This window comes from Eumetopias jubatus, unplaced genomic scaffold, assembly GCF_037043125.1.
Source record: "Eumetopias jubatus isolate StellerSeaLion01/CBP00866 unplaced genomic scaffold, mEumJub1_p1.0 scaffold_16, whole genome shotgun sequence".
Classification (NCBI taxonomy): Eukaryota; Metazoa; Chordata; class Mammalia; order Carnivora; family Otariidae; genus Eumetopias; species Eumetopias jubatus.
This window is the reverse complement of record NW_028274822.1, coordinates 4736976-4881154: the sequence shown is the minus strand read 5'-3', so window position 1 is coordinate 4881154 and position 144179 is coordinate 4736976. Positions and strand designations below refer to the sequence as shown.

Here is a 144179-nt window from a genome sequence, read left to right as displayed (position 1 = left end):
ATCTGCTTGTGTGGCTTCCGGTGGTTTGTGTGATGGTTCTTGTACTGCTGAGCAAGCAGGTGGCTTCTCCATTTTCACTAGTACACGCGACGTTTTCACTAGTACACGCGACATCTAGAGTGAGTGGGCCTGTGTACAAATCTGTGCCATCATTCACTTACTTTGGATGAATTCTGGATATGGAATTAGAGCCTCCAAGGATTAAGTGTTTTCTTATGGTTCTGGCCAAACTACCTTGAACAAAACTCATCCCGATTCTCCCGGTACCAGCTATGGAAGAGGATGGTCATGTCTGTGCCCACAATCGCACGCCACCAGGTACTCTGGCTATCACTTCTCGCACGCCACCAGGTACTCTGGCTATCACTTCTCGCACGCCACCAGGTACTCTGGCTATCACTTCTCGCACGCCACCAGGTACTCTGGCTATCACTTATCGCACGCCACCAGGTACTCTGGCTATCACTTATCGCACGCCACCAGGTACTCTGGCTATCACTTATCGCACGCCACCAGGTACTCTGGCTATCACTTATCGCACGCCACCAGGTACTCTGGCTATCACTTGCTTCCAGTTTGGTAGATGAAAGACGGTCGGTCTCTCATTGTTTTAATGTGTCTTTCATTAATAGAGGGTCAGACCTTCCTTCCCGAGTGTGAGATGCCCATGCCCGGCACGCTCTGCTGCCCCAACCATGTGATAATGTCAAACACAATGTCTGACACTCAAGGGTAAATGGACAAGGCTACCAGGAAAAGTACATGATGGAAAGAATATTTTTAATACATGAATGACAGGAATAATTTTGTAGTAGGGCCTAAAGAGTCGTAATCAATTTTTCTGACAGAAGAATTTCACAATCCATTGATTTAAAATCACATGGATGGATGAGGACGTTTCTAGAGCATTTGTACCTGCCACTTATACTTGTTCCCTACATTTATAGAAAACTATAAATCACTTCTTGGGCAAGCCATTAATTGAGAAAATACATTTCAACCTGATAAAACTTCTAAAACCATTATTTTATACTATAAACTTTCAGCAGTAGGAACTAATTCTCAAATTCCTCTTCTACACAAGTTAATTTTTAATTAAATAAAATACTACTAGCCTTCAGCAGTCATAGGTGAAAAGTTTCATGTGAAACATTACTCTTGGTACTAAAGATAACCAAATATAATCAAACAAAAAGCAGATCTGAGCAAACATTCCTTATAACGTGACAAGCTACACAAACAGTATTTTTCAAAATTACTTTATCGAAAATTTCCTTCAGCTTCATTTATTTGAAATACAATAGAGAATAAAAAAATGAAAAAAATCTAAATACTTAAATTTGACTTAAAGTTTAGGAGAATGCCACAAATACAACTTCAGAGTTATGCCGCATTTTCACATTATTATTAAAAAGAAAAGCAACAAAGTTTTTGCTAGCTTCTCTCCTACCTTTCTGTTTTTTTCTTGGACACTCCCCCGCCCATTAAATATCGCCCTGGGTTCTATTTCTTCCCTCCCGTTCATTGTGCGTGCGCTGTGTGCTCATTATTGGGCTGAGCTCCAGGTAGATGTCAGCTTTTACGGGTGTTTGCTGGTTACAAGAGCTAGAGGTGAGTAGTAGTAGCCTCAGCTGACAAACGGGGAAACTCAAAGTTAAAGAGGTTAAGATACTTGCCCTAGTCACAAAAACATTCTCTCCCTGAGAATATTCTCTCAGTGTCTTCAGCTCATTCTAATACCACCGTGATACCAGAGAGCTCCCAGATCTGTATCTTTGGTCCCCAATTTCTTGTGTGCTGGAACCATCTAGCAAGCTTCTTGATCCACATTGCCACCTCCACGTCTCACAGGCAGCACTGCCCAAATGACACATCGGATCCACAACAGTGGTCTATCTTCCTGAGCCTGCTGCTCACTCCACACGCCCTCGTCCTGGCGGGGCTCCCAGTCACCTCCAGCTCAGGGGTGAGCTCCGCTGGCCCGGCCGCGGCTCCAGGCACATGCCTCACACCGGCCCATTCCTCCGTGGCTTTCCCTTGGGGTCCGCAGCAGAGGCGCGCTGTCTTCCCACTCACATTACTCCCCACCAGGAGCACCTCTCTCGTCACCTGTGACTTGGGCATGCATCATGTCAGAAAAGAATACGCCTAGAAACCTAGTCTGTCAACAATCCTTGATGCCAAGAAGCCAGAGACCCTCCTCGGACCTGTCGGGGCCGCTGAAGGACCTACTGCGGGGGCGGAACGAAGCAGCGCTTTGGGCTCCCCCCCAACCCCCCCGCCACGCTCTTGCCTTTGCAGCGAGCGCCTCCTGCTGGATGGTGAACGCGCAGGCGGGGCACCCAGCCAGCCCGCCCCCCAGCCCCGGAAACCGCAGAGGGTTAAGTCCTTCACCCCTATTCTGTGTTCTCACCAGTGAGCCGTTTCCGCAGACCTTTCACTGGCTGACCCCCGACGTCAGCACGAGGAGGGGAGAGAGCTGCCTGACTAGTGTGGCACCCGGGCTCTGGCCCCGTGCCCCGAGCCCCGCTGCTGCGCCGAGTCCTGCAGTGTCCCCGAAGCTAGCCGCTGGCCTGTAGAGGCTGCTTCATCACAGGAGAGGATCGAGGCTCAGGTTGGGTCTTTCTACGGAGGAGAGGGTTTGGGATTGGGGGAGCAGAATGCCCACGCCGCCTGCCGTCTGTCGCACACCGTACTCTGTGTAAGAGCGTGAGAGCCCGTGTTGACCTAAGGGAGGCTGCAATTGCTTAGTGACTAATTATAACTGTAGGGGGCAGAGGGAGAGGAAAGTTCCAGAAGGCAGACGCTGGCCATTGGTGTCAGATCACCTGAGCGTCACACACACTCTGTCATTATCAACCATGTGACCTTCAGTTGTCTCATTTGTAAAAGTGGGAAGAGCGGTGCCTACTTTCCAGGGGTGCTGTGAGGACAAACCGCATGATCTGAACGCATCCACCCAGCGCCTGGCATGCAAACCACGGTGCCTTCTGTTCTCTTCTGCTAAGGCAATAATAAAGAGAATTCTAAAGTCGCTCGGTCATTCCAAAAAGGAGTTTTTGTAAAAAAAAAAACAAAACAAAACAAACAAACTTCAAAAAGAACAGAGGGGCAGTTTTAACTCCCATATAATTTAAAGCAAACTGGCGGGAAAAAAGGAGTAAGCACATTTTTCAAAAGCATCAAACATGCCAGCAATGGGAGAATCATCTCTAGACCGTAGACTCTCATGCAGTTCTTAATTGTTCTAATAACTCACTTTTACAGAGAGATCAAGTTACCATTGAAGGAAATGATATCCTGTTAATGTCTTATTAATAACAATTACATTCTTCAGAAACTGATACAGAAGACAGAATTCAATTGGTTCAAAAAGATACAACTTCAACTGTGTCATTTGTTTGGAAGTGTTCTGGTCACAAAATGTCCTTAATTACTGTTATTCTCTTCATTATTTGGGCCTGAAATTACAGTGCTGACATCCCTTTAGTGACAAAAGCACTTTTTCGTAGCCAAAAAATGTTAGCTATGGCTTGTAAGTCTCTTTTGATTGGAACTCTGTTGGGTGCAGCTGCGGTATTTCTGAGTTAAGCTATGTTCATATGTTCTCCTTCTGGCTGGAACATTTCAGCCTCTGTTGTTTTGATTGCAATATTGTCCAGCAGGCTGGGCTTATGATTAATTCACATTATTAAGATGAATAACACTCCTTTCAGAAGGCAGTTGAAAATCCACAGCAGGAAAAGCTGAAACAGTGATTTGACTGCAGTTGCAGGAGGAGTGGAGGTTATGGACTTTCTCCCTCTATAGCTCAGGAATATTTAAGCAGGATGCACTTAACATCCTGTAGGCCACTACAGTTTCTTGAGGACCCTGTAAGTGGCCAGAAAGAGGAGTCCTGATGGCGGTGTTCCCAGGGGGAGCATGATGAATGCCCAGACACAATCAGTCACTGCTGCGATAAGCATCCTGGGGTCCCGGGAGGAAGTCAGAGGCAGGACTTTTGTAAAAACACATCGGGGATGTCTGGTTAGCCCACACTTACTTTAAAATACCACCCGCATTCCGTGTTAGGGGGTGGCTCCAGGAGATATCTAGCATTGCACCGGAGTGGGCACCTGACCCAGGGTGAGCCAACGGGATTTTATTTTTACCTGAAGAGTTTGAATTGAAATTTAAAAAGCATCCATCTGGAGTGGATCGTGCCAGGTATTAACCACGTAAGCTCACATAGAGGTGGGAACACATCTTGCACTCAAAAGCCATTTGCTTATTGATGTTATAAACAGGCAAGAGCTAAAAGCTCACAGGGAAGCCAGTCTACAAAAACAGCATAAAGCAGATGGCACATGAGAAATGGACTTCTGGGGGAGAGAGGGCACAGAACACTTACCAACACCCCCAAGGCCTCCTGCCTACAACTGGGAGCTACAAGACTCTATTATATCACTACAATAGGTCCTCACCTACCTCCAAACCAGGACAGCTGGAAAACCCCAAGTACCAAAGTCAAGGGCCACCACTGCCCATCCCACAAGCAGCACAGGGACAGGGCTGATTGGTATGGGGGGCAGGGAAGGGACACCTCTCCTACCATGACTCTAAAAGAACCTTCACAAATTCCTCTGGCAGCTTAGGGTATAACTGAACTAAGACCTGAATCACAAATCATTTTTTTTAGTTGGATGTTCTTGCTCTATCTTAAAATATAATTCTTTATCCAACTTGCTTATTCCACATAATGCAAAAATACAAAATTGGAATCAGAACATGTGGCCTCAACTCCTAGCTTTATTACTTCCTGTCTGAGTATGGTGGAAATTATTTAATCTCCCTGAATCTATCTTTCCTCCTTTAAAAAGTAGAGATCATAGTAGTATCTGTCAACTATTTCTATTTTACCTCCTTTACAAAGCTTCTCTAATTGCCCAAGAAGGAATTCGTTGTGATGGAACCTGGTTTATATCTCTATAACAACAATGGACATTGTGACGGCTAACTTTATGTGTCACCTGGACTGGGCCATGAGGTGCAAAGACACTTGGTCGAAACTTGATTCTGGGTGTGTCTGTGGGGCTGTTTCTGGATAAGATGCACATTTAAATCAGTACACTGTGTAAAGCAGATTGCCCGTCCACATGGGTGGGCCTCATCCAATCAGCTGAAGTTCCAAAAAGAGCAAAAAGGTGGGCTCTCTCTGGAGTAAGAGAGAACGCCTCCTGCCTGCATGCCTTCAAACTGAGAGACTGGTTTTTTCCTGCCTTCAGACTCAAACTGAAACATTGGCTATTCCTGAGTCTCGAACCTGTTGGACTCAGCTGCATCATCAGCTCTTCCGGGTCTCCAGGTTGCTGACGGCAGATCTTGGGATATCTCAGCCTCCATAATCATATGAGTCAATTCCTTGTAATAAATCTCCTTCTATATATATGCACGTCTTATTGGTTCTGTTTCTCTGGAGAACCCTAACTAACATAGACATATTATATTACAATTCTCTGCATATATTGGTTTTCTCCATCATACTTTGAGACCTTCAGTTGCACAACACATGGTACAACATCGGGCAGAGAGTAAGGGCTCAATAAATATTGAGTGAAAGAATGTCTGCCTTTCAGACTGGCTTTGTGATTGTTGAGAGGCATAAATAAAATGTGTGAGTAACTGAAAATGGTACAACTCCATACAGAAATTAGATATTTCTCCATAGTCATCCCCAAACCCAATCTTACTATAGAAAATCAAATCGAACTAGGACTTGAGTGTTTCTAACCTCTCTGTTCTCCATGAACCGTGATTAACTCATAAATGTAATGAAGGATTGCCTCGTGTGTGTGCAGCATCGCTCTTGGCCCTGAGGACAAATGACATAGGCAGGTCCAGAGCTTCTATTCTACTGGAGGTGGGGCAAACTTTAAACATGTAAATGCATAAACAAGCGAGATGATCACCACTAATGATGAAAATGGAGAGGAAAATCAAGCAGGGTCATCCTGGGGCAGGGGCTACATTAAATGGCACCACCTTCCCCGCTAGGAGATCTCCCCACTTTTGTGTTTTTCCAGTATTTTCTTTGCTCATTTTCAGTCTTTCCCACCTCAGAAAAGAGCTGTAAACTCTGGATTCATTCAAATTAATTTTCTTAAAACAGAATTTTGATCACATCATTTTCTTGTTTAAAAAGTTGTGTTTTTTTCTCATTTCCTACAAAGTAATGTCCACATGACTTACTGGTGCCTAAGGCCTCTGGGGTCTGTTCTCAACCCATCCACGGCTTCCCATCTTGTTAATGCATGGGTGTGCCTGCCCCCTCCCCCGTTCATGAGCGTGCTGTGCCCCACCTCCACCCTGCCTTCATTAACTCCGCCCCCCGAGAAGTCCCCTCTTAATGTCCTCTACCTTCATATGTGCACACAGTCCATCCATTAGACGGAGAAAGGGTCGGGGCACATGGTACCTGCTTAATAAATATTAGTTCCTTCCCTCCTAGCTAGAAGAAAATGCTTGCTCCCCTAAGTCTTACAGCGCTTGGTCCAAAACTCCCATCTGGCACTGCTCTGGCTCTGCCTTGTGCTATCGTTCTTTAGAAACATGTCATGTCTTCCATCTGGGTTATTATTTCCTTAGGAGAACAAAGTGTCCCATTCAACTACATTTTTCCTATAGTCCAGTACAAAACAGCCTTCGAGAACTGTTTGCCAAGTGGGTGAGTTTGGGGAATAAACAAATGGCCCAGCAAGTAAGAAAGGAAGGAGCCCAAATTTTTCATAGTTTCTTCTTGAACTACTAATGTCATATTCACAGTCAGTCTGTGAATTCATCATTCTTTATGGACTTGGGTGATATGCAGTCACCACAGAAGTTCGGAAAGTGAGAGTAATTTCTTTTTTCCAAGAGTGACCATTCTGGTGACAATTCAGAAAAGCATATGCTAGGTATAATGAACCATTTCCAACAATTAAAAAATAAGTAATTTTTAAGTTTTCGTTTACAGAAAATTCTAAGATTTTGAGTCTGGTGACTCTACTACACCATCATGGTGACACTTCCTGGCAGCAGGACACCCACAGACAGGCCCTCACAGGAGTGTCAGGTCTTGGAAATCCTGTTGGATATGTAGCCAGTGGATGGTCGGCACAACTGTGAGGCTGTCGTACACCATCCAGCCCCAGATGAGCCACTGGATGACCACAGCCACAGGAGAAACCCTCGGTGAGACCAGAAGACTGCTCAGTCCTCTGACTGTCCAGAGACCGTGACAAGTCAGTCATAACCTGAGGTATTAAGTGAATCTAGACTGATCCGATATCAAAAACTGGCAAGGAGTGACTGGGTGGTGTAGTCAGTTAAGCATCTGACTTTTGGTTTCGGTACAGGTTGTGATCTCAGGGTTGTGGGATTGAGCCCTGGCCTGGGCTCCATGCTGAATACGGAGTCTGTTTAAGACTCTCTCTCCCTCTCCCTTTACCCCTCCCCTCTGCACTCTCTCTCTCTCTGTCTCTCTAAAATAAATAAATCTTTAAAAAAATAAAAAGCAAATCTTTAAAAAGACTGGCAAATGAAAGTACATACTTATGCCTTAAATTAAAATATTTACAATATGCATGCAAACATTTCCTTATGATTCCCCCATTTAACTATTTTTTTTTTTCAATTAACTATCTAAATGTTGGGTTACTTCAGATTGCAGTTGGCTTCTGTATGTGACATTATATTGCTCAGACTTGTTTCTGTCACGGGAGCCAGTCTACAACATGGAGAAATGGGTATTCCTACTCTTGGTCATCCTGAGGTGGGAAAAGGAAGTTGACCCTAGACAGGTACTGGGGAGGACCTGATTCTTTTTTCTGGAGGCTAAAGACTCTGGAAGCGGGGAGAGAGTTGCAGGAGCTGCTCCCGGGAGAAGGCCTCACCTTCTCCCTGGGGCCCTCACCGCAGGGAGCTGGGGAAGCAAGACCCAGACCAGAGCCCCTCCAGAGCAGCCTCCCAGGGAAGGGAAGATGAACACACATGGATGCCAGTTCTAAGAAGGCTCTTCACTCACTTTAATTTTTCTTTTCAGAATCTCAGGGCCCTTATTCGACCTCTCAGCTTCGGATGGAGCTGTCTGGGTCTGCAGGAACCAGGGCAGGAGCTCTGTGTGCACTGGAAGCGAGCCGGCCCGGGAAGAACCAGAGCTGGAGCAGAGCCATGTGATGCCCCAGGAGCTGCCGAGGGCAGAAACTGGGGGCTGCGGTCTGAATGTGTGCCCCCAAATTCATATGTTGGAATCCCAACCCCCAAAGGTGATGGTGTGAGGAGGCGGGGCCTTTGGGAGGTGAGTGGTCATGGGGATGGAGCCCTCCTGAGAGGATTAGTAGTATCCTTATAAAAGAGATGACATGCAGCTCCCTAGTTCCTTCCCCTTGTGAGGGCACGAGAAGCAGGACCCAGAAGGGGACCCTCACCGGACCGTGCCGGCCCCCTGTTCTCAGACTTCCGGCCTCCAGAACCATGAACACTAGATTTCCGCAGCTCTGGGTCCCAGCCGCCCCGGATGGGCTGAGACTCTGGGCCACGTGCCCGGTGGATGTGAGCCCTTCGGGAGCGGGATGAGCTTCGGAGGCAAACAGAGTGAGCGCCCAGGGACCCTTGCTGGAAAAGGAAGGGAAGAAGAGCACAGAGAGCGGACAAAGGAATGAAGGGGTTCAGGTTACCCAAGTGACTGAGTGACAACAGGGACAGCTTAATGACACTGGAAGTTTTAGGACTTTAAGTTCCCAAGACAGGGGCATGTCGTACGCACCCCACAGGGGTGCTTGGGAAGCACCAGGGTTAGTCAGGAGGCAGAAGGAGTGAGCGTTTACTGTGGTTTCCACAGGAAGGAATGGGCCAGGCAGGGAAGGCAAGTTTAGGACTGGAGAGTTTGGACAGTGTCGGCAGGCTCTGGGCTATGGGGGTGGTCTCCAGGTGTCCAGAACCTGGTGCTGGGGGTTGAGGGGGCAGAGGAAATACTGGCTGGGGTGTGAGAGGTCAAAGGTGTGTGGGATGTGGGATTCTCTAGGCATCAGGAGCCCTGCGAGGGGCGGTCTCTCCACGGCTAGCAAGGCCCCCACGATGTCAAAGCACCATAAAATACAGAAAACAAAAAACATGACTAATACAGCGTGAAAGTCTATCAAATGTGTCCTCAGAGTTTATTCACGTGATTATCTGGGTATGTGTGGGTTTTCCTTTTCACTAACTGATATGACATAATACTTAAAAAAATGTTCATTCTCAAAACCAAAAGCGAAAAATAAAACATTTCCTGCTGCTGGTATGAGATGTCCTCAGGGAATGCCCTCCTGTTCTAAGTCTCTCAAAGTCACCGTGTCAATACCCTACTCAAATCTCTCACGTGACACCCCCGGAAGCGGAATTCCTTCGGGGAACACACCCCGGCCCTCCAGCTCCCAGCCCCACGACTTAGAAGGCCAAACCTTCCCATTTTATCTACACACAGCGTTAAAAAACCTTCACATTATCACTTAGTGTGTGCCAGGCACTCCACTAAGTGTTTGCGTGCGTGATTCTATTTAATCCTTCCAACAATAATCCCATTTTACACACTAGCAAGTTGAACATCACAGCTTAAGTAACTCGGCCCAGGCCAGGCATTTAGGAAGCGGTGGAGGAGGAAGTGAAGAGAGCCTGGGGCTTTCAGGTCCCTCTGGGCCTTTGTGCCTTACGGTTTCCCTCATGGGTGTCCTTCCCCTCCCTCCCCACTGTCACCCACAGTCCCCTCCACCCGGTGAAATGCTGACAGGTTTCCTCCCGACTCTAGCCCCTGACCTCCCTTTCCTTAGAGCATTTACTTTTGAAAACTTGTCATTGTAAATTCTTCGTCTGCCCCTCTGAGAAGTCAGTCTTCTCCCAGCCACAGTCCAGGAATGTCTTTCTCAAACACATGGGAGCCCGCTCTTTGAAACGTGACCTTCCAGAGGCCTGGAAAGGAGAGCGGGAGGAATACCGAGGTGAGCCAGGCAAAACCCTGGCCTCTGGAGGTGCCCAGATGGACGGGGAGCTTAAATCAGAAGGCATGCAAAATAAGAGAAAAACATGCATTTTGTATGTATCACACCAGCAGTTTCCAAATTTTAGGATGAGGTTCCTTTCAGCTTCCCAAACCTCTGTTATCCGAATTTTCCCAGTTCTGCTCACCGTCTGCATTCTAGCCTGTGTCACCGTGATGTGCCACGTCATGATCCACAGACGCAACTCATTGTGATTTGACGCCCCGTGTAACACAGACAAATGATAACTGTATTAGTCAGACATTCATTACAGGCCAGGTGCTTCCCATCTCATTTAATGCAGCAGTCCTGTGAAGAATCTACTGTCATTACACAGATGACATTTTACAAATGACAAAAGTGAGACTCAGAACTAAGTCACATGCACAAGGTTACCCAGTGAAGGGGAGGAAGAGCCGAGACGCCAACATCAATGCTTCGACCATACCACCAGCCGGCCTGCCTCCACGCCCAAGGCCACTTGCAATCACAGCCAAACGTGAAGAACTACTGGTGATTTCTCCCGCACATGACAAATATTCCTCAACCTTAAAACTTATCTGATCTCCATCACAACTTCCTCTCCATTCTTGTCCTATTTAGATCACTGTACCGAGACCTCAAAATAAACAGCTATCTTTAAAAAATTAATTCAAAGGGGCGCCTGGGTGGCTCAGTCGTTAAGCGTCTGCCTTCAGCTCAGGTCATGGTCCCGGGGCCCTGGGATCGAGCCCCGCGTCGGGGGGTTAATTAATTAATTAATTAATTAATTTTTAAAAATACCCTTTTCTAAAAACAGGGAGAAAGTGTTTGCTGAGAACCTTTTCAACTTGATCACGTTGCCTATTCTCTGGTTTGTATACTCCCTCTTCTCCCAAGGCATCAGTGTGCTCTCTGTCACACACGCGCGTGCACAGACACACGCTCCCACACTTGCACACAGAGCTATCCCTCCTCCTTGTCGTCACTGTGTGTCTTTTCCTTCATTAGCACAGATGTCTCCGTATTTTCACTTTCTTGTCTCCTAAGAAGAAATAAGAAGCGCTACACCAAACAACGATAGGCAGACCACTCTAAACACCCCCACATAAACAGCAGTCACAATATGTATTTTAAGAAGCGCAGTCTCACAAAAATATGCCTCGTACAGTTCTCAGGTGCTCATTAAGCCTGGCAGCACCAGGCCGCTGTGTGATACGGTCGCACAAATGCAGTGCCACCCCCGGCGCGCAGGAGCCTGGGGCCCCCAGGAGTCACCGCTGCCCCACTGCACCTGTCCAGACCCAGGCAGATCCGCCTGCGGCATCCACATCACACAGCAGAGACACCTCCTGCACGTCCGGCACAGAGAATAAAATCACAGCGCCATCAGCTTACATTTTAATAGAAGTCGAAGTAAAAGTTTAAAAAGTGTACCCCCCACTCTTCCATCACAGAAACACACACAACTCATCTGACTGGGAAGCATGGGCCCAACACTGGGTAGTCAACAGGTCACAAAAGCCTTAGTTCCCCCTTTACCTTGGCTTTCGGCCTCACACCCACTCAGATTTCCAAAGGTCCCTGCGGAAGGGCAGACGGACAGTTGGAGAGCTGAGGGCGGGACAGCGACTCACGCCCCTGCGGCAGGGGTTGTCTCCGTTTGGTAGACATGGACCCGGGAGGTGAGAAGCAAAGAACGTGGCCCCAAGCACATCCATGGAACTCACAAGGTTAGGATTTGACTCTGGATTTGTTGAACTCCACAGTGTTCCTGATTGCCACTTCATCCTCCTAATTTTACATGTTTATAAACTTTCTCAATGAAATGCAGATTTTTAAGTGACTTATTTCAATATACACAACAGACAAAGGTAAAATGCAAAGGCCGGGGTGGGGGCGGTTGGGTAAAGACAGTTTCCTTTGAGGTCCAAAGCTCCTCAGTTTGGACCCTTAGTTGTAATCTTTCCCTCAGCAGGTCCTCTTCTGCCCCTGCTCCCAGCTGAGCGCCCTCCATGCCTGGCCTCAGTGGAAGCCCCTTCTCTTCCTCACGTCTGACATCTTGCAGGACTGGGCAACCAAAAGCTAATGATGGTGAGTCTCCATTTTGCGTGGTTACTCATAAAATATGTGACCCAAATTATAAAGCCAAAATCCTTCACTTATAAAATGTCTTTGTCTTCTCCAAAACGCCTGCCCATTAGAGACGACGTTGCATTTATTCTTTCCAGGTTCTTTAGGGCCTTCTGATTGACACCGAGCAAAACCATGGTCAGAACCAAAAGGACAAGTCAAAGAATAAAATGGGGACATAGGATAATAAGGCTATAAATGCAAAGCCTCAGACTGTCCTTCACTATCCATGACATCTATTTGCTTTTCAAATATTAAATAGCAGTTAGATCCTTGACGACCTACATAAATATAGGAGTGTTAAACAACTTGCCAAGCTTGGTAAAACAGGCTGCAGTGTGTTCAGAAATAAAAGCCACTAACATGTTACTCACTGAACCAAGTCAGACTATGATGGCAGACTAATAATGAATTTCCATTCATTTATTCATTAAGTAAATTACATTTTTATTGGGTATTGATTGTGTGCCAGGCGCTGTGGTTTATCAGTGCTCTAGGAGGAAACATCCTGTGTGCCTTCACTTGTCAGCATCACCCTTCATCCAAGAGGACCAAACCTCCCAGCTGTACCCAGAAATAGATGTGGTGAACACCTCTCCGTGGGGGGGCCGAACACCCTGCTTGCAGAATCAGCTTGTGCTGTGTTTGCAGTGGGATGCACTGGTGACTAAGAGAAGCATCTTTGGGAGCTTTAGAAAGCTAATAGCAGATATTAGGTTAGGTGTGTTCCAATATTTTCACCTAAATTTCCATCTTTCTACAGCAAGGTGGCACAGTCCTGTTTTCAGGTCTCTTTTTTGAGAGTCCAAAGTTGATGCTAATGCCCTTGAAGGACATTTCCAACAAGAGAGCAGCAGGAGTGAGCCATGGTGCAGGGTTCATAACAAGCCCACATGACTTGCCCATCACCTAAAACGACTTTGCAAATGGGTACATAATCACGATCAGCCCCAGGGTGACTCAAGGGCCATAATGGTCTTAATGAGATTTTGTAGTTCCTCCCAGTCATATCTGGAAGTGACAGCACAGCTCTGATGACGAGAACTAAGGACTCAGCTCTGCATCACTGGTTCCTTGCTCATAGCAGAGACTGCTTCTTGCTTTGCATCGGTTCTGACGTTACATAGAGTAGTTCTCTTCAAAGCAAGGAATAAGTGACTAGTAACTAGTGTAGCCTAATGTGTGGTAATCTAACGTATGAAGAAAAAGATATCAAAGCAAGTGATGGAAATATTTGCAATCACGTTGTTCTCTTCTTGGCCTGACGCATGTATATCTTAAAACTCAAATCACACTTTCTCAATCCAGTTTTTACAGTTATACCTCGTTTTATTGCACTTCACTTCCTTGTGTTTTGCAGATACTGCCCTTTTTTTACAGACTGAAGGTTTGTGGCAGCCCCGCGTCAAGCAAGTCAATCAGCGCCATCTTTCTAACAGCATTTGCTTACCTCGTGTCTCTGTGTCAGTCTGGTAATTCTAGCAATATTCCAAACTTGTGTGTTATTATTATCTTTTGTTATGGTGATCTGTGACCACTGACCTCGGATGTTGCTATTGTAATTCTTTGGGGGCACCATGAACCACACCCACATAAGATGGAGAACTTAATGAATCTTGTGTGTGTTCTGACTTCTCTGTCAACCCATCGTTCCTCCTGCTCAGGCCCCCCTATTCCCTGAGACACAACAATATTGAATTTAGGATAATCAGCAACTCTACAATGGCAGCTGAGTGTTCAAGTGAAAGGAAGAGTCCCACATCTCTCACTTTAAATCAAAGCTAGAAACAAGTAAGCTTAGTGAGGAAGGCATGTCAGAAGCTTAGCAGCCTAAAAGCGAGGCCTCTTGCACCAAAAGTAGCCAAGGTGTGAACACAAAGGAAAAGTTCTTGAAGGAAATTAAAAGTGCTACTCCAGTGAAAGAGAAACAGCCTTCTTGCTGAGAGGGAGAAAGTTCGAAAGAAGATCAAACCAGCCACGACAATCCCTTAAGCCAAAGCCTAATCCAGGGAGAGGCCCTGACTCTCTTCAATTCTGTGAAGGCTGAGAGGTGAGGAAGCCACAGGAGAAAAGTTGGAAGCTAGCAGAGGTTGGTTCCTGAGGCTTAAAAAACTCTCCATAACACAAAAAAGTACAAGGTGAAGCAGCAAGTGCTGTTGTTGAAGCTGCCCCAAATTCTCCTGAAGATCCAGCTGAGATCGTTACAAAAGGCGGCTACAGTAAACAACAGTTTTGCTGTGCCAATGAAACAGCCTTACGTTGGAAGAAGATGCCACCTAGGACTTTCCTAGCTGAAGAGGAGAAGTCGACGCCTGGCTTCAAACTTCAAAGGACAGGCTGACTTGTTAGGGGTTAATGCAGCTGTGACTTTAACCTGAAGCCAAAGCTCATTTACCATTCCAAAAATTCTAGGGCCCCTAGGATATATGCTAGATCTACTCTGCCTGGGCTCTGTAAATGGGACAACAAAGCCTGGATGATGGCACATTTGTTTACAATATGGTTTACTGAATATTTTAAGCCCACTGTTGAGAACTACTGCTCAGAAAAAAAGATTCCTTTCAAAATTTTACTGCTCATTGACAATGCACCTGGTTACCTATTCGACAAGATTGATGTTTCCATGCCTGCTCACAAAGCATCCATTCGGAAACCCATTGATCAAGGAGTAATTTCGACTTTCAAGTCATTATTTAAGAAATACATTTCAGAAGGCTACAGCTGCCATGATGAGTCCTCTGATGGATCTGGGCAAAGTAAACAGAAAAATTTCTGGAAAGGATTCACCACTCTAGATGCCGTTAAGAATATTTGTGATTGGGACACCTGGGTGGCTCAGTCAGTTAAGCATCTGACCCTTGACTTTGGCTCAGGGTCATGAGATCAAGCCCCACGCTGAGTGTGCAGCCTGCTTAAGATTCTCTCTCTCCCTCTCCCTCTGCCCCTCCCCCGCCCAACTCTCGTGCTTTCTCTCTCTCCCTCTAAAAAATAAAAAAAATTGTGATTCATGGGAAGAGCTCAAAACATCAACATCAATAGGAGTTTGGAAGAAGTTGATTCCAACCCTCATGGATGACTTTGAGGGGTTCAAGACTTGAGTGGAGGAAGTAACTGCAGAAGTGGAAGCAGCAAGAGAACTAGAATTAGAAACAGAGCCTGAAGACAGGACTGAATTGCTGTAAGTTCATGATAAAACTTGAATGGGTGAGAATCTGCTTCATTTGGATGAGCAAAGAAAGTGATTTCTTGAGATGGAATCTACTCCTGGTGAAGATGCTGTGAAGATTGTTGAAATGACAACAAAGGCTTTAGAATATCTTTTAAACTTAGTTGATCCAGCAGCAGCAGGGTTTGAGAGGATTGACTCCAATTCTGAAAGAAGTACTATGGGTAAAATGCTATCAAACAGCATTACATGCTACAGAGAAGTTGTTCTTGAAAGGAAAGAGCTGATCAAAGGAGCAAACTTAATTGTTATTTTAAGAAATTACCACTGTCACCCAACCTTCATTAACTCCCCCCCTGATCAGTCAGCAGTCATCAACATTGAGGCAAGACACTCCACCAGCAAAAACATTACAACCTGCTAAAAACTCAGACAATGGTTAGCAATTTTTAGCAATAAAGTATTTTTTTTAAATTAAGACAGGTACATTGGTTTTTCGGACATAATGCTATTGCACACTTACTACAGTGTAAGCATAAATTTATATGTACTGGAATGCCAAAGAATTCATTTAACTCATTTTATAATGATGCTTAACTTATTACGGTGTTCTGGAACTGAACTGCAACATCTCCGAGGTGTGCCTGTATATTCGAGGGTTCATATAGGCTCACAATCCTTTGTTCAGAACTTCAGGTATGAGGGATTGGCATGAAAGGGCTGGTTTAGGAAGAGATTGTATGTAAGTCAGAGGTAGCAACCTCCACCCACTTTTTGTTCTTTCATGGTGTTTTTGAGAATTGCTAACTGACGCAGTAAATGAGATTATAGGTGTATCTATATTTACACATTACAAAGATTTTCAAAAATTTAAATAAAACCAAATTTTATATACATTAAAGTATAAGCAGGAAATCACTTTTTAATACAAGTCTATGAATATGCAATGTCCTTACTAAGGAACACTAAAGATCTTAAAATGTAACGTACATAGATGATAGATGATAGATAGATAGATATGGATGGATAGTGGATGGTGGGTGGATGGGTGGTTGGGTAGGTGTATGATGTAAGTATAGATAGAGATACAATACATACTGATGATGGCTTTAACTTCCTGCAAAATATTTCAAACCTATCCTTACATATCACTTAGTCACTTAATATTTTGCCAATATTGGTTTCTTATCAGTTTTTTTTAGTATTCTTTACCTTCTTTCCCTCCCTCTCTAACCACTCACCTGAGTTGAAGTTTATCATTCCCATGAATATCTGTTTTTATTATGTCATGTTAATCACCATACATTACATCATTAGTTTTTGATGTACTGTTCCATGATTCATTGTTTGCGTCTAACACCCAGTGTTCCATTCAGTACATGCCCTCTTTAATAGCCATCACCAGGCTCATTTTTAATACCTTAAATATACTTTCCGTAAATGCATATTTCCATAAAATATGTGGGAGTTGTTTTGGAAGGTGTTAAGCCTTATACAAATTGTATCATACAAAATGCTGTTTTTGAGATTTATCCACATTCATGCATGTACCTCTGGTTCATTCATTCAAACTGTATAGTATTAAAGTTTTATAAATAGGGCACCTGGGTGGCTCGGTCGTTGGGCGTCTGCCTTCGGCTCGGGTCATGATCCCGGGGTCCTGGGATCGAGTCCCGCGTCGGGCTCTCTGCTCGGCGGGGAGCCTGCTTCTCCCACTGCCTCTGCTTCTCCCCCTGCTTGTGCTCTCTCTCTCTGACAAATAAATAAATGAAATCTTTAAAAATAAATAAATAAATAAATAAATAAAATAAAGTTTTATAAATATTCCACAACTTTAAAATTCATTGTCTTGTTGATGAACATAGAGGATTTTTCCAATTTCTTGCTATCACAAACAACGTTAAAACATTACATCTCTCTCCTTGTACACATGTGCACAAATCTCCCACTGATACACACTTAAAAATAAAATTGCTAGGTTGTCAAGTATGCCAATTTTCACCTTATTGGAGAATACAAATTTGTTTTCCAAAGTGACTGTACCAATGTTTACCCCCACCAGCAGGACAAATGAGTTTCTAGGCTCCACATTCTGACCAAAACTTGTAATTGTCAGATCTTTACATTTTTTTCCAGTTGAGGAGTGGGAAATCGTATCTCAGGTTGTAATGTGAACTTCTCTGATGGCTAGTGACGTGGATTGTTGTTCAGATGTTTAGTGCCCATCCATCCTTCCTGCCCTGAGACTTGTCTGTTCATATCCTGTGTCATTTTCCTAGAGAGTTTCTAGTCTTTAGCTTATTGCTTTCAAGGAATTTTAATATATTCTGGATATTAATCATCCACCATTTATATGTTTTACAAACATCTCTCAGTCCATGCTTTGTCTTTTCACTTGTTTATGAATGGAAGTTTCCTTTACATATAGTCAATTTGATGTACATTTTCTTCTGTCGTTTATGTTGTTTTTGTCTTTTTATTTAAAATCTCACCCTATGGGGTGCCTGGGTGGCTCAGTCATTAAGCGTCTGCCTTCGGCTCAGGTCATGATCCTAGGGTCCTGGGATCGAGCCCCACATCAGGCTTCCTGCTCGGCGGGAGACCTGCTTCTCCCTTTCCCACTCCCCCTGCTATGTTCCCTCTCTCACTGTGTCTCTGTCAGATAAATAAATAAAATCTTTAAAAATAAAATAAAATAAAATCCCACCCTATGCTGAGGTTAGATATTCTCTGTTTTCATTTCAAATTTGAAATTTTGTTTATGTCTTTAGTCTACCTAGAATATATTTTTGTGTATGGTGTGAAGTAGGGAGTCTAATTTTATTTTAATTTTTTAAAAATGTTTTTACTTAAATTTGATTTAGTTAACATAAATACTGTATTAATAGTTTCAGAGGTAGAATTTAGTGATTCATCAGTTACATATAACACCCAGTGCTCATTACATCCAGTGCCCTCCTTAAAGCTCATCACCCAATTACCCCACCCCCCCCAGCCCTCCAGCAAACCTCAGTTTGTTTCCTATAGTGGAGTCTCTTATGGTTTGCCTCCCTCTTGTTTTTATCTTATTTTATTTTTCCTTCCCTTCCCTTATGTTCATCTGTTTTGTTTCTTAAATTCCACATGTGAGTGAAATCATATGGTATTTGTCTTTCTCTGACTTATTTGGCTTAGCATAATACCCTCTAGTTCCATCCACATTGTTGCACATGGCAAGATTTCATTCTTTTTGATGGCTGAATAATATTCCCTTGATTGTATGGAATTCATCCATTCATCAGTTGATGGGCATCTGGGCTTTTTTCATATTTTGGCTATTGTGGACATTGTTGCTATAAACACCGGGGTGCATGTGCCCCTTCACATCACTATTTTTGTGTCCTTTGGATAAATACTTAGTAGTGCAATTGCTGGGTCGTGGGGTAGTTCTATTTTTAACTTTTTGAGGAACCTCCATATTGTTTTCCAGATTGGCTGTACCAGTTTGCATTCCCACCAACAGTGTAGAAGGGTTCCCCTTTCTCTGCATCCTCACCAACATCTATTTTTTCCTGAGTTGTTCATTTCAGCCATTCTGACTGGTGTCACATGGTATCTCATTGTAGTTTTGATTTGTATTTCACTGATGCCAAGTGCTGTTGAGCATTTTTTCATGAGTCTGTTAGCCATCTATACGTCTTCTTTGGAGAAATGTCTGTTCATGTCTTCTACCCATATCTTGACTGGATTTTTTGGTTGTTGGGTGTTGAGTTTGATAAGTTCTTTATAGATTTTGGATATTAGTCCTTTATCTGATAAGACATTTGCAAATATCTTCTCCCATCCCATAGGTTGTCTTTTGGTTTTGTAGATTATTTCCTTTGCTGTACAAAAGCTTCTTATCCTGATGAAGTCCCAATAGTTTTTTAATTTTGTTTCCCTTGTCTCTGGAGACATGTCTAGTGAAAAGCTGCTGCAGCCAAGGTAGAAGGGGTTGCTGCCTGTGTTCTCCTTTAGGATTTTGATGGATTCCTGTCTCACATTTAGGTTTTTCATCCATTTTGAATTTATTTTTGTGTATGGTATAAGAAAATTGTCCAGTTTTGAGCTCCACATTGGGCTCTCTCCTTCTCCCTCTGCCTACTGCTCCCCCTGCTTGTGCTCTCTCTCTGTCAAATGATTAAATAAAATCTTTAAAAGAAAAGAAATGAAAATGGCCCAGTTTCATTTTTCTGCATGTAGATGCCCAGTTTTCCCTAACACCATTTGTTGAAGAGACTGTCTTTTTTCCATTGGACATTCTTTCCTGCTTTGTCAAAGATTAGGTGGCCATAGAGTTGAGGGTCCATTTATCTTCCATTGATCTATGTCTGTTTTTGTGCCAGTACTATACTCTCAGGGTGATTACAGCTTTGTAATACAGCTCGAAGTCCAGAATTGTGATGCTTCCAGCTTTGGTTTTCTTTTTCAACATTACTTTGACCATTTGGGGTCTTTTCTGGTTCCATATAAATTTTAGAATTGTTTGTTCCAGCTCTGTGAAGAATGCCAGTGTTATTTTGATAGGGATTGCATTGAATGTGTAGACTGCTTTGGGTAGTATAGACATTTTAACAATATTTGTTCTTCCAGCCCATGAACATGGATTGTTTTTCCATTTCTTTATGTCTTCCTTAATTTCTTTCATAAGTGTTCTATAGTTTTCAGAGTACGGATCTTTTACCTCTTTGGTTAGGTTTATATCTAGGTATCCTATGGTTTTTGCTGCAGTTGTGAGCAGGATCAATTCCTTGATTTCTCTTTCCGCTGCTTAAATGTTAGTGTATAGAAGTGCAACAGACTTCTGTGCATTGCTTTTATATCCTGCAACTTTGCTGAATTCCTGTACCAGTTCTAGCAATTTTTTGGTGGAGTCTTTCAGGTTTTCTACATAGTACATTATGTCATCTGTGAAGAATGAAAGTTTGACTTCTTCTTTGCCAATTTGGATGCATTTTATTTCTTTTTGTTGTCTCATTGCTGAGGCTAGGACTTCCAGGACTATGTTGAACAACAGCAGTGAGAGTAGACATCCCTGTCATGTTCCTGACCTTAGGGGAAAACCTCTCAGTTTCTCCCCCATTGAAGATGATATTCGCTGTGGGTCTTTCATATATGGCTTTTATGATGTTGAGGTATGTTCCCTCTATCCCTCCATTGTGGAGGGTTTTTATCAAGAAGGGATGTTGTATTTTGTCAAATACTCTTTCTGCATCTATTGAGAGGATCATATGATTCTTTTCCTTTCTTTTATTAATGTGGTGTATCGTGTTGATTGATTTGTGGATGTTGAGCCACCTCTGCAGCCCAGGAATAAATCCCACTTGGTCATGGTGAATAATCCTTTTAATGTACTGTTGGATCATATTAGCTAGTATCTTAGAATTTTTGCATTCATGTTTATCAGGGATATTGGTCTGTAATCCTCCCTTTGAGTGGGATTTTTGTTTGGTTTTGGGATCAAGGTAATGCCAGCCTCATAGAATTAGTTTGGAAGTTTTCCTTCCATTTCTATTTTTTGGAACAGTTTCAGAAGAACAGGTATTACTTCTTCTTTAAATGTTTGGTAGAATTCCCCTGGGAAGCCATCTGAACCCTGGATTCTTGTTCCTTGGGAGATTTTTGATTACTGATTCAATTTCTTTGCTAGTTATGGGTCTGTTCAGGTTTTCTATTTCTTCCTATTTCAGTTTTGGTAGTTTACAAGTTTCTAGGAATTTATCCATTTCTTCCATATTGCCTAATTTGTTGACATATAATTATATTATTATAATTGTATTTCTTCAGTGTTGGTTGTGATCTCTCCTCTTTCATTCATGATTTTATTTATTGGATCCTTTCTCCCAAATAGGGAGTCTAATTTTAATCTTTTGCATATGGTTCTCCAATGGTCCTAGCACCATTTTATGAAGAGTCCATCATTTCCCATTTGAACTACAATTCTACCGTGCCATAAATTGTTTCCATTATGCATGATTTTGTTTCTGGGTTCCCAACTTTGTGTGTTTGTAAATCAATATTCTACCCTTGAGCTAATTTCACACTGTTTTAATTACTATGGTTACAAAATAAGTCTTAAAAGTATGTCTGCTAGCTTCTTCCTCAAAATTGTCTTCTCCATTCTTAGTCCTACCATTTTCCATATGGCTTTTTAATTGTCTTTTTAAGTGTAAAACATTTTTGTAATGAGGTTGCAATTAGATCGCATTCATAGATTAACTTATTGGGAACTGACATTGTTAGAGTAAGTCTTCCCCTCCACAAAAATGGTCTCTACTTATTTACATTTTCTTTAATGTCTTTTCAGAAAGTTTTATATTTTCTCCATAAAGGTCTTAAATATCCTTTGTTGAGTTTATTCCCAAGGGCCATAGAGTTGTTTATTTAGGTTTTGGGTGGATTTTTTGGCAATTACAAATAATATCTTATTTAATTAAACTTTCTAATAATTGATTTTTAAAAGAAATTGATTTCTACACATGGATAATTTATGCAGAAGCTTGGATGAAGTCTCTAATTTTAATATTCTTTCAACGGGTTAGTTTGGGGTTTTGATGTAGAAAATCATATCATCTGCAAATAACAGTTTGAGTATTCCTTTCTAATCATTTTTTCCCTTTTCCAGCCTTCCTGCACTACCTCAGACTGCTATCCAAAACAGTTACACAAAGATCACTAATGGGCAAAATTAAGGCATTTAGGAGTGCATACTTCAATTATTAAAGTATGGAGAAAAATAAGGATGTGATAACCTAAAAGTCAGGATAGTGGTTGTCTTTAGAGAAAAGAGAGAGAGTTTTTATTGGAAAGGCACCTGGGGACCTGTGGGGTGAGGGCAGTATTGGGGTGAGGGCAGAACTGCGCCACAACTCTCTTGTATGCAGGGTTTTGAATCGTAGTTCATCAATCTGTACACTTTTTCTTCATACAGCTTTTCTATAAGTGTTATAATTTACAATTTTAAAAAGATTTTAAATTGTTTAAAAAGGAATTGGAGAACATTCTGTTTTCACATGCTCCAGAACAGTTGGCAAAATGTTGGTATTATCTGGTCCTTACTGAACATCAAGTGAAAAATCAGTTTTAAATTCTTTAAACTTAGTGAGGGTTTTTTTTAATATATGGGGTTTTGATTACTGAATCTCTTCTAACAATTTTATTTCATTCACATGTTCTATTTCTTATTAAATCAATTTTTGTTGTACTTTTCCTAAAAAGCATTAGTTTTCTCTGCTTTCCTTTGAATAAATTAGTTCATTATCTCCTCATATTTTCAATTTGTCATATCAGTACTTTTGTCCTTTGTTTCATTGTTAATATCATTTATATCTACACCGTTGGAAGGTGATTTTTATTTTCCACGTTGTACTTCGTTTTGTACTTTTTAAGCTTCTTACAAGAAGCATGCATTGCTTTTATATTCCATGACAATCTAACATGTCTATTTCAATTTGGGGAGGAAAAAATAAGGCCTGTAGGCATTCTTTCATAAGGTGAAGTGGCACTGGATAGGGGCAGCAGCCTCACCCTTGTGTCCTAATTAACTGTCCAGCATGTCACAAGTCGGGCTTGCTAACATGTACGTCAGTACAGGAAAATGGATGTCACACAGCCCTTTTTAAAATAAAAACAATGCTTGTATAGGGATGATTATCAGAGCAAATAGATTCATCTTCACATGTGCACCTTGCCCTAGGGAAGCCCCAACCCTGTGTTGTCTCCAGTTTGGGAACGGAAGTGCATTTACACCAAATCCTTGCTCTCGTGGTCTCCCGACAACAGGTGTTTGTTTCCATGACCACTGGCTATTGGAATGAAATTTTTGTCAACATCCACAGAAAGGTCAGTTCCCTTAACAGGAAGAAAGTAGACCAAGTTATTTTCAGCAAACCCCAAAATTCTGAGATTAGAGGAATGCAATGTATTAGGGAAATTATCTCATTAGCTTTTCAAGCAGGAGTCATTTATCAATTACTTGACTTCATATTTGTCATGCCCCTTAGCTGCTTCTTAGCTTTTGTTCTAAATAGTAGTACCACATGATCTCAATTTATCTTTATCTTGTATCTTAAGCTATAGAGCGTAATAAGTGAAAAGGTCATCCGCATAGGTTAGTTTTTAACTACCCATTTCTTTTTTACTTCTCAGAGACAGACAGGCTCTCCCAACTCCTAATCTCATCCTCCCTATGCCACATGGTCTGCAGAGCTGGTAGGCTAAGAGGTAATTCTGCAAATGACATTAGCAGTGATTTATCATTTGTAAGGTTCACAGATGGCTAAAAGAGGGCTTATCCCATTGTTTCCTAGGTGAAACACCTCCTAGAGGCTGACTCTGGCTGAGGAATTTCACGAAAGCTATATTCCCAAAACCGAAGCTATTAACTTCTCTGGACACACAGCTACAAAATGTGCTGTGAGCAGAGACTTGGGCACAATTTCCAGCATTCATTTGCCTCTAAAAATAACTTGCCTGATCACATAAGCAAAGCACCATTTCTCTAATGGATATTAGCGGCTCAATTATTTGAGTCAAGTCAGGAGGACACGCATAATTGCACTCACTTCAATGAACTAACTCACTGAGGTTGGACATTTGTTGACGGCCTACCATGTGAAGGGTGACATCAGTTGGTTACTGTAATCTCTTTGGCAAACTTTAATGAAGAATGAAGCTTCATTAGTCCAACATGTCCTCTCTGAGGGCTTTATTTAGCATGCTATCTTGTTCAGCAAGATTCCCTTCTAAATGACATCCTAGAGGTCACCGTGAAAGTGAACCACAAAGTGAGAACCGAGACGCATCCACTCCTTCAATGCCCAGATGGTTACAGTAAACACTAACCTCGGCGCAATCTCAATGCTCTAACTTTCTAAAATTGAACGTTTTCAGCTGCATCCTGCCTTCCTCATCCACACATTAATGTCTTCCTTTAGATGCGCTCACAGTTTAGCTGCTGAGGAGGAGGGAGAGAATTGCGCCACAGCATTCAATACCATCTGCAGCTGGTTGCTATATATACTGGATTTCCGATCCCAGGATGGGCACAACCGACTTCCTCTCATATGGAACAAATTCTCTAAGATTCCAATACAGCAAGTGGAAAACAGTGTTATGAACCCATTTTTAATTCACAGGGAGTTTCAATTTCCTCACTGACAGGTGTCCGGGAACTTTAATTTGAGCTCTGAAATTTTAGGCGTATCTTCAAGTTAAACAGACACTGAAGGTTGAAAACAGGGCAATTACTGTTGAATCATAGACAAATTTTATTACAGACTGTGGTAGAGTAAATGTTGTGAAGACAGGTAATACTTTGTACCTGCTGTGTGCTCAGTAACTATCCGTCGTACTGGGTTTCATAACTAAGAAGGAGCCTGGAGAAAAGCAGTTCTCTCCACTCTATCACAGCCCTGGCCTGTGTGTTTCTCAGAATCGGACCCTGTCCTCTACTGGGGTGTCTAAGGGCATGCACGAGCTGCACAAGGCATTTCTCCTCTCATCACCATGTGATTTGTCATCGTCCACACCACACCAGTGGGACAGTAAGAACACAGCTATCTACCTGAGGCTGAATTCCTGGTGGCCCTGATTTATGATTCAGAACTCTGAGGGAATATTTTCCCAGAAAATGAATGCTGTTAATGTTTCTGGCGGAAAGAGAGGGGAGAGGGAGTGTGCAGTACGAGCTGCATTATGTGTTGGTCATTGCGAGCCACTAAATCCACATCTAACTCTCTACCTCCCATCAAATTTACCCAGGGATGACATCCACCATGTTTCATTGTGCCTGTCTACACCGGATGCTTTGACTTCCATCACTCAGTTATTTCTCTGGAGAATTCCAGTCTGGGTTATACACAGCATGCAGATTCTCAATTGCCCAAAGAACAGTGTATATTCATTGTGGGATGGCTGAGCAAGGAGCATTAACCTCTTGGTAACAAGCGCCTGGCATGGTTTACTTCCCGCCTCCCCGACCCAATGAGATAGCACATTCCCCAGCAGGGGTGGCCCACCAGGGCCATCAGACCGTGCACAGGTCAGGAGACTCCTTGGCTCAGCCACAGCACAGACTCTCCCTCCTTTGAGATTAGAGATCCCAAGAGATCCCCTGGCTAGGCTGTGCATGTTTTGAAGACAAGGAGGGGCAGGAATATCCCCTGCATATACAAAACGATGTCTCCCACACACTAGGAGCTTAGTGAGTGAGCATTTTGTGAATGAATGAATGAATGAATGAATGAATACCTCTGAGGTTCCTTCTGCTAGCAGCAGTTTCTCAGGGGAAATGCACAAATATCACCTGATGGATTCAGGGCAGATACGAGAAGGAAAAGCCTTCCTACCCTGACTGAATATTATTACATGGGAGTCTGACATCTGGTCATGACTTTCGAGAGGGAACTTGTATGTCTATTCAATGTGCACTTACTGAGTCTGATGAGGAAGAATAATGAACAAAAAGATGCACCAGCCCTGTCCCAGGGGGCAAATCATCTATTCCAAGCCTCTACTTCTCTTCTCTTAGGCCTTCTTAGGACGGCCTGCCCCATTGCTCCCTCACCCCCAATCTTCTTGACCATTACCCTCTCCACCCCCCTCACTCTATCCTTGAATGAAGAAAGAGTTCTGTCTTGTCCTCTGCTTTGGTTCCTGACCCTCTAGTGACATGGTCAGCTACGTGTGCTGTCTGGAGACTGGCCAGGGGTTCTCCAGGTGGGGTCCTCGGTCTCATCTGGGAGCCCATTAGAAATGCAGATTCAGGGCCCCACTCTAGGTGTTGTGAATCAGAAACTCTGGAGGTGAGGCCCAAAATTTGGAGTTTTATTCAGATGTGAGCTACAATGTGTGAACCCCCACTTTAATCAAATCCCCCAATACCCTCCTGAGGCCCTCCTGAGTGGGAACGTGATTCTGAACAAGGGCAGCTCCAGAGCCCAGGACAGGCCACTGGGAGGCTGTATGTCTTCGTGGGGGCTGCAGTGGGGGTGACAAGCATGGGTGACATGTGGTGGGCATTGAGCAGTAAGAGGAAGGAGGGATGACAGAGAAAGGAGAAGACCCACTCATGGGTGGCGGGGACAGTGTGTCAGTCAGGGTCCCCCAGAGAAACAGAACCAACAGGAGATAGGCCTATTTGTGATTAATGTTAAGAAATGGCTCACTCCTCTGTGAGAGCTGGCCTGCCAACGGGAAAGTCAGGCAGGGTCTACGGATGTGCAGTCTTGAGGCCAAATTCCTTCTCCTCTGGGAACTCTCAGTTTTTACTCTTAAGTGATAGATGAGCCCCACAGAGATAATGGAGGGCAACCTCCTTTACTCGGAGTCAAATGACTGTAGGCATTAGCCACCTCTACAAAATCCCTTCACGGCAGTGCCGAAGTTAGTGCTCCAGCCTGGCGGGTGAGACGACCTACCACGGACCCTAGAGACACACCTCACTTGTATGGGGATTTTCCAAGGACCACTACCAGATGAGATGGAGCCATCTAAGACTGCAATTCCCTGGGGACCAAAGTCCCAGCAGAGGCAGAAATCCTGCCGTTTTAGAGTAAGATCTCAGCGCAGAGATCACACAGCTAGAGGGTAACGTCGGATACGATCGATTTTGCTGCCCACACTTGTAACTGAGGTCAACAAAGAGTTACTGAGCAGCTACTAAAGACACAAAATTAGGCATCTTTTCCACTAGCAGCCAGATCTCACCTCACATCCTTTCCTGGCCCGAAGCCAGGCCTGGGTGAGCTGTGCGATCTGCTTTATCAGGTAGTGAATGTATCTTGTCATCTTGGTAACCAGAGAACCCAGATCCGGCCCCGCACTGAATGGGTGCACGTGTTTGGATCACTGGTCATTGTTGAGGGGAAAAAAGGTTTCCTACCTGTGGTTTAGAATGAGTGCCATAAAGTATGAGCAAGAACTTGCCACTTAAATGTGACGTATTCGCTGGAGCTCAAGGAACACTGACACCTCCAAACACCCCAGGACTCACACTGAAGTTTGAAACACGGAGTTTACATTCATCTGCTACACGATCCTCTCACTGCTTTTACAGAATCCAACACATTTTAAAGGACTGAAGGCAATCCTCAGTATTCCGTCCAAGTTTCAAGCCCATACAGAATATCAAGGGAACAATTTCCTCACCTGAGATTACATTACGCTCTCTGCCTCTGGAATGAAACTTTTACCCTTTTCCTATTACCATGTGGAAGGTTTTCCATTTCGCTCCCCTGCCCCCCTCCCAATGAAACAAAGTTTTTGCCATCTGGGGACTTTTTCCTACGGAGAGCTTTGAGGATCTCTGTAAAAAACTAGTTATAAATGTACCATAATTATCTCCTTGTGAAAGAGAGAAGAGCCTACAATTTATGGTCGGGCATCACGCGGGCCTATTTTAGCTGCACACAGAGCGCGTAGTAAATAGAAACATCAGCTTAGCCATTTCAGAGGGCCGCTTCGGAAACAGATTTCTCTTGCATGACCACTCATTCCACTTGAGCAGAAAGAATAATAGGGCAAATTAGCGATTTAGTTGTGGAACAGTGGCCAACAGAATCTTATTACAGAAAGAAAGTATTGTGTTCTGGGAAAATGGGTGGCCAGGGTTTATAAATCTGTAAGAGATACCACTTAGTATCTCATTCCATGAGATACAACTACAATTTCTTGTGCCCTAATCAAAGGCAAGAAATCAGTATGTATTGGAAAAGCACGAGAACCAGGGGCAACAGAGGACTATTGGGGTATCGGCCGGATGTGAATAAAAGATCAAATAATTTCTATTGCAGGCTCCAGAGTCTAGTTACATCAGAATTTAACAGACTTCATGCAGCCACAAACTAAATTTCAGATTTTTAAATATTTTATTACATTACGGTGACATTAATAGAATTACACATAAAATGTCCTCATAATTCCATGACTTCAACAAATCAAATTGCATATATTTGTCCATCTTTCGATCTAGTCCCTGTTACAAAAAATATATATATAATTTTTGCTGAGCTTAAAGCACACTGCAGCTAAGAAGTGCTTGACATTTTAAATCAATACACAATGTTTTAACCCCAGTTTTGACCATGAGGATGTTTACTCTCTATTTATTAATAAAAACATTTTCCTCAGAATTATACCAATGATAAAGGCCATTAAACCAACACAACCCTTTGATGGGCTCTCTAGACCACATAAGTGAACTGTGCACACTGTTCCCTCTTCATAGCGCCAAACCCTTTCCATGTACAGTCCGCAATAGAAATGTGACTCACTTTTTTTTTTTGGTGCCTATCAAATTTTACAAATTAACATTTTTGCCACTAAGCATTTCCTTAAGTACTCATTACTTCTTCCAGGTCTGCTGTTCTTACGTGAAGTTTTGGTGACCATCAGGCTTCTTTTGGGCTCACTGTTTGCACCAAGGCTAACTTTTCCTAAAAATGTATGCAACCAAAAACATCACTGCAGCTGAAATGTTAAGAGTCCAAACATCCTGCTTTATTTATACATACACTACATAATAAGACTTTTCTTTTGTTTTTCATAGGTATAACCATCCATGACTGACTAAAATCCCTTAAACAGATGTATCAGAGATCAGTCCACCAGCTCAGTTGATGTTTTAGGACCTGCCTCAGCTTCCCTTTAAAAACAACAGAGGTGGAGCCAAGTGGGATCAGACATACACTGTGCACCACCACCAGTCAAGGGAATGCTGGCCCGGGAGTCACATGTTTGTTTGTTTTTTTTTTTTGACAGTTATTTAGTCACAAGTGTTGGTACAACATGGAGAGGAATACTCAGCATGAGTTATTAAAACGGGTGGGGGGCTGGGTGGCTCAGTCGGTTAAGTGTCAGATTCTTGATTTTGGCTCAGGTCATGATCTCAGGGTCATAAGATCAAGCCCCATGTCAGGCTCCATGCTCAGCATGGAGTCTGCTTAAGATTCTCTCTCCCTCTCCCTCTGCCCCTCCCGCTCATGCTCTCTAAAATAAATTAAAAAAATCTTAAAAAAAAAAATTATCGAGAGAGGGCATATGTCTCCTAACAAGAGAAGGTCCTGTTTCTAAAAGAATAAAAGAATGGTGTCTGGGGCACCTGGGTGGCTCAGTTGGTTAAGTGGACAACTCTAGATTTCGGCTCAGGTCATGATCTCAAGGTCTTGGGGTCATGCCCCGCATCGGGCTCCGGGCTTAATGGGGAGTCTGCTTGACGATTTTCTCTCTCTCTCTCCCCCTCTCTGACCCTACCCCTGCTCACATGCACTCTCTAAAATAAATCAAAATAAGTCTTTAAAAAAAAATGGTGCCTGAATTGAGTGCCCATCAGAGATGCTGCCACATGGAAATACTACCCATGTTGTCTTTTTAATTGTGGTGAGAACACAACATGAGATCTACCCTCTTAACAAATGTTTAAGTATACGATATTGTGAAATGTAGACACCGTGTTGTACAGATCCCTCGAGTTTATTCATCTTGTATAACTAGAATTTTATGCCCAACGAACATCCGCCCCACTGCCCTCTCCCCCAGCCCCCGGGGGCTGCTCTGTTCTCTTCTTCTCTGAGCTTGACTATTTTAGACACCTCATGTAAGTGGAATCATCAGTATTTGTCCTTTTAGGACTGGCTTACTTCACGTAACATAATGTCTCCAACATTCATCCACGTATAGCAGGATTTCCTTCTGTTTTAAGGCTGAAAAATATTCCACTTTATGCATACACCACATTTTCTCTATCCATTCATCTGTCTATGGATAGATTGCATCCGTATCTTGGCTGTTGTAATGAACATGGGGGTGCAGAAACCTCTTCGAGATCTTGATTTCAATGCCTTTGCATATATGCCCAGAAGTGGGATTATGATAGCTCTGAATCATATGGTAGTTTTATTTTTAGTTTTTTGAGGACCCTCCATCATGTTTTCCCCAGTGGCTACACCATTTTATATTCCTGCCAATAGTGCACAAGGGTTCCGGTTTCTCCGCAATTTTACCAACACTTGCTACATTCGGGTTTTTGATTTCAGCATCCTTCCAGGTGTGAGGTGATCCCTCACTGTGGCTTTGACTCGCATTTCCCTCAGGATTGGTGATCCTGACCACCTTTTCATATACCTGTTGGCCATATGCCTATCAAGTCTTTTGCCCATTTTCAAAATCAAGTTATTTTTGCTATTGAGTTGTAGGATGCCTTATCGTCTCCTAAGAGCCTTATTTTGCTTTTCCCAAAGTAAGTGCCACAGAATACGCAGCAGTACGCAGTAACAGTTAGGCACGGGCTTCAAAGACAGGTGAATCCTAGCTCTGTTACCAGACGTGCACCTCTGAGCATATAATCCCTCTGAACTTCAGCTCCTTGTCATACAATGTTGTTAGCACACTACCTACCCCGCAGGGGTTTTAAGGATTTTTTTTTTTTTTTTTTTTAAGTAGCCTCCATGCCCAGCGTGCAGCTCAATGTGGGGCTCAAACTCATGACCCTGAGGTTAAGACCTGAGCTGAGATTAAGAGTCAGGCGCTTAACCGATGAGCCACCCAGGTGCCCCGGGTTTTTAAGGATTTTAAAGACACAGGTAAAGCTTGTTACACAGTGCCTGGCACACAATAAGCTCTCAAGTTTAAAAAAAATGAAAGTCATTATTTCATGGTGAACAGCCAACAGCAAGCCAGTAAGAGGTCATAGGTGTTTCATCTCAAGTGTATGGGTACTTTTCTGAATTAGACACATAAAAATAATGTACTTTTTATACCCATTTCACTGTGACTCAATCATTTGACTATATGTCAACCAGTTAGCAAACATTTGCCTTCGGGGCAATTCCCAGAGTTCAGTTTATAACCCCCAAGAGGCCAGAAGGTAAATGAGAGCGTTAACTAAGGCCAGCTGTCCAGGCTGAGGCTGAACCAGTTTGGTAAGACTCTAAAATCTGCCATTCCACGGATAAATCCGACCGTTTCGCATTTCTCAGAGCACATGCTCATCCCTGTGCATCATTTTCAGGAAAAAACATAATTTTATGTACACCTGAAATGATGGGTGTGTGAGCCTGAGTCCCTGCGTGAGTCCTCTTGTCTCTCCTGTTCTGCTGAAGGCAGGGCCCGTCGCTCTTTCTAGCTGTGCTCAGACCAGCCCTTTCCTCCCCGACCTTGCCTGCAGCCTGGTGGACCTTGCTGCCTTGATCACGGGAGAGGCACCTTTAGCTGCTCCTCCTTTCTCCAGGTGCCCTACTGTCCCCCTTTCTCTCCCTGTGCTTAATCCTACTGAGCTGTGCTCAGTGCAGGTAGCCTTCAGCCCCAGGGGGTTCTGCAGCCCATGTCTTGTTTAGCGGAAGCTCAAGGAAAATCCAGATGTTAGTCCAGGAAGCCGCAGGAGACTACAAAAGACATCCTATGCTGAAGTTGATGTGATATTCCACATACGAAATGTACCCTAGTGTGTAGAACCCACACCTTCACACCCAGTTCTTTAAAGGCACATTCTTTACACTATGGGCATTAAAAACATTTTGCAGAATGATTTTCTCGTGTGACCATTTTCTTTCTGCAGCAGTTACTATCAGACTTATCAAAGGTTAATGACAATGAGACAACAGTCAGGTGACATATAAAAATCATCTTTAAGAAGGCTGGTCAGATCTTTGGTCTGATTTTAAATCAGGCAAGATTTTGCATCTGGAGTACTCTTGAAATAAAAATATGTCCCTTTTATTCTACAGCGGTGGTAGGTATGCTTTTCTGGGTGTAGCTCACGCTTGTTTCCTTTACCAACTGCATAATTAAGAGTTTGCACCTGTTACTTTGATTTAACTTGAACTGATTTAACTCCGTGAGTCTCCATCCTCACTGTATTTAAGACATCCAGCATAATTCCTCTTGCTTTACAGTCAAAAGTCTTCCTTTCAGACAAAGGAGTACGATGAGTAAAGGCTTTCATCTTACATGTCTGAAAACAATGTCACTACATACCATACTAAGATGGTCAGCCCCCTAAAAGGTTTATTATTTAGGTTGGGCATAATGTGTGAGCATTTATGACACACACTAATATATCTTAACCCTTGAGAAATATCTGCCCTTCCCCCACTGTTAATTCCTACAGCCATGAAGCCAGGTCCAACGAGGTGGGCACCTGCAGTGGGTGGAGTGGGGGATCCACACGGTCCAGGCAGGGTGAGGAGGGCGCCTCACTTGAAGCAGCCTGGTGAGGGGGGGCGGGCCTAAGGAGGGTGATGACATCCATGCAGAGAAGTGGCTGTAATATGGTTGGTTTTGATTTGGTTTGGGGCTTCTCTTACTGCTGTCCCGAGACAGTCTTGAGGCTAGAGGCAGGTCAGTCCCCTTCCTAAGAGGCTAAGTCCACACCCCACCCAACTCCCTTACCAGAGGGGCTCCCCCTCTCTGGTGCCACTCTGCACCTCCCCCAGTGGCCCCCGATGTAGGCACCTGAGAACCAGGGACAACCCCTGTCAGAGGATTATCCAAATCTGCCAACCCATAAGGAGCTTTCAAAACCTAGCTATCGATGCTGGGCTTTTCATTCATAAGATGCCCCCTCCAGTTCGTGTGCTGTCGCCCTTTCGCCGGGCACAACTCCCCGCATGGCCCAGCCTCCCTCATACGGAGCTGCCTTTCATCTATCTGAGCATTGGTATGTCCCAGCATCAAAAGACTCTTGAAATCTTATAAAATGGTGGCCCCACTGTGATGTTTCTGGGCCCACATGGGGAGAGGAGGCTGCACATGCAGGAGTGGGGGCCACCGAGGCATGATGTGTTGGGGCCCTGGCAGGGTGCGATGGGTCTCCTCGTGGCACAGCATGCAATCACGGTGTGCCAAGGTGAGGAGGCGGCATCTGCAGAGCCAGAGGGGAGCAGTGGGGGAACGAGCTGTCTGCCCAGGTCCCTCTACTGTGAATACACTATTCTGTCCTCTGTAACAGCAAATGCCTTGTGGCAACACACTCCGAGACTATGTCCCTATATTGTTCCTATTTTCACCCACGAATTTTCGCATCCATTGAGGATTCTTGCCTATAAGAATCTACTATGGTTTTGTCAAATGGTGAGGATGAAGTTTTTTGGGAAAACTAAAAATAACCTCAGAGGCTTTTGTGCCGGACGTGCAAACTACGGCCTGAGGCCAATCTCAGCCCGCTGCCCGTTTTAGTAAATAAAGGTTTCTGGAACACAGGCAGGCCCGTTCGCTTGTGCACCATCTGTAGACTTCGCACTGCGGGGACCCAGCTGAGGAGATGCAACAGGCACCGCACGTTCCCCACAAAGGCTAAACGACACTCAGGCCCCTCAAAGAAAAAGGTCTGCCAACCCCTGTGTTTAGGAAAATATTGCATTTATGAGACAGGTACAGAAAGTTTAATAAAGAAAAAGAAAAAGAATTCTTATAAAAACTTGACCAAATCATCAAAAAAAAAAAAAAAATCAACAGAAAGACTGAAAAACAAAAGTGAGACAATATTCCAGAAGAAAAGACTAAGAAGATAGAAATAATCGGAAAATCAATCCAAAAAGCATGACAGTTGATTAAAGCTACAGAAAAAGAGAAAATACTTTTTTAAATCCAGAATTGAAGTAAAAAATTCTTTAAATGACCCATAATGAATGAAAAAGATTTACTCCAAGGCACAATGTCTTGAAATTTTGAAATACCAAGCTAGAGAAGAGAAAGAGAACAGCTCTCATACAAAGGAAGAACAATCAAAATGGCACGATCTCCATCAACAGCAATGCTAGGATATGTGCACATGTTAAAGCTGTCTTCACGTTCTAAGAGAAAACATTTGTCATCCTACAGTGTCTACCCAATTAAACCATCCGTCAGACATTTTCAGGAATTCATGGATCCAAAATGTGTCTCCCACGTCACTTTTCTTAGAAAGCGGCAGGAGAATGTGCACCACACACACAAAAAACAGATATAAATGAAGAAAGAGGAAGACAGGACTCCATAAAATAAGATTCCCACAGGAACTTCCCAGGATAACGCTGTCCAGCAGGGCTAAAAAGAAGTTTAAAGCAAACAGAGGCAGAACTCTGGAAATGAAATAGCCTGGGGAAAAAAATAGAATTCGTAGATTATTTTGACATGATTGACTTAGAAAAAAATACTGAAAAAATTGACCAACATATGAAAGACTGAACTTCTTGGAAAATTTAAGTTTCACCAAAGCCATGCAAGAAAAAAGGGAGATAATTATGCATCCAAGAAAAATAAAAAGCTGTAAAAGAAAGAAGTGCCCTATTACTCTGACTCTGCAGGGAACGATGCCACAGTCATAATTAACAAACCATAACAACCCCTACATAAAACTGCTATATTTGATATGATGCAAGAGAGAAGATGGCTGGAATAGAAAAGCTATTATTTTATCTATACCTTAAGTCAATAGATGTCCAAAACTGACAAATCCAGAAACAGCCACAGAAGAATATTACTTAGAAATACGGGGGCAAACCTGAGAAGAAACAGCTTTAAACAGCTGAACGTTATCTTAGACCCACGAGAGGACAGGTAGGGGCAGGGCTGGGTCTTCTGGCACCATTTGGTGATGTGTGGTGCGCACACCCTGCTCTGATAAGATGTTCACAAATGCCAGGACGCCGTGAATGCCCTTCCTCGCCTGCACTCACCCTTCGCCAGCACTGCTCACAGCGAACTCAGATGTGAAGGGCTCCCAGGCTCCTCAAGTCAGAATTTGTGCCTGCTTCCTTCATGCTCCCATAGCTGCTGGTATATTCCTTATAATAATTTCTGTTGATTCAACAAATCACATTATGAGACTGGCATCCTGTTAGATGCTGGAGATAGAGTAGTAAACAAGAGAGTTGAGTCCTGCTCACGGGACTAGCAGTCTGGCAGGCAGACATTACACACACACTCAATTCAGTATGGAAAAGAGTTCTAACAAGACGCCCCAGCCTGAGTTTCCCCCCCCCTGCATCTAGATAGCATTCCCCTGGGGCTAAAGAGAACCATGCTTGGTCTCTGCCTCTGCCTGGCTTCCGACATTTCCAGGACATCTACACCCTCCACAGTTTAACTCAATGAGTTCCAGGCATCACCACAGTCTCATGGTCATCTTCCAATTCTGACCTGCAGGTGACACGTGGTTTCCACCCCTCTCCTGACGTCTTCATGGCTCAAGCCACTGCCTCTCCATCCCCCCAACGCTCACCCAGGTGGGGCAGGTGCTCTGCACCTCTCTGGGGGTACCACGAAATAACATGATCCCCTGCTCTCCGCTCTGACCCAGATTTCAGATTTCTCCCTTCCCAGGGCTCCTGCACGAGGCCCCAGAGGTCAGGACAGCAGGGATGGCATCGGGGCAGGAGTCCTTTGTACTGTCACTTTCTTTGGCTAAGAACCTAATATCTGTCCCAGATCTTTTATTGCATTCTTCAAGCAGCTCACACACACACAAACATCCCTCGAGAGAGAGCTGATCAGATAGATCAGGACGAGAAAGAAAAATAGAAAGGAGGGGACGCGCCTCCCAGTAGGAGCAACACGGCATTTCAGAAATCACTTCTGAGAGCGCCTGGGTGGCTCACTCGTTAAGCGTCTGCCTTCGGCTCAGGTCATGGTCCCAGGGTCCTGGGATCGAGCCCCACATCGGGCTCCCTGCTCTGCGGGAAGCCTGCTTCTCCCTCTCCCACTCCCCCTGCTTGTGTTCCTGCTCTCGCTGTGTCTCTCTCTGTCAAATAAATAAATTAATTAATTAATTAAAAAAAAGAAATCACTTCTGAGAGTAACCTTAAGGAGATAAAGACATGATCAAAAAATAATCTATACAATCTAAAACGAATTTAGAACAAAATCCCTAAAAAAAGAAAAGAAAAAAAAACCACATATACTTAGATACACGTTACCCCTGTATGAAGCCCAAGTGTCTGTCAATTCTCTTAAAGCACTTCTGCGGAGGATGCGCTCACCACTAACTCATCCGTCTGGGTCTCCACTAATGTCCAGCTGGGGGTCTTCACTGCATTTGTATCACACTTTGCTCTATTAAGCAATGACAGTTTCTTCAAATGATTTCAGATACATCTTACCTTGTGAGGTAGGCCCTTGTTGAATTTAGTTTCATTAAATACTAATGTGGCTGCTGAATGCTATGAATACAGCACTTTCTCATTTCAATGGACACCATGAAGTTCATATTTAAATACTTTTTCATTTTGGGTTCTAGCCAATAAAGAAAAAAAACTTTATCTCTACCACACACACACACACACGTGCACACAATGATCACACACATACACACACATGTACACGCACACATGTGCACAGTGATCACATGCACACACATACACACACATTGATCACACACAGTGATAACACGCTTAAGCAGAATTCCTTGTCTTTTAAATTCTAAGGGCAAAAGAGAAGTAAATATCTTTTTCCTTATTTTACATGAATTTTCATTGGGACATGCTATTTTCATGTTTTTAAAATTTAACTTAATTCTCTAAACATTAACTTTGAAATGACCCATAAATCATAATTTCTAATGTGAAAGAAGAACGCTTCAAACAGACTGCTTTATTTCAACTTCCAACACCAAGAACACAACCGGTGAGTCCAAAATAAACAAACAGCAACAATAATTTGCCACCCCCTGCCAATACTTAGTATGTTGTCCCAAACCAGTGGTTTATTTTTGCTATCCTCAGGTAAAGGACCAGGCTGACGATGAAGTATTCTTCTGTCTCTTTGATCCACACCAGCTCCATGTGCACTTTTCCTTCCGAGTCCACATAGTCAACATAGTAAGTGTGTCCCAAGAAGTTAGGCCCATCAGAGGGCCCGGAAGATCTCATGCAAACAGGGGAACTGAAACACCAAAAGGGTTTCCCATATTCATCCAAAAGGGTTACGTCCATTATAGAACAACTCTACAAAATAAACACAAATACTCATGAGTGTAAGGGCAAAATGGCCAATTGGACCTGATTTCCAGGTCTAACTAATACGTGTGTAAATGCGTAAATGAAGCCTTTGCTGTGAAGGATGAAGTGAAAGGGGAGGGAGGAGATAGAAGAGAACAGAGTTACAGAAGAAGGCAGGGCCACACCAAGACGGTGAATGAGCAAGAAGCATTGGAGGGACTAGGAACCAGGGGCGCTGGGGGGCGACGGGGTCATGCGGGCGGCAGGGTGGCTCTCACATCACCTCCACCACCGCAAGCAGCAACCAGTGCCAGTAAATGCATCTCCGATAAACGGAGCAATGAAACAGGGGTGGGGGCAGCGAGAACAGCACAGGGACATTGGTGACCATTACACGCCTGCAAGGAGACAGTAACGTGAGCCCTCAGCCGTCGGTGGTAGTAACTCACGGGAAAGAGATGGAAGAAGTATCTATAAGACACACTGAGCAGCACCTGGTATCGGGAGGTCTGGGTAGGGGAGAAAGGGGCGCTGACCTTCTACTCTCTCCCCCACTGCTGCAGAAGGGCAGGGTCTGGGGAGAAGAAACGTGTCCATTTCAGACACGCTGCATCTACAATGCCACGTGAAGAGTCACTGCTGCACGGGGACTTGAGTCGGGGGAGGTGCTGATAATGATTAATCAATATACATTGATTTTTTTAGTTGTGGTAAAACACACGCAACAGAACTTTACCACTGCAACCGTTTTTAAGCGTACAGCTTAGTGGCATTAAGTGACACTGCTGTGCGGCCTTCAGTACCGTAGACCTCCAGAGCCCTTTTCATCTCGCAAGCCTGACACTCTGGACCCATTAACTTCCCAGCCCTCCCTCCCTGCAGCCCCTGGGAACCACCATTCTACTCAATGTCTCTGTGAACTGACCACTCTCGGGACTTCATGTAAGTGGAATCTTACAGTATTTGACCTTTTGTGTCTGCCTTATTTCACTTAACATAATGCCCTCAAGGTTCATCCATGTTGTAGCGTGTGCCAGAATTTCCTTCCTTTGTAGGGTGGGACAATAGTCTGTAGTATGTGTACACCACCTTGTGTTTATCCGTTCAGCTTCTGGTGGACACCGGGTTTCTTTGAGTCACCTTTGACTCTTGTGAAAAAATGCTATGAAATGAACATGAGTGTGTAACGTTAGCTATAATTTTTAACATGTTCTGTTTACTAAACACTAATCCAAGCAGTTTACATATACTATTTTATTTAATTCTCAAGAATTAATTTTTTTTCTCAAGAAACTATGTGGTAGTATGAAGGCTAAAATCTTCTAACACTGCCCTTTTTAAGAAATGGCTCATTATTTGCCATGACTTATGCCCTGTGTTAGTATTTTACTAATTGGAATTTAAATGCTTACTCTTAGATATCTGCATAAAATGGAACAATGATATCAACCTAATTATAGAGACACAGATATTACAGATACCTACATAGAGAGATATATAAAGATATTATAGATGTCAGCATAAACACTGCTTTCAGAGATCTATAAACGATTAAATGTGGCCAATAGCACTGACCATTTGGACCTGAGTATGATCAGGCCAAAGAGTCCTGACTCAAAAAAGTGTTTCTCAGAGAGAAATTAAAGGAACACAAACATTCCAAAAGTTAAAAAAAAAAAAAGAGAGAGAGAGAGAGAGAGAGATGGTCTAGTAAGTAAGGGATGAGAAGTGGTTCCTGCCTCTGGAGGAGACCTGAGTGAAGAACAAGCCAACATGAACCATCCCCGGCCCCCGATGGCAGAGAATACAGACCAGAGCTGAAAGCCACTGCCCACATGAGATGGGGGCCATCCAGCGAGACAGCCTGAGGAGCCCAACACTAGACCCTCCACGTCCTGGAACAGCACACATCCACCGATCACACCCTCTGCTTCTGACAGAACAGGGACTACGTTCACAGACCATGGAGAAGGGCTCACTGGGGCTGAGAACAGGGGGAACCAAAGCCAACCCTGAGAGCTAGAATGTGTCTCTGTCTGTGCTCAGGCAGCCAGAGCCCTTCTGGAATAAACAGCTATCATCACGGCCATTTGATGAAGGAAGCTCTGTGGCCATGTCAATGCCCAAGATAATACACCTGGTCGGGTGGTCATGCGGACCCAAGCCTTTCTTTACCCCATCGCCCTTCATTATCTTAACTACTGGTTTAGCAGTCTCTCGGTTTTGTTACTTAAAACCTCATCAAAATCCAGCAGCACAGACACAGTGGCTAGAACCATGAGCAAGGAGGAGACCATGAGAAGAAGGTGACACCCTGGGCTGCCCCAACATTCCAGAGGAAGACAGAGAAGGAAATCCAGGAGGCAGGGTCAAGAGGTATAAGAACTCTTTGATAAGGATGCTGCTCATGAGCCCTGAGCCCTTCAGGAAACGGCTTCCTGTCTGCTTTCGGCCCCTCAGCTGCCAGACAGAGTTGTGAGCTATCTTCCGAAGCTCTCCTGGTTCTAAAAGCCTAGCATTCTCCAATTCCTACATATCCTATGGAACACCCGGCACACAGTGGCACAAAAAACCCTTTAACAGCCTCAACTCCAAATTCTTTATCCTAGGTTGTGAGGCCCTTTGTGAGCACCCCCCAGCCTGCCTTTCCACCCACCTCCTGGTACCCCCTCCCTCCTCTGCTGCGGAGCCCGGTCACACTGGGGAAGCTCAAGATGGACAGACAGCCGCCGCTGGGCTCTTCCACCCCTTTCCAGGCTCAGTGGATACCCAAACCCTGCTTCACAGAGCACAGAAGCCACCTCCTCCTTAATGCACGTGGGGTGTCGGGTTCCTCCCAAGGTGCCGACTCCTTCAATCACCCAGCACTGCCAGCAAATCCACCAGGGCATCTTTCTTGGGGGCTGGGGTGGGGGCACAGCCACCATCACACACTGAACCTGGGACACGCCCATCGGCAGGCTTCACTATTCTTGCATAAAGCACAACCACAGTTACACTAAAATATCTGGCTTGAATTACAACGAATGCTGAGCTCCATATAGATCTAGAAGTAAGTAACATTAAAATAACACAAAAAATGCCAAGGCAGGAAAGGAGAAAGTACAAGGAATGGATATAAGAAAAGCCTTACCAAAGGACACTCCATCCATCAGCACTTCTGATAGGAAGGGAGAGAAGGCAGGGCAGGAGAGCGGTTTTGACCGGCCCTGAATTCTACCGAAGCCTATAGCAGCAACCACCCAGGCCACTCAAACGGCCTTTGTAAGACAGACTGGAGAGCGGTCGGAGAACAGCGGGCCTGTGTGGGTTCAGCACTAACAGCACCCGGGGCAGGCGGCTCTACAATGTATTTGAGACCACAAGCTGACTTTGAAAAGGAAAAGAAAACCTCATCAGCTTTTAACGTGATGTTTTTAAGTATTTATGGCTGAGCAATCCCCCGTACAAAATGATGGGTTGCTGATGTTGGACTCCAGGCACCCAGGCGGGTGTTACGTCTGGTTTGAACGACCAACGGGGCCGGCCTCACACTCCCGTGGCTCCTCTGGCAGAGAAGATCCCTCTGTGAACAGTAACCAGGAGGACCCCAGAGAGCCCACCCGTGACCACACGCCACTTCGACAACACAGTGCAACGGGCAGCTCCGCCGTCCGTCATTATCACGATCACTGGTATCTGTCCTGGGCCCAGAGTTGACGGCTTGGGTGACACTTTCTCACTGACCTGCGCCACAACAGCGTGCTGAGCGACAGTCCAGGAGGCCGTTTCCACAATCTCTGCCACAAGCATGCCGCTTTGTTGGTTTTTCATAGTTATATGTATTTAAGAAACTTTTTTACAGTTTACCCTTGTTAATAAATACCCTGAGAGCAATTTCTCAAAACATGTTTTATAGTTTCACAATAGTCACGCTGCTCAGATGCCTGAGGGAAATGCCCGACCCGCGCGGCAAACACAAGGCACAGGGCATCCCTTACCTCGCCCTTTAGGACCTCTGAGGGTAGCTCAGTCCTAACACCAAACCCCAAATTACGAACAGGAAAATACAAATGGACCTTGCCCAGCCGCAGCAGGCCCCCGGGAGAGGGTACAGCCATGGAGCCCCACTCCAGCTCCCCCCAGAGCCCAGGTGGGAGAAGAAACTGCAGGAGAAAGTGTGCAGGGACATGCAGCCCATGCCTGACTGCAAGGACCAAACCCCGTTTTCAGATCAAGCCATTTTACTGGAAAAATGCATTCCTGAGTCACGTCGGTCTAGCAACCTACGGAATCACGGCCTGGAGCTCATTTTGAAGCTACACCTTCGGCTTCTGTTTGCTGTAAAAAATCTGTCCCCGCAGTTGCAGCTAAAATGCTATTTAGGGTGTCCTACCTAAAGTCCCACCAGAGACTGTGTGTGTGACGAGAGCTATGATGGAGCTCTGTTTCTCTGTAGAACTACTCCACGTCCCTCACTCTGCTCTCATCCTGCTCCAAATACCAGAAAACACAGAACAAATTACATCAGTTTTATAATCACACAGACACGTTAACTCTTCAGTATCTGTATTTTGCCTTTCTTGGACCACAAGGTCTACTCTGACTATAATATTTTATTTTAGTACATATTTTTATAAGACCCATTAAAAAAGGATCTGTGCTCTTAAAGACATGAAGGTTCTTTTATATATGATAAAAATAATCTATACCAAAGTTTAAATGTTTGTTTTCCAATAAATAAGGGCTAATAAACCAGCTCACTGTATCAAATAACAAGTGGCTCAAGAGAGAATACTTAATGATAATTAACTGTTTTCAACACTCAATGATAACACTGCCCTTGTCATCACCAGTAATCGTCCTAACAAAGTGTCCACACTTGCACGGCAGAAGAGAGGCGTGTTACTGATGACAGATCCCAGTGGCTTGCCAGGAACAGGTAAATGCCATCCATCCCACAAAGCAAAGACAGAGAACAATGAGAACCAGGGGCAGCCACGGGCACAAGATCACAGAGGAAACAAAACTACGTCTCAAAGGCTCTCATGCTCCTCCGCCCCCTCTTCTTTCCCCCTTCCCTGCCGACTCCCAACCGTAACTGTTCAAGGGAGGGTGTTCCAGGAAATCTCCGTATCCTGACTGGTAACCTGATGTAAGAGCAAGTAAGATGTTGAGTCAATGCTACTTGCCTGGTCCAACCTAGAGCTCCACTTTTTCTCCACAAGACAGACAGACAGACAGAGGGGCTTCAAGGGAGGGCAGGGGTACAAAAACATTGCTGCATATTACGCACCACTCCTGATCCCCACACTCAGCAAAAACCAGAAGGTACAGGCTAAGAGAATGCGCACGTATCTTCAGACATTAGAACACTAAAACTGGGACTTTAGAAGCAGTATCAAAGATATACACAGACAGACTTTTTTATTATACAGAAACCAGGTTACATTAAGAAAATAAAACAACAAATTACCTTTATACAGCCATTGAAAACATCCGTTCTCCAAGAGAGGCCAACTTTTCCAATAAGAGGTAGGTGTTCTGTGTTATTTTTGAAACTTATAACAACAAGCTTCACATATCCATTTTCAATGGATCCTGAAAAGATTTAAGATTTTTTAAATTACGACATACCCGTGCAGGACAAGTCAAGACTCCTTAGGCTTGCTGCTTCATAAAGAATGCCTCATCTAGCCACGTCCTGGATGCAGGCATCTGGCTTGAGGCCGGTGGCATACCCACACTCCAGAGACAGAGACACAAGTGCACACTCTGGAAACACGATCTCAAAGGGGGTGGGGGGAGCTGACTGGGGTGAATCTGGATCTCACCTGTCACCGATGAGAAGTTGCTAAGGAGGCCGAGGTTCTTCTGATTTGATTAAGCTAACAGCAGTACAAACAGTATATAAGAACTGTGGAGCTTTCCGGAAAGCAGATGCCAGAGTGGTCCAGACATGAGATGTGAGGGAGCAAGGAGGGCAATGTCCAGAGGACTGAGGAACTTGAGAGCAGGGAAGTATGGAAGAAGTGAGAAGCCCCGCGCACATAAAGGAGTAAACATCTTTCATGTGCTTATTGGTAAGTAAAAATCCGTGCACTTGCTACCAACAGCTTGAGACCAGAGGCCTTGCCCCTTCTCTGACTAAACACTGACGAAGAGCTACCTGGCCACTAGCAAGGGCCCAACACAACCCAGGTGCACGAGTTCCACTTTCCAAGGCCCTGATGCTCAGACAGCCCCCAGGACTGCTGAGCTTCCCATGACCATGAGCTCCGCACCCTCCTTTTACGTGCCCTGAAAAGTGACCAGCACGCAGGACAACATAACAGCTCCTTCACTTGTACGCAAGCTTTCTTCAGAAAGAGGCACCTTGACAAAGGTAAGATGTGAGTCACAGGGCAAAGCAGACAGAAGAATGGGAAGAACAAATGTTCTTTGACCTTAGATGGGTTATTTCAGGAGAAAAATAAAGCCAAAGCTAGGTTGCCTTAGGAGCCAAAGCCCTACCCTAGAAATTCTGCATGGTGTCATCACTTAAGCCAAGCCTTAGTGCTGCTTTGCCAGCAGCCTCTTCTGTGACACAGTAATGGCTCTAAGGGAGATACCCACTAGGAGCAGAACTTTCCGGCCCTGCAGGAGGGTGCTGGGAGCCCATCTGTACCAAGAACAGAGGCAGCCCATGACGTGGTCCCCTCGCTGCTGAGTAATTAGCAAGGACCGTGCAGCTCCTCTCCTCCTCTCCCCAGGTGCGGAAGCCAATGCCAAATGACACTGACCCTTCCCGGCAAGAGCTCCACTGTCACCTCGGCAGGGCTCAATGGAAGCAGGGAGGAAATCTGTGAGAAGCGAAGCCTCAGAGGAGACGTGGTAATGACATTCTGAATGGACCAGATGTGGCTCTGCTCTGCTCTATATTACTGCACAGCCATGTGCAAAATCGAGAGAGACCTCCGACTGGCTGGCATGTGCACTGGCAGCCAGACGATGCCATACAGAAAGCCGCGAGTTCATTTTCCATGTGGCTTGTCCTCAGGACACTGCAGAAAACGGACCCCAAAGTACAACAGCCAATAACATCTCAATGGCAATTGTCTAAGCTAATAAACATGAAATCTCTGTGGAAGCAAGGACTGTTGTTATTTTATTACCAAATATTCTCCCGCTTTAGAATAACTCTAACATTTGCAGTATCTTCAAAGGTCAGAGCTCTCTCGGCATACTCTGTAAGTGCTCATATCTATCAGAGAAAAAGGTTAAGCTCACCCTACATTTAAACAATCTCCACACAGAATGTATGTGTGAAAACGTGTATATATAAAATAGGCAATATTTTTGAGTATTTACTGTACACCAGCCATTGTGTTAAGCACTTTATGTAGAGTAGCTTAAAAGACTACTTTAAAATATCTTAAAATCCCTCTATTAATTAGGTATTATAGTTTTCTGAATTCACAAGTGAGAGAAGGGCACACAAAGAGATTAACTGTACGTCACCCAAGGTCATACCACTGGTAAGTGGCAGAGACATGATTCAAACATTATGTGTCTATTATAAGATGGATCTTACAATAGATTAAAACATATACAAAAAGGGGAAACATAATCACCTATTTGCTTAAATACTGAGAATTTATAATACAGATTTAAATTCTCATAAACTTTTGCTTTCGTACTACTGCCAATAGAGAAAAATCTATAAATTAGCAGACAATATTTGCTGGGGAATCACTTATGGCTCCCCCAAATTTGTGGCAATTCCTGCATCTGTGCATCTCATGCTTACTCCTCTCCCTTCCCCAACCTTCGTATAACTAGGTCATAAGTGGCCTGGGTTCCTTCACTTAAGCTAACATCCCCTTAGTGAATTCCTGTGTTGCTTAAACCCACCACAATAAATTCTGTTAGAAACTCCAACTCTAACCTACCAAACCATAAGACCATCCCCAAAATGCAGAGAAATTAAATTCAAGGCTCACTGCCCTTGGCTTCAAGTGACATTCACTTACAAGCCTGGCTTTTAGAGTCATGAAGGCCTCATTCCAAGCCCTGCCCAGCCATTTACTAGCTGTGTAACCCTGGTCAAGTTCTAAGCTGAGTAAAATAAGGACACAAATAGAAAATACTTTATAAAGCTTTGTGAAGATTAACAAAACTAAGAATACATATTAACATTACAGGGTAGATTATTATATATCCCAGGCTAAAGGTGCTAAGCACCTTATATATATTACATCAATAATACTCCTCTAAGAGCCAAGCCTACTGCCAAGCAGGAAGTAGGTATGTACCACGTGCACGGATAACAAGACTCAATAATTATAAACACATCTGTTTACCCAAATGATCTACAGATTTAATGCAATCACAATAATAAACCCAGCAGGCATTTTAATAACTTATAAAGAATCAATATAGAAAAATAAGTAAATAATAAAATTTGACTATCTGATTCTAAAATTCATATGGAATACCAAGGACCTATAAAATAGCCACACAATCTTAAGAAGAAAAAAAAGCTGACTTTAAGACTTATTATAGAGGTACAGCAATCAAAACAGTGGGGCATCACTGTAAGACACACAAATAGATGAACAGAACAGAATAGATGGGTCCAAATATAGATCAACACTTTTACAAGCAATTGACTTTTAACAAAGACATCAAAATAATTCAATGAGAAAGTCTTTTCACAAATGGTGCAAAAAAACTTATTATCCATATGGAAAAACAGAATGAACCTCAATCCTTACCTTATAATACTTAACACAAAAATTAATTAGCGATGGATCATGGATCTAAATGTAAAGGTTAAAACCATAATACAACTGGAGGAAAGAATATCTCTATAATCTGGAGTAGGAAACGTTTTTAAGCGCCCCCCCCAAAAATTATAAAATAAAAAAACTGATAAATTAGATTTCATCAAAATGAGAAACTTCTGATCATTAAAAGATACAATTAAAAGGCAAGAATACATAGTGAGGAAAGGACAGTCTCTTTGATGAATGGTGTTGGGAAAACTGGACAGCCACACGCAAAAATAAAAATAAAACTGGAAAACTATCTTACACCATATCCAAAAATTAACTCAAAATAGATTAAGACCTGAATGTAAGACCAGAAACCATAAAACTCCTAGGAAAAAACATAAGCTCCTTGATATAGGTCTTAGCAATACATTTCTGTATCTGCCTCCAAAAGCAAAGTCAACAAAAGCAAAAGTAAACAAATGGGACTACTTCAAACTAAAAAGCTTCCACACCACTAAGGAAACCATCAACAAAGTGAAAAGATAACCTACTGAATAGGAGAAGATATTTGCAAATAATATGGCCAATAGGAGCTGATATGCCAAAGAACTCATAAAACTCAATACCAAAGAAAATCTAATTAAAAAAGGGACAGAGAATCTAAAAATGTCTTTTCCCAAAGAAGACATCCAGATGGCTAACAGACACATGAAAAGATGTTTGACATCATCACTCATCATCAGAGAATGCAAATCAAAATCACCCCGAGAGATTTCCTCACACCTGTCAGAATGGCTATTATCAAAAAGAAAAAGAAAAAAGAAATAACAAGGACTGGTGAGAATGTGGAGAAAAGGGGACCCTCGTGCACTGTCGGTGGGAAGTAGCTGCACTAATTTACACTTTCTACCATGGAAAACAGTATAGATGTTTCTCAAAAATGTTTTTAAAAAACTACTGTATGATCCAGCAACTCCACTTTTGGGTATTCGTCCAAAGGAAATATAATCACTATGTCAAAAAAAAAAAAAAAAAAAACACCTTTTCATCGCCATGTTCACTCTAGCATTATTTACAATAGCCAAGGTATGAAACAACCTAAGTGCCCATCAATGGATGAACAGAAAAAAATATGTAATACACATATAAAAATCATATCCAAAAATATGTAACACACACACACACACACACACACACACACACACACACACACACACACACACTAAATAGAATATTATTCAGCCGCAAAAAAGAAGGAAATCCTTCATTTGCAACAACATGGGTGGACCTAAAGGACATTATGCTAAGTGAGCTAAGCCAGACACAGAAAGACAAAACCCTATGATTTCACTTATATATGGAATCTGAAAAACAAAACAAGTGAAAAAACAAAACTCATAAATACAGAGAACACAATGGTGGTTGCTAGAGGGGAGGAGTGGATGAAATGGGTGAAGCAGGTCAAGAGGTACAGACTACACTTACAAAATACATAAGTCACAGGGGTGTAATGTACAGCATGGGCACTACAGTCAAATATTTGTGGAGCATACTTGAAAGTTGCTGAAAGTTTCTGTATGGTGACAGAGGGTAACTAGACTTACTGCAGTGATCATTTCACGATGTATAAATATCCAATCAGTACATTGTACTATAGAGTAATGTAATGTTATAATATGTCAATTATACCTCAATAAAAAATGTTTTAAAGATACCATTTAGAAAATGAATAAGCCAGCCACAGACTGGGAAAAGATACTTGTAGAACATTTATCTGCCAAACGACTGGTATTTAGAATACATACATAAAGGACTCCTATAATTCAAGAAAAGACAAGTCATTATTTTTAAAAAGGTGAAAGGATTAGTAGATGCTTCAAAAAGAAGACAGGAAAATGGCCAAGAGGCACGTAGAAAGGCGCTCACCACTACTGGCCATTAGGGAGACAGAAATCAAGGCCATGATGATCATCTTACTCCCACACAATGGAACAACTAAAACTTAAAAGACTAATTACATTAAATGTCAGCTGGGATATGGAAACACTCTAAAGAAATATTTTGGCAATTTCTTACACATAGAATTTTCTTTTTTAATCTTTTTTTTTTTAAGACTTTATTTATTTATTTGACAGAGAGAGACACAGCGAGAGAGGGAACACAAGCAGGGAGAGTGGGAGAGGGAGAGGCAGGCTTCCTGCCGAGCAGAGAGCCCAATGCAGGGTTCCACCCTAGGACCCTCGGATCATGACCTGAGCTGAAGGCAGATGCTTAAGGACTGAGCCACCCAGGCGCCCCTCTTTTTTTTTTTAAAGATTTATTTATTTGAGAGAAAGAGAGAATGAGAGAGAGAGAGCATGAGCGGGGGAAGGGTCAGAGGGAGAAGCAGACTCCCCACCGAACAGGGAGCCCGATGTGGGACCTGATCCCAGGACTCCAGGATCATGACCTGAGCCGAAGGCAGTCGCTTAATCAACTGAGCCACGCAGGTGCCCTGAATTTTCTTATACATAAAAAAATGTCTGGCAATTTTTAATAAATAAACCTCCCCCAAAACCCAATGATTCCAGTACTAGGTATTTTGCCAAGAGAAACAAAAAACTTACGTCGACAAAAAAGACTTTCACAAGAATTCTGTGACAGCTTTATTCAAGATAGTCCCAAACACGAAACAACCCAAATTTCCTGTCCATCAACAGGAAAACAAATAAGCAAATTGTGGCATATTCATTCAATGGAGTATTACTCATCAATAAATAGGAATGACTATCAGTACCTGCAACAGTATAAATGAAACTCAAAGGCATTTTGCTGAAAGAAAGAATCCGGACACAAAAGAGTACATCCTGTAGGAAGGATCCCATTGATATAAAGTCCTAGAAAAAGCAAAACTAATCTATGGTGAAAAAAAGAATCAGAAAAAATGTACGTGGGAGTTCTTGTACTATTCTTGTAATTTTTCTAGGTTGGAAATTACATCAAAATAAAAAGTTACCAAAAAAGTAGCACTCAATAAAGGTGAGCTGTTAGCAGCTCTATCAACCTTCCTCTGAAGGCCCCCTTCTGCTTATGACAACTAGCGGTTCTTTTCCTATCAACAGATAACTCTAGGAATGCCGAAATCTGTGTCCTCAGATCTTCTTCCTCTTCCCTTAGGGAGTTTAGTCCCTCAAAACTTCAGTATTCCCCTCCATGGCTAACAGCACCTTTCAGCCTACACTAATCTCTTCCTTTTCTAACCCCTGCTGCACACACACCTGAACATTTAATTATACTGGATTGTTTCTGCATGTTCGATGTTTCCTGAAATAACCTACAGTCTTTGGGAATAAAGGTCATGTCTTCTATGGCGTGATTAATGGCACTACTTATCACATTTCTCATTTCTCAGCTATGATTAGAATTCATTTTTTGCCCCATAAATAGAACATAGAAAAAGCAGGAAGTAAAGAATGTTGGGAGGAGAGATTGACTGATTGTTTGGTTTGACTGAATGATTTTCCTAAGGCAAACAGGGAGAAAAGGGAAGGGGGTTAAAGCAGAATAGTACTGCTTGAGGTTCTTTTCTGAGGCCGGAAAAGCAACACACATCAAGGAGGAGCGAGCACTGAGTAAGGTGGAGCCCTGGAGCGCCATCTGAGAGACCAACGTAGTACCATGAGTTAATGGACTGGACATCAGGAAGCAACTCTCAGGTGGGTGTGTAAATCTTGGGTAAAGAGGAAGGAAGACCCTACAAACTCAAATATATTTAGTATTAACAATTTAAAGCTGCAGAGACTCTAACGTGACAAGGGAATAATTAATAACAAGACAGAAAAGTCATTAGACTCTAATGATCAAAAAGAATAGGCACCTGCTCTTAGGTGATGAAATCTTGAGTACCTCCCCCTTTCCTTGTTAGGTATCTAATATAAACCTCCTCAAGGCAAACACATAGCTTCTCTCTTTTTCTCAGCTATTTTCAGATACCTCTGTTGTTTCCCAAACCCCTGATACACATGAAATTTAAGTAGCTAAATCCAGACACAGATTATGGACTACGAAAAGAGAGGAGGACTCTGAACATGATGAGGTTCAGAAATTTCTCCCTTGGTTTCACTTGCTGTAAGGACTGTAAGAGTGAAATGAATCGGAGCTGTGTTAGAAGGAGACCGGAAAAGTAGAACTCTCAGATCTGTAGGACAATTTCCCTCCCGAATCCAGAACTGTTGAGTATGACAGCATCAGGAAAACCCCTTAAGTCTTTGAGCCACAGAGTCTCTACTTCTTTCATACTAGCGAGAACCCTAACAGGCTACATTTGCTGCTAGTATTATTCCTGGTCCTGGTGACAAAAACTCGATTTTCAACAGGATGAAGTGTGTACTTAGAATCTTTAAAAGTTCACTGTTCATTAATTCAATAATGTTTCAAAATAACTTTTTCTATTGATGTAAAAATTCAGACTGGTATTTTCACAAGACCCAGTTCTATCTTCCATGCCTGTGGACCAATTTTCTATCAATCCAGTCTATTTCACCATGCGTTATTTTTTCTAGGCTAATCTTTCCAGAGAAGTTTAAGGAGAAGGTATATGGATATTTGTTTTGGGCTCGCCAGTATCTGTTCTGCCTTTCTCGCTAAGCATGTTCTAGTATTCCTCTGAGACACACGCAGGTCAGTCCCCATATTTCAGATGGTAGCAGCCAGGCTCAGATACGGAGCATCCCATTCACCTGGCACATTACTGAGTCAGGGATGAGTCCCTAAGCCGACTAGAGCCAAGGAGATGCAATGAGACTCCTGGGGAGGGGGTGCTGGAAAGGAGAACCTCACACTAGGACATGAGATCTAGAGCTAGCCACAGCTGCCTTGAAAGTAGGAACTGTAACTCAGAATACAGTGAAGCAGGAAGAATCAGAATGAGAGAGACGAGGAGGGACAGACAGGCTGTCTAGACATATCCAGTCCCACTGACAGGCAATAAGCCCTTGCATCAAACTGTTTGAAATAAAACCTCCCCCTGGATTTTTCAACATGAATTATTTTTGCTAAGCCAGTTTTAGGTTAGGTTTTCTGTAGTTTTCAACCAAATTTTTTTTTATCTGTACAGAAGTGCTTTTTTTTTCCTTCTAAAATAATTTTTGAATCAGAAAACATGAATATAAGTGGAAAAAAAAGATGATGATGGGAAAACAGATTTGAGATGATGCTGAGACACAAATGGCTAAATGCAGGTCCCAGAGGAGGTAGGAGCATCTATATTTAGGAAAAGAAATTGGGATATACTTTTTGGAGAGAAGTGGGACATCTTTTTCTCTGAAACAGGAAAGAACACAAAGAGACTGTAATATAGTGACAACATGACAGCAGATGAGAGAGGAAGATCAGGAAGCACAGAGGTGACAACGTTTCTTAGCACGGCAGGTAGTGAGGCCAAGAACAAGGAACAGAGCAGGAAGACGACCGTGATCATATCTAAACAGCCCTTACACGACATATAAAGGGGACTTACGGCAAGCTGATTAAAAGACTTCTGAGTCGCAACAAGGGGTAAGTCAGAGTCTGACAGCACCAATGGACACCTATTTGTGATTTCCCCCAAGGAACTGGGGCACATTCAAGTTAAGAAGCAGCATCACGGTGAGCAGTATTTTAGTTATTGATGCAGGGAAGCCACAGGGCAACAAGAAAAGGGGCTCTGAGGTGACTGACAGCAAACCTGTAACCCAGGCTGTGTGCCCCGAAAATCATGGCAGAAAGGGAACGAAGAACCAGAAGAAGCAGAAGAAGAAACCCAAGAGGTCTGTAGAAGGTACAGGAATCATGGAGGGTAACATGCTTGTGATCTGAGAAGTGGCTCTAAGCTCAATGTCCTGATGGTCTAAGGTTCTAATAACAACTAAATTCACACCAGGAAAAAATTAGAAAACCCATTTCTTATGTTTCTTATTAGATGTAACTTCCTCAAACTGCTTGTTTTAAGAGATTCTATTTTTCACAATTGCCTTCATAAATATCCATGAGAAAAGCACAATGTATTATTTAAACAATATGCTTGAAAGTGGAAACAAAAACAAAATGAAGACCTCATATCCTTCCTTTTAAATTATTTTAAAAATTCAAATTGCCACAGAGAAAGAAAAAATCAAAATCTGAGGTCGAATGTCACACAGAAGTCAGAGTCCAGAACAGCAGCAGACGATGAGAAGGACCCACAAAGAGGCCTCTCCTCACACAGCCTGTGTTTCTGCAGGGCCAGCTTCAGACACAGCCTGCTCTGCTGCTGTCATTTTGAAATCCTTGCATTTCTAACAAGGAGCCCTGCAGTTTCATTTTGCACTGGGTCCCACAAATCACATGGCCTGTGTCTTACTTTTAGATAGGGTACTTCAACTCTTTTTTTTTTTTATTATTACCATATAATGTATTATTTGTTTCAGGGGTGGAGGTCTATGATTCATCAGTCTTACACAATTCACCATAGCACATACCCTCCCCAGTGTCCATCACCCAGCCACCCCATGCCACCCACCCCCCACCACTCCAGCAACCCTCAGTTTGTTTCCTGAGATTAAGAGTCCCTTATGGTTTGTCTCCCTCTCTAGTTTTGTCTTGTTTCATTTTTTCCTCTCTTCCCCTATGATCCTCTGTCTTGGTTCTCAAATTCCACATATCAGTGAGATCATATGATACTGTCTTTCTCTGACTGACGTATTTTGCTTAGCATAACACCCTCTAGTTCCATCCACGTCGTTGCAAATGGCAAGATTTCATTTTTTATGGCTGCATGATATCCCATTGTATATATAGCTCTGGCATAAAGGTTATGGAGATGTGGGTTCTCCTGTTCTGTGAACGGTAATCTGTAATGTTGATTTTTCATAATGGCTCACCAGATGGACAAAATAGGAAAAATGTACTAACAACCACTGATGAAGACACTGTAAAGAATTATCTGTTCTAATTTTCATAGGTAATCACCACCCCCAGATGGGAGTGTACTATTTCTAATGTCTTCCTGTTATGATAAATGCTTAGAGAGAATAATCCGACCCAGAAACATAGAAAGTAATTAGTATCAAAAGAGGGAACAAAACAAGTCATTTATTTTTGGAATCACAACAGTAAAAATGAAATAACATGCTACCTATGAAAAATATTTGAAACAAAGTATTAAAACCTTACAAGTAGAATTTCTTTAAAGAGAGGCTATCTGGGCTTATCAGGTTCTGCTGCTGAACAGCTGAAACCCCACTTTTCTGGAGGAACAAGAAGTTTCTGAAATCCAAACCTTCTTTTTCTCCCCTCAATATTTTCTATTGTGTCTTACAGAGTTAAGTACTGAACGCGTATTATTTAATCAGTATTTCAATGAAGAGCATATTGCAGAAACTCTGTAGGATATAGCCTGAATCTAACAGAACACAGGAACATAAGCTGAAAGAATTCACTCACAATAAAAATGAAGCACCAGTGAGTGGAGGGTCCACAGAGAGAACACTTCTTCAGAGGGCAGTGACAGAGACTTAAATAAAGAAGAGAGTCTGAAACTCTAAATATAAAGAGATCAATGCCTTCCAATTTAACATACACATTTAAAGCAAATCTGATCAAAATCCAAATGAGATCTTTTAAAAAATCTGGCCGAATGATTATTAAATACATCTAAAAGAATCACTGGGTTAAAATAATAGAGAAAACTTAGATAGAAATTCATCAGTAAGAAATTTTATATCGGGGGAGGGACACATAATTTCATAACAAAATACACAAGACGGTGAAGGGCTGGCTCAGTCGGATGAGCATGCGACTCTTCATCTCGGGGTTGTGAGTTCGAGCCCCATATTGAGTGTGAAGATGACTTAAATAAGTAAGCAAGGACACTGAGAGCTGGCCATGGCCACATGCCTGGGAGAGGTGGCAGCACGGTGGTTCCTGTGAAAATGCCCCCCCCCAACACACACAGCCCACCCAGCAGCCGCCACACCCACCCACCTCTACTGTAGTCAACAGCCTTTGTAAATAATCAAACTAATATTCAAAGACACATGCAGATGTAAAACAATCAGATGTCACTTTCACCTCTCAAATGATCCAATATTTTTCAAAATAACACGCATCACAATAGCACTACAATCATGAAAAACTGAGACCAAAAGGCCCATTAAGAGAATGGGTCAATGCATCATGATAAAACCAAACAAGTGGAGGCCATACAACTTTTCATGATCAAATTTGCTAAACGATTCAGTGACATGGGAAAATGCCCACAATGTAAGGGGAAAGGGCAGAGTATGGCACTGTTCACGAAATGCAGTCCACAGATAGAAATAGACCTGTGTGTTTGAAAATGGGCCAAAATATAAAGAATAGTTGTCCTAGGTAAATTTTATTTGCTTCCTTATAAACTTCTATATATTCAGAATTTTCAAACCCTATAACAAAAAGGCATTAGTTTTTAAATGCGTTTTTCTAACAACTCGAAAAGTCAAATGACAGAAGCAGCATATTTTAAAAATCCTTTCCCTTTGATTCTTCACTATCACTCCCTCCCAATCCTGATAAAAAGCCTACAACATGCTGTCCTGGGCAAAACCCTTTTCCTTCAGTTTCTGAAAATTGGTAATAATTAGCTTGATACAAAGATCAAACATACACATTCCTTCATAGTTTGCATTGCTAATCATGCTTTTCAAGCTCTATTTACACTTCAAAAACGCAGCTGCAGTATTTCCTGCCTGCTCCTTCCAGAGGCTGGACCACACTCCCGTGGAAGTGCTCACGGACAGTTGTGCAGAGCTGAGTCAACACAGCAGCCCTGGGACGGTCTACTCTCAGGGAGGCCTGCTGGCAAGGCTGGCCCGTGGCTGTCCAGGCACTTGGATTCCAGAAGGATTCCCACCTCATCTTTCCTAACCCATACGAGTGGCTCACTGCATCATCCTCCAAAAAGCCTGTATCAACCGCATGATTCATGCTGAACGTCCTTCCCTCTGGGAGTCTGGAATGTTGTAGTGCCAGGCAGAGGGTGCCTACAGGACCAGTCCCCAGTAAAAACCCCGGGTACTGAGTCTTTAAATGAGTTTCTCAGGCAGACAACCTTTCACACGTATTTTCACAACTCATTCCTGGAGAAAATAAGTGCTTCCCAGGTGACTCCCTGGCAGAGGGCTTTCCTCTGCACATCCCCCTACACACCTTCTCCCCTTTGCCAAGTTTGCTCTGTACCCTTTCACCTAATAAACCTTAGCCATGAATACTACTATATCCTAAGTCCTGTGAGTACTCCCGTGAATCACTGAATCTGGGTTGGTCCTGAGGACCCAATGCCATAGTCCACCCACATTTGCGAAAGAACAGAAGACAGAATGCAGACAGAGAAATACATGAGGCACTTCTATAAGCTTAACTCAGTTTCATTCACAAACCACTCTTTCATTATTTCCTTCACTGGTTTTCCTTCCTACCCCTGTGCCTCTCATAAATCCACTTCAGGTGACAAAATATTTCTTCTCCTAAACTGCCTCTTAGCTTGATTTTAGGGACAATACACAAAGAAGCAGGTAGCAAATATGAACAGGTACAGGGATCATAAATTTTTCTTTGAAGAGAGATAATATGGATCCTTTTAGGAAAACTCTGAATCCAGCCATGACTTGTCAAAGTGGCAGAACACATAAAAATACAAAGAGAAAACGTCCCAGGTTCCTTGGGGGAGGAATATGACAAAGTTCCAAAGGGAAGGAGTCAAGCCTTTAGGGAGAGAAGAAAGTACACAGCTCCTTTTATTCACTAGGAGGTAGTGCTGAGAGGTAGAAATTCCTACCCCCCAGTACAGTGTCTGACTGAGGGAAGAAGCTTGAGCAGTATCTTATAAAATGAGGCCCTAGGCTACTCCTGAGCACTCTGGAATAGAGCCCGTTCTGATACGAGTGGGCGAAGGTAGGTGAAGAATATAGCAGGGCTGGGCAGTCACCGGCCTGGAAACTCAGCCCACCAGACCAGTGTTGGGATCCTAAGCCAAGAGGCATTCGCTGTGGCTTCAAGCGGATGAGGATCGCCCTGCCGAACGCAGGGCCTTGCTGGTGGGCCGCAGAGGTACTGCTCATCCTGGGTATCTCCCACTGAGCCGGCTCAGGCCTGATCTCTTCTGTGTGTGAGGAATCTCACTCCAGGCACCAAGAACTAACCAGGGTCATCTGCTTTGTTTGCAGTAACATGTATGGTAAAGAGGAAAAAAAAAAAATCTAAAGGACCTTGCAGCAAAGTCCATGAGACTTTGAGTACAGAGACTAAGATGAGACTAAGAAAAGAGAACAAAGGGATAGCTTGTTCAGAGAAAATACTGTGATGGAAAGGTAGAGCATCTCAACTGGCCAGAACTCACTCTGATATTTCAATGGGCTTGTGCCATCTGAATATAAACATGGCATGAATCCTCTGATTATGTCTACTCCCTGCAGAGTCAATTCTCAAGAGTCTCCCAGCCAATCTTAGGCAAATGATTCTGTACAATGCACTCTGCACTACCACTCTAGAGAAATATATACACATCCTCTAAAAGATGAAGATATGCTCAGATACACAGGTATATCATGGTACAACTCATTGAAACAGCTAGTAATTGGTGTGCTGTGTGCCCCACATTTGTCAGAATAATCTGATAAAAGACTCTGGAGCCACAAAAGATGTGTAGAGGGGCTCTGCTCCACCTCAGTGACCCCACACATTCTTGGTCAGTGGGTTTAACATGAGGTAAGGCCAGTCCCCTCTAACTATCCATTTTCAAAATTTAATCAAGACCTGGATGGTGATCACACAGGTGTTTGCTTTATGATAATCTGTTTTATGCATTTCTTTGTGTCAGTGCACAATACAAAAAAGTTTAATTACAAAAAAAGAGAAATGCTAGGGAACAAGTTAATACACAGAACAGTGGTTAACACAATATACAGAACCAGCAAGGAGGGACACACAGGTGGCTTCAAAGACACTGGTAATGCTGGATTTCCTAAGCTGCGTGGTGGCTACATGGGTTTTATTATTTTTTCCGTGGACTATCCACTCATCATATGTAGGAAAGAATATAATATCTCACAATTAAAATTTTAAAACAAAAGTTTTATCAGCCATTCCATATGCACATGAGTAAGTCTAAATGGATTTTAGCCTCAACTCTGCAAGTCGCATCATAAATTCCCACTGGGGTTTTTTAATAAAACTGCAGTGAATTTGTGGACTAAAGTGGTATGTCCTCAGAATTCTTATTTAAAGATGGAATGCTGGAAATGACCCTACACAATCACCAAATTCAGGCTCCGTTTATAAGTTATGTCATATTTAAAGCTGTGCCCTTTCCATGACCCATGACTCCTGCTAACTGGTCTGGACCCCTCCCCATTACCCTGTCTGAACACTGCACTGGTCACTTGTTCTGCCCTTCCTGAGGACCCCCCAGGAATCCCTAGCCCCCCGCATGTGCCTCTCACCTGGCTCAGCAGGCTTCTCTGTACAACCTGAGGAGGGCAGGCCCCGTGTCTGACACGTCTCTGCCCTGTGCCCGGCAGACGTCCTACCTTGCCCCTTTACTTCCTCCAATCCCTAAAGATGGCCTCGTTAGAATCAGGCCAGGTTTCTCATGTCTCACTGATGACAAACAGTGGACAGAACCACGTCAACGCTAGGGACATGATGATAAAACATTTTATCCTTGATAGGGACAGAAAGTGTTCTTAAAATGCAGGGCTAAGTGTTGTCATCCCCAACCGCAATGACACAGCCAGAATTTACTAAATATACCACATGGTACCACAAGAGAGTTTCTCAAAAACTGTAGAGGACATTCCAGTTAGTACTTCTCTAAAATGTGCGAGGACGCAGATGGCAGCAGCGCCCTCTGCTGATTCCTGAGCGCAGAACCACATGCCGAGGAAAGGCGTCCCGCATGTGCAGGCTTCTCAAGGTGGAAATTTGTTTTCTAATTGTGAAAACAGATGAAAGGTGAGTTACCCCCATCTCAGCTTCCCATCCTCCTCCATCTTCCTCAGTCTCTGGATCTTGTATAATCATCTGGCCTCCCCAGCAGGCTACCAGCATTAACAGAGAAGTGGCTACGGGCTGCCCCCACAAGCCGGCAGAGAAGGACCCTTCCTGACCGCCCTTAGGACGCCAACACTTTGAAAAGACAGACCAAGTCACACACACAAGAACACGTATTCTAGAAGCATGTCACTGAAAGTACAAACATATGGAAGACAGCGCAGCCCAGTATTTAAGACCCACACTCTGGAGACTGGCCTGTGCAGGTGCAGATGGAGCTCTGCCATGTGTGAGCCGCGTGTCATTAGAGAACTGACCTACACTACCAGCTCCAGCCACTTCACCAATAACACAGGAGAGCAAATAGTACCCAACTCACAGGCTTGCTAAGAAGATTAAGTTGAATAATTAATATAAACATAAAACATTCAGCAAAAACCTATAATGAGCACCCACAAGTTTTCCCTGTACTATCATCTTCCTCATTAAGGGCACAGCTCAGGTATAAGGAGTGCATACAAAGCTTAATCGAGGTTATGCTGTATTTGTGTAGAACTAGGAAAGGGTGAGTCCTCTCCTCTGAAGTTCTACGTACTCCCCTAAGACAGATCTGACTTAAGAGAAGACCTAATCCCTGGAGGACACAGCTCAGGCTCCTTAGATCCTCTCAGATAAGAAAGACTGGAAGTGAGAGGGCACTTGAGGATGTCCTCCGAGAGAGAGAACAAATTCTCCACTAACACGACCCAGAGGGCACATGTGTTTGTACCGAGGATTGACTGCCGCACGTTAGTAGCCCCCTCAAGAGTATATAACAGAAAGAGGAAGGAGATTTTATTCTTTATTTCAAATAACAGAATAAAATTTAAAGGGTTGAAGTACTAAGAAGAAAGGCAGAATTTCCACAACTTCGTAAAACTGGGAGGGCCGTTCCCAGGGCAGGACCCTGAGCAGAGCCTGCAGAGCACATTCAAGCCCAGGAGGGCTCATTTTCTAGATCACCTTTCAGTTCCTTCCTGATTCAGACACTCCAAGATTCTGGGCACAGCAGGAAGGGCACTGAAGAAAAACAAGAAACCCTGAAAATTAAACAACGCAGCCAACTCAAAAAGCTAGAAAGAGATCAAAATAAACCTAAAGAAAACAGATGACTTTCTAGGAAATCATACAAATACTAAAAACTGATTCAATGTAAAGTAGAAAACCTGCTTATAACCAGATCAGAAACAGATTTTAAAAAATGAAATTATAAATAATCTGAGTGTAAATGGAAAAAACACTAAATACCAACAGAAACTTAAAAATAAGCATACATATGACATAAGAAGCTTCTATCAGAGGTTCCAAGATGTTTACCATTAGAAGATATACTGAGGAAATTTGTTACATTAATAGCATAAAGAAGACGGAATCACATGTTCATCAATAGTTGCCCTAAGATGTATTTGACAACATTTAACAATCATCTCCAATATTTTTTTTTTAAAAATCCAACTACTTTAGGAATAAAAAATTTCTTGACTAAACTACCTTGTATGAACACATAATACAAACCTAGAACAAACATCCCTAGTAATAAAATATTTTATTAACTTCTTATCCCTATTAAGTTAGGAATCCCCCCTCCCCCACATAGAAGGGAATTTGACAGTCTCTTTCAAAATAATATGTGCATTTGCCCTTTGGCCTAGCAATCCTATTCCTAAGAAAGTATTCCAAAGACAAACTGGCAAAATATAAAAGGATGTATGAAAAAGGCCATATATTTACTATACCACTACCTGCAACAGCAACAACTGGAAACCACAGAAAGAAACCATTAAAAAACTACCTACCTATAGCTGGTTTAAAAAGAGAGAATGAGAAAAATCTCTATGTCATTCTAAAGAGTCATCTTCAGAATATATTACCAACTGGAAAAAAGCAAGGAACTTTTAAAAAGGAGTATAATACGCCTTAATAAACTGGGAGAAATATAAATACACTGACATATAGCATCATATATTCAGAAAAGAGCATTTAAAGAATAAGCCAAAGGCCAATATACAGGGTCACCTTTGAAAAAAGGGAGAAAGGAGGGATGAAGGACAAGGGTAGAAGTAAACCTCCCTGAAATCCCCTGTTTTATAGTTTCAACTATAAACCACATAAATGTGGAATGTAAATTTTTTAATGTAAAAATAGAAGGAAAGCAATCCTGAAAAATTAAAAAATCAACTGAAACAAATCACTCTGATTGTATGTCAAAGTGGTAGCATAACCACACGGAGAATTACTTTAGGTGATTTAACTCTCTGGCATGAGGTATCTTAAGCCCATAAAGAGTCACAGGAAAATCTTAACTAAAAGAACATTATTCAATGGGTTCATTATTAGTAACAATATCAATATTGCTATTCTAAAATTATTCTATATTTTGATATTGTTTGGGACAAAGACTTTCAGCATGAGAAAGAGATACCAAGTACATAGTCAAAGAAGTTAATTAAAAACCTTAAAATCTTTCATTTAGACGAATGCATGATTTATTTCTTCCCATTATAAAATGTACAAACTTTCTTAGCACTGCCTACGGAAAACGCTAAAAGGAATGAAAACCAAAGAGCAACATGCATCTCCAGGATCCAGATTATAGTTTCTAAATACCATAGTGTAGTGGAACTAAAAGGAACCAGACCTCCTAGGGAAAAGATAATTCCAGATCTGTGCAAGAAACAGACAAGATGAGCCCGAGGTATCTGGTTGTGTTAGAGTGCAAGCAAGCTACCAAAGATGACTAGAGTCATGTCAAAAGACCCCAGAAGATGACAATTTGAGCATCACAATAACTATAAAAGGAATAATGACTGAAAATAGACTAAAACACATAAACTACATTTTTTATCTATGAGTTCATAATAATACTTCCCCCCTGCCAAAAAAAAAAAAAACTCTAAGTCATCTTTGAAGATTGTTAGAGCATTAATCACTATTCTGTAAATAAAGAGAAAGATTCAAGCATGTACCCTGCCCTTCCCAAACTAATCATATTTCAGTTAACTAAATAGTTGATGAGAGAAAACTCTTCTTTACGGAAGGATCCTAGATAATGGGCATAGAGGGAATGATTGAACTAGGGAAACATCATTTTTGCAATCTCTAATAAAATAATGGATATAAGTGCCCATCATTTGGTGAACATTCACAGAGAAATTTGTAGTAGAAGGAGCAAGCCAAAAAACTCCTTAACCCACTGATCAATCTTAACATAATTAATATTCAGACAAATGTCTTAAAAGATACAACATACCAAATCTCACTCAAGAAGAAACATAACTTAAGTAGCCCTCTCTCTATAAAAGAAATTGAAGTTAAAAACCTTCCCACAAAGAAAGCTCCAGGCCTTGATGGCTCCCAGGTGAATTCCACCAACCATTTAAGGGGAACTACTACCAATTCCATGTAAAAGCCTCCAAAAAATTCCAGAGGTAGGAAGGAATACATTCCAACTTAATCTATGGCCTGAGACCAACGCCACATAAAACATTACAACTGGAAGATACAATGAAAGAGAAGTAACAAAGATGAAATACTAAAGATCTTAACAAGAAATAGGCAAAACTAGTATGAAGAAAATTCTGAAACACCCTAAAAGACATGTCAGTATCTTTGAACAAAATGAAAAACAAACCACATTCTTGGGTAGGACAATTCAACAACAAAGACGTCAATTCACCTCAGGTCAATATATATATTTGACATAATTCTAATAAGAATGCCAACAAGCATAGAAAAACCTAGAAATCCTGAGTCAAAAAACAAAGACTCAAAGACTAATGTGGGTGTATCAAAAGGGCACAGAAGCCAGCTCGAAGTAGATCCCAATGATCAAACTAAGGACAATTTTAGCTTCAAAAAGAATAATGTCTGTAATTGTCTATAAATTATTGAATAAATAAAAAACCAAGAGTCCACAATGACACTAAACAACAAAAGACAAAAGAGAGAGAGTGCACTCAAAATAATTTCCACCACAGGAGATGATGATAACATCAATTCCTTAATCTGAGCATTGGTGATCAAAAGAAAAAGGTCATTTACCCTGCCACAACAGGAGTTCACCAGTTGATGTGGGTAATTTCTTTAGAAAATCTCAACTAATAAATGTAGAAATATTAGAAAATCACCAAAAATTAGAAAATTACCATTTTCTAAAAGCTAAAAGAAATTGATTCAGGCAAGGATTAGTAACGGATGTCAAATCCATCAAATGAAAGAATTCTGGGGAAGTGGATGTTCAAAAATGAAGTATAAAATTTCCCCTATAAAACATCACCAAAAATGTTTAACTTGAGGGGCGCCTGGGTGGCTCAGTCGTTAAGCGTCTGCCTTCGGCTCAGGTCATGATCCCAGGGTCCTGGGATGGAGCCCCCCACCCGGCTCCCTGCTCAGCGGCGAGTCTGCTTCTCCTCTCCCTCCGCCGCTCCCCCTGCTGTGCTCTCTCCCTCTCTCTCTCTAGTAAAACAAATAAAATCTTTAAGGAAAAACAAAAGGATGAAAAAATGGAGACAAAGCAGAACAGGGGGCATTCTACATTCCTTCTTCCCTTTCACTCACCGAGGCTTCCTCCCTCTCAGCCTACCCTAGTCTCTGTCTCAGCTTTGGTGAGCATGATAAACATGGATGCAGTATATACAGAAGGGTGGTTTCTCTTTATTCTTATCCTGGACAGATGCTACACTGGCCCTGTGGGCAAGTTTACTGAATTCCTTTGAGAAAGAAGGGAAGAAGTTTGAGGGGGAGGAGGCACAGCAGGGCAAAACAGTAAGGAGGTTATCTATAGAAAAGATGAGTAGAGAATATTCCAGAAGGTAGAAAGATGGTAATGAAGGAGATGGAGTCCAAGGCTAATGAGACTAGATCCGGCCATGGGATTCCACAAGTCCTAGGATGAGGTATGGGTATGGGAAGACGGAGTGCCAACAGATGATCAGTGAAGAGACAATTCTTAACTCAGATATAAAAATTGGTCCCCATATTGTCTCCAACCTTTTAATTTCATACTGAAACAAAAACTGAATTAGTTTCACCTTTCTTGGTAAAGAGACTGCGAAATGTACCACACATGTAGAAAATTCCAGCGCTGTGCATATCAACATGGAGCTGGTAGCCATGCAGTCCGCACTCTGGGTTGTCATCCAAAACGGGGGTATGAGGAGGTAGCTCGTAGGGGCTAAAAAGCAAAACAAAACATACACACAAGTTTGTCAACACCAGAGATAAAAATGTTTAAACTGAAAATACTCTTTAAAAAAATTAATATCCATCCAAACACCAGCTCCTATCAATCCTCTACACAGTTCCCGATAATCTTCCACACCAGGAACTCAAAAGAAATGCTTTGTATTCCTTTCACCATCTTCTTAAAAACAGGCAAAGGAATGAGTTCCCTAAGTAAGGATCCACAAGATGACCACAGATGAATACGTTTCCGGGATCTGCCTGGGACAGTAGCTCTACAGAGACAACTCTGCTCCTCAGAAGTCTCAATAACCAGAGGATAGAGATGCGCAGCAGGAAAATGCACCAAACAAAAGACCTACAGATCAGGAACCCAGGCAGAAGACCCAAAGCTATGAGGAACCAAGTTTTATTCGGTAAGAAAAACCTTACTTTGTAAGGTAACAAACTCAAAAGCATTCAGGAGCTTTTCAGATAACTGTTAAAAAATGAGTATTGAGAGCAGTCGAGAAATGAAAAGCATACTCCCCACCTGAAGACCTTCAAATTCATGGAAAGACACACACTGTGTTAACCAAGCAAAACACATCTGCAGACCCAACTCAGCCATGGGTCTGTGTGCCTTGCAAGATATGAAAACTCACATTAGTGCAGAGAACGGGAAGCATCTTGATGCACTGGCATCTTGCAGTAATGACACTATCCTGCCCCCATAAATAATATTCTTCTAGGGACATAATCCTTAACCCAGAACAAATAAAGCAAATATGTAATCATGAATAATCCAATTATTTTAGCAACAGCTAAGTAATTATGCCTCTTGGCTTGTGTCTACTGATTAAAAACAGAATATCCTTGCAGCTATTCTCAGGGTATTAAGATGGTACCAACTTCTAATCCTTTACATTGACTCTACAAAAATTTAATACACCCACATATAAATACCTACACACTGGCTGAGCCTAACGTGCTCTTCTCCACAAGGTGATGGAAATGAAGATTTGCCATAACAAAAGCCAGTTCTTCCTCCCTCTGAAAAATTAATTAGAAAGAATACATTTTCAACTGAAATATTTTAATGTTTCACAAGGTCGTTGTGAAGATTGCAGCATATTCATCTTACAAACAAATGCAGTTTCTTACAACTGTAAGATTACCACAATACTAATGCATTATTACTGCTAATACATTATTACTATCCCATAAGAATTACATGTCATATTGACAGCAGGACCACAATTCACCCAAATACGCAGAGCATGAAGTACCAAAAGAATTAACATCCTAGCACTTGTGAGATATCAAAATACTCTATCATACACAATTGTGAAAATATACATTGTTAGTTCCAGGTTCTTTCAAACTCTTTCCCAAAATAAGGACAATAGTGGTAAGACCTTCACATATACAAGATTAATTCCACAAATACTTAACATTAGTGGCATAGGTTCCTCTCGAGTACCTGCTTGACTTGGCAAAGCCAGTGGGAATGAACAGATTCACCCACCAGGTTGAGTAGTAGCAAATGTGACTGTAGAGGAACAGACATCCATCTCTCCCCAAATTCACAGCTGACATTGACTGGTGGAGGTAATCCAGAATGTTCGATCTGAGGCACCGCTCTCCAGTAGCCAGCCAGAGGACAACTGGACCGACCAGGGTCCTCATAACTACATGAGCCAACACCAACTAATGAATCAAGTCAAGGAAATGCCCAGCAAGCCAACTGCTGCCTGGGCCACAAGTCACCCTCACGCAGAGAGCGAGGGAGGGATAGAAACACTGACTGCCTCAGCAGGTTGAGAAAGACAAAGTATGACGAGAGGATGATGCTGTAGATCTTGGTTCTGTCTAGCATCGTTTAGACTTGTGGACTGTTATTCTCAGCAACACATTTGTGAACTGCTATCTTAAAACCACCACAGACCAAGGCCACAGATCTCCACACACGTGTGGTGTACAGAGAAACATCACACTGTTACGCTCTTCACTGAAGTGACTGCCCAGAAAGTAACCCCAGAGGAGGGAGCCAGCCAACAGCCTCACCCCGTGAAAAAAGAAACCTCATCTAGTGGGAAAGGAGAACTCTTTAGACACTGTCCCCTGGAGGGCAGATTACACTCAGGGCCACACGTCTGGGATCAGAAATATGTGTGGAGCCTGGGTAAACACACGGTAAGAGACACTCTGGCAGACACGGGCTGTGAGAGGAGGAAGGAGCATGGACTGCTGGGAAGGAGAAAGGGGGAGACTCCCATGACACAGACGGGAGAGTGCAAACAAAACCATGCAGGCAAGAACAGGTTACCTGTCATTTTTGACAGCAGAACAGGCGAGTGGCCTCCACAGAACAGGGGGTCATTTAGCTAGAAAAATGAAGTCGTTAGAACATAAAACAGAATGTCGTTAGTGGAAAGTTGGAGGGACCTCACATTCGGTGTCATACATCATGGCGAGTCAATGTGGAGCTGGGAGGAAGATGGCACAGAGCAGGCAGGGACTCGAACCTTACCTTCCACAGCCCCACCAGGAGGCCTGGGTGTAGACAGAAGATCCGAATGAGTCTGTCCCAGCCAATCATGGTGGATTCAGTTAAATTACTCAGGTTGTACTTTGCAATTAAAGAATGCCACCGAGGTCTTTGAACATCCATGCCAAAGGAAGGAAAGAGAAATGAGCTTTCACATCTGGAGTGTTATCAATCCTGTCTAGTGTATCTAAAAATACTTTTAAAGAGCATGCTAATAATGTGCACCTTGCTAATAAATGGTGCATGGAGGGTCAGGGGACATAAAAACTCCTATAAATAAAAGGAAAATGGACACACCCAAATTTCTCACCCAACTATGTTTTCCTTCCCTTCCTCCTTGCTCTTACTCTCAACTCAACAGCCCATTCAGAAGTAAGTGGAAGAATCATGAGGGTGAGAAAGAACCATCTTTTCTCCTCTTTCCCTCAGAGCCCAGCACAATGTCACCATCAAAAGTAGATTCTCATATGTATTCCTAATCAAGAGAAATAATGCATAAGCAAAGATGAAATATTTTAAATGACAAAAAAGCAGGGGGTCTCAGTAGGCTGTCTGGAAGCAGATATATATAGATATATATACCTTTTAAAGTGATTATCAAGGATAACTCAGAGTGAAAATTTTAGTATTAGAAAATGAATTTAAACCCAAATCCTGAGTATCGTCATGAAGATCCACTGTGAACTCTGTATTAGAATTAGTGTCTAAGGGTAACAACTCAGGTGTAAGGAAACTCTGCTATTCATCATAAGAGGTAAAAACAACAGAATGAAACATTCTATAAGCACTATAATGGTAAACATAGATGTCTGTCATTTCCAGGGATATAGAGATAGTTTAGGAAATTATAAGGGAGATGAGATCTCAGTGGTCAATGAACATAGCTCAGCATTAGAGGCAAGTCCCTAAGGAGCTGGGGCCACATGGCATTCAAGCATTCTCCTCCAGCTCCTAAGACACCAGCTGGCAGGAGACAGGTATTCAAATGTTCACTAAGTAAAAGAATCAGAAAACTAAGGAGTTCAGCGGTGGTACTGTTTCCAAGTGGGAGCATGAGAGGGGGAGGCTTTAAGCATCAGAACCAGATCTACAGCTTCCAGACTACCCTGGTCTCTCCCTCAATTTTCAAAGGACTTTTTGTGCTGAAAACCACAGTGGTTAGGGAGAGGTGGTCGGCAAGCATGTGCGTGATGTGTGACCTAAAAATATACCCCGCATAGGTAGACTACACGGGGAGGAAGCCAAACAAAGGGTTAGGAACCTACGTCTGGCATCAAGGAAACCTTAGATCCAAACCTAAGGTGCTCAGAAATGGTAGTCACTGCCTGTGTAGACAGACGAGGCCAGGTGGGGTGTGAAAAGCCTCCTCTCACACTCTTCAGTGGGCCCAAAAGGAGAATACTCATCACCATGGCTCCAGAGCAGTTTAAACAAACCCCACAGAGAATGGGCTAAGTCCTCATGTGCCTTGGCCTCACAGGCCACAGAGAGAAATGAAGGCTAATGTTTACCCAACATTCTTCCCAAATTTGGAGAAGTATAGCATAAACCACAAAATGGAGAACACTTGCAGAGGAGAAAATTTAATGAATCTGACTAGAATGGTAAAAATTACAGGAAAATTCAAATTGCAAATTACATAAATAAGGCTTTTGCTGCTCTTGAGAAACTTCTCATGGAGGAAACAAAAAATACCCAAATAACAATCACCAAGTTTCTCTTTTGCTGTCACACAAATGCATATGGGGTTTGTACTTCTGCACGATAAAGGCATTTGCTCTCCAACTTGCAATAAAAGAGCCCATCAAAACAGATTCCTAAAAAACACTTTTAGTGTCTGTTCTCCACAGCTTATCAAATGCTGGCTGAAGTCTACTTAGTTTTAATGGAAATAAATTACACTAAATTTTCCCAATAAATTCTAGCACTTCTCTCACTGTGCAGTACCTAGTATTCCTGACCCGGATGGCAGTTTTCAGGAGCAAAATATCTTTAACTGAGATTTATAATTCAACACTATCCACTTCGTCTTCCATGACTATCTTAATTGATGTTAATAATGTTGTCCTAATGCCTATAAATAATATTTCATGATATGCCAAATAACATATTGTTCGGTCAAATTAGTACAGAGATGGTGGACTGATTTTCCAAACATCATTTCAAACACTACATTAGAAAAATCTGGTGTCTATCATGATACCATATGAAATTTCAGGAATTTATCCAAATAAAGTTATCATTTAAAAAATTAAACATGCTTCTAAAATATCTTCAGTGACATAATCAGGGAAAATTATTCACATGTTATTCTTCATAGCATTAAGGTTATTTTCAGATTATAGTGAGACCTGGCTTTATCATCACTAAGAAGCCCAATGCTCTCACAGTCCCAGCACAACAAGTAGAAACCTAATCACTGAAACAATCCTCAAAGAATCAGCCCCAGAGAGGAGAAGCTAAAACAAGGTCCTGGGTTACAGAGTTGCAAAAATGTGTCCGCATCCAGGGAAACCATGAAAGAATGTTGTCGCACCATGACAACACCTCCATCCCAAGGTCACATGTGACCTGTGAGAGAAACCAGGGGTGGAACCCCAGCACACAGGCTGGTAGGAACAATGACGTGGTAAATGCCATGGCAACGTCAAAGGATGCTGGGCAGCGAAGGAGGCAGTCGAGGGCAGGCAATTGACCCTGGAGAAGGTAGCTGCAACCTCTGTACCTCTACATCTGCCGTGCCTTTTATGTAGGTGCACTCACTTGCTCAGGAGGTCAGGACGCTACAGCAGGTAGCGTCCTGGAGAAAGTGACTAATGAGCAGAAGAGTGAGCCGGAGAGACTTGTAATGCATATGGACGCAGCACAGAGCTCCTGAGGACAGAGCCCCTAAGTAAGGACTCCATGCACATCAGCAAGGTGACACACATGGATCTGACTGATGCACTTTACAGTGAAAGCTTCTGATCTTCTTCACAGCAGCCGTGCATGCTAAATACTCCTTGCCATCATCACCACCCCTCTTCCACACTCGGGAAAGCTGAGGCATAGAGAGACTAAGCTACTTGCACAAGATCACACATCCCCGTCAGTTCAACAGAAAGGAGCATAAACATAAGATTTATTACCTTATGGCCTAATGTTTAAACTATGATTACTGTACCATTTACTAAAGGAGATATAATAGTTGTATAAATCTTTGTCTTAAAATGGTTAAAACTAAAAAGCTCAAAACCTTAGCCATCAATCACCTAGGAATTTTGTTAATTAGAATACTCTTCTCTGTTATAGACAACCAAGGTATGAGGAACCTAAATTTAGATCGAATCATAAATGTTATAAATCCATTCTTTTTCTATTCTATAGTGATCTGGGATGCAAGAGACGTCTTTAAGATGCAATCAAATTAAAATACGGTGATGGTATTTTTTAAATTACAAGAATGGCAACTAGTATTTACACATAAGATGTTCTCACCCAAAGGTTCTGTTGAATTAGTACTTACCCATTTTTGGAGGGGGTTTTAGACCGGTCCATAAAAACTGGCATCATACCACACAAATCTAAGGTTGACAACGTGGCTAGCTGTGGCCAATTTTTGCCATACCACATAATCGTCACTGATGAATCATTTATGGAAAGGTCAACGTGCTCCATGATGTACTCTTTTCCATTTTTTTCTTTCAGTATAATTACCCAACCTAAACCAGATATTCTGCAGAAAGAAAAGCTAAAAATGGTTGCCTCATTGCAGAAAAAAAAAAAAAAATGCTAAGGTCAATTTTACATATCATCTCTAAAGTATCTAGGTCCTAAAAAGTCAAAGTTGAAGTTCTCAGAAGGTGTCTGACATAAATTTTTTGTTCATCAATGGTCCTCTCTATAGAGCGTCTCTCCTCACCTCACAAACATTCATTGAACACCTACCATGTTCTCGGAACTAGCAACACACAGACAAGACCAAGTTCTGCCCAGAAGGAAGGATGCCCTGGATGCTATTGCTTTACTACACCAGATTACTAGGTTATTTCTGCTTTTCATAAAAACTTCAGACCATTTATACGGAATAAGGAAATGCTATACAGCTAGCAGATGCACAGGAACACAGGAATATATCAAGACCATCCCTCACAGTATAACCTGCACATACATCCTTATACACCCAATACCCTGAGCTTACACCATCCTTCTTTTTATGGTGACGTGCACATAACTGTTAAACGGGGCCCTCAAGTAACCACATGCGCATGGCTCCAGAGGGTGCTCTGTACCTGAGGGCCTCTTTGGTTTTGACTGGCAGGCCTGTGTAAGTGTTGACAGGCTGGAGAACCTGAGCTAGCGCTGCTTTTACAGATGCTCTTTGTTTTGTGATATATTCTTTCTTCCAGTATCCAGCTTCTTTATCCTCAACCGACAGTAAGTTCATAGATACAGCAGTCGTCTCTGCTGAGTTAACTTTCCAGTTAGATCTTTTAGGTGAAAATGCAGTTGAATAGATTCTGATCCAAATAAAACTGGGGGAGAAGAGGAACTACGTTAACTAAGACACATTGTCATGCCCCTGCAGTAGCAATATATTACCTTAGAGATGCATGATCTCTTTAAATAGCCCGAGTCCATGAATGAATCAAACTGAATATTTACAGTCGCTCATGTGTTAAAGTGAACTGCAGTTTGAGGTAAGTGTTTCAGATTCATCAACCCCAGAAACACGTAGTAAAAGGAAAAGCTTGTTTCCCAGGGTCAAGTTAAAATGAGTGATCTCATGGTATGTGGCATCATCCAAACCACTGCCATCCTACAGCAATAATGGAATAACAGATTATAGAAAAATAACAAGAAATATACAAGGTGATTCCTATTGTGTTATTTTAAGTATATACATTTTTAAAGGATTGGAAAGGAACCATATATACAGGCACACACGGAGAAATGTCAGCAGCAATGGAACGGTATATTATTTTTGATTTCTATGTTTTAATTTTTCCACAAGGAACACATTATGCTTGCACAAAGAGAAGAAAGTGAAAAAATTCACTGCATAATGAATGAAAAAAAATAACAACAGTTAGTATTTTTTGAGCACTGTGTTAAGCATAATTTGAGCCCTTTATAAACGTTAACTACTTTAATCATCAACAAACCCATGAAGTAGCTACTATTATTGTCCCCACAGAACTGAAAATGTAATGAGGCCCCAGTGCAAAGACCTGGCCCAGGCCAGTCTGTGTAAGTCGAGGAAGCGGTAGGCCCAGGGTTGTACCCACGCAGCCTCAACCAGAGCCCACCCCCCCACCCCCTGGGCTTCTCAGCCTCTTCAGTAGCACAGAAATCAACTTGAGGAAACCAAGAAATTTAACCAAATGCAGAGAGCCCATCAGCTACCAAGTTGACTCCAAATTCAGCTCTGAGCCACAGCCTGTGTGTCCCTCGTGCCCATCACGCCCCGAGGCCCAGGAGAAGTCACAGGAACAGTGGCAATGAGCAGGTGAACGGAGTCCAAGGCACCTCTCTCCCAGCCACTGCTCTCCTTCAGGGAAAGAAAGAAGCTTCTCTTGGGGGAAACTGAGGCGGGGCTAAAATCAATCTCCTACAGTGGAAGGTGAGCTTTACATAAGTAAATGTAATGATGTGCTAATTTATGTCTCCACATTTCTGTGTAGTTCAGTGTGGGATGAGCTGGCCAGTGGCCAAGAGGCAGTGGGGAGAAGGCATGCCCCACGCTCCACAGGTGAGCCCGCACTCCGTCAGCTGGTCGTCACCCCAGAGCAAGGGGCACCTCGCAGACATTCCACTTGCACATGGGTCTCCCTGATGCAGGCAGTACACGGACTTCCCAACAGACTCACCCACAATCTGACCCCTACCAACACTCTTGCTAGTAAGCACTCTGAAATCATTTCTCACCCCACACAATCCTTTCACACCAAGTTTTCTGCCCTCAGGTATTTATTTTCTCAGTTCAGAAATGTCTGGCCTTTCATACGTGAGCTAAGAGTTGCAAAATGATGATGAGTTGAGTCCACGTAGGTAAATCTGACACTGTTTTGCCAAAATCCCTTGAGTAGGCACTTTTAAAAACTCCCTTTACATAAAAGCTTGTTCGTATTTTCTTCAATTTATTTTACTCATCATCTTACTCCACAGAAGTGTTCCCAAATTTCTCACGGGGCCCCACAGAACTGCAGCTGAGTCTATTCCTGCCCATGCACCAGTGCTCCCAAACTACTAGAGCAAACGCTGGGGGAAGGGGGAGCAGAGCACGAACCCCAAACCCCACACACCTTCAGTTAGAACTACACCTAACGTCTGTATGAAGAACCACTTTCACACACGGCAGCTTACCGTATTTACCACAAGTGAAGCCTAAAAAGAACATTTGATAGAATTAAAATGCTGTGCAGATTGTTCCGCTCGATTATTTATAAAACACAAATGTCAAGTATAAGATGCTTCTAACAAGTACTTAAAACCCAAACACAGTCATTTCTTGATCACCCATCCTGTTAAAAAACTAAGGTGGATTTGAGGACAAGGGCATAGTTAGCTATTCTGACTACCAGTCAGGCACAGACAAAATTCAAACAAGTTGTTGACAAAACGGGGCCAATTTAATGTTCTGATGAACAGTGTTAGTACGCCCTTTATGAAATCTAACTATAAAATCAGACAATGACTCTTAAAAATAAAATTCAACATATGCAGGGGCGCCTAGGTGGCTCAGTCGGTTGAGCACATCTTTTTTTTTTAAGATTTTACTTATTTACTTGACAGAGAGAGAGAGAGAGAGAGAGCACAAGCAGGAGGAGTGGCAGGAGCACCTGACTCTCCATTTCTGCTCTCGTCATGGTCTTGGGGGGCGTGGAATTGAGCCCCTTGTCAGGCTCCATGTTCAGGGTGGAGTCAGCTTAGGATTCTCTCCTTCTCCCCCACTCCCCCGCTCATCCTTGTGCACACATTCGCTCTCTCTCTTTAAAATAAAAATCTTTAAATAAAAAATAAAATAAAATGCAATGTACGCAATTAAGATATTTCTTATAACAAGAAAACAAACACAAGGGTAATTTAATCAGAAGCTCAGATTTTTAAAAGACAACTCCCAAGAAAGTGGGATGGGCACATAATTAATAATAAAAGTATGCAAGGAACAATACTAGAGGTATGGCCCCAAATCCACTGGAAGGCCCAGTGCCTGCACCATCTGGGCCTGTGAAGGTCAGTGGGGAGAGGTGATATTTAGAGAAACTAAGCAATTTATAATTTATCAGCTTATTGAGTAATTGGAGCTGTATCCTTAAACAAAGTAAGAACCCTTCAAAGAGCTATAATTTGGATATTTAATTGACCTCTTTCATGAAAAATGCCTTACTGCACTTTGCTTTAGTGAATGTCTTCACCTCTTACTAAGAGTCATTAAGAAAGAGACACAAAAATTGTTCTACATCCATTCTAGCACTGTCAAGAACATGCGTATTTCCCTTGAACCCACACTGAACCCACTTGTGTGCATACTGACACAGACAAGAGATGTATTTTTCCATACAGGAGACAACAGTTGCACCAATAGTAAGTTTGATCTTTTTCAGTTCATGCAAAGATATTCCTTTTTTTTTAAACATGTAAGTGCAAATCACTGGAAATATCCATTTGACCACTTAAAGCATTAGACATATTACATCTATTCTAAAAACACTTTCAAAAGTAACTCTTTTAAGTTTAAAAAAAAATGGTTAAAACGGTCTCACTAGTTTTCATGACTTCCATCAAAACACCATCAAGAGACAAGAGAGAGATTTGGTTTTCTCCTTACTTGTCATTGGCCAGATGATAAAAGCGCCTATTCACACATCCAGCACACAGCAGGGTCACAGCATCCAAGTAGGAAAAGATCTTCAGCAAGATTTCTGAAGGCATCCTGTGAGAGGGGAAGAAATCAGAGAAGCGGGCAAGCATTTGAGCTAAAAGTTACCCAGAAAACAACAGGTGTTCACTTCCAAACAGAAGGTGACAAGCACCCCTCCTGTACGAGAGGCAAACTGTACCGTTAACTTCCACTGGTTTCTCAACTGAAATGTCTATCACAATCCTCATGACCTAAACGAATCCAGAGACCCAAGGTTACGGGAAGCTAACATCCTTGGCATGTTATTCATATTCACACACTGTGAATCCACAGGCAGGATTTCCCCACCTCCCTCATGAAAGTATGCATCATTCTTCAGGGAGATAAAAGGAAGTAAGAGAAAAAGAATGCGTTCTTAGCTATTCATTAAAAAATAACACAGAATCCTCCTCCTCCTCCTCCTCAAAAAAAAAAAAAAAAAAAGGAACTGGAATAGGAAATATCCACTTATTTTTCACCTAACCCATACCACTCTCACGTACCCTCTTCCTGCATGTCCTCACACTTGAAACCTTCCTCTGGGGCTTTAAGGAGACACCAAGCCCCGTAAGATTTTCTGAACTCTTTTCCTTTCTCATTTATGGCCTAAATAAATGACATTGAGCTGGATTCTCAATACCCCATGTATTTCTATGACCTTACACTTTTACAAAACAACTATCAGAATCTGAAAGTGTCCAGAAAACCTTACCAATGTGAGGAAGTCAGGAATGGGCACGTTTGGGCACGTTTGGGCACATTTGGACCTAAGGCTGGAAGAAAGTAAGCCAGAGAAGACGGGGGGGGGGGGGGGGGGGGAGGCGGGGGAGGCCTGGAGATAAAGAACTGAGGCAGTAAAACGCTTTGACCAATTTAAAATGGCTTGCCCCTGCTCTTCACTTGTGATTTTAACGATTTTAAATTTTATATTAAAATTAAAAAATAAAATATCAGGTTATCAAATGTTTCCATAGGGAAATAATCAGTCCCAAGATTCTGATAATACTGAGAAAGAATGAAGTAGATCCTCAGAGAAAAGATGAAGAATGCAAGACAGGCCTGATCCGTGTCACTAGTCGAAGCTACCCCTACTCAAATCCTTCAGAGATATTTAACCAAAGACTCCCTGATTGTTTAAACTAGTGGTTTTGCTTAGGGATTAATTAAATCCCTCCTGCCAAATGAAATTCCTTACATTCAGAGTCAATAAATTAGATGCTTTTAGTGACAAAATGTTGCTAATGCAGAGATGGTACAGTTGCAAGAAAGCACATTTTGTGACCCTTTGGGTTACCCATTTCACATAGTTTTCATATTTTGGTTCAACTGTTTCACAAAAATTCACAGTTATTATTTTTTTAAATAATTCAAAAAAATGTAGAGTTGGGCTTAAAGAAAACATTTCAGAAAGGTATCTGGCAAATCTTATCCAGGAAGAATTATTTAATTGGACTAAAATCCTATTCAAAGGCCATTAGAGACGTTCACCCTCCTACCCAGCGGACTAACATAATGAAGGTGGGGGGGCTTTCCCTGTACTTCTCTAGCAAAAGCAGAAAAACCCCACTTTATAGTTAGAACAGTAAAGATCAAAGACATTCCTAATTATTGTTCATGAGGTTTCCTCAAAGCCAGTACTATCACTATCCACACCCATATTGGGTCACTTTGTGTGGGATTCTAATTATTTCATACTGCAGCGGATGGAAGTGGGGAAGGATGGGGAAGGAGATGGGGCAAGTGAGAGACAGGACAATCCTAGAAGCTGAAAGTGTCAGAGCACAGTACCTGGTACAGAGAAGGTCCTCGAATATTTGATGGATGGATGAACTGAATCAATATTCGTTCGATTTCCCGTATCAGATTATTGTATGACAGAGCGTGTTCTCAGACTACAGGGTTTAAAACTTAAATTACTGTCCTTAATTCTTTCTTTTTTAGTTTTCATTTCTTTTTTCAGCACACACTTTTTTCATTTCTTCTTTCAGTATACACTGAAAAGTATGTACTCTGTTAGCTGAGTTATAGTATCAAAGCCCAAAATTTAAAATCAGGTAACTTATGGTTGAATCTGAATTTTGCAATATGCAGACTATGTGAGCCATCCTTCGCTTGCTGTAAATGTCTGCAGTGATCCCACGCATTCAGGGCGCCACACAATGCTTAGCAGAGAGTCGGTGTCCCAGAAGCATCAGCACAACAAAAATCCACAGGCATCTCAGCATCAATTTCAAATAGTTCAAAAAAAGGATTCTGCAGAACCTTTCCAGGGCAAAATGGGCTCCCAAAGCACTGAAAGCTAAGAGACCCAGAGACCTCTGGAGCTTTTAGAAGAACACACTTTAATCTCCTTTCCACTGTTTCAAGGGTCTTTATCAACAGAATGTGAATAATTCTGAAGAACATTTTTTAAAAAGGAAAATTTACTTGTCACTTTTAGTTCACTTCATAAACCTAGTCTAATAATGACAGTGGTGACAGGCTGATGACTCACAGCAAACTCTCCATGTTGTACTTTCTTCCCACGCAATTCTATTCTCAGCTCAGAACAGCAGCTTGGTATGTACAGCATTGGAACTTTCTCTAAGAACTCCACCCCAGAGCCCCCCAGAAGAGCGCCAATTATTGCGACTCACCTCTCCAGAGACACAGGATGCACAGTGGAGGGCTGCTCACAGCGCCTTCCCCACCCGGCGCACTGCTTCAGGGTAGTCCTTCCTGCACACCTGGCGCTTGGCCCCTTTCTGAAACTAAGATGGAAAAGTCAAGTTGTAAGAACAGGTGACCTGTCCAGTCCCCTCTACAAAACCGTAAAGGGTTCATAAACTCCAAGAATGACTCATTATAAAATTTCATCTCAGGAAAGGAGGAAGGAAGGAGAGAACGAAAGGAGAAAGAAGGCAGGAAAGTAAGAAGGAAGTGGGGAGTGGGGTCGGAGAGCCAAGGGACTGTGAAACATTCCATGTGTCCTGAGTAAGTAAACCTGAAAACTGGACTTATTCTGATGCGTTTTAAACATAAGATTAATCACTTCTGGCCTTTTGGCTAAGATCAAGTGTAGTAAACAGTAAGATTAAACATTTGCTTTTATAGACTGTCAACATATCAGAGAGGTGCTATAAAGCTTATTTAGTGGAATAAAAGGAAAAAAATAAAATGTTATCAACTGGCCGGCTTCAACAATAGCACAAACGTAACAAAAAACTGCATCAATCAAGAGAAACTTTAGGTTTGTGAACCAGAACTGCCCACATAATCTACAACCTTGCTAGTCGTTGAGGGATGATAACTGGCTCCAACCCTGGCTGCGGCGATCACAGCCACAGAAACACCAAGTACTCATCCTCCAATTTTTTTAACATTTTAAGTATCTCACATTCAATGGAATATATTTGACTGGCCATCTATTTTTTATTTTAGTGGTACAAAAAAATAGTAAATCTTACAATCAAAGGCTTTTAAGATTCAATGAAGTAAGGTATCATATTTTATGCAGTTAGTTCTTTTCAGAAGTTCCTAAAATAAATTTTTATTAAAATCAGCCCTCAAAACCAGCACTGCTCCACAGCAGCTTGGTAGGGATCTGAAACCTACCCAGAAACCCAGGAAGGCATGGAGCCCACAGCCTTCAGTTTCTAGGCAGCAGCCCCCAGACAGAGCTACTGGTGGATACGCTAATTCTCTTGGAAAGGTTTGGAAGCTGCTTCTTTACCACACACACAAACATACATACATCAATTACTGACCCGCCTCCCACCCAGCATGTGACTAAAATCTAGAGCATAGGTTCCACACACCCAGTTCACCAATATGCCATTGCTCTGAGTATGTACTTTGGTCACCAAGAGTTTAGCACCCCCCATTTTTCCTACCAAGCCGATTCCCTGGATATACTTGGACTAACAATCAAAAAGGATATGGGTAACAACTGGGGGCAAAATGAGGGTCACGAGAAGTTGGAAGGAAGGGCAATCATCTCTCTGGAAGTGGAAGAACGAAAGCCCCAGGGATGGATCTGAACAGAGGATGGTCCTAGATCCCAAGCACGGCCCCGCCCATAGGAGGCACAGGGAGCGCATGGCCCATAACCAAGCACAGCCTGAAACCCCCCGTGGAAAAGGGCACGCCATGATGTGCGCATCCGCAAACACTCAAATTGCCTGATGATTCCCCATGGGCTTCTGAGCAGCCAGAGAATTAGTTTGTCCTCCCTTTCTAGGTTTTTCTCTTCAGAAACAGCATAATGGCTGGTCACGATAAGCCCTCAATAAACATTAGCTAGCATCTGCATGCTGGCACCTCCACCTAGGAGAGGAGGGACATAGTAAACCTTTCCAGACCCTGGAGGATAACAAAGTCACCGAGGTAAGAAACGCTGGCTACCCAGGCCTCTCCATGCCTGCTTCAGCAAAAGACATTCAACATGCCAGTGAGTTCTTGGGAACGCAGAGAAGTTAGGCAGAACCAGTGGTACCCAGTCTGTGCCCAGCAGCACAGGAAGGGGAGGGACAGCAGGCAGAAGGGACCCTCATTTGGAAAGCTCCACCACGCCCTCCCCCTTTATCCAGAAAACTCCACCTATGCAACAGATTTTTGTATTTCTGTTGAAAGTATTATTTCAGCAAAGATTTCCACAACAGAAAAGCTTCAACTCCACTGACCTGGCTCTAACACAGTAATGAGAAGTGAAATACAATTTCCTAATTGTGTTAGTGTCCTAGGGCTGCCTTAACAAACTGACTCAAACTAGGTGGCTTAAAACAACAGATATTTGTTTTCTCAGTCCTAGAGGCCAAAAGTCCAAAGTCAAAGTGTTGGGAGGGCCATGCTCCCTCCACAAAGTCTCTAAGGAAGACTCCTTCCTTGCCCCTTCCAGCTTCTGGTGGTTGCTGACAATCCTTGGTGTTCCTTAGCTTGTGGCAGCTAAGATGACCAACTCTGCCCTCTGCTGCGTCTTACCCAGCCATCTTCCCTGGGTGTCTCTTCTTATAGGGGCGCCAGTCACATTGGGTTTAGGATCCATCCTAACCCCAGTGTGACCTCATCTTAACTAATTACATCTACAAAGACCCCATTTCCAAATAAAATCACATCCTAGGGTTCTGGGTAAACGCGAATTTGGGGAGCACCATTCAACACAATACACAATTTTTAAACATATATTTTTAAATGATTTAAAAGCACTCCTTATTTTAAGTCGTTAACTTCTTGTAAATTCTGTACCAATCTGTATTACATAGTCAAAAATCAAGTATCTTTAGTTGACAGAGGGTTCTAACACATAAGCTTTAAATAAAAGGCATTTCTATTACTCCTCCGTCAAGTAATACTATCTGCCGGGATTTCCCAGCCAGTGACCCTTGGACCCCTGCCATTATTCATGGTCATCCAAGGAGTCTGGGGGTCTGTATATAGACATTGTATGTGAAGACTGAGGAAAGCTTCCTTAACTTAAATGAATACTGCTGGGGGGCACCTGGGTGGCTCAATCGGTTAAGTGTCTGCTTTCGGCTCAGATCTTGATCTCAGAGTCCTGAGATGGAGTCCCGCATCGGGCTCCCTGCTCAGCGAGGAGTCTGCTTCTCCCTCTGCCTGATGTTCCCCCTGCTTGTGCTCTCTCTGTGTCAAATAAATAAATATTTTTTTTAAAAAATGAAGACTGCTGGGGGGCCCTCAAATATAAATTTGTTTAAAAGCATTAGTAAATTGGGGTGTCTGGGCAGCTCAGTTGGTTAAGCGTCTGCCTTCGGCTCAGGTCATGATCTCAGGGTCCTGGGTTGAGCCCCGCATCGGGCTCCCTGCTCAGCGGGGAGCCTGCTTCTCCCTCTACCTGCCGCTCCCCCTGCTTGTGCCCTCTCTCTCTCTGACAAATAAATAAAATCTTAAAAAAAAAGGCATTAGTAAATTGGTAACAGCTTTTTGCCACACATATTTCTGCAATCAAAAAGTATCAAAAAAATAAAGTCTATTACATCCTAAGTCCTTTCCAAGGGAGTCGAAGAAAAGTAAATTAATATGCTGTATCAATCCGTTTCAATCTAACAAACTGGCAAAAACCAAATAAAGAACATCTCATTCACTGCTGGGAGCACAAATTGGTATAAACAGTATGGAAAACCAAATCTGGTAGTGTTTATCAAGAGCTTAAAAGGCACTTGTATTTTTTTAAGCCAGGAATTTCACTTGTACAAAATATATCCTTAAGCAAGAAAATGAGCCCAAAAATGTGACTCGAGAGAGTCTGTCTCAGAGTTGTCTGCACTGACGAACTTCCAGAGACAGTACAGGGATTGGTTAAACAGCCTGGCTCCATACAGTGAACAAAGCTCAGCCAATTAAAATGGACAGTTTCAACACAGGTGAAAGTGTCTGAGACAGAAACGAGCTCATGATGCCTTCCAGATGTCTGCATGGCTTGGTCCCTCACCTCCTTCAGGTATTCATGCAAATGTCACCAGCTCACTGACAACTCCTCTCTCTCAAACTCCAACCCATACTACACACACACACACACACACGATGCATGTGCACACACGCACTCTAGGCCCCCTCCTTATTTTTTTCCTTAGCACCTATCACCATCCATCACTACACATCTTACTTATCTACTCCGTTCACATCACTGGAATTGTAAGCTCCCCATCTGCAGGTCTTTTGCACAAGTTTTGTTCACTCCTGATTCTTCACCCACAACATCCTGGCATACAGAGACAGTCAATAAATACCCGCTACATAAATAACATATCAGTTGAAAAAAGCAGGCTAACTCAGGATACACTACATAATCATATCTTTGATTTTGTCTCTTAAGAGAAAAAGTAAATACGCACAAAGGAAAAAGTTCTGGAAGGAAAGACAAAGAAAAATCTTACAAGGTTTTTGGGTGGTGGTTGTTTTTAAATGGGGGCTGAGGAATTGAAGGGCCAGAACTCCATGCATTTTCTAGTATTACTTAATATATTGAATATGCAATGAACTGTGGGATTTTTATTGTTTTAATTTCAAAACGAGAATCCCATACACGAGAAGGTTTGGACTCACAGTGTGATAGCATAATCCTTTAGGGCAGGTACAGTGGTTCCAAAGGCATCCACACAGCTGGAGGACCAGCTGCCCTGAAATCTGGGGGCACACCCAAAAGCTCAAAAGTTCTTTGAAGTCTCTTAATTGATCTTAAGAATTAATGCAAATGTTGCATTCTACTGGATAACTTATCTGTGGTTGTCTTATTGTACAAATGTATTATATTACTTACCAGTTAAATTACTTAACATTTTTCCCAAAGCCACTGCATTAATTTTACACGTCAGGAGGATGCCCCATGCATTCCCACTGGCACCTGTTTGAGAAGTACAGCCTTTCTCTTGCTGTTTTACTTATCCAGAATTAAAATAGATCTCATGAATCCCTATTTCACAAATCAGAGAAGACTATAGTTCTAACAAGGCACTTACAGTGACTCATTCAAGGTCCCAACATAGAGGCCAAGAGCCCCAGAGACTTTCCCATCTCCCGACTGTCCTTCCAGAGCTCTCCTGACTGTACTATATTATTATATTCTATATCTTATCAGTATGGCTTTTGGTATTATTGAAAGTACATCTCCATTTCTCCATAAAATAAACCAAGTGCACATTTTCAAGGGCCACACAATTAACAAATCAGTCAGTTCCATGCATGTCCTCATGTAGATTTATGTGTCTAGAAAATTAAGTGCATACTTAGCTGACATAATTAGTAAGATGACATTTAGTTTAAAAACAGTTTTTAAGTAATAGATTTTGCCTGAGAGCTTTGAATAAATTCAATATTTAAAAAATTTACCTTCTTTAAAAAAAAAGAAAAAATTATCTTCTGTCCCTAAGTTTTGATACTTGATAAACCAAAGAAACTAGATCAAGTCGAAATTAAGCCAACCTGATATCCTTTCTGCTATTTTTCTCACAGTTTATGACATTTACACATGTTCACATTTTTTCATTAAAAAGGGAGCTGATTCCTTATTAAAATCTAATTTTTCTGCAGTGAGACAATAAAAATCACCACCTACTTAGACCATCTGCAATCATTCTTGGCAGCTGATTTTTCTTTCCCATAAAGAATGCAGACCTCACCAAATCACAGGTTGACATGCGGGCTCCAATGCCAGGCACTCTAATTACATCCTCACCAAGAAGTTCGCTCAACTTACAAAGTAATAGAAGATTCATCACATAAAAATCATTCTGCTCCCCACTGACAGAGCTGTATATATAAAGACTAATTTTAGGAATCGTGGCAAATTGATTTAAAGTTCGAGGCTCCAATTTAAATGCCACTGTTTCTCTCCTACAGAAGCTTTGAAGGCACTGTCCCCATTTTAGTTCTCACGAGGCTTGTGGTATGTCGAGCATTGCCGCTATTCTCAAGAACCAACTATTACCATAATACTAAGGTGCAGAGAACCACTTCTGAAACCAGGGTAAGTGGGTAATGGACCCTAGGATGAACATGGGACGACACCCTGGAGATTCGGGAAAACGCAAAGTAATTTAAGTTATTGAACTGTTAAATAACAGAATCATACTTTATACATAAACATAGACATTTGGTTTGTTAGAAGGCATAATACACATGAGTTTTCCTATCTTACAAATCATGAGGACTTGCAAGCAAAGACTCCTCAAGAATGCAAATTGTTCTTTGTATTGTCCCTCCACCTGGCGAACCAATTGGGATGATGGGCATAAAGCGAGGAACCACTCACCATGAAACGAGAAGAATCTGATAAGGTACCACGATAGCACACTGACACCTCTAACAGACGGGATCTTTCACTGGGAAATGAACCTGAATCATTGCCCTTGGAGTTAAGCTAAAGATCCTTTTGGAACGGACCTGCAGCCTCCCGCTTCCTGCCCCTTCCCCATCTCCTCAAAATTGCCTTCTCTCGCCGTAGAAGAGGGCCACCCTTCAGAACCAGGGCGCCCAACAGAAATGCAGGAGATGGGTCTCTAGACACCAGGACACGAACACAAGCCCAGCACTTCGTCAGGAAGACAGGCAGAAGGGGATTAGGGATGAACACGAACGGGGGCTATCAACAGGCATCCCTCAGGGTTTGCTTAGAAACCGGCCGCCTGGGTGGCTCAGCTGCTAAGCAGCCAACTCTCGGTTTCAGCTTGAGCCATGATCTCAGGGTGGCGAGCTTGAGCTCCACGGTGGGACTCTGCCCTGGGCGACTAGCCTGCTTAAGATTCCCTCCCTCCCTCTCCCTCTGCCTTCCCCCCCGCCTCTCTCCAAAAGAAGAGAGAAGAAAATGCAGAGGAGCCCTCGAAGCTGGAAGTGCAGAAACTCTGCCCCGGGAAAACACGCTCCCAGGCCAACCCACCCGCCAGAATTATCTGCTTAGGGGCTGTGTCCTCCGTTCACCAACCACGGGCGGGAAAAGAAAATTGGTAACCTTCTCAAAAGAAGATCCCACTTTCCTAGCTTACAAACTCCTGAAGAGGACGAAAGGTGATTTCCCGCCCCAGAAACAGCAAGGAGCTTGGGGGACGCGTTCTGAACGGGTGCCCTCCCGCGACCTGCAGGTACAGGCCTGTGACAGGCACCTGCCCTCACAGGCGGAGCTCATCGGCGCGGCGCAGCGCAGCGAGGCTCCGCGCCCGGGTTCCCAGTTCCCCACAGTGCCTGGAACTGAATGAAGAGAAGGAGGAAGACTGTTCCCCGGGGAAGCTAGTCTACTTGCGTCAGGACTGGGGGTAACTGCGCGTTTCCAAGTTGAGGGAATTTCCTCCCGCCATTCTTCAGAAACACACCGCGCTGGGCCGAAGAACGAAAACAGAGGGGGAAGGGTGGCGGGGTACTGACCCGACCCGCGGCCCCCAGTCACCTGATCCCGGCGGGCCCGGCGGCCTCCCGGTCAGTCCCCGGGGCCGCGCCGGCGCCGCCGGGCGGCAAACGCAGCGCCTGGAGGCCGAACCAAAGCTGCTGCAGGAGCCGGCCGCGTCCCGTCGCCATGGAGACCCGGCGGGAGCGCCCGAGGCGGAGCGGCGGCCCGAGGGAGGAGCGCGCCACCCGCGCCACGCCCCCTCGACGCCGACGCCCTCGCCGTCGCCTGTGCGTAAGGGCGGGGCGAAGGGCGGGGCGAAGGGCGGCACCGCCCTTCCGCCGGCCTCAGGAGCTGCCCTAGAAACTTCTGGGGCCCTGCTTCTTCCCACGCCCCACGGCCTGAAGCTGAGGACGCTGCGTGGCAAGCGGACCGCTGAGTTTCGGCCACTGGCGTTGGGCACTGCGGCGGCCTCGTCCCTACCCCCTGCTGGCTCTGGGGAAGTTTGTGCTGCTTCCTGTCCGCTTTTCTTGGGGAGAAACTGAAACGCAAAGGCTACATCATTTGCCCATGAGGAGGGGCAAAGCCACAATCAGACCGAGAATTTCCCAGTTTACAGTCCTCCCAGAGAGTCACAAGAACACCCAGCTTATAATCGCTAATTTGATTTTCGTCAGTTGCGGTTACTCCGCCCACCCCTGCGGCGCCACATACGTGCAGCGCAGGTGTCGGGAACTCTCGAAGGTAGCGGAAGGGCCACGCTCTCTGGCCGCCTTGCACTACGGGAAATGTAGTCCTGGTGCCTTTCCTGCTCTGTGAAGGGGGAGGGCCTCGAACTACTATTCCCAGGACGCCTCGAGGTTTCCCAGGTTACATTGCAGAGGCATGGCGGGTAGTGTGTGAACGTCGGTCCGGAAGGTGATTACAGCCCTTGAATTCGATTAAAAAGAGCATGGAAGGGAAGAGGAGGTGGACGCAGCTTCTTTGGTGAGCTAACGTTTTTGCCGAAAACGCCGTGCAGAATCACCCTTGTGAATGTGTAGCCCTGAGTACACTCCGGCTGCGTGTGTATCGGGCCGTGAAGCTTTGCTCTTCGTAGTTGGCACCTTTCCAAAGCGGAGCAGTTTTCTGTGATCATGATTTGTACTTTCTTACGAGCTGCACAGTGTGCGGAGAAGCTGCGCAGGTCGTCGGGGAAGCGGTGGTTCCCGCCACGCTTGGTGCCTAACGGAGCTTGCCTGAAGACTGCGCCCAGCCTGAGCTGGGCTGTGCGAGAGCGAAGGGAAACGGTGCAACCCAGGTGTGTCCTTGGAGTCACCCAGAAAACCATCTGCACGCAGGGGCGGAGCGCGCAGAGGGTAGGGGACGACGGCGGCAAACAAGTGTCTGTGCACAGCCAGGGACGGGAAGCCGGCGTCTCCACGTCACAGAAAGGTAACGGGGCGGTCGGTCTTTTCAGCAAACGTGACGAGAGCTACCAGGGCGCTTCCACACAGGTTCGGGGCTAAAGCCAGGGAGACCGTTCAACACAGTTCAGAATTGAGAAAATAGACCTGCAGTTTCTTCACAGGCTTGAACTCGGATTTCAGAGTTGATTTTTACATAACTTTGTTGAATTATGTCTAGAAGATTTTTCTCAACTTTATCAGTTTTAGCGTGGAGCTGTATAAAACTTAACCATTGTTTGAAAGTTTATCGTAAGTAGATTTCGCAGATGTCCGTTACCTCCGTTGAGTTTCCTGCTCACTCCCTCAGACATTAAAACCACGTATGAGGCACACTTCCCCAGTTTCACACAACTGAAAATTAAGACCACATTTTCCTAACCCTAACTTCCTAATAGCCACGTCAGTGCTCTTTAAAACAGCCGTTCACGAGTATTTCTTGACCTTCCACTTTCTCTATGCTCGACACTTGAACAGATGCTAATGGGTGTGCCAGGGAGTTCGTGTACACAGATCAGCACCTGATGAAGAAGAAGGTAGATACAGAGTGGAACAGTGAAAACACGGTAATTGTGCTCCGGAGAGAGTACCGGCGAGCGTAACATAGACGCAGAGTAATTGGGTGTAATAAACAGGTATTATTGAGGCATAACCGGTATGGATTGGCTCAGGTGGGTCAACTCAGCACTGCTCTTGAATGACTCCTGTGCCCAGATGTTGAGACAGACTCAACATGGGCAGTAATAGAACATAGATAATGGGAAAGGCAAAAATTTAGCTGTCAGGAAAAGTCAGAGTTTTCATAGATGAGCTAATGAATTTAATGTTTATTGTTTATTTCTTCATTTCTCAAGTAATCTGTAGAAAAAATAAGTAAAACGGAAGCAAACGGTTGAGACGCCACGATTATACCATGCAAAGATGACTATTGTTAATTTTGCTCTATGTCATTTCAATACATGAAGTCTTTAACGACATTAACAAAAAAAAAAGATATGCTATCAAGTGTGTAATCTGCTGAATATGTAAAACACATAATCATTCATTCAAATAGCCTGAACAGGGTTGTGAGGGATGATTGAAAATCCAGCACGAATGAACAGCCTGTATGCAGAGGGCAGAGGCACAAAGTGTCAAAGAGCGTCTGTGAGGTCTTCTGGCTCCAGCAGCAGTGCTGCTTACACTGCAGATGGGTCCTACTGCAGAGTCCTGTCCTCATCCGGACCCCATTCAGAGGTGACAGCCTTCCTGGTGGCTCAGTGAACGAGTGGGAGCAGTATTCCCAAATGTGGGATATGCTGCCCGCAGAGTACAGAGGGACCTATCACAGCGTGGGTATGGGATGCAATAGTTTCTTTTATTTGGGATGGGGTGTCTTAGCATGCCCCACACAGTGTACCCCTAAGAGTTTTGCATATGTGGTCGGTGAACCCTGGATCTGCTTTCTGGGCTCATCCCCCCACCACACATACACACTTGGAGTACATGTGTTTACCAAGCTTTCTGACACACATGCCCCTTGTTACTTTGGGCTCGCTCTAACATGATGGCGTAAATAGAATGGACAAATGTGATGTTTTGCAGAATGTCCACAACAGTGTTGTCCAAATAAAACTTGACTCAGTGATGGAAATGTTCTGTCTGTATGCGGTCTCTGTGTGGTAGCCACTAGCCACATGTGGCCATTCAGCACTTGAAGTGTTGCTAGTGTGATTGAGGAACTGAGTGTTTATTTAATTTTAAGTTAACTTAATTGTAAAATTAAACTCAAATAGCCATGTGTGGTGTGTGGTTACTGTACAGGACAGCCAAAATCCAGAAGGTCCAGGTCCCTTAAAACGAGGTAATAACAAGTGGGAGACCTAACAGATCCTAAGCAAGGCCATACACGTGCACTGTAGTCTGGGTCATGTCCCCACAAACCCTGCTGCTCCTTCTCAGTAGAGATGCCGGATCTGGACAGGTTCTTCATTTTCTAAGTTTATTTGCTTCACAAATCTGTCTGGCCAAGCAAATTTCTGTTCTAAATTCCATTCTGTTTATACTGTGTGCGCAGCCAGTGGGGGGTGGGGGTGGCAGGGTGGGAAGTGACTGTGAGAGTTGAGGTCTGTTTCGATCCCTTGGACTGCAGCTGACAAAGCAAACACTTGGTCTGTGAGCGGCAGAATGTGCCCGGCGCTGCCCAGTCTGTATCGTGTTTTCACGCCGAGGGCCTGCATCACTTGTTCTAGTGTTTCTTCGTCTGAGAAAGTAAAGAGGTATTAAAATTGTAATACTAAATAAAGTACAGATTCCCTGGCCCAGAACTCTACTGAGGTTCTTTTGAAAACTTTCTTCAGGTGGTTCTGATTCACAGGGAGGCTTGGGAGCAGCCACTCCAGAGCACACGCAGACCCCCACATGGGGTCCCGAGTCCACATGTCCCCCACTAGAAGTGCTGAAGCCGTGAGTGCTCCCGCCTGTCAGGCACACATCTAACTCAGCTGTGCTTTCTCTCCACAGTGAAAGAAGCTGGAAGAGATTTTACCTATTTGATTGTGGTGCTTTTTGGAATCAGCATCACAGGTTGATCACAGCAAGTACAATACCAACCCCTAAAATCTTTTAACTTAACATTTGTCTTGCTCTTGCTTTGCTTGATCTTCTTTTTCTATAATTTGCAGGTGGCTTGTTTTACACAGTTTTCAAAGAACTTTTTTCTTCATCAAGCCCTAATAAGATCTATGGGAAAGCCTTAGAAAAATGCAGATCACACCCTGAGGTTAGTCTTCCAGATGGAATCACACACACTCTGAAGATGGGGAAAAAATGCCCCCGGGGCCGGGGCGGGGTGGGCAGGGAGCCAGAACACACACATTGGTTCTGAGAGTAGTGATGTTTGTATGATAATAAAGTCATATGGTTGGATTGTGATTATGTTATTAGCTCTCTGTTCTGTACTTGAAATGCTTTAGGACCCCCTAAAGGTCTGTGTAGCAGTATTTTCATTCTAATTATACAAGAGAGTCACTTGTTGTCATAGATATTAAATGCTTAGACCTTGCCAGAGTATTAAACTCTTGTGGTAAGTTTCTAGCCCTGTAAAAACCTGATCCATGAGCTCGTGATCATAATAGTAATTATTGACACTCGCTGAAGGCACATTATGCACCAGGCACTACACTCAGTGCCTCATCGTTCTTGGCTCTCACAGAAACCGTTTGTGTTAAATACTGCGACTGTTTGGCTTGCAGAAGGGGAGACCGACACTTCAGAGATTAGGTGTTGCTGAGATTGCCGAGCTGTAAGCGGGACAGCCAGGACCTGAGCCCAAGTTTGTGGGACTCCAAAGCTTATGTCTTGAGCGCAGCCTGCCCAAAGCATTCCCTGGAAGGAGGCTGACGTATGGAAAAGTTGCCCACGTTCTGTTAGGGGTCCTGCCAGAAGGAAGGCTTTCCGCGATGCCTTCCGGTCACAAATAGCCAGCACAGCCATTGTAGCGCCAAGAGTTCCTACTCCCTGGGTGGAAGGCTTCAGCGTAGAAAAATATTACCCATTGAAATCTTAATCTTTATACCTTGAAGGAAAACAGCAGATAGCACCAAAAACTATCAGGGCAGCTTCTCACACATACCCAGGTGTGTGAGAAACAACACGCACCACCCCGTGACGGGTGAGGTACGAAGCTCCAGGTGCCCTGACTGGTTTCCCTGGGGCCTCACCTCCGCTTGCTCCACCTGTTTCTCCAATCCTGTCAGGGAGGAGACCTCAGGCATCTTGCTCTTTAAATCTGTTGATTTCTTACCATTGGACTGTGGGCTGTCAGTGAGAACCATGGAGGAGGAGGCAGAGAAACACATCTCTGAGTATGTGGGAAATGAGCAGGGAATAAGGAAGGTTCCAGTTACAGTTACTTTTTTTTGGAAAGGCTCCAAAGTATTTGCATTTTAAATTCAAGAGGAGCTACATTTCCATGTCATTATCAGTTTTCCTGTTAGGAATCATGGTTTCATACCTCTCGATCTGAGGTGATTATTGCAGGCTTCCCCCGGTATCTGAAAGTGGCGCGCTCCCATGAAAGCTCTCGTTTAAGTCAAGGGCGTGAAGCAAGGGCACAGCCACCATTTTCTGAAAGCAAAGAGGCCTTTGGGTTTTGTTCAGTTAGCAAACAGGTACTAATGTAGGATCTTCTTTAGAGTGAAGTCGTGAAGCAAACATTTGGATAGCTGGAGAAACCTGTACTCATTATCTTTCACCGTCTTTAGTGACTCAAAAAATTGTCTTGTTCTTGTACCTTTGAGTATTAGACCCCATGAGATACATTTCACTAAAAACGTTCAAATGTGTGTTTAAACATTTGCCCACCTTGTTGTGCCTGGTTTTTGTGGGAAGTACGAACACCTGTTGTGAAGCCATCGGTCACACCACAGGGTCACCGACTAAAGTGCACAAAAGATGTACTTGTGGAAGCAGGTTTTTCATTGTTGGGAGTTGTCATTTTGAAAGGGTCCCAGGCTTAATTTGTTTTCTTAAAAAAATCACTTGATTTGTCAGAAAATATTACCCTGGGAAGCGTGAAAGGGCGGAGGCCTTACCGAGTCCCACACTGCATCTGTCCCACAGGTCATCAGTGTGTTCGGCGAGCCTGTGAAGGGCTACGGGGAGGCGACGCGCCGCGGGCGGAGGCAGCACGTCAGGTACCGCGCTTCGCGTGCGTTCCAAAAGCTCGGGGTCATTTTTAAGTGACAGGAATTGAAGCTGTGCTCTTTCGTTTTCTTGACAGTTTTATTGAATATGTAAAGGATGGGCTGAAACACATGCGCGTGAAGTTCTACATCCAGGGCTCTGAGCCTGGGAAGCAAGGAACAGTGCATCTTGAAGTGAAGGAGGTGTGGGGACTGGGTGGGGACCGAGGGCTCTGGGGCCTAAGCGGGACGTAAGCCCTGGGGACAAAAGTTACACCTGGAAATATGTTTGTTTTCCAGAACCCAGAAAGTGGCGAGTACGAATTTCGATATATATTTGTTGAACTTGAGCCCTACCCTAGAAGAACTATTGTCATTGAAGATAATCGATCCTGAGGTGATTGCAGGGCCCCAGCAAGCACGGCTTCCGGGCAGATGTGGCATGGTGTGGACCCCCAGCCCTGCTCTTCCCTGCTCCTCCCGAGTCTGTAGAATGAGGACAGAGTGTGTAGCTCAGAAAAGTGAATGCAAGTGGGTAGTCATTGCATTTAAACACAGTGAACTGGAGGTTCTCTTGTAGAGGGCAAAATCATGAAGTGGAAGATAGTTTATGCTCTCTGAATCGATCATGGACAGTATTTCTGCTCTAGTTAATATTCTCTTTCATGATAAGAAATCTTCGTTAATTAAAAATTTTACACCATGTAAATAAGAGAAAAGAGTTGACTATTTTATGCTTTTATGTTGTATAACTGTATAAAATCTGTGAAATAAAGTCAAAACTAACAAAAAGATGTCAGAAGCAGCTTGTTTCCATAGACTTCGGAATCTGACTTGAACACGTGAAAACATTTGAGGACTGTAGGAAGTTCAATGACAAGTGCACATGATAAACGTACTCCACGATGCCTGTGGAAAGGCTGTAGTAATGTAGCATATCTTGTACTTCATCCCCGGTGAGTGGGCACACTGTGTGCGGTGGGAGAAGCCCACACCCGCTGGTCAGGGGGACTGGTCCCTCAGGTGCACATCAGACCTCGCCATCCTGGCTGGTTAGTACGACAGCGAGAGGACAGGTGCAAGCGTCTGACCACAGATGGCATCATGGAGTGTCCCCACGCCCTTTAGAAGGGGCACCCCTCCCAACTGCCAGAGGAGCATGGAGACCAGTGAGCGTGGTGCAAGTATATGTTAGAATGCCTTTCTGGGAGATGACAACTCTGTTTTACCTCAAGCATTGACGGGTGTTCTGGAGAAAAGTGACCTCACAAGAGTGTAGTCGTGACTGTGAAGTGCCCGTGCACTGGGAGAGTTCTAGAAATGTCCTTATCTGTGGGGCACGGGGGTGCGGAGGGCCTGGTACATCATGTGACAACAGCGTTAAGACTTTTCTCTGGTAGCAAGGGAGAGCATCAGAAACGAGCAGGAGTGGAAGCGACTGTGTCTCTAGAAAGGGAACTGGTAGCTGTGTGGAGAATGAGAGCCGGGGAAGAGGCCAGCGTGAATAACGGGCAGTTCGGACGACAGGATGAAGCTGGAGAAGGTGCTACCGTGGAGACGTTTAGCGGGTAGGAGAACAGGACTCTGCAGCCAAGCGGATATAGAGGGAGTGGCCCAGAATAGCTCTCAGGTCCCCCCGGAGTGATCATAGGAAGTTCAGGAAGGGAGCGGAGATAGTTGTGCATCTAGCTTAACAAGCAGGTACCTGAGTCAGCCAGGTGGCTGGTCTAGAAGCAACAGGACAGTCGAATCTGGAGCTCCGAATGCTCTCTGGCCTAGAGAAGGGGGTCGGAGAGCCCTGCAGGGGGGAAGCAGCCGAAGCTGACGGGGTGAGTTGTCCGGTGCAGCACGCAGGGGCCGAGTGGGGAGGGCACACCCCCCAGCCCCTATCAGGGTTAACGCACACTAAGGATTCATGGGTCTCTGCTTTGAATTTTGAACTTGTTTTGTCTTTTTTCTTGGGTTGTTAAAGATGAAAGAAATTTGGGGACATGCAAAAGAAAAGGAGGCAAAGAAGGAGACACTGAAAGGCAGGGAAGAAAGGGGACAACGATAGAGCAAAGTCCCAGGGGACTGGATTCAGCAAACTGGAGGGAGGCGGGGCTCTGTGCGTGTGACGAGTTTGGAGGCATCCCCAGCCTGGGTATGTCATCAGCCAAGAAAATGCTCAAAGTGGGGTTGGGACTTGGAGCGGGGGATGAGGTTCGGGATAGCCTCCGAAGGAAAGAGAGGAGACGGACCAGGGAGTCGGGGCCAGGGTGAGATCAGCCCCAGAACGTGTGTGGGGCGGCAGCCGGCACAGACATGGCACCCGCGGTCACAGGGACAGAATGGAGGAGGCAGCTGCTTGGGTCCTAGGTGTGAGGCCGTGGCGCTGCGGGAGAGCGGGCTTGTCTCCCGGGCAGATTGTGAGCTGCTTAGAGAAGATGCAGAGGGCCTCGCCTGCCCAGGGGGCAGCGCTCACAGGAAGGGGGCAGGGAGCCATGCAGCGAGCCTCCCTTGCAGCCACGGGCCCAGACACACACCAAACACAAGCCCACGCCACGGCAGAAAGCATGCGCTTCTGCTGGGGCATCCGGTACCCGGGTGCGATGCGAGGAAGTGGGATCCCTGCCCCACACCACACAAGCCTCCATTCCACGCAGATTAACGCTTTACAACGCACATTATCTGTGACATTTGTGGGAAGGACTCCATAAGACAAAATTAGAAACCACGAAGAAAAAGATTGATCTTAAGATTCAGAACCTAATCAGAGGAGCGCCTGGGTGGCTCAGTCGGTTGAGCGTCCAACTCTTGATTTTGGCTCAGGTCATGATCTCAGGGTGCTGGGATCCAGCCCCACGTCAGGTTCTGGGCTCGGCACGGAGTCCGCCTGTCCCGCCCCCTCTGCTCCTCCCCACAACTTGCCCTCTGTCTTTAAATAAATAAAATCTTAAAAAAAAAAAAAGAACCTCATCAGAAAAAAAAGTAAGCCACTAATGAGAACACTTTACAGCCCATATAGCAAAGAAAAGATTACTTAACAACGAACTCCAAAACAACCAGTGAGCAAGAAGCAGCCACCTAGTGCGAAAGTAGGCGCCATCCCAGAACAGTGACCAGTGAAGAGGAGACGTGGAGCTAATGAGCTTCGGAGAATACCTTCAGCCTCACTCAAGAACATGCCGCATGGGTCACTGGTTTCCATCTGCCAGATCGGTAAACACTTTGTGGCACCTGCTGGGGAGCTCGCACTATACTGTTCAGAAAAGTGGGAAACGCAGAACGTCCCCTACTCAGGCCTTCCTCCCACTAGGCGTCTAGAACACCTCCGGCGCACACACCAGGAACAGAGTAAGAGCAAAAGCCTGGCAAGTTTGGACGGAAGCCTGAAGAAAGACACTGCGATACACAACTTCAGTCACCATGTGTTATGGTCTGAATGCTTGTGTGTCCCCCAAATTTCACATGTTGATATCGTAACCCCTGGAGGTGATGGGGTTAGGCCATGGGGCCTTTGGGGGGCAACTAGGCTGTGAGGGCGTGGGTCCCGTGAATGGGGTTAGTGTTCTTACAAAAGCCCCCAGAGAACTCCCTAAAGCCTTCCACTGTGTGAGGACACAGCAAGAAGCCCGGCGGCCCAGAAGACAGCCCTCCCTGGGCCCTGTGGCCCCCTGACCTCAGTCTCCTAGCCTGCAGAGAGGTGAGCAGTAAACTTCTGGCTGTTTCTAAGCCACCCGGTGTGTGGCATCTTCTTAGAGCAGCCCGGACCGACTAAGACACCCTGGCCCCAGAAGCAGAGGCAGCCATGCCTCGTGGTACAGTTCAGGGCGCCAAGCGAGGCGGGGACCCCCCTGTATTTAGTGTGAAAGAAAAGGAACCAACGCAGTTACATACATCAGCACACAGGATACTCACAGATATTTTGAGCAAAACCAGGCAAATCGCAAAATACTAACGTGCATGTTGACATTTTTATGAAGTCTAGAAACACTCAAAAGTAAATAAACTTAGTGCTTGGTGATGCATCCCGATGTGGCAAACCCCATAAAGCGGTGCGAGGGAAGATCAGTCCTCGTCTGGGGGGCGGGAGGGGAGCCTCGTGGGGCTGCTCACGGACAGGAGCTCAGGCTGGGCACTGCGGCCGGGGCTGTTCACGCCGCTGTCTTGCTGTTCACCTGCCGCCACACGCGAGCAAATTCACGCAGATGGCAACGAAGCTTTTAAGTGCGGGGTTCTTCACTGTCATAGACCCCAAAGCCCAGCCCTGCACTGGGTATTCCCTTTCTTACAGGAGACTCCGAAAACTGCCTAAGACGTGGGGGCCTTGAAGCCCACCCCTGCGTGCAGGTGATAACTTTTATCCGCGCCAGACAAACATTTCAGGATGGAAACTTGAGACCACTTCCCCCACCAGGCCTGTGTTCCAGGCCTGAGTGGGTCCTTCAGCCTCGTCTCAGCCTTCGATTCAACTTACCTGGTTTCCCTGAACCCTGGAGTCTCCCCAAGCTCCAGACACTAGCAGATACACGAAAACCCTCTTTTCTGTTCTTCCCCACTATACTGCCTTCAACTGTTGTCTTCTCCGTATCCTGAATTGTATCTGATGTTACAGGTTTGGCTACATATCTGTTCTTCCTCCTGAGTTTGTTTGTTTTTTAAAGGTTTTTATTTATTTGAGAGAGACAGAGTGTGTGAGCAGGGGGAGGGGCAGCGGGAGAGGGGGAGAATCTCAGGCGGACTCCACGCTGAGCAGGGAGCACGACACTGGACTCGATCCCAGGACCCGGAGATCACGACCTGAGCCGAAATCAAGAGTCGGCTGCTTAACAGACTGAGCTGCCCAGGCGCCCCTTCCCCCTTCGTTTTGAATCCATTTCCTACCCCCTGTCCCCATGGCCCCCGTGCCGGGGTAGGTATCCCTAGCTGCCATCAGCTGGGAGGTCAGAATCATCTCCTAAACCACCGTCTGTGCCCCGAGTTCCTGCCCTCCCCTAAAATCAGCTCTGCCTGAGTCTCCCCGACCCCCCACACGGCTCCTTCCCCCAGGGCCAGCCTCTTGTCTGTTCAAAGCCACCCTGTTCCAGCCCCGCCCCCGGGCTCACTTCTTCACACCCTTACATTCAAGCCTCACTGACAGGTTGTTTTAAGACCCGCGTGTGTTTTACTAGTAAATATTCTCGGCTACTCAGAATCTTCTTAATGCTTAGCAACTGGCCATGTGCCCATTCCTCTCCCACCAAAGCACTCATGGAAGCTATGCTTTTCCTGGGCAAGATGTCTCCTTCCCTTGGGGGCATTTTCAAAAGCCATCTACAGAATTCCATACAATTCCACACAAAAATTAGAGCCACAAGGCATATTTTATGGCAATGCCTTTACAGAGCAGAAAAAAGCCAGATCCCCCCCACCACAGGCCACATACGTTTGTGGAGCAGAAAGCCCCTCCTACCCGCATTCCCTCCTCTGGGCCTCACAGCCGCATGGGCTGACCAGGGGCTCCCGCAGAACTGGGGGGAGCGTGGGGCTTCGTTATTCCCAGGAGCCGGAAACAGGATTTCTCACTCAGGCATTTGCTCTTCCCACACCTCCTGGGTCCACCTGCGGGGAGCAAGGGAGAGAGGCTGCTACCCGCTAGGGGTTTGGAACCAACCTCCAGTGATTCCCATCATGGCTCACCTCCCACTGCACCTCCCAGCCCTCGTCATGTACAGACGCGACATGTAGACAATACTCCTGGAAAGGGGAGTGGGTGACAGCCTGAGGGAGAACCACTTAAGGAAATAATATTTTCCTTCCTGCTCCGTGTGATCGCCATGCAGCCGGTCAATGTGGGGCTCCTCGTGTGTGAGACATCATGACAAAACCTCCACAGCAGGTGCGTAAAGCCCAGGGCTGGTGGTGCGCCCTCCCACGGAGACCCAGCGCTGCCAGTTCAAGGCTGAACCGAATAACCCACTGCCTCAATATCCTTAACTTAATCACGACCTTTGTCTTATAGGATGACACTCGCAGGTTCTGGGGATTAGAATGTGGACATATCTTTTGGGACCCTCCATTCTGGAGGCAACCAAAAGCATCGGCCAAGCAATCTGCTTTGTGTGACCTTGAAACCAGGGATTTGAACCCTGGGTGTTTAAGCATTACTTCATGCTGCTTTACCTCTATAGTTCAGCTTCCTCATCTCTCAGAGAAGACAACAATATGACTGCCTATGGTTTTTGTAAGGATTCTAAGAGGCCATGTGGAAGGTGTTTCAACAATATTGCAGCTACCAATGTGTCTCTCATCTTCCCTTTAGACCGCAGCCAGAGAACACATCACTGCCATCTTGGACCTCCAGTTCTTGGGCTATTTGGAAACAGTAGGTTCTCAAAAAATGTTTGTTAAATCCAAGCCATAGATAGAAACATCCATAGTTCGGGGGCACCTGGGTGGCTCAGTTGGTTAAGCACCTGCCTTCAGCTCAGGTTATGATCCTGGAGTCCCAGGATCAAGTCCTGCATCGTATTGGGCTCCCTGCCCAGTGGGAAGCCTGCTTCTCCCTCTGCCTCTCCCCTGCTCATGCACACTCTCTCTCTAATAAGTAAATAAAAAATCTTTAAAAAAGAAAAAACATCCGTTGTTCTAATGCAACATGTCACTCAGAAGGCAACTGAGAAGTTGCAGAATTCCTGGTAAGCCAACTCTAAGAAACAGAAAACCACAAAAATCTGTGGATGCAGCCCCCTAACATCCCTGCATCAGTAAAACACAATAACAGCCAAAATAATGTCAACCTGCTGCCTCTAGAGGGTTGATATGCCTCCAGGAGCAGGATTGGCAGAAAAAAAAAAAACACACTAGCTCTTCGAGGTGTATATCTGTATATGGGCAGCAAAAAATGGTTTATGGAACAACCAACTTGTAAGACATCTTACTTCACAACATGACAGAAAAAAATGCAAAGAAAAAAGTAATATTCTGATCAAATAGTTACTAGAATCACAGTAAGTGGCTGCATTCATATCTATTGATTTGACCCGAGACTTCCGTTCTTTTAGGAAAGACTATTTCCATGGTAAAACATTTCTTTGACAGCAATGCAAATGCTGTGACCGTTTACTTGTAAAGTGCTGCAGAAGCAGCTCAGGAGAACCATTTGCATTCATCAGATGTAGTGGATATTCTGCAGTTAGCCATTGATTGTCCAGAGCGGTATCCCGACCCCACCTGGAGACCCCACCTTTTCACTGTGTAGCACTGATGCTACCAGCAGTCAGTTATTTATGTGGAGCTTGTAGGGAAGGTCCCCCCAAATTTCCCTGACACCCCGATGCCTTGCTGAGGCACTGTGTCTCCTTTTCCACCAATATCCTATTTTCAGATTCCTCACCCAACCAACTTAACAGTTGGTTCAGCGTCCAACGCTTGGTTTTGGCTCAGGTCATGATCTCAGGGTCATGGATGGAGCCCCGTGTTGGGCACCACACTCAGCTTGGAGTTGGCTTGAAAGTCTCTCCCTCTCCCTCTGCCCCTCCCACTCATACACTCTCTCTCTCTCTCTCTCAAATAAATAAACTCTTTTAAAAAAAGGTAAAAAAAGTAAAGCTGAAAAGGTCAAATTCATCAAATAGAGAGTGCAGACTTCATTCCTTGCCCTGGGTATCCAGCCCTGCACTGACTGCACACTGACTGTTACTTGGCATGAGCCGCGGCATCAAGTCATGGGAGGGGTGGCATGATGAGTGAAGAGAAGGATCATAATGATTTTTGTCAATAATGATGCTCTAGTCCCAAGAGGGGTCTCACTTATGAGAATGCATTGTTCATGTTCACTTACTGTTCCCGCCACACGAAAATGCAGCAGAGGGAATGTCCATTTATTTAAGCACAATTGTCAGGATTGTTTTGGAGATAAGTAAATGCTGTCAAGTAAATGCTCAGCGAGGCATATGGCTTTCTTTTTTTTTTATTTTAAAGATTTTATTTATTTATCTGACAGGTAGAGACTCAGCGAGAGAGGGAACACAAGCAGGGGGAGCGGGAGAGGGAGAAGCAGGCTTCCCGTGGAGCAGGGAGCCCGATGCGGGGCTCGATCCCAGGACCCTGGGACCATGACCTGAGCCGAAGGCAGACGCTTCACGACTGAGCCGCCCAGGCGCCCCACGGCATATGGCTTTCTGTCTGTAGAGGAGACTCTGAAGGAATATATTGATTTCTCAATGAACCAAACAGGAACCCTGGTCTTTGGCACAGATGATGAAAATCAGCTGTTTTTCCCTGAAGTGGCGGGTTGCTGCTGTGATGGACCACCAGTAAATGCTGTTCATTTTCCTCAGCAACAGTTCAGATAAAAACGATAAATGTAATTAAGCTCAATGTCACAGTCACTGATATAAATTTGTATTTATCCTATAGATAATATGAAATGGATATAAATACATAAAAATAATGTATGTCATTTCAGTAGTTTCAAAGAATATACAGATTGTATATTAATTTTCATTTCAAAGCATTATAAAAATGTTCATTTTTGTCCTTATCAAAAGCAGTTGCATCATTATTTGTGTTATTAATACTGCTTTGCTTTATTGCTAATTTACTTATTCCAGGAATGCCGGGGCATTTGCTAAGGGCCTGTGCAGAAGCTTCTGGTTAACTGTGCTACCTGGAGGCGGCGGCTTTCGGCGCTCGCGTTAGGGAATACCAGTGGGGGCATCTGACCACGGGAGCAAGTGCAGTGCTTGGCTGGATTGCATCCGTCTTTGAAGTGTTCTTGATTTGGTTCCTGTGGTTACAACCCTGAGGACGCTTCTCAAGTGGGCTGGGGGGTTCCTCCTATACAAAGGGGACCTGCAGACTTACTGAAACTGCAGACTTACCGAGTTTCAGTGAGAGATTCAGGATTCCGTGTGCACGGAGCTCTGAAGAATAGTTAACCAGGAGCCAAATACCTCATTATCCAGGTGACTTTAAACAGAAGCTCATGCCCCAAGGAAACAGCAGGATGCGATTGCTCTCATTTAAAATCCATCAAGCCGCAGGTCCCACATTTTCTCCTCTGTTGTGTCCCCTTCCCTCCACCGCTACCTCTGACTCTCTCCACTCTTCTCTCTCATCTCCTACTTCTTCCTGCTCCTCGTCTTCGCCCTATTCTCTCCTTAACAGACTATAATAAAGACTTATGTCTAGCCAAGACCCCCTTGATGAACATTAAGCTCCTTCTTGTTAATTTCAATCAGGCAAGATCAATTTTGTGGGTCTCACTGGATCGGGAGAGGTGAGGATGCATCTCGCCCAGTGGAAGAAGCACAAAATTAGAAACAAGCCGCTTCATGAAGTCAACTAAGGGATCCAGAGCATCTCACTGATCCTCTAATGCCTACACCAGGACCCCATCTCAGTCTCAGACCAGTTCCTTAAATGTTTATTTTCCATTCACAGTGAGTAGGACCAGAGACTCGGTCTACTTTTCTTAAGAGAAGCAATGCAGCTTTACCATCAAACATTTCAGGGGTGGAACTGGGGAAGGCTTCACATTCTTTCCATCGGCTGGGGCCTGGGGAAGAAATAAAGCGACAGCAGCTGTATGCCGTTGGTGGGCTAAACCACAAGCCCAGTGGAGGGAAGCAGCTGCAGGTGGGAGCAGGACTGTCTGCCCAGTCCCTACCATCAGAGTCTGCACAAAGGAGCGCTCAGCAAAGCCCAGCTCATCTTCAGTCACCATCTTGTCTCAGCCCTTCCGGGGCCACTTCTCCACCCAGCTCTTCCCTCATTCCTACCCTGTCCTTCCACGGCTTTCATCGTCCTGTTCTCTCTGCACCTGGTGCTGGTTCTCTTTCTCAAAATTTGCCCCATGGATTTTATTAGATTTTCTACTTTATTTAAAAAAAGAGTGGGTCAAATTTTGACCCAAATTATTGGTCAAATAATTTTGAAAAATGACATTTTAACTTTTAAACAAAGTTAAAAAGACTTCTCGACTGCAGGACTTCTAAGGGCATGTATGTGGCAACTTATAATGGTCAGCATCTAAGGGAACGTTAGAATGAAGACTTGCACATTTATTCCAGGGTAGAACCTCCCCCAACAGGTGCACACACACACCGCCCCACACAAACACATGGAATGTATACATGTTTATACCTGAAGGAACAGTCACAAGGAAAGTGTTACCTTAAAGTGTCTAACGTTGCATTTGAGGGGGAAGGTGGTGTTGACATGGATATAAAAGTTGTAACACAAGGGACAAAAGGTGTGGGGGGTAAAATTGTAAGTTCAGCTTTGGAATCTGAAATGCCGCCGATACACGGATGTCCAGCATTCGGCCACAGATTCAGACCTCAGAAGAAAGGTCGGGGATGCAGACACAGCTCTGGGACTTGTCAGCACAGAGATGGTTCTCTAAAGACGGAAATTTAGAGACCCAGAAGGAGAGACAAGACCAAACAGGGAAGGAATAAAAATACTTGAAGACACGATGGCCAAAAACAATTCTGAAGTTAGTGAAAAGCAACAGCCTGCAAATCCAAGAAGCTCTGTGAGAGACAAAAGACCAAGAAAACTACACATGGGGGGGCACCTGGGTGGCTCAGTGGGTTGAGTAGGGGACTCTTGATTTCAGCTCAGGTCATGATCAAGGGCCACGGGATGGAGACCTGAGTTGGGTTCTGAGCTCCGGCAGAGTTTGCTTGAGATTCTCCCTCTCCCTCCCATTCTCTCTCTCTAAAGTAAATAAGTAAAATCTTAAAAAAGAAAAGAAACTACATGTGGGTATGTCGGGCTCAAACTGATGGAACCCAAGTAAAGAGAACCGTTTAAAATGGGCAGGGAAAAGAAGACGCGTTACAGGAGGGGAACAAAGAACTAATCTGCACTGAGCGCTGTTTACTCCTGGGGGCTGGAGAACTGACCGAAGGGGATTCAGAACATTCGGCGGTAATGATCGCACAGATACATGAAACTGTAAAACTCAACAATTCTTACCAGCTGCGCGTTCTGTATGTAAATGATACCTCCGTTTAAAGGGGTAAGCAGAGTGGCCCGAGCTGGCAAGACCCAGGACTGGACTGTTTCCCAGGTCGGCTGCTGCAGGGCTGGGGTCAAACTTCCAGCCCAGAACCCAGGGCTCCACCTCAAGGACACCTGCAGCGGCCCCAGCAGCCAGAGGCTCACACCTACTGCGCATCACAGTCACGGGGTGGGGGGCTCAGATCCAAGCCAGGCCGCCCGAATCAGTGTCTGAGGTGTGGCCTGGGGCATCCCTGATTTTAGGCGCTCCGGGGATTCCCTCTCTGAGCCAGACCAAGGACCCCGACGGTATTTCTCAAAATCATCAGATACTCAGAATAGCTTTAGAGCTTTCTGAAACCGGATGGCTTCCAGGGGGCCAGGGGTGGGGCCGTAGGGTCCCCTGCAGCTGCTGAAACCTATCACCACAACAGGGCTTGCGGCTGCGGAAATGCAGCCCAGCGTTTCGAGATCCAGGCCAGGCCAGGGCCACACCCCTCGGAGGCCCCAGAGGGAAAATCCTACCTGATCTCGTTTCGCCTCTGGCGGTGGTCCGGGTCCTTGATTTGCGGCTGCGTCCTTCCAGTCTCTGCCTCCCTTGTCACATGGCCTCCTCTCTGTGTGTCCACCCCCTTCTCCTCCCTTAGAAGGACACCGTCACTGGATTTAGAGCCCCTCTGTGTCATCTAGGAGGGCCCATCTCAAGATCCTTAATTACACATGCAGAAGAATCTTCCCAAATAAAGTCACAATCGCATGGTCCAGATATTAGAACACGGACATCTTTTTTGAGGGGCCACCATTTAATCAAACACTATGGGGCCCAAGAATCTGTCATTTTTAATGGATTCCCTCTGTAATACGGATGAATTAGAAACAATTGGCTAAGGCCATGCCCACCACTGGCTCTCACTGCCTCAGCGAGCTCTTTGTTCTCTGCATTTCCCTGTTGGTTTTGTCTCTGTAACTGGGCTGTCTTTTTACCGGGGTTGGGGCTTTGGCTGGGATTGCACAAGCACCCCATGGCGGGATGCGCATCTCTGAGAAAGGAGGCCCAGGGTTGCAGCTAAGCAGCTCCTTCTCCAGAACCCCACCATGTGGGTCCTACTCGCTCCACAGCCACGCTGCTCAGGCGTCTGCTCCCATCTGCTCGCAGCACATCTGCGGTCATTGAATAAGAATCAGCGTGCAGAAGGTTAACTCCGTTTTGGAAGGACGTTTACCTGCCGCAGAGGTAAATTACTGCACTACACCTGGTGCGAGCAAAACAAGTTGCCATGAACGCAGCTTTCGTGGGCTCCTGGTGCGCCGGGAGGGAAGTAGCTCGCTGTGGGCCAGGAGAAGTTTCCAGAACCATTTTTTTGGCCCTCTGAGCCTTGCTGCGTTCCAGGCGCTGGAAAAGCCACTCTGAGTCAAGTGTCAAAAAGTGATAGAGTGTGTAATGAACTATGTAACTCACAAGTTACCCCCCAAAACTCGAATTCAATAGAGTGGCCTCTTTTCTCTCCCGAAAACCATTAAACCACAGATGAGATCACTCCACAATTACCGTGCCGTATCAGGATGGAGCCCAAGGAGGGAGCCTCGGTCAGAAACAACCAAAAGGATTCAACAGCAGATGATGGCCACAGTCACCCATCTGCTCAAGTTTAAAACCACAGTGGAATTTCCGAGTTCAAAAAGACAATTCAGGCCTGTCCACCTCAATGCCTGTTACAGATGTTATTATGAAGACCTCGTGACATGATTGCCGGAGGGAAATCCCACCCGTGATTTTTCTGCTTACCTGCAATGGACTTTAGAAACACCCTTGGCTCTTTATGGAAATTGGGACATTATGAAGTTGTATTCATAGACACCGACAGTACGTTACAATTCATGGGAGACAGGCTTCGGATTTGAGCATATTTGCAGAATGAGAAGGAAGATTGACTAGTTTAATGTGCATAAAGGCTTTAGCTTAATTAGATTCTGTCTCTTGGTCAAAATAATATACATAGCAGAAAGGAAATAAGTCCTTAGCTCTGAAGCATTTTTAATATGCCATTCAAAGTCCTTGTTTGAGATTATAATGAGCACAACGATTTAGAGAAGTACTAAAACCCTTTAGTATGTCTGCTTTAAAGCCTTGTCATGGGGTTCAAGTACATTCCAAAACTTACGGCCTGAATGGGAGGAGTGGTTTTTTTCAGCTATGAAATCTGTCCTCACACACCGCACTGGGCATATAACATTTCTCTTGCCATCATTCTCTTCTCCCATGACTCTCGTGCACGATTGCGAGAGGGAGAGAGGGACAAGCAGACTCTGGACTGAGTGTAGAGCTCAACGCGGGGCTCGATCTCACAACCCTGAGATCATGACCTGAGCCGAAATCAAGAGTCGGACCCTTAACTGACTAAGCCCCCCAGGTGCCCCTAGGACTAGAAGTTTTAAAACCAATGTCACATTTTTCTGTACAATGGGAATGTGTGAGAATAAGAATTCAATTTTATTTTCCAAGGACAGTTTAATGCATATAACCCAGGTATGCAATGTTATAATGCAAAAGAATACTGTAGAAATGAGAAAATGGGAGAAATCTCAACACCACCACCACAATATGTAACTATTTTTAAAGAAAAAGCAGGCCCTTCATCCCCCTCCTACTTTGTCAAACAGCATTTTAAAAAAGCTATCTTGTTTTCTTTTTATTTGCCCTGTATAAATGGCCTTCCCTCTAGTTAGTGATAGCCATTTTTCCTGAGTTTTAAATACGTGGAAAGTAGAAAAATTTTATTTTTTCTAACTGAAGCTGTGAACAACATAATAATTTATAATAATACATTATTTAGCTACTCTGAGCTAACTTTGTAATTTACCCAAAAGGAATATACCTTAAAAGGAAAGGATCCCCTGTAATTTCCTTCCTCAATCAGCCTATAATAGAATATGGCTTCTCTTTCATTTCCATAAATTCTCAAATTGCTACACCATAGATGAACCTAAGAATTTTAGCCTCCACAACTACAAAACTCAGATGCCCCTGACACCCCAGAGGAGCTGGGAAGGAGCCGAGAAGCTGAATGGCGGTGTTGGACAGAGGGACAGAGTAAGAATGAGTTCGTCCTAGACATGCTGGATTTCAGCATCAGCCATGCTGGGATAGAGGTCAGGCAGCTGAAACTGCTGATTTTTTGCAGGACTCGGGCCTGGAGACTAGAACCGTAGGCCATTCATATGCGTACACCAAGTATCCACTGAGCCCTGAGCGCAGAATGAACATGGCCATCTTTCTGAGGGTGTGTCTGTGGGTAGAGAACGATGGTCTGATAGACACCGTGATCAGGATGGACATTGGGAAGCAACAAGCCTCAAAACTGACCTGTAGTGAGTTAGAGAGTGTCCTCCAAAATTTGTGTTCACGTGGAACCTCAGAATGTGACCTTAATTGGAAATAGGGTCTTTGCAGATGTAATTAAGGTAAGGATTGAAATGATACCATACTGGATTAGGGTGGGCCCTAGATCAATTCAGAGCATCCTTATAAGAGACACAACAGGACACATGGAAGAAGGAGGGCCGTGAAGCGAAGGCAGGGATTGGAGGGACGGAGCTTCAAGCCCAGGGGCGCCTGCAGCCACCAGGAACTGCGAGGGGCAAGGAAGGATTCTCCCCTGGGCCTGTGGAGAGAGGGCAACCCTGCCAGCACCTTGGTTTGGGACCTCTGGTCTCCAGCATTGTGGGAGAATACACATGATGTGTCAAGCCACCCGGTGTGTGGGGATTTGTGATGGCGGCCCCGGGAAACGAGTCCGGAAGCCCAAACAGGGGTGCTCTCCACGGAGTGAGTGGGGTGCAGTGTTTCAGGGTGTGAAGAAGAGAAGCACCAAGAGGAATGTTACCGGAGACCTTCAAGGAAGCACGCAAAAGGAGAGCAGAGGGAGTAATCAAAGGGATGGAGGGCAGTGAGTTCAAATCAACTGATGTAGGACCACAGGCCGACACAGAGAGAAGACCTGCTCTGTTGGACAGCTAGCTGCGAAGGATATGGTGGCAATCCTGGAACCGGGGCGAGACCGCTACATCAAGGAAGCAAGAATCCACTGTCACATCAGTGCTGTATTTCACGGAACCAGGAACTCAGCCCACCAAAGGGCACCTGCGCTTCAGTTTCCTGAAGAGCTGTGGACAAGCTGCTCGCCTGTCATAAAGGCCAGGCTGCCCAGCAAGGGTTAGTGGCCCCTGGTTTCATCTGTGGCCGAAGGAGGGCAAGGAAGGTAGTGGTGCGTGTCACTCCTGGGACCGCAGGTAGGAGTCCTGTAACACAGCACTGCTCCGCCATGTTTTACACATGTTATAAGACTATAACACAGTCACCGGATTCTAGAGGGGCCCCGGTTTTGAACGAGACGTGATAAGGTAAAATTCCATGAGCCAGCATGGAATTCTTATTCAAGGAAACATGGCCCCATTGCTGCAGAAGCAAATCAGTTTGAAGAAAAAGCCATTGGTTATGACCAAACACAATAGGTGTCTCCCTAAATCGGGGTTGGGGGGGAGAATGGGGGGCCCAGGGCAGAACGATGGTGAACAGGATGCCTATAAGTGGCGCTGTGGGCCAGCATGGGGGCCAGGCCCTGAGCACAGTGAGAAGAGCCTCTAGAGGGGGGAGGGTGTCAGAGCTCGGGGCAGGAGGAGGCCTTCAGTGTAGGGACAGCACTGTGGGGGGCGGGGCTGGAGCGTGACCAGGGAGGAAGGGGGCCACCACTCGGGCTGGCCTGTTGGGAGGGGGTTGGAGCTCCGGTGGGTCAGGGGGTGTTGCGTGAGGAGGCAGCTAGAGACTGATCACCTGTAGGGCAGTGATCCGACTGTCACATATATAAGGGAGGGGAGCCAAGTTCACTGCTGCAAGGAAGTGAGGCTGTGCCGTTGGACCGGGGCAGCGGCGGCAATGAGAACCGGGGCTGCTAATTCACACGATGGAGAGAGAAATTCCTATGGATGTAAGCACATATGTGTTTGTGTGTATCTACACTTGTACATCTATTCCCTAACTCACCTCCCAGGTGTCCAGTTCTCACTAAAAGGAACCAAGGTTCTCTGGAGAAATGGGTGAGTCCAGGACTGGGCCAGGATGCATGCAAGAAACCTACATCATCTTATGCCAAAACACGAGAAATGCTCACACCCTGACTGATGGGGACACATCAGAACACAGAAGCATCTTGAAGGGGCCCCTACCGGCCAGATCTGGAACCGTGTGCGCATCAAAGTGAATAGCAGTGGAGGACAACCCACTGAGTAAGGAGGGAACCCTGGGTCCACACTGATACAAATCAGTACATGAAGAAATGGAAAGTTTCATGAGGAATGGAACATTTACATGGTCCGAAGTACCTCCCCCCGACACACACACAATTCAGTATTATTCACTGGGAGTGGCTTCCCAAGGGAGAAGCCCGGCAGATGCCACCTTGGCACACGGCGCGGGACGGCACCGAGAACTGGCAAATCCCACATCCCTGAGAGGAGGCGTGAGAACACAGTGCTCCTTCCGTGACGTTCCCGCCACTGATGCGTGCCGTCGGACACCCCCCGACTGAGACACATCCCACTCCCTAACCGGCCTGTGATGTTTGAGGTCGTGCGAGTCAGGGAAAGCGGAGCTCAGAGAAGCTGCTCCAGCCGAAGGACAGTGAAGAGAGGAGACAACCGCGTGCAGCCCGTGACCCCGCACTGGTGCTTCTATCGCGATGGACAGCGACATACTGGGACTTGGAAGGCTGAGGGCCACGTGGCGGCGACGCATCCGTGCTGGTGCTCTGCTCCTGGAGGCTCTCCTGGGCTGTGCAGGTGGGGGACGTGGCTATGGCTGCCATCACAATGTACCACACACAGTAGCTTACTGGACAGACGTCCATCCTCTCGAGGTCCTTGAGGCTAGAACTCCAAGATCAAGGCATCGGCCGGATTGGGTCCTTCCGAGGCTTCTCTCCTAGGCTGGCTGATGGTCTCTTCCCCCTGTCGTCACCTGGTCATCCCTCTGTGTGTCTGTGTCCTGATCTCCTCTTCTTCCAGGGACACCAGTACATTGGATTAAGGGCCACGCATGTGACCTCATTTTAATTTAATCACCCCAAGCACCCTCTCTTCAAATAAGGTCACCCAAGGTTCTGGCGGTTGAGACTTCAAAACGTGAATTTTGAGGGGACACAATCCAGCCCATAAAAGTCAGAGAATGTACCCTGAAGAATTTGGAAATAAGGTGACGTCTGGACAGCAGCTTATTCTCAGAAAGTGTAAAAAAAAAAAAAAAAAGAGTTATTTGCAACTGCACTCACTTGCAACTTTTCTGTAAGCTGGAAATTGTTTCAAAAATATTAAAGAAAAACAGTCACAAGGGGCATTTAAAGTTCTGTTAATAGGTAGCAGTTCTACGATGATGACATGAGGCTGTAGCACTTTGAAATCTCAGCTCTGCAATTATCCAAGCTTTCTTCCTATCCTTTACCAAGATAAATGTTTGACTAAGCAGAGCATTCTTCAGATAACCCATTTTGAAATGTTGGATGAATTCTTAATATTCTGAAAGAAAATGATCCTGGAAAGTATAAAATATTTACAGCCTGCTGTCTGTTCTCCTCACTTGAGGAACATGCTCATCTGTCCACAAATGCTCTTCGGCTTCTGGCAACAGCTGGTGCAGAGTAATAAAGACTGAAACATTAGAAGACAGAAATCGGAGCACGAAACCCAGCAGAGGGAGACCCGTCCTGGTGGGGAGGCAGTGTCTCTATGTTCTTGAGATAAAGAACTTGAACTGGTATTGCTGTTATAGTCCATCAGATTCTACCAGTTACTCCTCTTAATTTTAGATAAAACTCCCCTCTGTGCCCCAGAGATGTGTTAGTACACAGGGCAGTGCCGGACCGCATGCTAATATTATCATTCCACAGGGCCAGCAAGCAGGGATGCTCTGTGGAGGCACCATGAATCCCTCGCCTGCAGGACAGGACAGGAAGGAAGGCTAGTCCTTCTAAAATATCACCACCTGCTTCGCTCACCTTTGTCCTTCTAGGGATTGCCGGCAGCCCTCGCGCTAAAACCTACCCCTTCCTTTCTTCAGGTCCCTCTGACCCAATAACAGTATTGTAATCCTAATTGAAATGTGCCGTCAAGAGATCCCAGCATCCCAGAGTAAGCTATGTTTAGGACTTCGCTGATTCATTCACCGAGGCCGTGCTCCAAAACAAGAACACACCTGTACGTCATAAATAGACACGGACCTAAAAGAACAACCACATGCATGCGTACATACACAAACAGTCCCCTACTTTTTAAGACCACTAGAAACCAAGCATGCCCTGTTGTATTCACAGTACTTTTTGGTGCATTTCATATTGACTTTCCTTTTCTGAGCATCATTATAAATTCACAAAATTTCAAATTCTATTTTATTGAAACTTAAGGATGTCATTTTCTTTTTGATGTTCACATTGTTGAAGTTAGATTAGCAGAAAGCCCTTTGTCTTGATACCACTGAGACCCCATAAATGGAATACAGTACTTTCCAGGCACACTGGTTGTGGGGGAATAATATTAAATAATATTGGAGGCTATAATCTGGGCAGTGGGTGTACACGTGACATCGGGTGGGCAGAAGTAACGGTCCTGCTGTCCTTACGGGTCCACTTTTTATGACGAAGCTGGAGAAAATATTTCTTTCGAGGTGTAATTTTATTTGATTTACCTGGGAGGGGTAGGAGAGGCAGAGGGAGAGGGAGAGAGAGAATCTCAGGCAGACTCCACACCCCAAGGGGAAGCACAAGGTGGGGCTCGATCTCATGACCCTGAGATTATGACCCAAGCCAAAACCAAGAGTCGGGCACTTCACTGACTGAGTCACCCAGGTGCCCCTCAAGTCATAATTTTAGATTAAATTAATTTAAATTTCGTTCAATTTTGATCAAATTAATTAAAATTGAAATTAAATTAGTTTAATTAAACATTTTAAGTTAAAAAATTTTTGGTTTCTATTTCATTTCTTCTAAAAGCCATCTATTGTAATTTTTAAACCTCTCTCCAGAACTATATTCATATAGACCTCCCTCCCTTAATAAGCTCCGCAGTGCTCATTAACCACCGTTCTGTAGTCAGTGTATTGACAGTTCCATCCCGGAATTAAAATCTGAAACCAAGTATGGGAGACAGACTGTAGAACATGCAGCACAAGCCAGTGTGGAGGGAGCTTTTTGTGGGAGAATTGGCCCTTCCCAATTTCCAAAGTCCCTCCACCACAGGAAGCAATTATCCCTCCATAGCTGCCATTTTGAGACCACCTTGGGCCCCTCCCCAGCTCCATGAGGCCAACCCACAAGGTATTTTCTGTTTCACAGAAATCTGGTAGAGCAAGACTCTTTCCTTTGGTTTCTGCAAATCGAGTGTAGCCAGTCTCACTGCTTATATGTTTTAATGAAAAGAAATGGCTCAAAATGTTTACAAGTCCTTGGTAACAGTAATGCATCATATTTCACAAGGAGTATTTTGGAAGATCTTTTTCAACTTGCCTCATTACTCTTTAACACATACCCGTAAATAAATGAGCCTTGATTCTTAGGAAAATAAGAGGAATCACTCTTCCCAAGGTGTTGGCCGACTTGAAAGGGACAATTTGCTTTATGTTATTGACTTCTTTTATTGGCTGTTCTTCTCTGAAGAAATACAAATTGCCAATCAGGGAGGGATGATGTGCAACACAGAAGGACTCTTCTGTTTACCAAACATTTCAACTTAGCTCCTTTTAAAAAGCAAGACCCTGGCCTAAACTTAGAGATGATTCCTATACCATGGAATATTATTAATAGCTATACAGAGGTGTAACATTAATTTTTAAAGGCCTAAGAGCATAAAAAGGTGGAGAATGCGGGCCTGACCTCTTCCATTAGCTGATGTCATCCCAGGTGGAGCTGGTGCTTCTGCCAAGCGCCTCAGAACATTCTGGAAGGAGCACTGTTGCGTACGGTACGTTTCAGGCCCGTGAGAACAGGGTGACGTGGGAAAGATAAAAACGTGTGTAGGCAATTTGGAAGTTTCGAGGTTTGCATGGAGTACCAAGGGCCTCTTTCAAATGTTTCAATGCCTGTGGGCTCACCATGGCTTTGGGAGGGAAGCTGAAGTGCGAAGGCACTGGAACAGTTTAGGAGCAACTCTGAGTGAGGCCTCGACCGGGATGGTGTCCACGGCAGATTGATTTCCAGGTCATGGTAACAAAACAAAACAAATCCCCTAATTTTGGCCAGGCAACCAAATGGGGTCTGTTTGATTTTACAATAATAACTGGCATATATCTGGGATGCTTGGGTGGCTCAGGTGGTTAAGTGTCTGCCTTCAGGTCAGGTTACGATCCCAGGGGCCTGGGATCAAGCCCGGCATCGGGCTCCTTGCTCAGCAGGAAGCCTGCTTCTCCCTCTCCCTCTGCCACTCCCCCTGCTTGTGCTCTCTCTCTCTGATAAATAAATAAATATATAAATAAATAAATAAAATCTTTTTAAAAATAAAATAACTGGGGTATATCAAACACTTCATATATGCCAGGCGTTATGCTAACTTGCTTCTTACTCATTATCTCATAGAATACATAAAAAGTAAGTGATGTAGGTGCCATTACCATCCTCCCTTTACAAACAAGAAAACCGAGGCACAGAGTGATGAAGGACCTTGCAGAAAGTCCCAGGGACAGCAATTGTAGGATCTTAGAAAGCCAAGGGCATGGAGGCTGGGACCGATCCTTGTAGCTCTGACAACTGATATAAATGACAAACAAGGCCTGGTGCTGATAGCATTGTTCAGATCTACTATGTACATCTTCGCTGGATTTGTGTCTAGTTGCTCCATCAACTGTTTGACAGAGAAGTGTTAAAATCTCAGATTATATTATGGAATTGTCTATTTCTTCTGTGAACGCTGTCAATTCTCCCCTCACAGATTTTGAAGCTCCATTATTGAGCATATACACATTTTTGACTGGTGTCTCTTCCTGTTGAATTGACCCTTTTATCACTATGAGGTACGCTTATTTATTTCTAGGAATACATTTTGCTTTGAAATTTACTTTTTCTTTTTCTTTTTTTAAAGATTTTATTTATTTGTCAGAGAGAAAGAGAGAGCACAAGCAGGGGGGAGGGCCAGACAGAGGGAGAAACAGGCTCCCCGCTGAGCAGGGAGCCCGATGCTGGACCCGATTCCAGGACACGGATCATGACCTGAGCCGAAGGCAGACACTTCACTGACTAAGCCTCCCAGGCGCCCCTGAAATTCACGTTTTCATATTAATACATCCACTCCAAACTTTTTTGTCTTGTCTGTTTTTCATTCTTATTTTTCTTCTTTTCTACCTCTCCAGGATTATTCTGATATTTTTTTAAGGATTTGCTCAAGACTGTCAGAGGTGTATGACAAAACAGATAGATCAGTTCTCTGCAAGTGAGAATTACAACTGACACACTTCAAGAAAGAAAATCTGGTTATACACATCAAAATGCTTAATAAGATACTACCTGTTCTTCAGCCTAGCTATTCGACCTCTGCACATTTATGTTTAAAAATATATATTTTGTAGATTCAGGGTAGACCCCAGACTTATTTTTCTGCTCCCAGAGCTGACAATACATGCTGTGATTATAGTAATACTCTTATGGAATATTACCGTATAATACGTAACGATGACCCTTGACAATCCTCACCTGCTCCACCCTCCCCCATCTCCACCTCGCCCCTCCCACCACTCTACCTCTGCAACTCACCTTAATGTCTCATCGGTAAAAAAGTTACAGTGTACTTTTAAATTAATTTTAACTCTTAGAATTTTGCAACTTAAGAAAAAAATTTTAGAATAAGTGATACATATTCTTCATCTTCAAACAATTTCATTATGAAATTCTTCAGGCATTCAAGAAAACGTTTTAAAGACACCGACGTGCCCATCATTAGCACAAGCAATAAAATGATGCCTCAGCTCCGTCTCACCTTGACCTACTCAATTCAGTTTTCTTTCCTCGTCTTTCCCAAAACTGCTCTTGTGAAGGTCAAACACCCTCCCCGTGGTCAATCCCGTCATCCCCCGTCTGCCTGCATTATATCTGACCTAACGGCAGCCGTTATGGCCAGGGACAACTTCTCTTGTCCTCCACGACGCTGTCCTCACGGGCTGGGCTTTCCTTCCACCTCTCCGCCATCCCTCTTCCTCCCCTCTGCTGGTTTAGTCTCTTCTCTTCAACCTTTATAGGTGGAACATCTCATGCCTTGGCCTGCAGCCCTCATCTCTTCCTGGTCTGCACACTCTCTCCTTAGTTGATTGCCTCTGGTCCCATGACTTGTAATAACGTTGATATATGAATCCTGTTTATCTTCTGCACTGAGGATGCCGTTAGCAACCGATTCTATGGCATCTCCTCCTGGATATCTAATGGGCATCTTGAATTTAACATGTCCAAAGCAGAGCACTGAATTGCTACCACCCAAAAAATATTCTCCTGCCTTCTCCACCTTGGAAAAAGGCATCACCATCTTCCTTGTTTGTACCTCCTTCTAACTTTTCAGTTAAGTGTTACCAGCAGTTCCTTACAAATACCTTTCCTTCTGTCCATCTTTCCTTCTGTCCATCTCCACTGTGTCCTCTCTGACCCACACCACCAACGCCCTTTGCCTGCAGCTTGATCCCCGATTCCTACCCACACCACCATCTGTTTTCCACCCACCATGGAGTGGGAAACATTTAAAAGTGCAAATCAGGTCATTCCCCCCACCCCCCGCCCACACCTTAAAACACTGAAATAAGACAGAAGAAACTAAAGCAATCACGGTGTGTATGTCCCCCTGGTGAGCCTCTGGTGAGAATTTTAAATCCTTGGACAGAAGCCCTTGGGTGATGACTCAGAGTAATCGCCATGTGTCCTAACTGCCAGTCCTGCTACCTGCCCAAGAGCCACCTTTTGAATTTACAGTTTGTCTCCTTCTCTTTATGAGGCGTCCCTAATAGGTTTTTATTGGGTAAAAATTAAGCTGGTGTAGCCCTGATTCTCACTGCCGCCCCTGGTAAGTCAAATTTAATGGTGGGTTCTGGAAATTCTCTGTAGTATTTTATTTCCCAGTGTTAGACCAACTCCTGAGTTTGTGTCTGTATCTGACAAAACCAAATCTTTCCTGTAAATAGGGATTTATCTTAAAAAGATACTCTCGGATTCACTCGTTTTTTGGTTTATGGTTTTGTTTTGTTTTTGTTTTTTTTTATTGAGCCCAAGGAACTGAAAACTTTCAGTATGGTTAGACATGAATCTATAAATTATTTAAGTATTTTCCAGTAGTTCTTAAATATATATATATATATTTATATTTATATACATATATTTAAATTATATATATTATATATAATATATATCTAATAAACATTATATAATATATATAATTTATATTTATATAATAGATATAAATAGAATTTATTTATATTTATATATATATATATATATAAACTTGCTTATTGTCCTTCTGAGTATGCCATTACTCTGCTCCGAAATATGCCGTGGCTCCAAATTGCTCTCAACGTCAAACGTGGACATTATCTCACACTTCTAAAAGTCTCTAACTCCTTCTCCCCTCGCATCCACTTCCCTCATTGCCCTGTCCCAGAGTCAGCTACACTCAAACCACTCCATCCACGCACGTACCTCTCCCTTCCCACAATGCTGTCTTCTCATGCACAACACCACAACTCCAACCACACTGACCACCTTCTTTGTATTTAAAAAATAAAACTCATTCTCCAACTTTTAAGTCTTCGTTTTAAAAAGTGCCTTCCTTGTTTTAATCCCTCCTGCAAGGAATGTTCTAGTCACCATAGCAAGAATTTTAGCTTACACACTTGCAAGAATTTCCTCCCCCATCTATCTCACACACACACACGAAACAAACACACACACTACCACAAAGAGTGAATCATAAATCATCTGAAACTGAGGGAAACCTAACACTTGTTCCAAGATCACTGAATTTTTAATGTGGCAACGATTACTAAGTAATCATTCAATGTTATTTAACTCATCATCATGATGGGGTAGGAGCAACACAAATACCAAGAACTAGCATTTCCACAGTAATTTAGAGCATCTTTATCCCCACAAGTGACCCAGGACCCAGCATTATCGATGTCTCCATCTTACGGAGGAGGCTCCAGGTCTCAGCTGGTAGCAAAGGTCCTGGCTCCCCACATCCCATGCTCTCTCGCATACACTATATATGCTTTGAGGCTTTTTTTTTTTTTTAAGTAAATCCACAGAGCATGTAGTAAAAATGTCTCATTGTTTGAGTCATCTTGCTCAAGCGACTTAAAAAAAGAACTATAGTTTCTATTCTCAGAAAACTATGGAAAACACCTCAAAATCAGAGAAGACTACGAGGCAAAACACCAATATCCAAAATCAATGGTGAAAACAGCCGATAATGAGTCATCATCACTAAGTGAAGACTTTTCTAGCGAAGATGTAGACTAAAATCTCCTTCCATTCATTCTGCATTGAGTCACTACTTCACGCCATGTTTTGGGCTAAAGCTCTGGGAATGGAGAGATGAGGACAAGCCCATGTCTGTCCAGGAGGAACCTGCACATTCCAGGGGGAGACATTCCAGAACATGGCCAGCACCAGCTTATACACATTGCCTCCATCGGGGCAGGGAGATATCAGCCTAAGGGCACTGGTACGTAAGCCGAGGACAAAAGAGTGATGGTGCCATGTGGGGTGGGTGGGAAGAAGGCATTTGAGATGGGCAGTACAGGTGCAGCCCTTGCGCAGGTCCTGGTGGGGGGAGCTTGGTGTTGGCCGCTCAGGGCGGCTGCGGGGCACCGGGGTCTCCCTGTGAGCTCCACACCACACACCAGCCACACCAGCAGCCTCCATTCCCATTGTGGGCACCTTCATTGTTTGAAACTTCTTGCATCTTTATTCTAATTTTGTTAATCCAAAATGGGCATGTTTTATATTTCTAATTATTTTCTCGAAGAGAGCAGTAAAGTGTCTTGTTCTAACAAAAATTAATGCACCAAGACAGCTTTCCGATGGTGGAAATAAAGGGTATTATTCTAACACTATATATATTCTGCTTCATTTTACAGAGGAGAACTACATTGATCATCAAAAGTTTTTTTTTTATAAACAAGAGCTGCCATTCTAGATGATACACTGATTAGTGAACATTTTAAGATTAAAAAGCACCTCCTATTGATAGGAGATGGATAGAGAGATGCACATCATACTTCCTATGAGCATTTACCAGAATGGCATCACTGAGATGCCAACTTCAGTTTTCTATTATTTTCCTTGTGACCCACGTTACTACACAGTAACATCCCTGTCTGCTAGGATAACCCACAAGACAAGGATTATATACAAATTAGATACATAATAATGTACTAAATATGGCAATTGTTTGTTTATTGTCATGGAAATTTCATCAAGAGGATAATTAAGTGCTGCTAAAATTCAGAAGCATGTTGCCTATTTTTATAATGTCACAATTCCTAAGACAAAATACTTCCCAGGTGTCAGAAGACAAAACTCAGAATCAGAACATGAAAAACTGAAAACTATTAGAGAAGAAAATGAAAAAATGCTATTGAATGTACATTTGGGGATAATAAATGAAGTGTCAGGAAAAGCGCATGTCATGTCATCATCACAAGAACGAAGCATGAGGTTGAAGTGACTATCAGCTACTTTCTTGTCCGCTGTGATGTACACATTTCATGAAATGTTGGAAAAGAAAAAAACAGACAAAAATACATCAGGTTAATTATTCTATCCTAGTGACTTTGAGTTCCTAATTATTTTGATAAATTTTTTCAACTTTTAATTAGGTTCAACAATTTGATTTGTATCACTGGCATAGAATGATTTCATGTTTTCAATTGTTACTGTTGAGAAAATGTAATATTCCAAATTAAACTTTTTTAATTGGAGAACGATCTTTTTTTTTCTCACTCTCACAGATGTGCTTTGGGGCCTGGGAGTGGCCGGGGGCTGACACACGGGCCCCTGGGGGCCACAGAACAGACAGGCTGAGGCCATCACAGATTTCTAAGTGTGCGAACAACTGTGTTGATTTAGCTTTTAACGGGCATATGAAATAAATTGAAGGCTTTATTTTCTTTAGCTCATCATAAAAAGAAGAAAATCTCAACACATGGGGCTAGCAAAAGAAAAAACAACAGCTGTTCATTAAATGAATATTACATATCCACATTGGGCATGGCGTTTTATGCCAAATGCGTATGCAATAAAAAGGAAAAAAGAAGAGAGTGGCACTCAACAACTTTGAATCTCCTGCTGCGTTGGTAGAATTTAAAAGGGTATATGGGGGTTGAGAGCAAGGACCCTCAAATTGGGCTTGGGGATGGGGGTGGGCACAGAGCGAGGCAGAGGGCACTAAAGCTCAAGATAGCTGGAGGAGGGTGTTCAGAATCAGGAAGGGCTTCTTCGGCTCACCACGCTGCCCCCCCAACAGCCCCACCCCGCATTTCCTCTCTGTCCTCGGGGAGGTGTTCTCTACACATGCAAGCACACCTGTATTCCTTCCCTGTCTTTACTGTACCACTGCTTTGCCCTTCCTTGTTTCTCTTGACCACTACTGGTAATGGTCCCACTATGAGTACACACGAGGCTCTTTCCTTTGGCTCACCAGCTACACAAGAGACCTTTGTCTGAACAGTTCAACGTGTGCGTCTTCCGGTCCCATCAGAGGGGTTTGCCAGCCTGTTGCTGTTCCAACAAGGCTGCATTGGTTGTCTTAGCTTTGATTTCTCCCCGAAAGGCAAGGCTGTTCACGGTTCCAGTCTCTCTACTTGACCCTGCCCACCAATGACTACCTCCTCCAAAGCCTGGTCCTTCAGCACTGCTGACCACCCCCCAGGCCACCCCCTTCATACCAGACAAGGAGTTGCCAGGATGGGGCAGAGCTGCCCTCTCTTCTGCCATCAGATGACTGAGGATCTCTATCTACACCCCCTGCCTCCTCCCACAGTTGAAAGCCACCAATCTAAAATCAATTATTTTTAGAAGATTAAAAAAAAAAGTAAGAAGAAATAATAATGTTCTTCAAAACGTAAAGGAATAATTCCTTAAAGAGATCTTTCTGGGGCTCTTGCAGTATCTGCATTTCCTGTATGGGAAGGGATAGGGGTCTGAGCTGCGAAGCTCCTGCCCAGGGTGGGAGATTGTCGGCTGGGGTGTGACCTGGGAGCTATTTCCTACGGGACAAATAGAGTGAAGTCTGTGACCCCCTACCCCAACTCAGACGAGAGTGGGGCACAAACCAGACACAGAGACACAGAGCAGACTATACACACAGAGAATGGAAGAGAAAAAGAGGGAGACCATTCTCAAGAAGATCGTTTTTCTGAGAAATACTTCACAGTCCAACAGGGCAGGGATCCCCACAGGAGCAGGTTAGGAACAGAATAGGGAGCGACAAGGTCCTGTGTGAGTAGAATGAAAGCCCTATTCCCGGGGCACACCCATCCTCCGTGGACAGTCCCCAGAGGTTCTGAGAACAGGGAGGAATTCAGTAAGGCGGGATCTGGCGGGGGGCGGGGGGAGCTTGCTTGGTAAGGGTATGCGTTGAAGACAGCTGGTGAATGCCCTTACCTACCAGGGGAAGGGCTAGATTTTGTCTTCTGGGAAATGAAGGACTTGTTAGCAGAGGAAATGCATGATTATATTTATTTTAGGGAGGTCATTAGTCCTCAGAGTGGGAATCTCCAGTTTTGGGACCTTAAAATGCCCCCAAAGTTGCTTGGGCAGCATGTCTGCTAGGATACTTTTTATTATGAGGAACTTAAACTCTGAATCAAACTTGCTTAATAAAGGGAAGTTCTTGGCTCACACAACAGAAAAGCCCAGGGGTAGATCGGGGGCAGGTGGGGTGGAACCTAAAAGTCCAACACCAACAGTGACCCAGTGTTTTCCAGTCTCTCCCCTTGGCCTCCCAAGGTGTCCGCCTGATGCCACGTCTGATCTTCTCTAGCCTGGAAGATGTCTGTCAACAGTACCAGAGCCTCCCTCCCCATTTACAAACAAAGAACATCTCTTTCCCCAACCCTCAGAGCGGCATTCGCACAGCCCCGTTCAGATCCTTCACCCTCCTAAACCCCTTGTGGCCTGGGTAAGGCACTGCACGGAATAGTTTAGGGAGAGATTCTTACTGCTGCTTACTGCTTCCAGTCACTGTGTGATTCGTGCTCGCAGCTAGAGCTGGGAATGGGTCTGTACGAACTCAAACAGAATGGCCACCAAGTCCCGGGGAGGGTGGAATGGACGTCAGTGAGGTGACCGCAGTTTGCCAATTTTCTCCTCTAGTTATGTTTCCACTGAATATTGGAAATAGAGGGGTATGCAGGGTCTACAGTCTTTTATCCTGTCTATGCGGGCAACAGTCAAAAAGTCTGAGACCTACACAAAGGTTGATACAGTATTTGCAGTGGGTTGGTGTCCTCCAAAAATTCATGTCCACCCAGAACGTCAGCATGTGGTCTTATTTGGAAATAAGGTTTTTGCAGATGAGGTCATGCTGGATTAGGGTAGGCACTGAATCAAATATGACTGGTGCCCTCGTAAGAAGGGGAGAGGACACTTGACACACAGAGAGAAATAGCCACGTGAAGATAGAGCCAGGGATAGGCGTCAAGGAGCTACAAGCCAAGGACCTCCAAGGAAAGCCAGGCACGACCAGGAGCTGGATGAGGCAAGGAAGACTTCTCCCCTAGAGCCTTCAGTGGAAGAAACATGGCCTGCCAATGTCTTGGCCTCAAGAGGCCAAGCCACTTCTTGTCTCAAGAGCCATGAAGAACAAATATGAATTGTCTTAAGCCACCAAGTTTGTGATTTGTTATAGTAGCCCTGGGAAAATAATACAGTATTTATCATGGGGATATTTTATCGATTATGGTTATGTTCAGCTGCAAGTACCAGAAACCCTCCAAAAATGTGGCTGAACACTACGGAAAGAGCCCAGATGTCCATTGACGGATAAGTGGATAAAGAAGATGTAGTATACGTACACAATGGAATATTACTCAGCCGTCAGAAAGAATGAAATCTTGCCATTGGCAACCACATGGATGGAACTAGAGGGTATGATGCTAAACAAAATTAGAGAAAAACAACTGTCGTATGATCTCACTCACATGTGGAATTTAAGAAATAAAACAGATGAACATAGGGGAAAGGAAGGAAAAATAAAATAAGATAAAAACAGAGAGAAGCAAGCCATAAAAGACTCTTTACTATAGCGAACAAACTGAGGGTCGCTGGAGGGGAGGTGGGGGGGGGTGGGCTAGATGGGGGATGGGCATTGAGGAGGGCACTTGTTGTGATGAGCACTGGGTGTTCTATGTAAGTGATGAATCACTAAATTGTACTCCTAAAACCAATACTACACTATACATTAACTAACTTGAATTTAAATAAAAACTTGGGGGGAAGATGTGGCTTAAACAAGGTTATTTTCACACGTAATAAGGAGGTTTAAAGTCAATAATCAGGGGCAATCACAGTGTTTCTAGTTGCCTTTGCAGACCTAGGATCCCTCTATCTTCTGGCTCTGTCATCTTAACCATGGGGCACAACATGGCACCGAGAAGGGGGAATGCAGCAGTCTTTCTCCTTAAAAAAACATCGTCTTTTTATTTGGAAAGAGATGGCTTCAACAGAGCCCTCTGACTATAACTCATTAACCTATATCTACCTATAACACATAACCAGTGGCAGACAGTCACTCTGGTCCCAAAAGGGTCTAGGAAATTGAATGTTTTCACGAATAAGGGTCAGGACAGCATTAGCCACAATATACAAGGCTCCCCTCGGCGGGGTGAAATTTCACTCAGGTTGCACAGGAAACTGTGTTGGAAATTGAGTGAGTTGCAATCTTGTGCATCTAATGGGTCTTAGAAGCTGAATGTAGTTCCAGATTCTCTTTGGCCGGTAGGAAGCTTAGAGTTAAATCTGAGACCCACTTACCATTTTAAAGGATGAATTAACGTTTGTTTCTGGGCTCATCTTACCTGCTGGCTTTTCGTATTTCTCCTTTGGCCAGAGGACATTCAAGTGTTTATTTTGATCTTTGATATTGTCATGTATTTTTACACTCTGGCTCAAGTCCTTCATCACAGGATAGAAAAGAGACCGAGAGTGTGTGCGAGAGAATAAGAGCTAAGTCTAACAGGATCTTTGGGTGGGGGATGATGAAGTCTTTTTTGGATGTACAAAGTTTTGAGATAACTATGGGATATTGAATAAAAATAAAATAAAGATTGGGTGAAGGTTTGAAAAAGGCAAATAAATATTAAGGTCATGGGAGTGGCTGAGATTATCAAGGGAAATGGTAGAATGAAAAGAGAATAAAGATCAAAAGGAAAAGGAGGGGGTGCTGTAAATAAGGGGTATGAGACACCTAAATATTTGACGCGTCCTTCTGGATTCAGGAAGCACCTGCTTACCTGCCTGTGCTAGTAGTTTTCTTTCCAAGTAGATAGTCTGGCGCCCCCGTCTCACGTTTGTTAGAACTTTTTGCTCTTCTATCTTTCGTCAATTTCATTTAACTCTTTACAATCGATCCAACTCCCCAACTAAAGACAGAAAGGAAGAAATCATTTTGAAATCAGTTAGCATCACTATACATGTCCTTTATCAGTGACTATTTGAAATTTGGTCCAAACAAAAATATAAAAACTGTGTCCATAAGACAACCCATTTTTCATCTGCTACCGAAACATCCCTCTTAACACATCCTGGGGTTTGGACAAGAAGTCCATTTTATGTTATTCCCTAGTGAATCCGGAATCAAACCTAGCTGGTTTCCAAAATGAAGACTAGGTCTCATTGCGGCTGGCTTGTCCCTCCCCACTTCGTGTGTGTGTTCCCATTTTCACTGAGAACACTGGCAGATGGTACCCCCTATCCCGGCCCACCAATTTAGCACCATTACCTAGTATAATCTGCCAGCACCTGTGGATGTTGGCAAGCCACAGGTCACGGTTTCCGAGCACCACCCTAGCTTCCGCCATTTGGAAACCGTATTTGTTTTCTATGCCTACCATAACAAATTACCGCAAACTTAATGGCTTCAAACAGCACAAATCTATTACTTTACAATTCTGTGTACATCATTAGCACAACACGGGTCTCACAGGTTAAAATCCGTGTCAGCGGTGCTGCAATCCTTTCTATAGACTCTAGGGGGCGATCTGTTACCTTGCTCATTTGCTAGGGAATGCATTGAACGTATAGATTGCTTTGGGTAGTATAGACATTTTAACAATGTTTGTTCTTCCAATCCATGAGCATGGGATGTTTTCCAATTTCTTTGTGTCATCTTCAATTTCTTTCATAAGTGTTCTATGGTTTTCAGAGTACAGATCTTTTTACCTCTTTGGTTAGATCTTACGGTTTTCGGTGCAATTGTAAATGGGATTGATTCCTTGATTTCTCTTTCTACTGCTTCATTATTGGTGTATAGAAATGCAACAGATTTCTGTACATTGATTTTGTATCCTGCGACTTTACTGAATTTGTGTATCAGTTCTAGCAGATCTTTTTGTTTGTTTTGGTGGAGCCTTTCGCGTTTTTTTATAGAGTGTCATTGTGAGAATTTGACTTCTTCCTTGCTGATTTGGATGCCTTTTGTTTCTTTTTGTTGTCTGACTGCTGAGGCCCTTCTCATTTGGAAAGTAGGCAAATTCAATTCCTTGCAGTTACAGGACCAAGGGCACTGTTCCTTTGCCGGTTATCATTTGGGGACCATTCCCAGCTTCCTGGAGTCACTCGCATTTCTTGGATCCCTGCCTCTGTCCTCAAAGCCAGCAATGGTGGGTCAAGACTCTCTCCCCCTTTGAATCTCAACTCCTTCCAACTCCTCGGTCTGACCCAGCTGGTCAGGATTCTCCATTTTCAAGGACTCACGTGATGAACAAGTGAGTCGGGCACCTTGTAAATAGGAGCATCTGGGTTGAAACCCAGGCATTTCAGCTACTGAGGCTGGGCCCTTAACCACTCCAAGACAATGCTTCTGTAACAAAACTCATTTGGGGCAAAGAGAAAATGATGCCATGTCGAGACAATGGGAAAGTGGGGCAAAAATCAGCCTACTGATATTGCCTGTCCTTAAAATGGTGATATTTTGTTTATTACAGATATTTTCAATTAATTTTGATTTCTAAAAATATCTCATAGAAATGTTATCTTGATCACTGTGTTTTCAGCCCCCCTACAGTGTATGCTGGAGGTGATGGCCTCACTCTCCTCTCCAGGCCCGGAAAGAAAAGAGCATGGGGCTGGTTGCCCTTTATGGGAATCTACGTACACAAACACCTTTACCAGATCCAGATGTATAAGTTGCTTAGAATAACAAAATGATTCCATATAAAAGAAGGTGAGGAAAGGGAACCAAAGTTCATAGTATTCTGAAACACACGGAGCAATAAACCCTATCTTTGTCTTTTCCGTTGATCCCAAGGAGAGATGACTGATGAAGATGGAGAAGACAGGACCCGATCTTTTCCTAACGGCAGCGCGGTCTCACTTTTCAGGAAATGTCACCAAAGAGGCTCAGAACCTCCTTGGGTCAGAAGCGGGAGCTCTCGGTTTTTAGTTTTGTTTCCCCAGCACCTCAGGTTTTGAGGGTTTGTTTCTTCATTTTGTCAACAGGGGAATAGTATTAAGGATTCTATATAAAAGGCCAAATTACTGTTTGAGTTGGTTAGACCATTGCTGCTCGAAGTATCCGCTTTTGCACTTGTTCGGGCCCTTGCCCACGTGGTTTCACTCCACTCGGCTGACTTCATAAAGTATCTCTGGTGAGCAGATGGTCATCTTGGGAAAAGCTCAGTGTTTCCTGAGCCTTAAAATAACGCTTTAACCCTTTGGGGCCACTAGAGGGCCACAGACATCCACTATAAGGGATTTCAGACTCCTGAAATGTAATAAATCGGTAATTATTTACTCTACAAAGACATTCTTATAAGACAGTTTTTTTTTCCCCCGGATAGTCTTCTGAAGATATTCACTTCTTTAGTATTCATTCGTATAGGGTTTATTTAAATTTCAAGATCGCCTAGTAAGTCCAATGAAATGTTAAGTAAAAAGCTGTTTACCCAGCTTTCACAGATGGAACAATATTTAACTGTCTCAGCCTGCATTCTGTTCCATAGGAGTCTGTCCTTGACAGTGAAGCCACCAAACTGAGACTCAATCCTTGTCTTCAAGAATAGGCATATCAGAAGCATGAATAGTTCGTGACAGTACTGGGTGGTAAGTGTCAGAGCAGAACAATGCACAGGACAAGGGGGTGCTAGCAAGACTCTACTCAGCATTTCAGGGATTGAGAGGGTTCAGCTGAAGGCGTGGAGCACAAGGGAGTATGACCGGGACATACAGCGTTTAATATGACAAGTGAGGCAATCTATCTTCCTCAAGTGTTTATTGCTAGAGATTTAGGAAGCCTAAAATCATTCCCACACTCTCCTAAAGAGAAGATTGTGGTCACCGTTGGATTCACTGGAGAAAACAAACAAAGAAACGGGAAATCCCCCAAACCTGACTACCTTAGAAATCTAAAATTACCTACCAAATGCCACCATGTTTTTCCCCCATAAGGAACTTAATTTTTAAAAAAAAATCCTTTAAAAGATATATTTTTAAAGATTTTATTTATTTATTTGACAGAAAGAGAGAGCACAAGCAGGGGGAGTGGGAGAGGGAAAAGCAGGCTTTCCGCTGAGCAGGGAGCCCGATGCGGGCTCGATCCCGGGACCCTGGGATCATGACCTGAGCCAAAGGCAGATGCCTAACCGACTGAGCCACCCAGGTGCCCCTTTAAAAGATATTTTAATTTTAAAAAGGGTAAAAAAAAATCTATCTTCTCCAAAAACCATGCTGTGTAGCCTGGTCAGGGAACACTCCAGGCTCCTGCTTTGAGGAGTCAGTGCAAGCCTGATGTGGCCCTGGGGCTCCCGCTACTTGGTGAAGTGGGGTATGTCTTCTCTTCTGTTTTGCACAACGGGGAGCTGAAGGAGTCACCAAACAAGGGCAGAGTGTGACCCTGAAAGTTCCTGCCAGTCCAAACGTCTGAACACTACCCTTTGTCCCACTTACCTGGGCTGTGGGCCCTGAGCCAGCTCCGATCAGCGAGCAAGCAGTCCAGGGACATCTGAGCCCCGAGGCCCTTGGGCCAGCCCCCTAGTCCCCAGGAGCTCCCCAGATTGTAAACCAGTGGCATATGTCAACTGGATGTAGGCATCCACCTGAAAACAAATGTCTGATAACCAACTGACTCTCGGTGTCACCAGTCAGAGTGGGGGGCCGAGGACGTGCACCTGACGGGTACACCGCAGCTCCAACCCCTGAGCCTGGGACAACGCGATCCCTAGCAGAGGGAGAGGAGAAAAGCCAGGCCCAGAGGGTGAAGGGGGGCAACATGCTCAGCAAAGGCTGATGGAGCCCCCCGGGGGGCACCTTGCAGTCAGTACCCTGAACGGGGCTGCACTCCGGAGGCAGCAAATCGGGGCTCAGGAAGCCGGGCCTGGTGAGGCGCGTCCGCTCAGACAGATAAGCGGTTGCAGTTTTGCTGCTCAGATCATGGCAGTGACAGGGACACAGAGGGACGCGCCCCCACCCCCTCGAAACCCAGCCCAGCTGTGATGCACAGTCTCGCCCACCCCCGCCCCGATGGTGGAGGGCAGAGAGCTGCCCCAGCCACAGTGGAGTCGCTGGGCCTGGCAGGAAGCGGCACCTACGCAAGCACTGGAGAGGCAGGTGGCCTTCCGCCCATAGACCCTGTCAAGAGGGGAGGGCGCTGGAAGGGAAGTCAACAGCGGGCTCCTGGGCGGTACCCCAGACTGTCTCTGAGACCCTCCATGCCCGCTGGGGCCTGCACACAGACTCGCAGGTATTCTGATGGGAGCTGGTGTCCCCAGACGAATGGAGGGCAGGGGGCAGGAAGGGGGCCAGCGAGGCCCAGCTGACCTGTCATACGGAGAGTTCTCTGGCCACAGTGGAAAGATGAGCTGACACCGTAAGTCCCTTAAAGGTGGCCCCCACATGTGTTCGGTGTGTCCCTCTGGCCCTCCACAGCCAGCGCAGGGCCTGGCACAGAAGGGAAAGGGATGCCGTTCTTCAGGCGGGGCCAGGGCAGGAGGCTGGCTGGGACACGGTTGCCAAGGTCCAGGTGAGGCAGCAGGGGCTGAGCTAGGGCCACAGACTGGACATCTGTCCCTGAGAGAATGAGCCTTCGGGGAATAAAATCACTAGTCTCTGGCTTCAAATGACCAGGAGGGTTACGGAGGAAGCAGATTTGGAAACGGCAGCCAGTTTTCAAACTTGGATGACAAGGGGCCGGCTGTCACAGAAGAGCTTGATCTGGAAACGACTGAAGGTAGGGGGCTTGGAAATAAGCCGATACGACATAGGAAAAGGCTTGAAGATAAGGCACATCCAGCACACCTCGGATGGGACTACCAGCGGCTGGATAGATCTGCGATCAGGCTTTGCATCCGGGGAGAGCCAGGGCTTGAGCTGGTGAGCACGCAAGCATGACCAGTGAGCAGCACGCCGACTAGGAATTACACGTCTGATACACGGAGGGCCCTGAAAACAGGCCGTCTGTCACCTCCGTGCTTGGAAACATCTTTGAAATTGTGCTTATGCCTCTACCCTGTTGTGTCAACACAGAGAAATTTGGCTGAAGGAAGCTCAGTTTAGCTTGCCCACCTCTGAACACGTTCGTGAAGGCTGAGACTTCACTAATATTCGACGGGCATCTTACTAAAGGAGATGCAAAGTGCTGCCAGCAAATAAAACTTAGTGCAGGGAACTAACTAGAGGTGAAGATGGAAATGTTTAGAGTTAACCGCCAAGGTTAAAAATAGCATCCTTATTCTTCTAAACATGGGATCTTTGCTCCTGGGGTATTTTTCTCTTTAATTTTGAATTTCATCTATTTCTCTACATTTTGGTGCAGTCAAGTCCCAAGAAGAGGCTCACAACCTCCAGAGATATTTCAAATATTAGGAAGGACGGCGTAGAATCGGAACAGCCGTCTGTGGGCTGAGCACGTGGATTGCCGGTCTGTCGTGGAGGTGAAGGGTGTCCGTCACTGGCAAAACGAGACCCTGAGCTCTCGCTTTCCAAGTGTCGGTCCTGCACGCTCTGCACGCCAGATCCAAGGCTGCGGCCCCCACTGGTGTCAGAGTGAGGGACCCATTGACGACGGGTCTCTGCATGGTCCGAATGACGAGTGAGGAGGGCCAGTCATCCTTTCTTACGCTGCTCCTTCCAGAATCTGCGAGTGAAGGATTTTACCATCTGGAGAGGGGAGCTGGGGGCACAGGAAGAGGAGGAAGGCTGACCCGCCCGTCTGGAGAACAGCAGACAACCCAGAGAGTTATAGAAACTTCTCAAGATTTAGTTGTGAGTATTTCAGCTTGGACGAGGAGAAGGAAACAGATGTTGCCTCGCGCGCCAAGATTTCTCCATACACAGCCTCGTGGCTGTTGACAGCACGGCGCCTGGAGTTCCTGACTGTGACCCCTGGAGTAAGTTCCTTAATCTCTGGCTATCTCTCGTGCCTGTCTGAAAACCAGGGATAGTTACGGTCCCTTCCTCAAAAGCTTACGGAAAGGATAAAGATGAGGGAGCGAGACATACAGCACTCAGCCGGTGCGGGGCACACGGGGAGAGCTCGGCAGATGCTAATGATTGTGATGATTACCTGCTCCCTGGGAAGAGCAGTGAAATCCAACCGGTTACGTGCTGCGTGCGATGAATAAACGACTTTGCAGTAGTCAGCGTGACTAGATAAGAAAAGCCTGTTTCACTACAATCTTACTTTACGACGATCACATTTTGTGCCATTGGTACTTGGGCTCAGGGCACAAGCCCCTGGTGTGGGGAAGAAGATACGAGAGAAGTGGGTCCTACTGGGCAGGATGGGAGCAAGGAGGGGGCTCCACAGACGCGGTGGACACTCAGCTGATGGGGTGCAGCTCTGCCTGGATGCCACCTTCCTGCGCTCGGTCCAGGGGCCACGCTTGCACCTTCTCCCCATGGGAGAAGCTTGCGTGGTCTCCCCTGGGGCCTGGGGAGGTGGGGCAGGGGTGGAAAGTGCCACTGCTATCTTTGTCCACAAAATTCACATGCACAGATCTCCTTATTTTCTCCCTGAATGCCTGGTATTAAAGAGTGCTCAATTTAGCCAAAATCCATGGGGGGGGGGGGGATAAAAAAACACTTTTTCTTAAATCTGTGGGAAAAGAAAAATTGAAATTTGGGGTCTGGGCATTACCCAGATTACTGACACGAGGAACAGGAAAGGGGAATGGGAAGCTCATCAGAAAAATCTTCACTTCCTGTCATTTAGAACGAAACCCATCCCGCAAGCCACAGGTGCCACGAGGTCGGAAGAACTGCTCAGACAGCTGCTGAGACATCTGCTGAATGCGTCAAATCCACTGCACTTCTTCGTGCTCCTCCCCTGATGTGCTGGACAGTGCGCACACAAGATAAAAGGCTCTTGGTTTTAAGTCTCCTTTTGTTCTTCTGTCCTTCGCACAATTTCTCTTTCTGTTCCAAGAATTTAAAATCCGCCTGAGTGTTAACTGGAACGCGGGGGTGAGTGATGGATGCCCAGGACCAGGGCCCCATTTATTCTCTGCTCTACGAGCGTGCCGGGGCCTGAGACTCCCTCTGCCCTCTGTGAACCTGCCGCTCCCATCCTGGCCTGGGCACCACGGGGCAAGCTGCTCTGGCCAACCGGTATTCACAGGATGCACCCTTGGGCTTGGCTTTCCCAGGGAGGACGTATCGGCGCCTTCCCTTGCGACAAAACACTGTGGATGCTGTCCTGAGTTTGTATGTGCTGCATGAACCGAAGTAAACTGCAGTGGTGCGGGTGGGCTGACGCCAGCCTCCTGCCCGGCGTGGCAGGAGCACGCTTACTCTAAGTAGGACAGAATTGACTTTGAGTCTTACCTCTGCCATCTTGCAAACTAAAACCTGAAAACTTACTTCACTGCTTACTCATTTGTAAAATGATGGTAACTGTCGGGGGTTAGTTCTGTCCCTGCAAAAGATACTTCAATGTGGTCTTATTTGGACATAGAGTCCTTGCAGATGTAATTAATACATAAATTAAGACAGGCATGCTGGATTAGGTAGGACTTGTGTTCCCGTGAGGAGAAGACGCATAGAGAAGAAAAGGCAGAGGTTGGAGGGATGTGTCCATAAGCCAAGAATCACGCAGGGACTCCAGCAATACCAGTAGCTTGAAGAAACAAGGAAGGATCCTCCCCCACAGAGCCTTCAGAAGAAGCTGGTCCCTACTGCCACCCTGATTTGGGAATTGTGTCCTCTGGAACTGTAAGAGAATGAATCTCTGCTGTTTGTTTTTGTTTTTTGGGTTTTTTTTTAAGATTTTATTTATTTATTTGACAGAGAGAGACACAGAGAGGGAACACAAGCAGGGGAGCGGGAGAGGGAGAAGCAGGCTTCCTGCTGAGCAGGGAGCCCAATGTGGAGCTCCATCCCAGGACCCTGGGACCATGACCTGAGCTGAAGGCAGTCGCTTAACGACTGAGCCACCCAGGTGCCCCTGAATCTCTGCTATTTTAAACACCCATCTGGGACATTTTGTAACGGTGGCCCTGAGAAACTCATATAGTAATCAATCCTGGTTCACGAGCTGGTTGTGGAGACTGAATGAGATTATGTAAGTAAATGCTTATTAAGTGTTAGATGTCGTCCGTCCCTTCCCTTCCTCTTCCCTGGGGAGTGGGAATGTGAGTGAATTCAGGGAAGAGTCTGATAGCCGTGCTGTCATCTGAGAGCCCGAAGGGGAGTGTGCTACTGGTATGGGTCCGTCTGATCTTAGATGCATGGCCCGATTCCACAGGCTGCAGCCTGCTTCTCCCCTGCGCCTTGCCCTACAGGGAAGATTCTAGGTCTGAGCTGGGACTGGATGCCTCCACCGGCCCAAGTCCTGGCCAGCTTGGCCCCGATGGCTGGGGATGAGCAGAAGGCGGTGTCCATCTGAGCGTCCCAATCAGGGAGGGCAGAGGGACCTGCAGCCAGCCTCCTCCCAGTCCTCCGGTGACTCACACCGGCCAGACGATCTCCAGGTACCCTCTGAGCTCCGGTGTCCTAAATTCCATGATGTGGGATCCAGGAACTGCAAAAGACCAGCCCTGAGGTGGTGGCACCTTAAGGGTTGTGTTGTTCCCACAAGAACATCTCAGGACTGTGTTTATATTTGACACCTAGTTCTAGTAAACCCTCTGTACTTGTGAGAGTTCCTCATCTGATGAAAATCATTTACTCTGTTGAATTTTCACTGAAGCCCCGACTACCAGAAACGAAGTCAAGATCTGAACAGACTGAGGAAGAAAGCCTTTCCAGAACCTCCGCATGCCTTCCTGTGGGCACTACAAGATGAGCAGTAGTGACCTGTCCGTGTCACTTCAGCTGAGAGCCCAGTGGAGCACAGCCCTGGACCTGGATGGGGATCTGGCTGGAGCAGAAAGGAGGAGCCTCCTGAACCCAGAAGTCCATCCTCAGGGAGGGAAGAGCAGAGTCAGTGAATCAGTTCTGAGGCGACAGGTCACCACGGAGAGAAGCAGTGATTCTGAGCACTGACTCTGACCTCAGGTGGGGTCCCAGGGCCAGGAAACCTGTTAGGGCTCGAATTGAATGTCCCCCAAATTCATACGGGGGGGGGGCCAGAATATGACTGTATTTAGAAACCAGGTTGTTGCAGACGTAATGAACTAAGATGAGGTCATACTGGAGTGGGGAGGCCCGGAATTCAATATGACTGTCCTTATAAAAAGGAGACATTTGGACACAAACACAAGCACAGGGAGAACTCATGTGAACATGAAAGGTCGAGATCAGGGTGATGCTGGAACCGAGGAACCGCAGACTGTCAGCAAAGCCTGAGGCTGGAGAGAGTCCTGGGACAGAGCCTGGGAAGGAACCGGCCCTGCTGACACCTTTCTCTGACAGTTCTGGCCTCCCGGACTGGGAGAGAAGAGATTCCTGGGGTTTGAGCCACCCAGTCTGAGATTCCGCGTCCCAGCAGCCCCAGGAAGCAGATGCGGCGCCATCCCAGTCATGACGGCCAAGAGCAGGAGCTCTGGCCCGGCGGGGCCACGGTGGCGGGCCACCCACAGTCTCCATGCACACTCACAGCCGTGGGACTGGGGCAGGCCTTGACCTCTCCAGCAAGTCCTCACAAGAGCCACACGGTTATGGTCCCAGCAGCAAAGCCACGCTTGGGGGCTTTAGCAGCCGTGGAAGGAACCCACCGGGCAATCAGGGCCGAGAAAGTGAGAGTGGGCCGCCGTGATGCTGAGCCATGTGCGCCTGGCCACTGTGCGTCCCCCACGCCACCCCTAAATGGGCCGGCTGCGCGTGCTGGTGGGCATAAAGCACCTCCCATGGTGCCCCGCGCATTGAGTGAAGTCACAACTAAGGCCTCTCTGAACAGTCAACACTAGGGGGAGCCAAAGGCGCAGGAGAGCCCGGCATGGGAGCCACGTAACCTGTGTGCCAGGAAGGGAAGCCGCCCTGTTCAAAAAGAGGGACTGGAAGATGTGGGAGGCAGAACCCGGAGAAGAGCTGACCGCCACGGCTGGGGCGGCTGGGCAAATGTGGGGTGCAGGGAGAGCTCCCCATTGCAAGCTTTGCTTCAAGAGCTCAGTGTGTAGCTTTTCCTTGAAATCAATATTATGGCACGAATGTCAGGCATACGATCACAGAATGCTCAAGAGCCATCTGCATCGACCCCCGAGTTCTGAGAGAAAAGTGTCCAAGTTATATTAAAATGCAAACATACCCAAATATAGAAGGTACTAGTGAAAGCAATTAATGTATCAGGAAATAATTGTAGTCTGTTATCACTGAACAATTAAATCACTTATAATGGTGAAAGGCTCCCAAAAAGAGTTTCTCTCCTGAACAAGAGTCATGAGAGTTGGCACACGATTCAGTCATTGAAATTCAGGCAACAGACACATTCCTGAATAGGGTGCCTTTGCTTTATGGATTCCATGCATTGCTGAGGGAAGAGTTCTTATATTGAGCTTTTATTTAAAAAATAAAGAGTACACCCAAATAGGTTGGAGTTTATATCCCTCTAAGCTTTGAAAAACTGATAGATAGATAGATAGATAGATAGATAGATAGATAGATAGATATGTTGTTGTTGTTTTTTAAAGTAGGCTCTATACCCAATGTGGGGCTTGAACTCACAACCCTGAGATCAAGAGTTGCATACTTTTCTGACTGAGCCAGCCAGGAGCCTCAGGTCCCTCCAAGCTTTGAAATGGTTTAATCAAATATCAGTCTGAAAAGAATGCTAGCGTGAACCAGGAAAAGGATCAAGTACATTCTGAGCATATTTCTAAAAGTGAACTAACTATTCAAGAAAGCGAAGTTTAAACTCCTTATGTATCTTCAGCAAACAGCGTATCTTAAAATGTAATTGAATAGTTGATGAATATAAAAGTTAATGTTTTCGCCAACGGCAGGATTTCCTTCTTTCTCGTGGCTGAATAATATTCCACTATATATATCACATTTTCCTTGTCCACTCATCTGCTGATGGACATTAGGCTGTTTCCATGTCTTGGCCATTGTGAATAATGCTGCATGAAAATGGGGGTGTAGATAACCCTTCCATATCCTGATTTCATTTCCTTTGAGTATATGCCAGAAGTGGGATTGCTGGATCATAGCGCATTTCTAATTTTTAATTTTTTGAGTAAACTCCATACTGTTTCCCACAGTGGCTGCACCAATTTGCATTCCCTCCACTAGCGCATAAACCTTCTCTTTTCTCCACATCTTTGCCAACACTTGTTGTTTCTTGTGTTTTTCAGTTTGTCCATTGTGACAGGCGTGAGGTGACAACTCACGGTGGTTCTGATTTGCATGTCCCTGATGATGAGTGATGTTGAGCATCTTTTCATATATTGTGTTGGCAATAACATAGATGGACATCGAGATTATTCTGCTGGGTGGGATAAGCCAGATGGAGATTGACTCGATAAAGCTGAATTTGAGAAAAAATGTTTTTAAAATGTTCTTCATCTACATGAAGAAGGATGTTGTTACACTAGGGAATGTGTCGGGGCAGGGGGATGGTGAGCCGCATGGAACCCAGAGGAAGGAGAACTGGAAGGTGAGGCTCCGTGGTCCGCATCCTACGGGCATGAGAACCACGGTTCCCAGAGGACATGCCATAGAATCCTGGCTGTTCCCATCCCCCGGCACCTGCGTCCCTTCTAACGGCACCTACTCACCTTCTAGCGGCTACGTCAGGATGCTATTTAGGAATAAACTGACCTTGTGCCTGAGACATTAATCTTGTGTGGGTCAGACCTTTTATGGAGCATCCAGCGTCAGAAATCAGTGCAAGCAAGTTTGGACATTAACAAACAAAGAAACAAAAACAAATTTAACAGCCCCTGGAATCCAAATGTTAGGAAGGCCACAGATGCATGTGGGGCTCAAGGATTTGCAGAGACAGGCCTCGACACCTCCAGCAAGCTCCTCTCTGTTCTCTCTCAGGGCAGCTGGTTCCCTTCCCTTCTCAGAAACAGCTGCAAAGCCCTGGCCTCTCAGCCGAAGCCTCCATGCTCAGGGGAGGGCTCGTCCTCAGCTCTGCACAGAAAGTCCCTGGAGAAAACCACCCCCAGACCACCAGCTGTGGTCTTAGTAGAAGGCCAGTGATTCCCTAGAGCCATGTGGCTGGAGTCAGGATTGCCCAGGGGAGGGGGAGCCATCCCCTACATGAGTGGCAAGCTAGTGGGTGGGGGGCAAAGAGGAGCGGAGATGGTTCTCACCAAGCAACACACAGACGTCCATCACACCGGGAGCCGGGAGCCGGGAGCCGGGAGCCTGCCGTGAGAGGCACTGCCCCAAGCGGTAATCGGCTCCCAGGAGCCAATTAGAGAAGCCATAGGCTTTAAGTCCTAAAACTTTAGACCCTGGATAAGGATAAAAAGGTCAAGGAATCTTAACACCAAGTCTACCTGACACAGCTTTGAGTCTTGTCTATCACGTTATAACCAAAATAGGATCATGTTCTCCCAATTTCACTTCAGCACCAAGAGTATGAGAAACTCGGTGTTTATTCAGTATCCAGTCAGTATCCAGATGAGAAGTGAGCTGATTTGGGAGGTTTGTGTGTTTTTAAGACAACATCCTGGGGTCAGAACAAACATAACTCAGTCTTCCTTGCCATTTAATGGAGAGTACTCTAGCTTGAGACCAGCTATGCAGAAACACCTTTCCCTCAACAGTTACTGACGGCACGCCTGGCTACTCCAGGTGTTGTGACAAGGGTTGAGGACCCAGTGATCAAAAGGACCTGGTGCTTCCTCGAGAGCCTTCTTAGAACCTCAGTCTTGTCATCAGAATAACTGAGATAATTAACACCTACCATCCCCACAGATACAAGGAGACACACAGTATAGCACCCACCACGCTCTAGAATATCCAAGATTCATTATGGTCTATTAACTTTCTGATGTTAAACATGTATTACTCTGATTTATTTTCATTTTAGAAATCCAATTATGGGAAATATTGTTTACTGTCAGTTTTCTACAATATTAAGCTTATAATAATAATAGTTGTTATCAATTCAAGCAGCATTTGAAATATGTTTGACAGTTTGGGACAGTCTCAGTTCTAATTAAATTAGTTAATAGTTAATCAAAAATCCCATGCCTCAATCATTTTGAATAATTAGAGGGTTCTAGTAAAAATAGCGGGACAGGGGCACCTGGGTGGCTCAGTCGTTAAGCGTCTGCCTTCGGCTCAGGTCGTGATCCCGGGGTCCTGGGATCGAGTCCCGCATCGGGCTCCCTGCTCAGTGGGGAGCCTGCTTCTCCCTTCCCTCCCCGCTAGTGCTCTCTCTCTCACTATCCCTGTCTCTCTCTCAAATAAATAAATAGAATATTTAAAAACCCAAAATAGCAGGACAAGAAAAATGAAGCCTTTTGGAATAAAAGTTAAAGAAATGAGAGTTTTAAATAAGATTTAAAATATTGTCAAGTTGTTTAATGTGAATTACTCATTCATGTATAAGAAACTCCATATGAGGTGCAATGAGGTAAGACTTTGATCTCATTGATACGTTATTTTTTTAGTCAAAACTTAATAAGAAGCAATTGGTCATGGTCCTCAGGTTTTAAGAGCATTTGTTGAACTTAGAGATGAAAAGCTGACATACTTACGTGGCCTGGGAGTGAGCAACCCACTTTCTCTCAGAGCCATGAAATTAGTAGGAATTTCGTCTTTCATTGACTATGACTGAGCACTCAGGAATCCCTTCTAGAAAATTCTACTGCATATAGTCAAGTTGCGAGACATTTAATTTTTCTCTTCCAAAGAGCAAATGTTTGAAGTTCTTGAGTGTTGTCAACCAAAAATAAATCAGTATGGAAGAACGAGTGATGGCATTCTACCAGAAAAACCATACTATTTGCGTGATGTGGAAATATTATTTCTAAGCCCATGACACATAATCAAATGAGAATACCATGTCATTCCAACAGCGGAAATGTAGAAGTCTGGAAAAGATGAGGCCCATCTGCTTGATTCAGTAAACAGGGGCCCCTGGAATTGTTCCTGCTCACGCCTGCTCAATTCAAGCCAGTGCTAGAAGCCAAAGCAGCTTACGAAAATGAACACCCACATTTGATAATAAAAATGCTGGATGTTTCCCACCTATTTTACTTAGTTCCTTGTAAACATTCATCAGTAAGGTGATATAATTGTATTATGCTGCATACGTTTAGAATTCAAGATCTGCATAGAGAGACTTAAGCCAAAGTAACAGAATCATTACAAAATGTTTAATTTGAGCTATGTAAATCATATTACTTTTGGAAAATGCAATTCTGTGTCAAGATAACCAGACACAGTTCTAGTTGTGGGAAATAATGTATAAAAGAAATCCTATTTTTAGATTTGTATATCCAATAATGGTCATATTATTTCAGTCCTGGTCAGAATTCCAGATTTAGAATATTTTCCACTCTCAAAATAGAGCATGTATGGGTATGTGAACTCTATCTCAATAAAGCTGTTTAACAACAACACAAGGCATGCACAGTTGCAGATACGGGGCTTGGATACCTCCAGGGAGGATTCCCGAAACTGTGGCTCACTAAGCAGGCTTTACCAGTGTGAGTATGTTAAAATTCCAGCACAGCACATGTGCCTGGACAAACATTACCTTACTATCAAATTCCTGAGAAGAGCTAGCATTTATTGAACACTTGCTAAATACCATGAAATGCTCCAAACACTTTTCACAAACTCGCTGATTTCTCATAATGACCTTACAATGTAAGTGCCGTGACTTTCTTACATGAAAGAAGAAATAAAGACATGAAGAGTTTGTACAAATGGCATAAGTTCGCCCATTGGCGAGGGGCTGAGCCGGCCGCCGAGCTCAGGCAGTATGGATCCAAGAGCAGACTTGGTGCCAGTCCAGGTGAGGAAAGAACCGGATGCCAACGCCTAACTTGCTCCATCACCCAATCAGAGCCCCTGTGGAGGCCCCTCCGTGGACCTCTGGCCACAGCCCTATACCACTATGCTCCCTTTCTAAGCTCCATAAAAATGCAATGGAAAGAGGATGAACCAGAAGTCAGAATCAGAGGCCTTAGCAGAAGGCAGCTGTAAGACACTGGGGTTGTCCCACAGAACCACTAGGGACCCCTCCCAGCACTGCCTTCACTAACATCGTACAGCCCTGGGAACCCCATGGACTTCCTTCCTCCCAGGGGTGATGTGGGGCAGAGCCCCCTGCAGGGGTGAATTCAGACCAGGGACTCTGGAGGCAACATGGAGCCAGGCAGGACCACCCAATGGCAAGGGCTACGGTGGTCCATCCACAGGCTGCCTGGATTAGAGGGCCTCCAGCGATCCCCACCAGACGCTCTCCTGGGGCCTGGAGGATGGAAGCAGAGCCACTCCCTCCCTCTCCTGGACCCCAGAGAGTGATTTGAGAAGTCATTCTAGGCATTCTTCCCTGGTGGTACTCCTCCCCGAAGACGGGGCCATTCACGTGGTCCTGCCGTGTGCCTCTGTGAGGGGTGAAGACTTCTTCTAGAAAGGTTACTGGGCTGGGCCCCAGTTTAGCCGGTAGAGAGATCCCTAAGTAGCCCTGAGCCTCTTTCAAAATCATAATGTAAAACAACAGAGATCAATTTTTAAAAACCCCACCTTCTTCTCCCCCTCCTGCCCTAAATGTCCTGCTGCTACACTGAATTCCTGTTTTCTTTTACATTCAGATCTTTTCATGCTAAGATTTATTAATAGTTTATCTAACTTCAACCTTGTCCCCTAAGTGGTCGAAATGTACATTACCCCAACTTCAAAGCTTCTTGGATGCTGAAAACAAATTTGAAATACTGCCTTATAAAATAAAAGGTTTCTAAGAAACAGTGGAATGAACGTCCAAGACCTGAATTTCGGGACACACTGAATGCTTCTGTAATCTTATCCCTGTACACAGAAACTATTTCATTGCCGATTCAGAAGGCTGCAAATGTGACAGACACAGGGCATAAAATCAACTTGGCTGTCAGCAGAATTTAACAAGAACCAGGTCTTTTTGCTACTTCCACAAACTGTATTTAAAATACACAAACACATAGACACACACACAAAAAGGAAACCCCCTCTTTTCTTCTGGACCTACTCTTGATCTCTTGCTCTGAACCTTTTAGTAGAGCTCTTTTCTCTTTACATAGAGCTGATGCAGTTGTTAATACTTAACTTACAAATACTTTTTGGCCATTAACCTGATTTTTAGTATCTTTTTCTTTTGTTTTTTTAAATTTTTTTATTTAAGGCATTTCTATATCCCATGTGGGGCTCGAATTCACGACCTTACAATCAGGAGTCGTCTGCTTGACCGACTAAGCCAGCCAGCTAGCCTGGTGTCCAGTATCCTAACCAGATAGTGATAAAAAGAATTAAAAAAGTAAAAGGAGCATCTTGCTTCTTGTTAGTGGTTTTGCTGAAAATCCTAGTCAGTGAAGAAATGATAATTTTCAAAACTACTGGCCCCCAGATGCAGGGCAGCTCAGCCCTGGACAGGAAGGTGCCAGGGTGGGGCTGGGGGGCGGCAACCACGGCCTTACCCCTGGAATGGAGGATGGGATTAGAGGAAATGCTCAAAAGCTACGTTTCTACCTCAGGAAGTATATCTCACAGCCCATCTGCATTTCATCTTCCCCTGTAACCTTTTCAGAAATACACATTCGAAGCTAGCTTTTGCTGATAATAAGGAATATGTATCAAATACGGAACTAAAACAACGCACTTTCTGCACTTCTCTCACTCTGACTTTTAAAAAGATCATTCTATTTGTCTAAACCAATACATTTGGAGCTCTAATATTACGGAACAATGTGACATCGAATGGTTCCTGTCCAGCTTTCAATCCTGCTGGAAGCGGTCTGGTCTACAGGATATCTCTGCCACTGAGGTCTGAAGCCCTGGGATTAACTTTCCTTGCAACTTAATTAGCTGTGTGATCTCTGCCTTTGTTTCTTCCAGTGCAGAACGAAGCCATCATCCCCCCACCCAGCATCAGTCAGGGTCCCATCAGGAGAACAGAAACCATGCCAAGTGTCTGAGATCAAAATCAGTGCTGGTGGATTTGCTAAGCTGTTGATAGAAGAACCAAGAAGCCACGCAGGGGTCAGGGAGGCAAGGCGGAGCATGCCAGCCAGCAGAAGGAAGGACAGATGGACCCAGGGAAGGGCGGTGGGGTTACGGGCCTAACTGGGATCATGGAAGGCCTCGTCAGCAGAGTCAGAGGCCCTGCAATACTACGTGAGGGAGAACGGAGGCCACATGCTGCGCCCCTCTGCTGCCTCCTGCCCGGTGCCCCTGCTAACGGAGCTCCCCCCAGGGGCGGTGCCTCAGGAGCCAGGGAAGCAAGCGCAGCATGGGTACTCTTGTGAAACAGGGCGTGGGCAGGGCAGGGGGCAGGGGGCAGGGGGCAGGGGAGGGATGGATTCGAGTGTATAACTGCCGGGGACCAGCACCCTGATTGGCAGACTTGGAATGACTAGAATCCAGGTTCCTAAAGCAGGTTGTGCTCCAAATGGTGAGCTCTCGGGGCGCCTGGGGGGTGCAATCGGTTAAACGCCCGACTTTTAGTTTCAGTTCAGGTCGTGATCCTTAGGTGGTGCGATAGAGCCCCGCGTTGGGCTCTGTGCTCAGTGGGGAGTCTGCTCGGGATTCTCTCCTTCTCCCTCTGCCCCTCCCGCTTGCGCTCTCTCTCAAAATAAATCAATCAATCTTGAAAAAAAATAAAGGTGAACTCTGGTGTGCATGGGTCCTCGGGACTTGGAGTGATGCTTTCGAATGAACTCTTGTGACTTATAAACAGGACTGAGTGTAAATAAACAACCAGAGGAAAGAAAGTATGATGTAGGAAAAGTCAAACAAGCAAGTATTTCCATCTGGTAAGGAGTTCATCACTCCCAATGTGATGTTGTGGGCACAGTGGATCCCTGTAACACATAATGGAGACAAGTATCACTTCTTTGTGTAGTTGGAACAGGGGCCAGGAGAATCACCCATTCACCCTCACACCCACCTGAGACATCTCCAAGTTCACAGGTATATTCAGAACTACACAAAGGTACACACAGGTCACAGGTTTAAAACCCCTCTTTTGGGGCACGTGGGTGGCTCAGTCAGTTAAGCGTCTGCCTTCGGCTCAGGCTCAGGGTCCTAGGATGGAGTCCCACGTTGAGGGGGGGCTGCTCAGCGGGGAGCCTGCTTCTCCCTTTGCCTCTGCCCCCTCTCCCTGCTTGTGTTTCTCTCTCTCCATCTCCCTCTCTTTCTCTCAAATAAAATCTTAAAAAAGAAACCTCTTTTGTAACCCTGTTCATATCATTTTCAAGACCTATCAAGTATCTCAAAAGATGTCAAACTAAACCCTAGCTATTACCTGAGGCTAGAACAGTAATAGCCAAGCCTCTAAAGCCGCAAAAGATCTTCGAGGCCACCGAGGGCAACACACTATGTAATTTCAGGAGAAAGGACTCACAAATGCTGCACACAAAGGCAGACACAGGACTGCAACTCCGGATTTTATAGTTATCACTGCTGTCCTTGGTTAAAAGAGAATCCGTCAACCATGTGCTTCCTAAACTAGCTTCTGCACAACAAAATGCTGCTCATCCCTGGCCCATTATTTCACAATTTCATAGTTTATAATTTACAAGGAATCTGGACTCAAAGAAGCTGCAGGACTTGTAGCCCAAGGTCACAGTCTGTTAAAGGCAACACGCAAATTTAAGACCCACTTCTCCCAACTCCCAACTCAGTGCTCCTCCTGTCTGAACCGGAGGCGGCCGTGAACCCCAAGGGGTGCACTCTCATTCGTGGGGCAGAGATTGGGCAACGGCATGCTGCCTTCCAAAATGGTCAGGTCAGTCAGTCCTGCCACGATTGTATTAATCTGAACTTCATTGCAACACGGCTTGAAATATCAATTAAAATTGCAACAGACTGTACTGCAAATGAAAATTTTGTTTGTGGGAAAGCCAGATTTTGCACAACTCCAATGCTCATTTGGAAAGGAAGCTCGTATTTCTAATGCTACCTTTCAAGCACATTTACCTTATATTTTGTCTGCCTGTCATTCTGGGCTCTCCCCACCTCTGTCATAGCACATGCCCTCCCCTGTTGCTTCCTCTAGGCAATTGCCATCCACCCACTAGGTGCCGGCAACTCTATCTCTAGCAATGGTTCTAGCACACAGTAGGACTCAATAAATATTTGCACAATAAATGAGTGCACGAATGGGTAAAAGGCAATGACCAACCATCACATTTTCTGGAAATAGCCAATTCCTATAGCCATAAAGATGAGAAGTCTGTATGTCTCAGACAGGTGTCCCTGAAAGTCAACCCTGGGACAAGCCTACAAGCACAAATTGTTTATGGGAGAGGTGATCCCAGAGCGGGGAAGTGACACGGGGGGGGGAGGAGACACAAGGAAGGTTGTGGGAGGGATACAGTCACAGGCAACTGGGGCTGCGCCCCAGCAGGGACTCCGCAGCGGGCAGAGAGGCAGTCTTAGCATTGCCTCCGGAAAGGAGAGGAAGCCAGATACTCACCCACCCACTGCTGCACCCACTGATTGAATCACTCCTGGGACATTACAGCATACCTGCCCACTAGCCGGCCAGCCTGAACCCAGGCAGAGGCTGGGAACGCTTCCGGCAGAGAGACACGGGAAGCCAATGGCTCCGATGGAACTGCCCCAGAGAGCGAGGCTTGGGACCCCTGGCGCACCTACCTGAGCTCAGGTACCATCGAGCCCTCCTGACAGGCGAAAATCCGCGGCAGCGCTGGGTTATTCTCTAGAACCCAAAGAAGCACCAAGGTGGGGTGTCGTGTATCAGGGTCCAGTAATGACAATGGTTTTGAAACACCATATGTTTATTAATGAAAACCATGCATTGCAGCTGTATATACTTCTTTATCAGAAATGCCACTTCAGAGATGAATATATTGAGAACCCAAGACACCAGAAGAGGCTCACTCTTTTTTTTTATTCATTAGGGCTTTCTTTTTTTTTTTCTTTCTTTCTTTCTTTCTTTCTTTCTTTCTTTCTTTCTTTCTTTCTTTCTTTCTTTCTTTCTTTTTTCTTTCTTTCTTTCTTTCTTTCTTTCTTTCTTTCTTTCTTTCTTTCTCTTTCTTTCTTTCTTTCTTTCTTTCTTTCTTTCTTTCTTTCTTTCTTTCTTTCTTTCCTTTCTTTCCTTTCTTTCTTTTCTTTCTTTCTTTCTTTCTTTCTTTCTTTCTTTCTTTCTTTCTTTCTTTCTCTTTCTCTTTCTTTCTTTTTCTTTCTTTCTTCCTTCCCTCCTTCCTTCCTCTCTTTCTCTTTCTCTTTCTTTCTTTCTCTTAGTTTCAGAGGTAGAGTTCAGCGATTCATCAGTTGCACATAACACCCAGTGCTCATTCCATCCATCGTGTGCCCTCCTGAACGCCCATCCCCCAGTTACCTCTTCCCCCCACCCCTCTCCCCTCCAGCAACCCTGTTTGTTTCCTGTGATTAAGAATCTCTTATGGTTTGTCTCCCTCTCTGGTTTCATCTTGTTTTATTTTTCTCTCCCTTCTCCTGTGGTCCTCTGTTTTGTTTCTTAAATTCCACATATGAGTGAGATCATATGATAATTGTCTTTCTCTGATTGACTTATTTCACTTAGCATCATACCCTCTAGTTCCATCCACGTCGTGGCAAATGGTAAGATCTCATTCTCTTTGATAATTGAGTTATATTCCATTGTGTGTGTGTGTATCACATCTTCTTTATCCATTCATCTGTTAATGGACATCTGGGTTCTTTCCATAGTGTGGCTATTGTGGACATTGCTGCTATAAACATTGGGGGGGCATGTGCCCCTTCGAATCACCATGTTTGTATCCTTTGGATAAATACCCAGTAGTGCAATTGCTGGATCACAGAGTAGCTCTATTTTTAACTTTTTGAGGAACCTCCATATGGTTTTCCAGAGTGGCTGCACCAGCTTGCATTCCCACCAGCAGTGCAGGAGGGTTCCCCTCTCTCCTCATAAGAGGCTCACTCTTAAAAAAACAAAGGAAGCTATTCACCAACTACTTGCTAAAATAATACCTGTTAGATCACCAACTGTCAGCTCACCTACAAAGGAAGAATGAGTTGTTTGCACCTTCTGGCACTTTAGGGAATCCCTTAGAAGAAGAGAAGGCCTGGCCTGTGCTTGGGCGAGAAAGAAGAGAGACAGGAGGAAGGGTGGAGAGCAATGAGCATCGTGAGCAGTAGTGTCCTGGTTCCCGAGCGGTGGCTCCTAGAAACATGCAGCAGCTGCAGTGAACACGCTCCAGCACCCCCGCCCCACACTGCCTGGGGCTCTCAGGACACAGGGCAGCCATGGCGGCCCCACCCCAGTCCCTTTCACAAACATCACAATACCCAGCGAGGGTACCATCTATATTCTAATTCTGCCAACTGGCCCACCGATACTCCGTACAGCATTTTCTCCTCCAGCTCAGCACTTCGCCCTGCATCTGGCACTGCATCCCTTTGTCACGTCTGTAGTCATGCTCATTCTGGAATATTCCTATGGCTTGTCATTATCTCTTAGGACCTTATATTTCTTTTTTTTTTTAAGATTTTTTTTTTTGAGACAGAGAGAATGAGAGAGAGAGAGAGAGAGAGAGAGAGCACATGAGAGGGGGGAGGGTCAGAGGGAGAAGCAGACTCTCCGCTGAGCAGGGAGCCCAATGCAGGACTCGATCCAGGGACTCCAGGATCATGACCTGAGCCGAAGGCAGTCGCTTAACCAACTGAGCCACTCAGGCGCCCAGGACCTTATATTTCTGAAGAATAGTCTCCTCTCCCTTCCAGTGGCACTGTCCTCATTTAGGGTTGGATGCCTTCCTGGCCAGTGAAGCACGTACACGATGCCATGTCCCAATCAGGGCATCCTGCCTGGAGGCGTGCACTCCATTGGCCCCTCACTAGTACTGCAAATGAGCACCCCATCAGGCATCACCAGTTTCTCCACTGAGGAGTTACTATGTATGGCTTCCCTTGTGACGACTAATCAGTCTAAGAGGAGACACACGACGGCCAGCACATACGTTGACCCTCACAAAATATCCCACTTAGACTCGGCATCCGTGGTGGTTCTGGCCAGAACCGGTGTTCACATTGAGGACTGCAGATCGTCCACCTCTGGCGCTCCCTCCCTGTGTCACAGTCACCCCCTGGCAGAGGCGTTTTTATAATGCCGGTTCAGATAAAAACCAAGCCTTGGGAAGGACACCTTCATGATAGAAAGGCACTAATTTGTTCAGTCATCCAAGACATTGCTGAGCACCGTGTCCCACGAAAGGCCTCCTTGCTCTCCCATTTATTTACCCTTTAATTATCATTATGGACTCACTGACTCCTGTTTTTTCCAATGGTTTGTAAGTCATTACTCTACTTGCTTGTGTTCCTGCTCAGGTCCAGCTAGCTTTGGCCAATGGGAGCCCTGCCGAGTTGGCCCCTGCGTCCTTCCGACAAGCCCCATCTTTTTTTTAAAGTCACTCTGTATTTTGTGGCATAAGGCACTCCATACTCACGGACCCACATGTCCTGGCCCTGAAATCAGCCATTTCCCCAAGGAGACCTGGCTCCTTTCTGTGGGGGCAGTGCTTGACAAAGGTCTGGACAAAGTATGCTAACTTCTGTCACAGAGGTGTCCTTTCCAAGAGCCGGTTGTTATCTGAACCAGCAAGATGAAACAAGAGTCTCCCCATGTTCACTCTCTGGAACAAAGAGAGCTAGAGCTCAGGCTAAGAGAAGGAAAACAACACAGCAACTCTGACAGAGGACTGGGCTCACACATGCAAAATGGTACTGCTGGGTGCTGCCTCACCAAAGAAGCCACCTGCTTGGGCGGGACAGGGGTCCCACGATCTGCTCTCTGCCACTGGTCACCTGGATGTTCATCTTCCTTGTGGTTTTGGACAGAAAGCTGCCAGGTTGTTTTAACTAGACAATGGAGCAGTGACCTTGCTGGGATGCTCATGGAAACCATGGGGCCACGACCTGAATTCGTCTTTTGTCATCACGGTGACGAAATGAATTCAATGACAGGGCGCCTGGGTGGCTCAGCTGGTTAAGCGGCCGACTCCTGATTTCAGTTCAGGCTGTGATCGCAGGGTCCTGGGATCAAGCCCCGCGTCGGGCTCCAGGCTCTGTGGACAGTCTGCTTGAGGAGTCTCTCCTTCTTCTTCTGCCCCACCCCCTCGGGCCCCCTCTCTCCCTCAAATAAATAAATACACCTTTAAAAAATAAATAAATAATAAATGAATTCAATGGTGCCCTATTTGCGAATCTGGAACAGCACTGGCACCAAAGAGCTCACAACCCATTTACTTTTTCTTCTTTAAACATCGTATTGTGAAAAATTTACAACATGCACAAACAGGAAGAGCCCCATGTGGCCTCACCCACTATTCTTTTTTCATCGCCCTACCCCATGCTCCCCCCTACTTTTTGGCAAGAAAATACTAAAGCAAATTGTAAACAAACTTGAATACAAGTCTCTCACAGTTGAGGACAATACCATTATCATCTGCAGCAAAACTTAAAGGAATAACCTGATTCACCAGTATCATCTAGTAGTACCCAGTCCATTCTCTCCAATTATCTCCAAAATGTCTCTTTACACTTTGTTTAAATTGGGATCTAAACAAACAAGGCCGACACACTTTACCTGATGGATCTAGCTCTTAAGAGAAGTTTAACCCATGCGACCTCCTCCCCTTTTAATGCCACTTACTGGTTGAAGACACTGAGTTCTGATAGAATTTCCCACGTCCTGGATGTGGCTGAGTGTCAAGTCAGCCCTTAATATATGAGGAGAAATGATCCAGGGACCCAGGGAGAGGCAGACATGGTAGATGATGAGGTGATAAGAGAGAAAGGGCACATGCCCGGGTGCCACTGAGAGGGTGACAACAGTTCGAAGAGACAGAAAGAGACAAGGCAGACT

The 144179-nt window shown here is 44.7% G+C and overlaps 2 protein-coding genes across 3 annotated transcripts; one reads left to right on the top strand and one right to left on the bottom strand.

Moving 5' to 3' along the window:
* Positions 1 to 36983: 36983 nt before the first annotated feature.
* FBXO15 (F-box protein 15) lies at positions 36984 to 83637 on the bottom strand. 2 transcript variants are annotated; one of them, XM_028103004.2, is made up of 10 exons: positions 83510 to 83637; positions 76272 to 76379; positions 73564 to 73668; positions 70025 to 70267; positions 69259 to 69468; positions 65736 to 65862; positions 64173 to 64255; positions 63073 to 63215; positions 42700 to 42824; positions 36984 to 37250 (listed from the first exon to the last, which is right to left on the bottom strand). In XM_028103004.2, exons 1-10 carry the CDS (start codon positions 83635 to 83637, stop codon positions 36984 to 36986), a joined length of 1539 nt encoding a protein of 512 aa, XP_027958805.1. The 2 variants fall into 2 exon arrangements, with proteins under 2 accessions (XP_027958805.1, XP_087875622.1); XM_088019496.1 differs by having other exon boundaries at positions 76272 to 76385; positions 83525 to 83637.
* A 191-nt stretch (positions 83638 to 83828) lies between these two features.
* TIMM21 (translocase of inner mitochondrial membrane 21) lies at positions 83829 to 90347 on the top strand. The gene is made up of 6 exons (XM_028102966.1): positions 83829 to 84880; positions 87394 to 87456; positions 87555 to 87652; positions 89494 to 89567; positions 89654 to 89759; positions 89856 to 90347. The coding sequence occupies exons 1-6, from the start codon at positions 84583 to 84585 to the stop codon at positions 89949 to 89951; spliced, it is 735 nt and encodes a 244-aa protein (XP_027958767.1). The 5' UTR covers positions 83829 to 84582; the 3' UTR covers positions 89952 to 90347.
* Positions 90348 to 144179: the final 53832 nt, after the last annotated feature.

What these genes read in the sequence shown, in the direction of transcription:
- FBXO15 (XM_028103004.2), bottom strand. Translation starts at nt 83,637, where the DNA reads ATGGCGACGGGACGCGGCCGGCTCCTGCAGCAGCTTTGGTTCGGCCTC. An exon ending in AAAACCCCCTCCAAAAATGG is followed by an intron (nt 65,863 to 69,258) that starts GTAAGTACTAAT and finishes GGATGTTCAAAG; the next exon opens with ACCTCGGTGGCATTCTTTAA. An exon ending in CAGTCTCTTTACCAAGAAAG is followed by an intron (nt 42,825 to 63,072) that starts GTGAAACTAATT and finishes AAATCTTTTCAG; the next exon opens with GATCCATTGAAAATGGATAT.
- TIMM21 (XM_028102966.1), top strand. Translation starts at nt 84,583, where the DNA reads ATGATTTGTACTTTCTTACGAGCTGCACAGTGTGCGGAGAAGCTGCGC. An exon ending in CGTCTCCACGTCACAGAAAG is followed by an intron (nt 84,881 to 87,393) that starts GTAACGGGGCGG and finishes TTCTCTCCACAG; the next exon opens with TGAAAGAAGCTGGAAGAGAT. An exon ending in AATGCAGATCACACCCTGAG is followed by an intron (nt 87,653 to 89,493) that starts GTTAGTCTTCCA and finishes TCTGTCCCACAG; the next exon opens with GTCATCAGTGTGTTCGGCGA.